Source organism: Centroberyx gerrardi, chromosome 7, assembly GCF_048128805.1.
Source record: "Centroberyx gerrardi isolate f3 chromosome 7, fCenGer3.hap1.cur.20231027, whole genome shotgun sequence".
NCBI classification, from domain to species: Eukaryota; Metazoa; Chordata; class Actinopteri; order Beryciformes; family Berycidae; genus Centroberyx; species Centroberyx gerrardi.
This window is the reverse complement of record NC_136003.1, coordinates 4,927,360-5,056,255: the sequence shown is the minus strand read 5'-3', so window position 1 is coordinate 5,056,255 and position 128,896 is coordinate 4,927,360. Positions and strand designations below refer to the sequence as shown.

Here is a 128,896-nt window from a genome sequence, read left to right as displayed (position 1 = left end):
CTGGTACTGCTGACTGATAAAGGTCCAGCAAAATTCAGAACAAATCAAACAAATTAAGTAATGTATCAGTATAAAAAAAAACCATAAAAAAAAACACAGTATTATTATTCCAGTATTTAACATGGTGATATATTTCCTCTTCACAAGATGTTTCTGTTGGATCTCTGCTCTACGTAGCTAGCTTAAATGTGGCTTTATTTTTTTGTCAGTTACAGGCATCATAGCTGAAAGTGCTAGAGACTTGTGTAGGAAGAGATGAGTTCTATCAGTGTTGTCGCAATTCCTATTAGTAGCCAATAGAGGTTGATAGAGGCCATACTATCGCACCTTTAAACATCCATTTCTGACATGGGAGGTGTTCTCCCATGTCAGAAAGCACATGATAATACAATTCCCAGCACAAAGTCACACTTAACACATACATATCCTACATATCCATAAGTGTACACACACATACGCAGCAACACACACAAAGTGAGTAGAGAGAGAGAGTGAGCGAGAGAAACATTGGGAAAGTGTATGTTTGATATCCTGTATGTGTGGTGAGATGTGGACAGTGACATGATGAGAGATGACAGCGTCTTCCATTTTTGTCTCCATCTGCTTGTAGCTCTCAGCTGTTCCCATCCTGAGCAATAACAAATAACACACACATATGAGCTGGCCATGCCCTCTACAGAGGATTTGCTGCGACACAGTGAAGTAATACTGTATGATATGAAAGACCTTGTGCTGGTTGGTGAGAAAAGGCTTACCAATAAATCAGTCAGCTAGAAACAGTTACATCTATTACAGAACCTGGCAGCCTATCCTGAACCCTAACCTAACCCTAACCCTAACCCTGTTCTTAAAGACGAGATGAAATGAAAAATGTCTTTTTAACCCTTTTCGATCACATCCCCGGTCATACTGTGCACCTATTTAACAATATATGCCAAAAAAAAATACCAAAAATCAATTTCATGGTATTCTTATATCAAAATTCAATCATGTTTTCTTCCTGTAAAACAAAATATGCCGTGTGCTTACGTAAGCATGCCCGTAACTAATTTCAACCAATAATATCATGACATCCACCCATCAATCAATCTTCAACTTTTAGCGCACAGAGCTAAGAGGCTAAGATTCATTAGTTAGCTAGCTAGCAACAGCATGGTACTTCGGTGTGTCTTCGGGTGTTATGACACACCCACTTTTCAACGTTCAAATCAAATTCCTCCCAACGTTATGTCCCGCCTGTCTTTCCTGTTTCACTCGGAAATACGTCACGATACGGAAGTTAGATACTCTCGAAATGCCGTTTCATCTCGACTTTAAGCTTAAGCTTAAGCTTAAACTTATAGTCTTACCAGACTATTCTTTTTACACAAAAGTCTTTTTCTGGTATCTCTCTTTTTCTAGCCAGGTTGTTTAATTTATTTTTTAAATTCATTTATTTATTTATTTTATTTAATTTCACTTTATTTTATTTTATTTCACCAGATATTGCGCACAGCTAATTCCCCAGTAGACCACCATGATGATGGAGATTTGTGAAGTAGCAGCTGCAAAGCTTCTAACATATCAGAAGAAGGCATATAATGAAAAAAAAAAAAAAAAAAAAAAAGCAGACCGGAAGTGTCCTAATAATTGGTTAATTTAACCGGCTTTAGGACCCAGATTGAGGGCTTTCCTTCTCCACTGACGTCTGCAGTCAGACGTGCGGGAATAAACGTGGTTGTGCTCTCCGGTGCTGAGGCAGGCTGGAGGAGGGACACGCTGCAGCATCACCCAGGTAGGAAACTCACACATTTGGCCTGTTGCTAATTTTGGAACGGTGACATAATGATGACCTCCTAATCCGCCCATGGGGATAATTATTTTACCACAGATCATTCCCGTCGTATAGAAATGCAAGTCAGTTGAGTGGATTAGGTTGAGGCAAGCATCAGCAGCTCAGAGAGATAAAAGCATGTTAACAGCCAATAAAACTGTAGAAATTAAACCAAGTCTAGCCGATGGGGATATCTGGATATCTGACAGCCATATGAATGCACCAAACAGCTTTATTTCTTTAGGTTTTTTATTTATTTATTTTATTTTAAATCCACGTTTTCTCTCATGGATGACAGCCGGCTGCCCTTGTCGTGACAGAGTTGAACTGCCACGCAAAGTACGCAGCAGCATCCATCTGAGGATGAACCAGGTTTATTTTCACTATCTTCATAATGTAAACCTAATCAGTGTTTACCTACAGGCAGGGATGTTGTGGAGGGTAAGATAGAGTTTACCTCCTTTTTGGGCTGGCATACATCTTTTTGACGTAGGCTACATCACAGTAAGCAGTATCAAACTGATGGAAGTTAGACAATAAATTCCTGCTTTCCTGAAAATACAATTGATTTGTGTTCACATTGGTGGTTGTTTGCCTTGTGATGATACATAGTTTACCATTACATCACTGCCTATAGGCCTGACAACGTCGACTTGGCGCAGCACCCATATAACATTATTATATAAGTTACTGTGTAACAAAGTGATGCTGATAGAGGAAGCATTAGTGGAATTGACTGAATAGATGCTGGGCCATTAACTTGGCCGGCATTGGCATTTGTTAATCTGAAATGATGAATGAAAAAACTCACTGGCAGCGAGCTAAGGAATAATAACAATAGATGATAATAAACTTTATTTATGTGGCACTTTTCTAAACAACTGGCAAAAAGAGATTAAAGACAAAATAAAATAAAATAGGAGACAGTCAAGATTTCAAACAGGGATAAAATAGGACATAAAAGAATATTATAAAAGTGCTATATGTAATCCTTGTATGGGAGAGACCCTTTAAAACAGGTAAAAAAAAAATCCTCCCTAAAACTGTTGATAAACAGCTATTGGCAATGTACCTTGCATTCTTGGGTCTATTTTGGTGTTTGTTGTATTTCTTTCCCTTGTAAATCTGCATATGTCCTCCCCCTGTTAAAACAAGGGGATCCCTCACTTTTAAACAACTAGGACAATTTTAAACTGCCTGTCCTTGCTAAGATACTGGGAACTTTAGTGAGTGAACAGCTGAAGGAGTTTTTGTGCTCAAACAATATCTTATCCAAGTAGTCAGGTTTTAGAAAACAACATAGTACAATTACAGCAGCCTTAAAGGTTGTAAATTATTTGATTGAGTCCTTCGACGATAAACAATGCTGCACAGCTCTTTTTTATAGATTTATCCAAGGCATTTGATACTGCTGACCACACTGTATTGAGGAAAAGGCTTATTAGTGTAGGTGTATCAGACAGAACCAACAGTTGGCTGGTTTAACAACTACGGTATCTACCAGGCAGATCCCAGTGCATTCAAGTTAATGGACTTCAAAATCTTTTAATGTCTGCAAGGGTGTGCCTCAGGGATCAATACTGGGTCCTCTTTTGTTCACTATTTATATCAATAGTCTTGATCAAAATGTGCCCAATGCATGTTTCCACTTTTATACTGTTCAGCTCCTGCACTAAAAGAGGCTTTTGAACATCTGAAATTTGTATATAATTTGGTTCAGTCTCAGCTGTGTGAGTTTAAGCTTGTTCTAAATGCAGACAAAACAAAGATGATGTTTTCAAAGGCAAGAAACAAACCGTCAAACCTTACGCAAATTGTTACAACTCACCGTAAGCAGACTGAGGTTGTATCTTTTTTTAAATAGTTGGGCATTGTAATTGATGATTGTCTTTCCTTTAAGCCGCACATCATCAATCTTGTTAAAAAGCTAAGACTGATGTTGGGGTTTTATTTCAGAAGCAAACACTTGAGGAAGGAAAAGGCTGGTTGCTGCCACCTGTTTACCACTACTTGATTATGGTGACATTCTGGTTTGACTTCTCTTTCCATGCGTAGACAGTCACTGGCTTACTTTGATTTATAAGGCCATTCTGGGGAAGCTTCTGTCATATTTGTGTGTCTGTATGACTCAGAACTGCGGGACTCCTTATTATAGTCTGAGGTCCCAAGACTCTTTTACTTCACATACCCAAAGCTTGAACAGAGCTGGGGGGGAAAAGCATTCATGGATGTTGCCCACCTGCTACTTTGCAAAAGGACTTGAAACTTAATGAACTGGTAACTCTTGGTGGATTTAAAGAGATTGTCAGGTCTATGGAACATGACTGGAAATTGGAAATTACCAATGTTTTAAATGCTTGCTACACATTTGGATTCTTCTTAATAACCCCAACATTCTCCCTCCCTCTCCTCTTCTCTCTCTCTCTCTCTCTCCTTTTTAATTTTCTGTTTTGCCTCTGTCTTGGCCAGGTCTCCATTGAAAAAGAGATTTTGAATCTTAATGGGTTCTACCTGGTTAAATAAAGGTTAAATTAAAAAAGGATATTTTTCAGAGCTGCTTATGAGTCTAATATCACAGCATATTTTCCCAGAGACTGACTGCGTGCTATTGAAACACACTGCGTCCGGTGGTCCATATACTTTTCAGGCTGATCACGTCCCTTTCCTGCCAGCGCGAGGCTTGAGATGATCATGTTACCTGGAGACACTGGATTGCTCTCTGTTTTTCAGTCCGTGAACCCAGCCAACATTTCTAGCACACAGCTTGTTCCTCCCAACTTTCCCAGAGCTCATAAATTAGCCGATGAAGCTGCGATGAAACTGTCAAAGCTGGATCCTTGGATGGAGCTGGATCCCTCGCTGGCCATTACACAGCATAATGGGATACAATCTGTAATCTGTAAACCTCACTCATTGTTCTGCTTGCTGCTTGAGTGGAGGCGATAAGGGAAAATGTTGGGATGAAAATAAGGGTTGAACTTATATGGGTGGGACACTGAGTTTGAGTTTTGGATTGAAGCTGCCAATAGCCAATATTTTGTGCTAATATTCAATATCTGTGACCATTTTCATTTCATGCCCAAAAAAAACCAAAAAAAACCCAAAATAATTACATTTAAAAAAATACGTATATACGTATAAAATAAGTATTCAGTGTTTCCTCCAGAATTGTATTCTTGTCAGGATGGAAAAGCCAATGAGACAACATTTAGACCATGGGACATTATTATTATTATAACATATTTATGCATTTGTGTGGAATCCAATCAAAATGTCTCATTAGAATCAGTTCAGGTTAAGGGTTTCCCTTAGGCAACCAGTGTAATATGTATCAATTATACAGTTAATAATAAATCAAAAAGCATCATATTATCATCATATCATATTAGAAACGGCCAGTATCTGCCCCATATATAGGTCTAACCCTAATCAACACACTCACACCAGTCAGGTTTCCAACCCTCAATGTGGGGGAAATTAATCGAAAAGTCGGTGTTTATCTATAGAAATCGGTCAAAGTTCATGATTTGTTGAGTATATTGATAGGAAGCTCCCTCTGTGCTTCCACCCTAAAATGAGAGCGATATAATACCTCAAACGGCTTTTTGAATGACTGTTTATCTGTTTTTCTGAATGTTTTTGTATGTTATACACAGCCTATTTATGCTGACTCAGCAATACATAGTTGATGAGGAACTGGCTCAGTATGTTGAGACTTATGCCAATATTCAAGTCAAGTCAAGTCAGGTTTATTTATGTAGCCCTTCATCAACAAAGCATGTCTCAAAGGACTTTACAAAGACCTACCTAGATCTAACTAATCAACAACCAATCACAAAAAAATGATGCAATGCATGTTGGAAAGACACAACAGGTCTACCTAGCCTAACCTACCAGGCACCACCAACCTTGGACCCTCAGTGAAGGAAAGGAAAAACTTCCAAGAAACCCTTATTAGGGTTGAGCCAGCTGAGTGTGCAGTAGGTGCTGGGATAAAACAATGAAATGGACAGTAACATGGACAATTATAATGAGATAACAAAAGCAAATAAGACAGAGAAAAACAGGAAGATGGGAGTTTGGCAGCTGGAAGATGGAACTTACGTACCTCTGTCCACTGCCAGGTAAAAGCAACAGGTGCAAGTGGGTAAAGTCAGACAGACGGATACTCAACTATGACTTTAAAGGGTTATAAGGTTGCAGTTGTTTTCTTCTATGTTGCAGCCCCACTTAGTGATTTAGGCTGATAAGACGGCTTGACTTTTACATAAAAATCTGGCTTAGTGCAGTTTTAATGGTACAATACTCAATTAGGTCCATTCACAGAGAAACTCAATCCGATTTTCATTTTCTCTCCAGCTTCTCTGTCTGCCTCCGTCAAGACACAACCCTAGAGGACCATGGGAGGCGTGGCGGCGGACGAGGGCGCAGGGGGGGTGAAGGCTCCAGATGGGGGGTGGGGCTGGGCGGTGCTGTCCGGCTGTTTTGTCATCACAGGTTTCTCCTACGCTTTCCCTAAAGCTGTCAGTGTCTTCTTTAAAGAGCTGATCAGGGAGTTTGGGGTGGGATACAGCGACACTGCCTGGATCTCTTCTATACTGCTGGCCATGCTCTACGGTACAGGTATGTTACTAGTGCAAACACACACACATTTGTCTTAACCTTAACACTCCCTTCCCTTTCCTATTCCTAATTCTAACCTTAACTGTGGTGGCGTTTCCATGACAAAAAAACAACAACAGAGAACTTGAGCAAGAGCATTGCCCATGCATTACCCTTATCTGAAAATGTGTTGTGATTGGCTTGAAGCCCGTGCAACAATGTCAACACAGATTAAAAAGAAAACAACGAAGAAGAAAGGGGTAGAAGCAGGCAGTTTTGTTCCTTATTATAAACAGTGGCTCTGTGCCAGAAGGGCATTGCTATGTTTTCTGCTTCAGAGGGTAACAGACAGACATTCAAAACACAGTCTCGGACAAAGTCAGGGACTTTACAGTAACTGATGAAATTGCTCAAATATGGATTTCTGCTTGCAAGCTGCAATATTGCTCACAAAGATAATGTTCCCGCTTGTGCGAGAGCTGTTACTGCGCTTGCACGGCGGTGCCATTTCCAGTCTTATTCTCACAAGTTTTGTCATGGAAATGCCACAATACTAAGCTTTAACCCTTATCCTATCTAAACCTAATTCTAACCCTAAACCCAAGTCTTAATCCCAGACTGACTTTGCAAAAAAGTCCTCACTCTGACGGTGTAAAACTGATTCTCAGAGTCTGACTGAATGTGTTGTACCTTGTGCAGGTCCTCTATGCAGTGTGCTGGTGAACCGATTGGGCTGTCGTCCGGTGATGATGGTGGGCGGCATCTTCGCTTCCCTGGGAATGATCCTGGCCTCCTTCTCCACCAGCATCATCCACATTTACCTCTGTACCGGGGTCATTACAGGTTTGACTGGTTTGTCTCCTGAAACCTTCCCACCTTGCTAGTGGAAGATTATTAGATCACAGTTTGACTCAATCTGACCTCTGCATCCTAACCAGGGATGTGGTGGAGAGTAAACCCACCTAAACTCTACCCTTTTAGAAGTGGCATTACACTGATGTAAATTATATGAGAATAGGGTCTGCTTTAAGGATTTCTGGTCCTCATAAATCATAACCCACAGTGAAATTCAACATCCCATATTATTTAGTTTTCAGGATTTTGTTTTCAAATCAGTCAGAGCCTCCACTCTTCTTCTTCCTTGTGCTGCAGGTCTGGGGTTGGCATTGAACTTCCAACCCTCTCTGATTATGCTCAACCGCTACTTCAGCGAAAAGCGTCCGCTGGCCAACGGGCTCTCAGCAGCAGGTAGCCCCGTGGCTCTGTGCTGCCTCTCGCCACTGGGCCAGGTTCTCCAGTACCAGTATGGGTGGAGGGGCGGCTTCCTCATCCTAGGCGGCATGCTGCTCAACTGCTGTGTCTGCGGGGCCCTCATGAGGCCTCTGGTTGCCCCCAAGATCCCCAAGGCCAAGGAACTGGAAGAGGGCAAAGAAGGGGAAAAGGAGGCGTTGGAGGCGGCAGAGAAGACAAAGCCCAAAGTCAAGCTGCTGGACTTCTCTGTGTTCAAAGACCGCGGCTTTGTCATCTACACTGTGGCGGCGTCCATCATGGTGCTGGGTCTGTTTGTGCCTCCGGTGTTTGTGGTCAGCTACGCTAAGGAGCTAGGGAACGAGGACACCAAGTCGGCTTTGCTGCTCTCCATCCTGGGCTTCATTGACATATTTGCACGGCCCACATGCGGCGTGATCGCCGGGCTGAAGTGGGTGCGGCCTCGTTGCGTCTACCTCTTCAGCTTTGCTTTGATCTTCAACGGAACCACTGACCTGGTGGGATCGCAGGTAGGTGAAGGCTTGTTGGGTATCAACTGGAATGGTAATTCTTGTTTCTTGTTTTTTTTTGCACATTTTGTCTCTTCTTTTGTCTCGTCTTTGGTAGTAAGTGTTCATTGCTGTGGTGTTTTTGCCCTGTACTTCCCAGAGATCACGTGTCAAACAGTGTGTCCAGTACTGTGACGTTTTTTCTCTTGAATGTTTAGCAAGTTAGAAAAACTTAAGCACATATGGAACCTTCCATATATGCTAGCTTGGCTCTGCCTTGACTCTGCATCTTATATCATTATTTCTCTAACACTAGTCTAATACTATGCATCTTGGTCCTAGGCTCATGACTATACGTCTCTGGTGGTTTACTGTATCTTCTTTGGCATCTCCTATGGCATGGTGGGCGCACTGCAGTTTGAGGTTCTCATGACGATAGTCGGCACTGAGAAGTTCTCCAGCGCCATTGGTCTGGTGCTGCTCATGGAGGCCATTGCTGTGCTGGTGGGGCCACCAGGCGCTGGTCAGTATGCACCAAAACTACACAACAATACCCATGTTGGACCCAATCCATTTTAAAGGTTTCTGCTGAGAAGTGGACAAGCCACTGAGTCTTTGTTGATTTTTGTAGAGAGCAGACATACACAGAGCACGTTGTACATCTGGGGTTCTCAAACGTTTTTTTTTTATCATGACCACAAAATATATATTTTGTCCCAGGGACCCATATGGGAAGATTTAGTTGTTGATTTAGTATCGAACTGTAGAACTGTCTATAGGCTACTGTACGTGGAGTGATAATATGGGTGAGAGTGAAACCTATGATTATAGTCAATATTATACATTCTTTAAAGGAATACATTGATTTTCCTGTTGGTCAACTTATCCATTAAGTGCTGAGAACATAGACACCAAAATGCTAACACTTTAGCATGCACTATGTTGAGTGATAGTATGCTAACATTTAAACATACACTAGGTTGAGTGATAGTAGGTTAACACTTAAGCATACACTATGTTGAGTGATAGTAACACTTAAGCATACACTATGTTGAGTGATAGTATGCTAACATTTAAGCATACACTAGGTTGAGTGGTAGGCATTCTCAAAAGTGAGAAGATGAGAGCTTGTAAGAGCTTCCCTTGACCGTTCTCTCCTCTTTCTGTTTCCTTGTTTGTCCTTCCTCTGTCTCAGGCCGGTTGCTTGATGCCACCAAGAACTACATGTACGTCTTCCTGCTGGCGGGTGGCGAGGTGGTCCTCTCGGCTCTGGTTTTGGCCATTTGCAACTTCTTGTTCATCGGGAGGAAGACTTTGCCGCCGGCAGACAAGGTGGAGAACGCCGTTGTGACCAACAGCGCCAAGATGGAGGTATTCGGCAAAACCCTGGAGGGAGATGACGAAGAGGAGAAGGGGGAGAAAGAGGAGCAAGAGAAGGAGACAAAGAAGGTAAAGGAGTTAAAGGAAGAGGAGCAGGAGGAAGAGGAGAGAGAGACAGAGAAAGCGATAGACGAGGTCAGGCCGGAGAGTATAATAGTGGACTCACAGGAGGTGGAGAGGTTCTTGAAAGAGCCACAACAAAATGGCGGCATGGCCACCAGCCCTGAAACATGCCTGTGAACGGGAATGGAGGAGGATGCTGGGACAATATCTAGCCCCATTCCATTTTTGAAATAGCCCAACGGCATGAGGAAGTGTACTTTTATGTGTGCTAACAAGCACCCTAAGGGATAGCTGAGCTTTTCCCATCCTTCAGTGTTAAATCCAGGTGTTTGTGTTTGTCGTCATTTGTGGGGCTGTGCCGTATAAAGACATGCACAAACGTAATGTGAAATAGATGTGACAACTGCACTGCCGTATGAAATAATAAGAGTGTGAGTTATGTATGTCAGCAATAGTTTAGCACTAGGTGTTTAAGTGTGGTGGCTCACAGTATGGAGACTATAGGAGAATTCCATTACAGCACTGCCCTGTGTATACAGTTCATATCAAAAGTCTATACACTATTTCAATTTTTACTTTTACTTAGATATAGCAACCAGCAAAATTAACTTAAAAACAGAAGTAGTAAGTTAATGTGTTACAAATGGAAAACTAAAACAGCTTGGTTGCTTAAGTATACACACCCTTCAATTAATACTTAAGAGTAGAAGCGCCTTCTGCGTTGATAACAGCAGTAAGTCTGTTTGGATCAGTCTCTTCCAACTTAACACATCTGGATTTAGGTATTTTCTCCCATTTGTCTTTGCCTAAGATTAATCAGCTTGTTATTCACTAAATCAGTGTCAGATATGAATACGAGTAGGTGACTGACTCATTTATAGCTACGTTAGTCCCTACTGACACAAGAATATAAAATGTTGGTGTCTTGGCTCTTTGTAACATAACAGATGCTGTTGTGTTCTTGTTCACTGTGTCAGTACAGCTTGTGTGTACAGTGCTGAGGATAGTAATTAAGTCTTCAATCCGGACATTTTCCCACATGGCTTTGGGAGACTGACAGTGTCTGCTTTCAAATTAAGACGGACACCAAGCATGTTAGGAGTGCTTTATTTGAACTCTGGACCATTCCTCATTGAGTTCAGTTTGTCCAGGCCGAGAACAATATCATTTGAACTCAGGTGGCACCAAATAACAGCACCGAGACACCTGAAAATGTGAGTCCCAGTCCTCTAACAAGAGAACTGCAGTGTGGTTCGTTTGGAGTGAGAACGTAATCGTACCAACTAAAGGAAATGACCCCAAAATACAAGGGTTCATGGGAAGGCAAACCAAATGGGATTAATTAAATCTTAACACAATTACAACCCTCAATAATAAAGGGTGTGCACAGTTACACAACAAAGGTGTTTAGTTTTCCATTATGAGTAGATTGTTAGAAATGAGTAGTGGGGAAAATGCGGAAGAAAAGAGCTGTGGTCTGCATCTCATTTTCAGACATTTTGCTATGGTTACCATCTGTATCACTGTAGAGAACAGAACAGCTGATTGTCATACAATAAGGGAAGCACTCATGCCAGACTGTAGTACTGTTGGCTGAAGGCACAGCCCAAGTTGTTCCATTATTCACGTTGCTGCTTTCACTGTTTCAATCACCAGGCTTTGTCTTTGAAAAGCACTTAACTGTATGTCTGTGACTGTGGTTACTGTTCAAGTAATGGGGTATTAAGCTTACAAAGTCTTGTATGTGTTTACAAGTGGGACTGAATTAATATGAATAATTAATGAGAGTGGTTGATTAATAACAGCACCACAGACTTGTTACATTCCAGAGAGAGAAACAGACTTTGAAGGATTGACTGACTGATTGACTGATAGCACTTTCCTTGACTCCATTGCCCACATGCTTTGCATTGTGTGTATACAGTCTGTGTGGGTTAATGTGCAATAGAATGATATTAAGATGAGGCAATATTGTTACAAAGAAAGTTTATTTTGTTTGTAATTGTGTGAATTAGGGGCAGGAATTATTTTCTGCCATTAGACATCACTGAAGTTTTAGCTACCTGAACAGATCACTATAGTTACTATAAAGGAATGCACAGAGTTTTTGGTAGGTTGTCCCGATAGCAGGCTCCATGCTAACGATCCTGCTATCACTGAACATAGCGTATACTAAAGTGTTAGCATGCTATCACTGAACATAGTGTATGCTAAACTTAAGTGTTAGCATGGAACCTGCTATAACCAACATAGTGTATGCTAAAGTGTTAGCATGGAGCCTACTATCACTCAACATAGTGTACAAGGATGATTTTGGTGTCTATGTTCTCATCACTTTACGGCTACCGGGACAATCTACCAAGTAGGTGTATTCCTTTAACAGTTCACCTACAACAACTGATAGACAGATAACAGGCATGGTGTTTGTGTATTTCATTGTCAGGTGTTGCACAGCACAACAGTCATTTCACTTTACTGCGAGACAGTGTATTTACTTGAATATCGTTTCCTGTGTCTACATGTTGGTTTCTTCTGTAAAACATGACTTCATTTAAGTCTGTGTGCTATGTGTGATAAAGTTGTGATCAAGCGGTAGCATGACATTATGTGTTTGGCATCTAAACAGAAAACCTCACACTTCATATTATGTGCAACAATCATGTAGCTATACTTTAAGAATAGTTTTTTGAACTCAGAATGAGGTGATGATGAAGTTTTATTTCATTGCAGTGTTAACAGTCATGAATTTGAAAGTGTGGTCACATCCCTTGGTGCTTTCACACTCTTATGACCACATATTCCCATTGACTGTCAATGGGACTCTCTGATATCAGTTGAAATAGACTGAACTGGTTCACAGAGATGACAGAAGTGTATTTTGTTTTGTGCTGCATTTTCCTTTTAAAACCAAATATTGGTATTCTAAATTCCTTCTGTATGAGCTTTGACCAGTTTAAGACTTGTATTTCTATCTCTAAATTATATTTGATCCATTATTAAAAAGTATTATAACAGTTACTACACCTTTATAGGCCATTATAGAATCCAATCAGCTTCCTATATTTCTCAGTATAAGAGCAACTTTATTTACCTTAAAAAGTAACTAACTGTCCTACACTGAACACCAGCATCCACCATCATCCTGGCACTTTAACTGTTTTAAAAACAGCTTTTGGTGATGTACCTTTGCATTTCTGGGTCCATTTTGTTGTTTGGTGTATTTTTCTTATTCCTGTGGATAACTGTCCAAATGTAGACAATGTGCCGTCACGTCCAGCTATTTCCAGCAGCTACAATGGAGTTTGATAGAATTTTTTTTCAGCTATCTGAAACATCAATGGTAAACGTCAGGTTTTGATGTCAGTCCCTCAGAATCAAAGAGCAAGGGCTTCTTTCTAGAGCCGCCATTTTGCTTCTTGAAATATCCCCTGTGCCTGTCTTTCTCAGTAAAATCTTAGTAATAAGATCAACTTTGTTTCATTGTCAAGTCTCAAGTCTAAATGTAGAACAGCAAGTCAAGTCAGAACAAATCAAGAGTCCAGTATCAATTTAATATCTTAAAGAAAACTAAATATCTAGGACTTTTCAATGCAATATGGTTTTAATAGGATAAAAACTTGGTAAGAGCATCATGAGTTTGATTTCTATAATCAGTTTCAACTTCAATAAATTCAATCATTCCATACAAATTCAGAAAACAGAATTTAAATTCAGTCGTCTGCTGGAACAAATCTCATCACTTTCAATCTAAGTCAAGACTTTAGAAACCTTTTCAAGTCATCAAAGTACAAGTCAAAGTCAAGTCCCAAGTCACCAGAACCCAAGTCAAGTCAAGTCTCAAGTCTTCTCTTCATGCATCAAGTCAAGTCTCAAGTAATTAAACTGTGACTCATGTGACTGGAGTCCCCACCTTAGCGAGTCAGATATTTTTTCAAGTTTGAGCAGCAAAAAACATGGAATCCAATCTCTTCAGATGGGAATGAAGCCACATGACTAGCTTGTTGAACAGAAAACTCATCGTTACTATGACAACCAATGTGACAGTAAATGAGTACACTGTTCAAACACACAAATCCAATCTGCTCACTTGTAAATCACAATGCTGACAGTCAGCCTTAAAGATCACATTTGAAAAACAAATACCTGCTATCTGAATATATTGTTAGTGTCCCATGATGGTCTAAATGCTGTTTCAGAGGCTTTTCCACCCTGACAAGAATACAATTCTGGGGGAAATACTTGGATTTTGTTTTTGTTTTTATATTGAATATTGGCACTAAATATCATCTTTCAGAATCTACATGGGTCAAACTCTGGTGCTAGGTTAGCTGTGGGAAACTGGTGATTCGATTAGATTGGTGAACTGCAGCTGCTCCTCTCATTTGATTTCTGTCAGTGTGCATGCATTTGTGTGTGTGTGTTGCACCTGAATGTGTGACGCTTTGTTTGACTGACAAGAGTGTTAATAAGGGGAAAAAATAAACCGCCATGTTGTTGCTGCGGGGAAGAGACTCGCGCTCTGCTGACGTCAGACGACACCATGTGTGTGTGTGTGTTGGGGGGTGGGGGTGGGGTCAGTTGGACTGAAGCTTGTGGCCTTTACAGCACATCACCATCTCTCTCACTCACACACACAAATACACAAAATAACACTCCAGATGCCTTGTATGCATTTGTAAATGGATCTACACATTTCTGTTAAACTTAAACTTGGATTTACAGCACCACCCTCCCCACACAAACATCACCCAAACAGCATCGCTATTTCCTACTGTCATCAATATTCAATACGGTCTTCGTTCCCTCTCACGTCACTTTTGTTCCCACCCCAAAAACCCTGCATGCCATTGGGGATCTGCAGGTTTCAGAGAGCCAAATGTAAGACCTTTTTAATGCTACCTGGAACTGAATTCAAGACTAATTTAAAAACCAAAATAAAGAAACAAAGCCTAGAACATAGCTAATAAATGTTGTGAAACTATACATGAGCAGAATAAGAAAAAGGACACCAGGAAATTAATTGTTAAGGGACATGAAGTCCAGCTTTGTTTAGTAAGGCAGATAGGATGCAGATTGTACTACTAACCCTGTTCTGGATTAATCCAAGAGTGGACATGCAGCACAAAGAACAAGTTGGAAAATACATTCTGCTATATTCCTGTAAAGTGACCCATTTATCTTTCCCTGTCTGGAATACACCTCTCAAAATTCTATGATATTCCAGGACCAAATTTTTTTTTACCAAATTGTCCTGCTTCCCATGTCAAACCCTGAACAGCACTGTAACAGCAAGCAGTTATTCTTATCCTGGGTGGATGCTGCAGGGATAGGAGCAGCACGACCTGTTGTGTAACTGTCCTGGCAGTGCAGTGGCATCATGAGTGGCACGCAGATGGTCAGGTTATCCCACAGCGCCACCCAGTGGTTACACTCAGTCACTGTTGTAAGGAACCGCTTTATCAACGCTTTATCAACGCTTTATCAACGCTTTATCAACGCTTTTTCAACGCTTTTTCCCTTTTACTTGGATATAATAACCAGCAAAGTAAAATTAAAAAGTAGTTAAGTTAATGTGTTAAAAATGGATCAGTCTCTGCCAATTTAACACATCTGGATTTAGGAATTTTCTCCCATTTGTCTTTGCAGAAGAGTTCAAGCTCAGTCAAACAGCAGTAGAACCTCCTGTTCAACTCCTCTTCAGGTCGGTCCACAGGGTTTCTATAGGACCGAGGACACTGATCTTCCTTTTTTTGGATCAGTGTCATGTTGAAAGATCAAATTCCTCTTTATTATTATTCATTTCCCCTCTATCCTGCCCCTGTCCAGAACCATAGAATGCGATTAAGTAAATCTTAACAATTACAAGTAAGCATTTTTAATATATAGTCAGAAGTTACCTTTTGTTTTTACCTTAATTTCCTATATCCAAATGATTTCACGAGTCGTCCAGCCTGTCAAATCAATAAATACAATCCCCAGCCAATACAAGCACTTATTAATTTATTTACACAATTTTAAAATACACAAATACAGTGGCATTACAAATGAGGGACAAAAGTCTTAAAAGGTGTGTGTGGGGGGTGGGTTTTAGACGAGACTTCCCATGAATCCAAGGAGAGAGATGCATTGTGGGACGTCGGCAAAACCATCTCCACCGCGCAGTTAAAACAAAACAAAAAAGACCGGGAGATAAAAAAATAAAATAAAAAAAACAACGAAAAAGAAAAGTGAGGGTGAAAGCAGACATGAAAAGATTGAAGAAACAACAATAAATTAGCCCATGTAAAGTGTACTTGCATTCACCTTAACCATCATCAGTGAGACAAACGAGTTTTTTTTTTCGTCTTTGAGCCCACGGGTGAAGGATCGAAAAAACTAGCTGAGCGGGAGCTACGACGGAGTGAAGCGTTCCCCATCCCTCCGTACGCTATCGCCCTACAACCGTACAGCGGCTCGTGCAGATGGAGTAGGCACATCCTATACACATGAGAACAGAAGAAACTTTTTTTTTTTTGTTTTTTTTTTCAAAAGTCACCACTACAACCCCCTTTTTCCTTACGACTACAGAAAAAGGGCCTACAGCACTTTGCCAACAGTCTACCACACCGAATGAGAAGCTTCTACTTGTAAAGGTTTGCGGAATTCGTTGAGTCGGGAGGGACGCTGGCTGGCTGGAGGAGCGGAACCTCGTAGCACCGGGGTCAATGTGTCCTTAGCATCGCGATCACACTCAAATTCCACGTTAAAATGGGCCAAATTTTGCCTCAAGTGAAAGCGTAGCGTCCATTTTCTACCTGGGCTCTATTTTCAAAAAGTTTTTCCATCATACTAGGAATGGGACGATATATCGAAATTCAATATATCGCGATACAAAATATGTGACGATACGTATCGTGGGGCAGAAACATGAATCGTGATATTAGCTCTATTTTATTCTGCTGTAGTTATCACAAATGAGACGCTTGACCATCACAATTTCACAAGCATCCAAATTATATTATTGTCACTTTGTAATGGCATTTTGTTGTTTACATTCCAGCAAGCCAATGCCACTGCTTTCAAAAACAAACAGAATTCTGCACAGTGAGACTGTCATTGAACTTCTATTCATTACTTCGCATCGTGGTTGTATCGAATGGCAAACCCCATATCGCGTATCGAATCGTATCGTGAGATAACCGTATCGCCCCGTCCCTACATCATACTGATGGAATCTGACAAAAATCTCTTTCTCCCTTATCATTCTTGCTCTCCAGTAGTGTTATAGGGCCGACGGACTCTCCAAAAACCGACTCCGAAAGCAGCCAAAGCACGTCTTGTTCGACGTGTCGGCACTCGCTCTGGAATGAAACATGTCAGAAAAAAAGACGTGAATGAAATTGATCTAAAGTCATGCTTTTCTCTGACGGCGACAGCTTCCTCGGCTGTTGCTTTAGCACTTCATTGCTGCGGGTGCTTGTCTGCATGCACCGCTGTGTAAAGCAGTGCAAAATAAATAGTGAAAGTTGTCAGGTCATGAATGAAGTGAAAAGTACGTTTAAGAAGACGTGCTTTGGGTGCTTTTGGGGTTGACTTTTGGACGGAGATTGACGAGAGTTGGCGAGATTTCGGTCAGAATCGATCGCTGTGATGGAAAATGATGGGAAATCGGGGTCCAGGTAGAAAATGGCCAAAGTTCTGCTTTAAAAAACAGAAGCTGACTGATTCAAAACAATTCAAGCTGCATCTAGGCTCAAAATGGAAGCAGAGGGACAGATGCTTTCCAGCGCAAAGGAGTTTCTGAACTTCAAAAGCATCCTCCACGAGTTCCATCGTCCCCCTTAAAGCTTCTAGAAACCTAAGGCAGACCTACAACCTCATTTCACACAGAAACCCACAAACACACACATAAAAAATCACATCACTAAGCACTGAAAAAAAAAAGAAAAGAAGTGTCCCATCCGTACAATGTGGACAGATCTACATCACAGGTGTGTCATTGTTTCATTCACAGCTTTCGCACTACAGTTGCGACCCGAAGACAGGAGATGGGACGTGTGTTTTGAACTTCCGGGTTCCAACACACCAGAGGACAACTCCTCGCTGACAAATCTGCCTTGGAAAATAGAACATTAAAAGACAGGATGCCTTGTTGTCCCGTTTAAAAATCGACAAGAGCGGGGGAGTCCTCGCTGGAAATTTAAACCACAAACACAACTTAAAATAAAAAAAACGCCCCATACAAATGTTGACTTGTGGGACTTCAGGAGTCTTTCAGGACACAAAATGGAGTCTAGACACTGTCCTGTTGCGCTGCCACGACGGATCACGTGTCTTCTTGCTGTCATCATTTTCCTTTATTTAAAACAATAAAAATAAAAACAATAAAAATCCCACCCAGTGGTCTTGACGTTCTCCATTTTAAAACCCAGACAGCCTGTGAATCAGGCCAATGGAGCTGGTATGAAGGGATTTTGAATTTAAAGAACAAAAACAAGTAAAAACAGAAGAAAAAAAATAAGAACAATAAGACGCCAGAGAAAGTGACTCCATGGCTTCGTCAACACCGGGGGAGGAGAGCGCTTTTCAAAGTCCTCCGTGGTGGCAGAGGGTCGGCTGTGGCTCTTAACTGTGCCAAGGTGGTTAAGGCAACCATACACCCCCCCCCCCCCCCCCCCATCACACACACACACATACACTTTCCCTTCATCCCCTCGCCTCGTTCCTCTGTCAAGTGGACAAGAGCACGACCGAACTCTTGCGTAGTGGTTGTTGTAGTCGTTTCAGAGTCCTGTGTATGTGTGTGTGTGTGTGTGTGTGTGTGTGTGTGTTGTGTGCTGCTGCAGGCCGTGTGTGTTGAGGCCTCCATGGTGCCGCGGGGGTCGGATGGGAAGGTTTCACCGCGGAGCGGCGGACTGGAGACCGCTGGGTGTGACCCGGGATAGAGCCTGAGAGAGAGAGAGAGGAAGAGAGAGAGAGAGTTAGAAAACGTGCACACACACACACACACACACACACACACACACACACACACACACACACACACACACACACACATCTGACTAGTATAGTCCTCTTTCTTTCAGCTGCTACACATGGACAGGCAGGCCACCTCATAACAATGCCAATAACCATAGGGATTCATTTCTATGTACAAGTCACTGTCCCGGCCATGCATGGTTATGAATGCAAATGAGATTTAAATTATTCAGGGGGGGATTTGGGTTATTCATGAGCTGGGCTCTCATCAGGAGGGGCATCGGTACAGATTGTTTGGGTAGACGAAACAAAAGATGACTGTGATTGAGTATGAACTCTGAGGTCTGGGGCATCAAAACACTAAAATACTCTGAGAGGGGAAGGACAGTTCCTCCAGGATTTCTGATGTTTTTTGGCATTATTTTGCAGCTTTGGTCAAAACAAAAAAAGCGACGCAAAAAAGTACTGTGCTTGGATTAGAGAGATTTCGATGATTTTGGCAGCAAAATTGTGATAAATATTGCAAGTCAAGGAAAAATGGTACTAAAGAGATACCAAAAATGACTTTCTCCCATTAAGAAAACTATTTAGTCACTTTCTGTGATAATGAACATACAGTATATGACAGAAACTACTCATCTTTTTTTTTTTCTTTTTTTAACGGAAAAAATACTGTGCTTGGAGTCCAGCTTTAATGAACAGACCTCCAACTCCACATCAACACAGTAAGCACCAAATAAAACCAGTCCATGTGAAAACATTTCATGGTTATAAACTTGTATAGTTGCATTTAAAAAGTGTCCAATTGTGTTTGAGGTAGACTTTTTCTAACCGTGGACTCAGGCCAAATGGGAACTAAAATAATGCAGGTTAAATGAGAAACTTCTTCCATAGAAATTCCTGGAGAAACTGGCTGCAATGTATTCTTTGGCCCCTGGGGGGAGCAGTAGGCCTATCAGAGAGGACAGAACAAAGGAACTAATGAACCCACCCACCCATTCACAGATCAGTCACATTCATAGCGAGCACCAGTCTGGTCATGCTTCGTGTTTCACGTTATAAAACTCAAACATTAACAAACTCAGCTCCCCTATTTAAATCCACACTAACAGTAGTATGGTAGAGCGCACTGTAAACCTACGTCCGACGTAAGTAAGCAGGCACACGCGTAAAATATTTCTTCTTAATGCACAAATCTCACATTGTGTTTCTCTCTCAGTAAGTTCTGCTTTTACTGATACTGCTGCTGCCATTTTACATCCTGTTAATGCTGGAATACAGACTTTTTTTAAAAACATTTTTATTCGTATATTTCTATTTAATATGTTGGTTGGTATTGTCTGTTAGTATGTGTATATAACCCTCATTTGCTCTATTCTTGTTTATACTCTATTTTTCGAATGATTCTACTATCAGTCAACATAGTGTATGTTAAAGTGTTAGCATGGAGCCTAGTATCACTCAACATAGTCTATGCTAATGTGTTAGCATGGAGCCTAGTATCACTCAACATAGTCTATGCTAATGTGTTAGCATGGAGCCTAGTATCACTCAACATGTTGAGTGATACTTATGCTTGAGTGTATGCTTAAGTGTCAGTTATTTTAAAAATTATTCCCCTTTAGACTAACTACAGCATTGCCTCTGTTGAGTGTGTGTGTGTGTGTGTTACCTGTGAGGACATGCGGGAGTCCTGGCGTCCTGTTAGGTCTGAGGAGGAGATGTTGACGGGTGCTCCGCGATGAAGACGCATGCTCACCTTCCTCTCCCTCTCCATACCTGAGAGAGCAAGACAGGGGTACAGGGAGTCAAATCACTAAGAACTAGAAGGGCACTCGGAAAGCGCAGACCTCCGCCAAGGTTCGTGCTATTATTGCTTGTTCGTGAGTCGGATCCGGATCCGCTCCAAAATTTAATGGGTTCTTCCTTGGCCCATGCTACACCCTTCCACGAAGTTTCATGAAAATCGGGCCAGTAGTTTTCCCGTAATCCTGCTAATAGACAAACAAACAGACAAACAAACAAACGGCACCGAAAACATAACCTCCTTGGCGGAGGTAATAAATATATCTAAAAGCCAAGTATATGTGGATTGTAGGGTTTTACAATGCCACAGAAGGATAGCAAGGCTTTGCAGTTACGTCATTAATCTATCAACCACATCTGCCACCATCATGGAGGTCCACTGGGGAATTGGCTGTAAGCAAATAAGGTCTAAATATATAACAACCAAGCTAGAAAAAGAGGGATATGTGAAAAAGCTTGTTGTGGTGTGGCTGTAGATCCATTCACCAATGTGCTAAGTAAAAGTGAATAGTGTGATGAGGTGGATTTGTTTCCAAATGTAGGTTACTGTGACACAGTAAACTGTCTTGTCTTTAGCCTCTACTCCAAAACACTCTGAGTTGTCGCTTGAGAAGAGTCAGCTCAGTTAACCTGAACAAACTGTTAGCTAGCTAGCCAGCACGCTAATTTAGCAAAGCAACAAATGTTAAAACTAGCCACTTCTAACGCTAGCTTTTACTAAATACTTTAGCTAGTGTTTAAATATGTTAACAAGACAGTGGTTGGCTGACCAGATACTATGGTTAGCTAGCTAACAAATTTACATTATTGTAACACAGAAACAATCAGATGTAGCAGTGACGAAATGATCAAAAACAGCACAGAAATTAATGATAGCTATTGCATATAGTTAAGACAAATGAGCTTTAAGTTTAGTAACGCAACAAGCTGTTCTCAGCCATTGTTGCCCAAGAGCTGCGGACCTCCAACATGGCTGCCAGAGGGCTTGTTATGTCACCTGAAAGCCTTCCATTAGGAGGCTTAAGGTGGGGTTGGGAAAGTTACAGTATTTACTTCCCTAACAGACGTTTGTTTGTTCTTTCTGATCTGTTTACTTGCAGGAACACTGCTGCTATCCTGTAGCCCTAAGTGTTTCTTAGAGTGTGGGAAAAAAAACACTACCTATTTGCTTGAGTGACGTCTACAAATACTGAACATAAGTAGACTCACACTAAGAGACACAAGCCAACAGAAGCCACATCAGTTTTGTCATCAGCTATTTTAAGAGCTTAGCTGAAGAACCTTAAACTCATCTACTGTAGGCATTCATGTATAAAAGATTGCTTAAGTTTCCTTTATCTGCAGTTTATACGTTATTCCCCTTTCATTAGTGCTGAGTTGGGTGTAGGGTTGAATTACCTTTGGGTTTGTTCAACCATACGTTCATTCATTGTTAAAGATAGGCAGTTTGTGAGCATACACAGGTCATGATGTGTGTGTTCACCTGTGTGTGAGGTGGGTGTGAGTGGCGAGGGGGCAGCCACGTCCTGAGCGGCCCTGGCTCTCCCCGAGGCCGAGGCCATGCCCCTCATCCCGGGGTTCCTGCTGTGCCTCAGCCTCTCCTCCCGCTCCCTGCGCTCCCTCTCGGCGTCCTCGGCTGCCCTGTTGGCACCCTGCACACACACACACACAGAAAAATCAGTCCACATAGGGAATATGGCTGCATCATTGGAATTGATATATAATCTATTTTTTGTGTGAACTGAATCCTCTTCCGGGACAAAACGCACGGCGACTTACAAACTTGAGCATGTTCCAGTCGAAGACGTAGTCGTAAGAGAAGCCCTGGCGGTGGAAGAGGTTCCTGAAGAGCTGGCGGAGGTACGAGTAGTCGGGCTTGTCGTCGAACCGCAGCGAGCGGCAGAAGTTCAGGTAGGTGGCAAACTCCGCTGTGGCAGAGGAAGAGGATGGGAGGGTTCAAACACGGCAGGTCTACACCAGGGCTTGGTAGCGGAATGCTTGAATTTAACTACAAGTAGTATTCCACTAAAAAGTTCTCATCTACATATTTTAAACATTACTTATGTATAGAATTCTTGCTAAATACATAATTTTCAAATACTGCAAAAAATTTCCATCTTAACAAGTCATTCGGCCTAATGTTGAGTGCTAAAATCCAAATTTTCTTAAAATGACTGAAAAAATCTGCCACTGGGGTGAGATCATTTCACTTGTTTCTGATGCAAATCAACTTGTTTCAAGAATTTTCTAGAATCAAGTGTCGTTTTCTTGATAGTAGTGCAGTGATCTGCCTTTTTCCAAGATATTGACACTCAATTTTATAAAATTCCTGAAACAAGTGAACCTGCATTGGAAACAAGTGAAATTATCTCAACCCAGTGGCAGATTTTTTCACTTGTTTTAAGAAAATCAGAATTTTAGGACTCAATAATAGATGAAATAACTTGTTATGATGGAGATTTTTTGCATTGTAGCCAGTACCAGAAAGGGTGTTCTTTACTGTGAGTATGGGCAATAGGTATGAGGCGCAGAAGATGCGTGGGGGTTAATATGAATCCTAAATCCTACACATGGTCGAGAACAGTGAGGAGTTGTGGACGTACATGGGTAGCCCTTGCAGAGGACCTCAATGGGCGTGGACATCTTCTTCTCGCTGATGCGTTCGTACTTCTGCCTCTTGGTGGCGGCCTTGAGGCCCTGCCAGGGCAGAGAGCCCAGGTTGAAGTACATGAGGACGTAGCCCAGGGACTCCAAGTCGTCCCGTCTGGACTGCTCTGTAGGCCCGCAGAGAGAAGACAAAGACGGGATTAGCAAGATGTACGGGCGTGAATGATCATTTTATCTGCTGATGGCAAATGTCCAAGATGGACTGGATTGAAGGCCAATGAAAACACTAACATAAGGAAACAAAAGAGCCAGCCAAGCCCAGCCAATCAGGAGGAGCGCGGTCTTACCAATGCCCAGATGTGTGTTGATGGAGGCGTAGCGGGCGGTGCCGGTCAGGTTCTTGTTCTCGCGATAGGGGATGTGCTGGTGCGTTCGGGCATCGCGGTACTTCTTGGCCAGGCCGAAGTCGATGATGTAGACCAGGTTGCCCTTCTTGCCCAGCCCCATCAGGAAGTTGTCGGGCTTCACGTCTCGGTGGATGAAGTTCTTGGAGTGGATGTACTCAATGCGACTGATCTAGAGGGGCGGGAGGGAAGGGCGAGAATGCGAAAGAGTTAAACATCAATATAAGATACCATGGTATAATTACTGTAAACAAATGAGACCATGGTGGAGACGATTGGTAGCCTCTATCTCACACCAGTGATATTGTTAGTACTAAATGAAGACTACATTTCCCATACACCCCGCTGCTTCATGTCCCCCTGCCCCTCCTTGGCATCTCTGTCTTTACTGAAGAGGATAATCATGTTGGAAGTGATTTTTCCATCGGCCTTTCACTCCTTCCACCATCTGCCGCTGCCAGAAACTCTGACAGCTTTAGCTCCGTTTGTGCTAAAGCTATAAAGCCAAATCTGACCCAGTGGTATACAAAAGGCACTTAAGCTGCCTAATGTCCCCAACACGACCACTTCTGCTAATAACGTTGTTAATTAAGCTAATTAATGCATTAATTAGCAAATATTTCTATGTCAACAGACCGCCTCGCATCCCTGGGACATCATCACAATACCCTGACAACATCGCATATCCAGGTTAAAGCAAAACAAAAGGAGACATTAGGCTTGGGCCAATATTCTATATTATACCACAATATCGAATATCACCATGTTTACTCTACTGTCTGTAGAGCCTTGTCACCTGTCACAACAGGTATGACATGTCATCGTGACATGAAAATAACCCCCCCCCCCCTCTCTCTGGGTCTCACCATCTGGTCGGCCAGCAGCAGGACCGTCTTGAGGCTGAACTTGCGCGAGCAGAAGTTGAACAGGTCCTCCAGACTGGGCCCCAGCAGCTCCATCACCATCACATTGTAGTCGCCCTCAGCCCCGCACCACTTTATCGTCGGAATGCCCACTGCGCGAGAAGAGAGTGCACCAAAAGAAAGAAAAAGGGTTAAATTGGTCACTGTTGAGAGAAGGGTTTTGAAAAATCTGAAAAGTCGTAAATTAAAATGTGTTAAATAGAGTAATTTTCACGTTTTCCCACCATGTTATGCAGGTTAATTTTTATGTTTCATTTTGATGCAACTACAAAATTAGATGGCAATATTGCCAAATTCTTTACATTCAGTGATATCTGGTCGAGGCAGAGTTGGAAAGTAAGACAAATGAATGTCATGAATTGTGTAGTTTCACCAAAAAATGTGAATGGGACTAGCAGCAGTGTTGGTTTAATTTTCTTACTGCACTTCCAGTTGGTCACAGTAATTATGATCCACATGTATGTCCACTCTTAGATTAATACTAATATTAAGCTTTTTTTGAAACAGATACCATGTGAGATAGAGGGAAACACCTAGGCCATGTATTGTTCCAATGATCTTCAACAGCTCAACCAATATCTATGACCATGAACGACTGCATCCAAAAGCTAGATACCAGAGAATCAACAGCGATCTGTGGCCCTTCATCAAGACACCATCAACACATTCTGGAGCTGCTCCATTGACAGTGAATTGAAAATGATTGGTGGAAATGAGGAATGTTTCAACAGTACATCGAAAATCACGCTTTATTTGGGGAAAACCACAAAAAACTAGGGGAAGAAAAAGCATGATAACAGTAATTTCCCATTAGAATCAAACGGGCTATGTGACCAAAAAAAAACCCCACTGAAATCCTGGTGAAACTACTGAAAGAACTGGCACAGTAGAGATCAAGCTGGTGCTCCTCTTGTTCCAAGCACAAGACAAGATAGCGTCGGAGGTGGAGTATTTTTACACACATGATGAAGGTGACCTTTACTCGCGCAGAGCGGAAGCTGTAGGAGAAAGGGGGGGGAGGGGTGAACATGTAGAGGGGAGCCCGTCTGATTCAGCTGTGCAGGCAGAGCCGGAGGAAAAATCAGCTGATAGTCCAGGTGCAATAGGACAGAAATAGGCCAACTCGTTCCGATTTGTGTAATGGCACCAAAATTGTTACACATGTACAGTTTGATGTCCTGTACATTTTCAGAATTGATTACCGATCAGCAGGAGACATTTTTCTTTCCTCCATTACCAGCAAATGGGGTTTTCTTGTATTATCTGCTGAACCATGACAGGACTGAAAAAATATCTCTACACCTCTGTTTAGATGGTCAAGGAATACAGTCTTAGTCATAAACTGCCATCATAAATTGCCATTTTCATGATCTGAGCAGTTTATGTTTTCCTTAGCGCTATAATATTCATTGGCCATCAAAACATACAGTAAGTGTAGACATATTTTTTCAATCCCATCAATCCTATCAATTTTTGCAATGGCTCCAAGTTTGAAAATGGTCAGGACATCAAACTGTACATGTAAGCCAATTTTGGTGCTTTTCCACAAATCCACATGATTCCTGTTGCCTCTTTAAGCCTGCTAGTCGTCTAATGAAGATGGAAGGGTGAGGGAATGAAGGTACGTGTGTGAATGAGAATGAGAGAGAGAGGCTATAAAACCAGACACAAGTTGTGTGTAGTCCTCAATTTACTACAATATATATTAATTGTGATGCACTGAAACCACTTCTTCACTACCATTTCTGATGAGCATCCAATAATGAACACTGATCCACTCAATTTGCTGAGTTATGTAGACTTGGATCATTACTCTGGCGTCACTGAATAAAAATTTAAAATTGAAGATTTTAGTCGCATCATAAAGAAATTTACAAGCATGATCTGACAATAACTGAAAATACCCTACTCCAGTTAGAATCTAAAGTGGCATATGTTCTCCGTTTTCCAGGGTAGAATTCATTTTAGAAGTACACTGCCCGTCAAACCTTTGGGGACACCACGTTTCTTTATTTTTAGTGTTTTCCACATTTTAGAATAACAGTAAAGACATCAAAACTATGAAATAACACAAATGGAATTATGCAGTGACCAAAAAAGTGTTAAACAAATCAAAACTATCTTATATTTTGGATTCTTTAAAGTAGCCGCCCTTTGCCTTGATGGAAAGGCAAAAAGGCTTTGGAAAGAAATTCATACACAGTCATCTACTTCACTATTTATATTTGTCTAAGAAAGAAATCTCAAGCATTTAAGCAGAAGCCTTTAGATCAAAATGGCTTTAAGATCATGAAAAACATAGAACATTCAATCAGGTGGGTCCCATTTTAGCATGAGGCAAATTATGCGATACAGGCCACTGGCATGCCGCTGAGGAGAAAAAATGGAAAGGCTTGATGGTGCACATTATGCACATACCCTACACACACACACACACACACACACACACTCAGAAGTGTGTTCGGGCAGCAGCCAGCTGGTTTAGTAGTAGCTGGTTGCTAGCTGGCAGGCACAGAGGCCATCTGGCATTTCCTTCTACAGGCAGACAGCCACATAATGCTGCTGCTCAGCACCTAGCGCTGCACGCACACACACACACACACACACACACTGCATCAGCTATTTATACACACACACAAATATATCCCTCAGTCTGGGTCATTCACCGTGCTCCAGTGGATCCTGTCGGGTCGCAACAAATGTACAAATGCATGTGCGCACACACACACACTTTCACATGCTCAGCAAACACTGTGCTACACATTGAAGAAAAAAAATAATATTCCTGAGTGAGTTCATCAGGCAGATCAGACCATGCACTCTCCTCAAGCTGGGCGCACACTACACAACTGTGAAACATCTAAGATCTCTGTAGCGCTCGCATTAAACAACCCTCTCTCCTGTAGTTTCTGGTGGAACTCTGCCTGTAGTTTCATGCGTGTTGTGTATGTGTGGTTTGCTGTATGTGTGTGTGTGTGTAGATGGCGGAGAAGGGATATGTTGTAGCTTCATTCACACTCCACTCAAACATCATAGTCCATTATCAGTGTTTTGAGCCTGTATAATCCTTCACAGGCACTGAAAACCTGCGTGATGCAAGCAAGGAAATATTAGCAAATCTGTGAAAAATCCTGCTGGAGTCTTTTAATGTGTGATGCTGCATGATTCTCAGTCTGAACAGAATCTTAAAATGTGAGCAGCTCTAGGACTAAAACCTCAAGCCCAAGCGTAGTAACATTACGGATCAACATCAATCCAGTGTCTGTAGTCTTTGATTTGGACTTTCTCCAGCTCTGCTCATCTCTCCACCAGACACAGTGATAATGTTGGTCTATATTTTAACTTTTTTGGTCCAAAGATTTGTTGAGTCTGCTTCTAACCGCTTAGCTGCCTTCCAGGACGCGTCTTCCGTCCCAAGTAAATTAATTCAAAAAAATTAAATACATTCTTAAAGTAAATTTAGTAGAAGTAAATTAAATCTGGCCACCATGTGAATAAAAGAAATATTGTAATGTTTCCTTTTAATCTCTAGTCCGCTGGTGATTGTGTGTGCTTTGAGGACAAAGTGCAGGCCAAGCCGGCACACTGCTGTTACTCAGCTAATTAAAGCACAGTCCCTCTGCTCAGTGCAGATCAATAGCGCACAACACACACACACACACACACACACACAGCAGACTCAGACATCCACCAGGGATGTGATTCCTAAGTAGAGAAGTGGATTAACAGGGGTGTGTCAGGGTGATGTGAACAGAGTGTGCATGTGTTAAGTATAGCAGAGTGTGTATCACAGAAAACGCGTTAACAATCGACGGTAGAGTGTGTGTGCATTAACGACAGCAAAGAGAGTGTGTGTGTGCTAATGACGGCAGAGAGAATGTGTGTGTTAATTACAGATGGGAGGTAACTACTAAGCTTGGGCCAATATTCAATAATATCGAATATCGCGATATTTTGTGAATATCACAATATTTTCTGCGGTATCGAATATGTATGGAAATGTATGGTATTGACAGTCCATAACATCCAGCAGAAAAACAAAGCAAATAATTGATTTTTAACAATTCTATACGATAATGAAGTATAAAATGTTATACTTCCTCTCATAACTAACTAATAGAAGCTTTTCTGTAAATGTAACCAGCAGTAACATGAAAAAGAAAAACAATGGAAATTCATGAGGGCGGTAAGTCTCCATTCCTCCGTCTTGCCAATACATTAATGGGATGTTGTGATGGTTGTCAGCTTTGCTTTGCCAAAATCCAGATTCGGTGCTACCACCTCTTGCCGTGAGTCACTGAGTGTACGCTTACGGTGATTATTGGTGCTTTTAAAAATAAACCAGCTTGGGGGCGTCCTGGTGGCTCTCTCTACTTCAAACTAACGGCGAAAACGCAAAAAAATAATCTTTAAAAAAACTCAAACCAGTTTGATCCACCGTACTTCTCATTTTCAACCTCCACAAAGAAAGGAGCAAGCTTTCCCTTTTCAATTTGTGACTGGACTCACACTCTGACTAATGCCGCCTTCACGTCGTGTCAGAGTTACTGTAAACATGAGCTGCTGACCAGGATGATCCGAGCGGTAATTACAAGTAGGACGTGGAATTATTTAGCTATTTGGCTCCAATACATCTCCCACTCAGTGTCACAAATTGCAGGAGAGCATCGACACAGGCGGTGAAAATTGCCAGCGAATCCACTGATGTCAGCGGTCCAAGATAATGAAAATCAAAATGATCTGTTATATTCACACTAATACAATCAACTCTGCTTTGGAGAGGCAAGCGATATCTGCTGCTGTTCGTTTATGGTTGATTTTAAATTCAGAAATTCAAATTATTTTAGCTTCCAACAAGATATCATCCCGCTTTTCCACTTCTTTCAATAAGATGCGAATGGAGTGCAACTCTGAGGTGGCATCCCATCCAATTGGCCGGATAAAGCACGACAGAGAAGTGAATGGGCCAATGGCAGAGCAGACAGGTAAAGATAAAGCTTCTCACCTAACCCTCGTCCTTACTGTTGGATGCTGCGTCGAACAGAAAAATACTATCAAAGTTGAGTCAGACTCTGTCGATATTTGCCTGACTGCAGTTTGATTTGCTGATGTCTGTCTTTCTAGATGAGTGGTTTGTTGTGTCACGGCCTTGCATGCATAACCAATCACAAGTACAGCTGAAAACAATAAAGCTGATGACATTTGGCTGTGAGATGACATTTTTTGGAACGTTCAAGTGTCAGAAGTTGGCGGGGTACATTTTTCGGTGGTACATAAAAGCACCGAAATGTTACCTAGTTTGTGAGTGTGTGTGTGTGGTGTTGACCGTAGCGTACCTCCACCCTGCATCATCTTGTAGATTTTGCTCTCGATGTGGAGCTGTGGGTGTTTGGTCTTCACACATTCCAACTTGATGGCCACCTCCTCCCCAACAGAGATGTCAGTACCTAGGGAGAGAGCCAGAGAGGGAGTGAAAGATGGAGAGAGAGAGCGAGAGAGAGACACACAGGGGTTAGTCGGTGCAGCTGGAATGTGAACACAAGCCATTTTTATTTATGGCTTCATTTAAAACAGTCTCACATTAACAGCCTTTTGCCTCCGGTAAGATTATCGTCCGGATGTTTGACGGAGTTAGCGTGCGCGCACACACACACAAACACACATTGCAGTGTGGCTTCATCAAATGTAACAGTGGCTAATCCGCAAATAGCAGGGCTTTGCTGTATATGAATAGGGATTAACGGCGTTTGTGAGTCAGCGCTCTCCGTAACCGAACGCGGCCCTACAGAAAGCCGGCGTGGGCATGATGAAGCCATCTCTGGTCCTGCTGATAACTGGCTGAGTGTCACCGGCCTGACACCCCAGAAAAAGTGAGCGCTTTGCTCATTTCCGACCAGCAGCGAGAACTACAGTATTCTCCTCTGATGGCTAGATATGAGATTCGGTAAGATATAAATAGACCAGGAGTGCAACAATTAGCTGACGATGTCCATGTAAATTTATGTAAATTCAGGGATGCACCGATGAGTATTTCTAACGGCCAGTTCCGATTACTGCTTCTGCAACAGTGTGATCGGCTATGTGAAAGTGCACAGCAAGCACAAACAGTAAAATGTCAGTCTAGCATTGTGTTTAACAGATTGTTCTTATGGCTGCATGACATCGCTGCATAATCATGTGGAAATTTGTTAGTGTGGTTCTGTAAAAAGGCGTGAAGATAACAGATGAACCTGTTCTTTCATTTAAAAAAATAAAAGGCCTGTATTCAATTACTGCCAAATGGCACATGAGCATAAATAACCAATCTATGAAACGTGTCCCAGTCCAGTGTTTCCTCTAGGATTTTTTTTAGCAGCGGGGGGAAAGGGTTTTGTTGTACCTGGGTGGTGCGCGCGGTCGGAGTGAATATCAATAGGTAATTAAAAAATCTGAAATAACTTGGCACTTGACTGCAAAACAAACTTTAGAACATACTCCACTCTCCTCACTTTCTGCCCTCTCTCCTGCTTCACTCTGCTCTCCTGCTTCACTCGCCTCCACTACTCCTGCCTGTCTACTTGTCTAATAAGGTTACATTTGAGAATGAGTAACGTTAGATAATTCTCTCACATCACAAATATTTGATCACGCAACCAGTAAGAACATTAAAATATTGTAGTAGCCACCACTAACTTACATATTTTAGAACCAGAAGGCATTTCTTTCCCTTCAAAACTTCGGGGCATAGCTAAGAACCTTGAGCCCCTCCCTAGCTAAAGTAACGTTACCTGACTATCTTCCTCATCGACATCAGGCATCTTTCTCTTCTTGGAGAAATATTTTAACAAACTCATCTGACAATGCAATCAGGAATATTTTAATACATTGCTTATATAAACATCGTTGGCAATTATTTTACCTACGTTTATTGAAGTAAGGCTGCGTTCACACAGCGTTTTTCCCCCAACTGCCAGCGCCCTTTTCTCATTAAAAGTAATGGGAAGCGGCCGCAAGGCGCACAAAAGGCGGCCGCTCCCGAAAAGCGCTGCAGCGTTTTTTTCGTCAGAGCGGAGCTCTTTCAAAAGTTGAGAAATGTTCAACTTTTCAGAAAAGCGCCGGGTGACGTGAACCACTTTTTCCCAGCCGACCAATCGCGATGACAGAGACGCTGGCCGTTTCCCATAGCAACAACAAATATGGAGAAAGTGAAAGTGCCGGTGGAGAAATGGGACGTTGTAATAAGTGAATTTCCGTTACCGCAACAGCGATCATAAAGGCAGTGTGGGATTATACTGGACATGTATTGGAAATATCTGGTAAGCCTTTGCTTGTTGCACAACACTGTTCTGTCTGCTAGAAGTGAACCAGCTGGTTAGTGAGCTAGCAGCTGCTCAGCTAACGTCAGGTGACGTTGCCGTGATCCGCTTTTTATTTCTCCTCACAAAAAGCGCTCCAGGCAGCGCTTTTTCCACATCAAAAAACGCTATGTGTGAACACAACCTTTTAATCTACCTTTCTCTCTCTTCTCTTTCTTTTTCTCTTCTTTCTCTCTCTCCCTCTCGCCTCGGCCGGGTGTCGCCACTTCCTGTATCCTTCGTTTCAAATTAAAAGCCCTCTGCAGAGTCGTGTAATTGCGACTTCATGACGTTTCATAAAATTCTGAAGCAGCGGCGGCAATAATTTTGCGGTGGCGGGCCGCCGCTGCAAAATGTATATAACGGAAACTCTGCAGTCGATCACTGATGACCCATTTAGAACATCTATTGGCTGATTATGATCGGAGTCTGATTGATCGGTACACTCCTATGTAAAGTTGTCAATGTGCATGTTCACTATCAGCTGTAACAAGCCGAAACATCAAGTTGATGTAGTGGAATTCCAAAAAAGAGCGTCCCAAGTATGGAAACAGTGTAAACAGAATATGGCGCTTTGACCGCTGTGCACAACAGTTACTGCCATGGAAGAACAATTAATCCCAGAACCAATTCGATATCGCAGAAAATAACGCGATATTTCGTGATTATCGTGATATTCAGAGCCATACTTATGGAATTCCACTACACAAACTTGATGTTTTCGCTTGTTACAGCCCTAGCATCTTATTCAGGCTCTGAATTCTCTTGCTGAAATGGACTTTACTTATAGTAACTTACTCCACATGAAAATTTAAGACATATAAAAATGTCAATGAACTCTGAAATATGAGTATGACAGTATTCCTACCTGGTGTTCACAGTCACACAGACCTCCTGCTTTAATACTAATACAGAGCCCACTGCTCATACCATCCACCTCAAGGCTGGAAATAACCTACAGAAACTGAGACATTTATATATGGAGATATACTGTATATCATATTTATGCAAGCCTCTGTGGACTCCTGGGTGCCAGTTACATTCTCTAAAATGACATGGTGCAGTGAGACTCAAATTGATGTTCACTGATGGTGATATAAAGTATGATAAAACTCCTTTATTCCTTGGAATATTCCTTAATTTGTTTCAGATCTCATTTTGTGAGAGATTTTAATATTTGCTTTTTATCATTCATTTAGACAACAAAAATCTGTATCATGATAACTCCATTAGTTCTTCAGGATATGATTCTATTGAAAGATAAGTGATAGTATTGGAGAATTATCGCCCAGCCCTACACTTACATACTAGTCTTCTTTTATTCCTCTATTTAAATAATGATGGATTTGACTGCCCATCAGTACCCATAACAGTTCTGTGAAGCAAATATAACATACAGCTAATTACAAATGGTTTGCCTCATCAATATGCCGTATAGGCTGAGTGATTAGTGAGCACTAACTCCATGCACTGCCTCACGGGTGCAATGAATTACGGTCATTAGGGTTAGGGTTAGATAGTTTTTTTTCAATTTTTTTGAAAATTACACAGATCAGAAATTCTAGGTTTGAGTGAATCACAGCACAATACTTGGGTGGCTATGAATTTAAAGGGGTGGGCTGTCTAAATAAAATCAATATATGGGAAACACCACAATGGGTGGAGTTGGTTTGGCCAGCCAAATGATGACTACCGGACAAGCACTGGGAATATTAGGAAACGTCAGTGGTTGTAAACTTAGCACAGCCAGCAAAGATGGGAGAAAACCAATGCTAGTCTATGTTCTATGTTTCCTGTTATTTTTTTGATGTATCCCATTACTACTTGCAGCTGCAACAGCCTAAATTCCCCAGGGAGATCATTAAAGATTCATCTAAATCTAATTCCTTAAACAGAGAAAGCAGAGGGGAGGGGGGGGGGGGGGGGGGGGCAAAGCTCCACCTGAAAGCGCCTGGTGCTGCTCTCCATCATCCGACAGACCGGTGTGTCCAAGCTGGCTTCTTCCTAAATATGGTCCGGGGTCTAGTTCCCTCTACATCAACACAGCAACTGGACACCCGGGTTACGTAATCGTATTCCAGCCTAACACACCCCGTCTCAGATAGGCAGCGGTTAAATCCTATAGGCTGGCAGCACCGCCAACGGCACATCATTGATTTCTCTGCATGTAACCTCTAATTCACTCCCCTGCAGCTAGCTGCACATGATTGATCCTTGTGTGTGCAGCTAAAATAAATGGCATTGATCTAGCGTTATTCATGGGGAAGGGCTGACTGACTGGATAGCCTTTTTCATCAGCCCACAGCCAGGGCAGTTTCCACCCAAATAGAAAGAATTCACATGGTACTAGCCATGTTCAAAAACCTTTTGAACATGGCAAGACGTTTGCTAGCGATGTACAAGATTATAGGAATAATGAGAATCCTGTTTTAGAAAGGTGGATTTAATTTAAGACCCAATTTAAAAACAAAGCTGGCAAAACTAGTACTCTGATGCATGCTGGGACCACCCTCCCCTTCCATACAGCATATATGCATACATACATAGCCTATAGGATATACATGGATATAACTTACATTAGCCTAATGAATCTGACAGTACAAGTAAACAGACGTCATCTCAAGTCCTATTTACATTGGGTGAGGAGTCTTTTACAATTTCAGTAGGTACTTTCTCTAGCTTGGAACAAACCACTGTGCTCGGTCAAGGCAAAAAAAACAAAAAAAACAGTGTATAAGGCAGTAAGGCACTGTAAGCTCTTCATAAGCTGGCTACAGGGCAGATTTTAGTGTGTTGTTGTAGGCTGTTTCCTTCACAGGAATTTGATTTGTCTGGACAGACTCGTCTGGGGAATGCAGCCCCAACCGCTGCCGCTCTTTCCGTTTGGCGGTGGTGGTGGTGTGTGTGCATTACATGGCAGAGGGTGTGTACGTATGTGGTGTGTGTGTGTATTTATCCTCTGCAGTACTGCTGGCTAGACATGTCCAGACACATCCCTCTACACTGGTTCACAAACGGCAACAGAGTCAAACCTGAAAGGGACTAAACCCTGGCAAATATGCAAATATTGGATGGAACGGAGTTGCCAACCGTTCCGCATTATATGAAGCTCTTCCTGTAGTAAATGCAAACACAGGTTGCAGGCTCACACTGACGCCAGTATTTTAGCCTTTAGGGCAGAAAGAGGGGATTGACATGCAGCAAAGGGCACGGGCTGGATTCCAACCCGTACCTCAATATCTTTAAATTTCAATAAATGTATGCATTTTCATGCTAAAATATGAGAAGTATTCATTGTTCCCCCACCAAACACACAGTGAGTTAGCTACTTCTGTTCAATCTCAGCTTTCTGACAAACTATTGAAGTGAATGGGGTTTGGTTGTTTAGATTAAACAAAGTCTAGACTATCAAACAGCTTAGGCAGCGTAATCAAAGTGTTTTGTAGCCAAATAATTGCACTGCAAGTCCAAAAGGCTATCGATATCTACCTCATTATGCAGCCTTATTCTAGGTAGTGGAATTTGTGAAATAAGCCCAAGTCATAGTGACTGAGAGCACACCTCTACTGCCTGACATCAAAGTACAGCCTCGGCCTCGCACTAACAAACTACCACAAGCCCGCAGCGCTCCCTTCTTCCTGGTGACAGGTTTCTACCAGAGTAAGGGAACACACCTCCTACTGCTTGCACTGGAAACAGGGAGGCCATACGTGGCTGAGGGAAGTAAGCCCAGCCACAGAATGCTAACCATCCCTTCAGCCCCGTCCCCTGCTAGGCCTGTAGCAGCATACTGGGGGGGTGTTAGCTAGCGGCCGGGCAAGCACATGCAATACATTACAGAGAGAACGTCAAGAGTTAGGAGTGTAACCTCATCCTCTGCTGGGAGCGGTAGGGCCTGCGGTTCAGGCCAGACGGTCTGTTGGCATGCTGGCTGGCCAAGCAAAACCACTTCAAGCCAAGCCAGTTAGCATGTGTTAATGCTGCGTTCCAGGGATGTCGGAAAGTCCGAAATTCTGACTTCCTACTAAGAAAAATGGAACGGTGCGGCCCTTCGAGTTTGAATTCCAAGTAGGAAACTCGGGCAAGATTTCTCAACCCCGAGTTTTCCTAGATGCAATTACTGATGTAGGGTCAACATGTGACACTGTAAATACTACACAGCATTACTTTTAACATGTTTATATATATAAAAAAATATACTACAGTTTGATTTTCAGCATTACATGACCATCAGTCTATCAAAACACCTGTGAAGTAAATGGTTAAACATATAAATTTGAAATGTAACGGTCACATGTAGATTGTAGACTATTTTCAGGGAACGAGTCACTTTGGAGAATCATGTAAATGGCTTGATCACACTGTTGTCTTCATGGGAGTATTAGCCATAGCCGCATTAATTTGCACATGCACATGTGGCCATTGTGGTTTTTAGTCCAAGACACAGTCCAAGATGGCGCCATCCTATGGCCACATGGTGCTGCACTGTCTCTCTATTTGTATTGTGTTTCCACATCAATTAAGTGAACTGTCTGCTCAAAGCAGGATCAAACTGCTACACATTCAGGACAGAAAGCATGTATTAAAACCAAAGCTGACTTTTTCCTCCAGCAGCTTAGGTGTTGCGCTTTTGGATGCAGCAAGTAAGCATGACAGCTAGCCAACATGACATCAAGGCTATAGCATCATCCCACAATCATTTCTGGCAGTACAATCTTTCATCTCCCCAAGTATCATCAGAAACTGAAAACCACCAAACCAGTTGTCAGGCCTGAAAGACAACTGTCTCCAAAGTCAACAGCTTGGCCACAACAAACTGGAACATTTTTAAGAGTCTTGTTACAATGTAGATGCTTCCTACAGTCACATCTATTAATTTCTGCAAACGTGTGCCATCCAAGTCTGACTTTAAGCTACAATGAGCCATAGTTTCACAAGGATGTCAAATTCCTCTGTAAAAAGAAGAAATTATGCTATTAATTCTAGGGATAAAGACTGGTATATCCAAATAGGAACTGCATAGCACTGTCATGAAAGCTAAAGGTAAGTGCATAGATGGTCTAGAGAACAGGATCAATGCTAAGGGTAGCAGGAGTCTGGCTGTGGCTCCAACTAATTACTGATAAGACCAAGCACACCGGGCTTGATGAAAACCCAAAAACCTCCTGATGAACTGAATTAACTGTAATGCAGATTTGATATTCATGTAAACCAATTAACAGAGTGCCCCAAAGGTGTTGAAGCCTATACATTCACCTTTTGTGGTCAAAAGCATATCAAGTCAGAGCCCTACTCTGCAGACAAAATAGTAGAAAGGCGGCAGGGCCACCCTGGGGCATGTTTAGCCTCTTCAATTATGTAAAGTCCCAGCCTGTTTTAAGGTTCCAGTGCCTAAAAAACACTCTTAGCTTTGCATATAGACCTGGACCCATCCCAGTTAGCATATAGAGCTGGAGACGCTCCAGTTTGCCCAGGTGTGGCAAGCTTATATATCTTTTACATAAGTCCTGAAGTGAAGTCAAACAAACAGGCAGCAGGCTGAAGCAGCACCACACTGTGCTGTTGCATAATGTCGTTTAGTCACCTTCAGAACTCAACAGGCTACAGGCTGAACCGAAGCCAGGCGATGTTGTAACACTGTTTTTATTATCTGTAACCAACACTGTACGTTAGACTCATGGCTGAGGGTAGAGAGGCGGGAGAGAAAGGAGGAGAAACGGCATCAGAAGGAGAGGAGAGTATGAAAGAAAATGAAGGAGAACTATTTGTTGTATTGAACTGGTGAGGCAAATCTGGTTGAGGGAGTTTGCACGACGACTGTAAACACAGCATCTGCCTAGGCTCAACTTTCTCCAGCGTGTTTGACGTGAACCAAACATGAACCCATGCCGGGGCTGGGACAACAGATGATTCAACCTTTGGCTGACAGAACATCTTAGGGGAAATACAAAGCTTGAAGAAAAACAAAGAGAAGAGTGTCCCATCCCCGCTAACTGAGATGCTGTACATTCCCCCCAGTTTGACCAAATTAAATTGTGGTGTTGGTATAGTCACTGGTGGGAAATCATCTCCACACGAGAAGTGACGAAATCCCTCATGTCTTTTTTCCCTAGTTTTTGCACTGATAAATGCAAAAACTGATGATGCACTAAATGACCAAGAGCTAGTCACGACAAACTTCTCACAGATTGTTAAAGAAAACCTCAGTAAAAGCATGATCCTACGGTCCAGATTGCACCCAGTCACACCACATATGAGGCCTTATTCCAGCAGCTAGCTGGGCCAAGAACTGACCTCACCACCTACCACTGCCAATAAACCAATAAAAGAGCCTTTCAGACCAATGCGAGCAGAATACACCAATCGGACAGCCTCAACACATTCAAGCTGCTCACTCATTGTCAGCGTGATTAGCGCACGCTGCGTTGAAATACTGTGGGGGCCGTTCACGTGGTAATTACTGTACACTCGATATTGGCCTTTTAAATATCAGATACCAGCCAGTCAGTGTCATCCACCTCCAATGTGATGGATTTAATTGTTTAATTATGTTGTTTTTAATTCATTAATTTGTTCCCCCTACCATTGAATAGGTAGGGGGGGGGGTTCACCCTGCCTTAAAGAGCTGCTAAACGAAGAAGAAGAATTCCATTAGTCTGGGTTTCAGTGGAGAGTTTTAGTGTCCCATGATGGTCTAAATGCTGTTTCAGAAGCTTTTCCACCCTGACGAGAATAAAATCCTGAGGAAAACACGAAATACATTTTTTTTTTATAAGAGTTTTTTTATTTCTTGGGCATGAAAATGGTCAGATTTAAAGATATTCAATATTGGCACAAAATCGGACTTCAAAAACCTGTATCAGTCGAATCTCACAGTGGGGGCAGATACTCCGTTTTCAAGGGGCCATGGACTGTCCTGGTTGATAACAACACCCCAGGCCCAAGACAACTGATTAACAGGCAATATTACATCCCATCAATCACCCCCCACTCACCAAGGAACGAAGGGCGAGATGAATGAATATAATAACAAAAACTGATTATGTAAGCAGCTTTCATTGTCAGCCCGACCAAGAGGTCACGTGGAATAGAGACTGGAATTTCCCTCCCTCTCTTGTGGTTTGAAATGTTGGGCGCGAGGCCAAGCACTCTGAACACATGGAGAGACTGAAGCTGAGGCTTCCACCGAGAAACGAGCAGCAGCGACAAACTGGAACCGGTGTGTGTCCACGGCACTGCTGTCTGGAGCAAAACACCGACCAACAAGGCTGGACCAAGGCCTAGAGAGAAATCTGTGGGCAAAGGTTGCGTCAGGAATCCAACCGAGTTAACCCGTCTGTTTTAATCTTAAACTAACCTATCTCAGGACCTGCTGCCTCATTACGAATGCCTCAAGCACTTCCCTTCATTTCATCTTTATATGGAAGGCTGACAAGTCAGAATTGTGCAGGACAAGTAGTATACGGGATGTCCCGAGCCAATATCAGAGATCGGGATTGGACGCAATCAAGGAGTATTTTTTTTAGATTGTTTTTGGGGCATTTTCGGGCATTTTATTTGATAGTTGAAAGTAGAGACGGACAGGAAAGATTGGGAGAGAGAGGGTGACGAAATGCGTCAAAGGTCCTGGGTCGGATTCGTGTTTATATGGTATGTGTCTTAACCCACTGAGTCACCAGGACGCCCCCTGAATAAAGACAATTTTTTATTGAGCGGCATCGGCTACATGACGCCCTAACAAATCCCGGTCCATTAATATATTTAATTTCTCCGTTCCACTTACACCAATTGACATAAAAAAATGTAGGCGCCGTAAACAGGCATTATCCACAACCACGTCCCGCATTTATACCTTGGTGAAGATGTACGCAATGGGGTCTGTCATGTCCATGGTAAAAAGCTGCTGTTGGGTTCGTCTACATCCTCTGCCAACACGGCAGCGCCCGATGAACCTGTTGAACCTTTTGAAGTGACGATATTTTCTCACTTCTGCCAGCCTTTCCTTCCATGTTCATCTTAGATTGTTTATGTTTTCAAGGATGCAAGGAAGTGGTGAGCATTACTACGGCAATGAATATCCAGTCAGGCTGTGCAACAGTGCTGGATGCTGTCCGTGACATTAAAAATTCTTGAGGTACGCGACAGCGAAAATAATTCCACTGCGCTCAATGTTAGTGTAGTTGAATGGTATTTTAGTTGTGACACTTTCGTATTAAGCTTATCTTTCCTCACTTGTTTTACTGATTTTAGATCGATTAGAGTGACGCTTGCAGTTTGCTGCTCTTTAATTGTTTAAGAAAAAAAACAATGACACAAGTATCGGGTCAGGACTCATTATAAATGACTCAGATCAGAGACAAAAACGTTGATTGAGAAATCAATATTTACTACAACTACAATATTCTTTCTGAAAGTCTAATTCAAAGACATCAAGATAGGATGTTCACTTGCTAACGAGAAACCTTTTTTCACACATTTCCTTTTCCACATCTGAGTTAAGTTTTGATATAAAAGACATCCTGTGCATATGTCACTGCCATTTATTCAGTCAATAAGTGAGACTTATCAACTTACAACATATCAGTGCTGTGCTTACTAGCAACAAAGCCCTATCACGTCGTTCTCTATTAATCTAACTCCACCTGAGCCGTATGACATGGCCCCCGGACACTAATGAAGTTAGTCACAGGCTTCTCACAAGACATGAAACCACTGACTCAGTAGTTCATGTTATTGAGGAAACTGGTCTGGTGTGGTGTGGGTCCATCAGTAGAACAACAAAGCCATAAATCTATTGCCACTTCCGGCACAAGGCACAACCACATCTAATATCCTCCCACACAGAGAAAAGTCCACCAGTAACCAGTTAGATGAGCAATTAAAGACACCCTTGTTCACCTTGTTATTGAAGAAATAAACTGCAATAAATAAACTGAATGTCCATGCAGAGTAGATTCAAATTACTGCAGACAATTGCTGTGGCCATTCACTAATAAAGGCCACAGTAAACCAGGCTAGAGAAGAGAGACAAAGTCATGAGTGACAAGACAAAAGTCATGAGCGTAGATAAACTAATTTTATAGCTAAAAGTGAATAAGTCTGATAAGGTGGATTTGTTACTGTGACACAGTAAACTGTCTTGTCTTCAGCTCTAGTCTCTACTCCAAAACACTCTGAGTTGTAGCTTGAGAAGAGTCAGCTCAGTTAACCTGAACAAACTGTTAGCTAGCTAACTAGCCATTTAGAAAAGACACTAATATTGATGTTAACACATGACTACTAGCCACTACTAGGTATTAGCCACCTAATGTTAGCCATTATGCAAATCAGATGTCTTAACAACAAGACAAACATTATGCTTAGCTAGCTAGATAACAAGCTGAAAAAATGATTAGGGCTGGGTGAATATCAACACTATGCTGAAGTATTGAATCATATTGTGAGGTCGTTGACAATACTCAGCCCTTGATATTATCTAAACTCAAAGCTGACCAGATGTCGGTGATGAAATGATCAACGGCACATGAATTAACCATGTCTACCGTCTAGTGCTGCACGATTAATCTAATCGCAATCGCGATGTCAGCCTGTGCGATTATATAACCGCAAAAGGCTGCGATTTAATTAAATAAAAAATGTGTGTGTGAACGTGACGACCTATTCTCTGTTTGTGTGCAGTCTGCTACGCCCATAATAAAGAGATGACCAATCAGTCTCTGTTCAGGCAGTGAAGCGTGTGCAGCGTGTGTATGGTCACATGACTATCCGCCGGTGTGGTGCAGAATCAGACCAGGTGGAAAATGGATGCTAATGAGCAGGCTGACGCTGAACTGGTGGGCAAAAAAAACGCGACCTCTATTATATGGCGATATTTTGGATTCAAACTCAGCGACACTGAGCAGAAAGAGGTACTGTGTAAAACATGCAAAATTAAAGTCGCTACATCACGCAGCAACACGACAAACTTGTATCAGCACCTTAAACAGCACAGAGAAAAGTATGATGAATGCATGACAGTGAAAACCCTAACTAGTAAAGAGACAGCTGAAAGCCAGCCTGAAAGCCAAAGAAAACAAAGCACAATTACAGATGTGTTTGCGAGTGTTACGCCATACGACAAGTCCTCACGGAGATATAAAGAAATCACCGACTCCATAACGTACTACTTGGCAAGAGACATGGTGCCCATATACACCGTTAGCAAAGAGGGATTTCAGAAAATGATCCGCACCCTGGACAGGAGGTACCAGCTACCCTCGCGGAACTATTTCTCTCATGTTGCTATCCCTGAGCTTTACAACAAACGCCGTGGCGAGGTTCAAGTGGAAATGGCTACGGTGAAGTTCTATTCAACTACAACAGACCTGTGGTCAAGCAGGACGACTGAACCATACATCAGCCTAACTGTGCACTTTGTCGACAATGACTTTGAACTGAAAAGCCGCTGCCTGCAAATGTCGTATTTTCCCCAGGATCACACCGGAGAGAACATTGCCTTGGGCTTGAAAGAGGCATTGGCTGCATGGGACCTGTGTGAGGAGCGTCAGGTCGCTATCACAACAGACAACGGCAGTAACATTGTTAAAGCGGTGCAGCTTAATCACTGGACTATGTTCCACTGTTTTGAACATAGACTTCACCTTGCCATTGGTAAGTCAAATTGATTTGATCTATTTTATTACATTATATATTATTACATTATTATTATTTACATTTACATTATTTATTATTATTATATTTTATACTCCTGTACACAAAAAAATGCTGGGTTAAAAACAACAAATCTTTATTAATATTTAAGCTTCTTCTCAGCTTGCTTAGGATATTCTAGCATGTTTGTTCCACCCTGTAAACAGAAGATAACAAAAGTTAGAAAAAACAACTTACAAACAAAACACTTGACAAACATTTCACACTCAGAAACAACGCCTTATCCAAAGTAATGTACCACACATTAAGAAAACAGGGATGATATACCATGGGCCAGTATTTCAGAATTTTTCATGGGGGTCTTTTTCACTCTCTTCTCATTCACAGAAAATGCTCTAAAAGATGATGCTCAACGCATTAACAGGGCTACTGGGATATGCAGGAAGATTGTGGGCCACTTCTCCCACAGCTGGAAGAAAAGAGTGGCCTTGAGGGGGGCACAGAGAGAGCTCAACCTTCCAGAGCATACCATGGTGACAGACTGCCAAACACGATGGGGATCCACACAGAAAATGATAGCAAGAGTCCTGGAACAACAAAGTGCTTTGTCCAAGGTTCTTTCTACAGACCGCAAAGTGCGACACCTACTGCCCTCATGGCAGGACCTGGAGGTCCTGGAATCTGTGAACAAGGCACTCAGCCCGCTCCAGGACTTCACAGATGCTCTGTCAGGTGAACGTTATGTGAGCATATCTTACCTGAAGCCTGTTCTGCATCTTCTGAACACCTCAGTACTGGCTGAAGAGAAAGAGGACACTGACCTGACCAAATCATTGAAAGCAAAAATTCTGAACTACCTCAACAAGAAATATGAAGACACGCAGGATCTGCTGAACATGACAACATTCCTAGACCCAAGGTTCCGAACACAATACACCTGTGCAGAAGAGACCCAGACCATAAGGGAACGAGTGATCTCTGAGTTGATGGTGTGTGAAACCACACACACTCACACAATGTTTACTTAGCTGTTTATAATTCCATGTAACAGATTTTAAACTATAGTCTATGTGTATATTTTAGGAAATTCACCAGCAGCAGCAGCCTGTAGCACAAAGCACCGCAGCGATGGAGAAGGATAGCCTGGATGTGGAAAATCCACCTGCAGCTAAAGCCAAGAAGAAAACTTTGGCCAGTTTCTTCAAGAACAGCACACACACAATGCCAACAGCATCAGCGCCGTCAACCACATTTGATCCCGTGGTACAGTGTAGAGAAGCAGTGGCTGCTGAACTCAGCACTTACATTTACATGCCCTGTGTAGACCATGGAGAAGATCCACTGAAATGGTGGAAGTGCCACAAAATAAACTTCCCTTGGCTGTGCAAACTAGCACAGAAATATCTGTGCATACAAGCAACAAGCTCTGCATCAGAGAGAGCTTTTAGCACTGGCGGTAATGTTGTATCAGCCCATCGCTCCTGTCTGAAACCAGACAAGGTGGACATGCTAGTTTTTTTGGCAAAGAACCTCTGAGGTGATAGCTGGAACCTTTTAGAAAGAGAATATGGAAGTACAATTTGATAATTAAAAAAATAATGTACAATAGACAACAGTTTTAATGGTTTGGGTTTGATTGAGTGAACAACCTAAAGCATCACTTTTATTTTATATCCAGTTTCATTTTTAGAAGAGGTTGTACAAAGTATGCCCCATTTTGTAACTTAATCACTCATTTTTATGTTACACCCTGCTTAAATGTCCTTGTTTGTTTGGGCATTCAAAATGTCTTATTTTAATGAAAATTTGTATTTTCTTATTTATTGTTCTATTTATTTTATTTAGTTGTACTATTGAGAAAACCTAACAAGTTTGCAGAAATGCCTTTATTTTGAAAAATATATTTTTTTGTTATTTATTTAATTTTGTAAAATATTAAGTTATTTTGAAAACAGTACTGTACAAATGTTTTTGTTTTTGTATTTTTTATGCTAGTTTAAGTTTGTATGTTTGAGTTGAGAAATACACATTTCAAAATTATCAGTAATCTGCATTTTCCTTGATAACCAAGCAAGTACACTAGACTCATGATACCATTTGTTTATTATATCGCAATCGCAATATTGTCCACAGTAATCGCAATATGACTTTTTCACCAAATCGTGCAGCACTACTACCGTCTATTGTTGTTGAGATGGCCAAGTCGTAAGCTCAGAAATGCGATCAGTTGTTCTCAGCCGCCGTTGCCAAGAGCTGTGGACCTCCAACATGGCTGCCAGAGGATGCATTACATCACCTGAAAGCCCTGATTATGGCTAGTTATCCTGGAGTCTCTCTATTTCTTGGAGTCACTTTTGTCCATACTGGACCACAATGGTAAGGCAGCCAATAATCATGAAGAACTACTGACTGGCTCCCAATCAATCAATAGGCTATAACTCTTGGCACTTGGTGGATGGAACTGAGTGGAATATGGATGAAATGTAGACACTCACCAGGCCATGGACCCCCATATGATCAGACTAGACCCATATGGGAGGATTGTGTTAATTTAGTATTGAACTGTACAACTGTCTACACTGTCCGTGGGGAGACAATAGTGGTGAGAGTGAAACCTAGGATTACAATAGTCGTTCTTATACATTCTCTACTAGGGACAATTTCTAGTGAATACAATTATGGTGCAATTAAACCATTGGTCATTTCCCTGGAACCCCCCCAAGGACCCCACGTTGAGAACCACGGCTATAGAGGAATATTTTGTTGTTTTTGAACTTCTCCACAAAATATCACGAATCAGTGAAGGAAAAGGACCTCTTATCCTATCTGTCATTATCCAGAGAGGAAGAACACGAGATGGCCTGTTGTGTTCAGAGGTTGCAGCAGGTCTACATGTCAGAATTGCCAGTTCAGGGACTAAAGGGTAAGGTCAGCTATCTAGCTTGGACCGCTGCTTTCAGGTAACTAAGAATATAATGATGGAAATCAGCGGAGACTCACTGTCGAATGGTGTTAATACACCGAGCAAGACAGGCTACGCAGAAATAGCCACAGTAGGCATTGTTGTCGTAAACAGTAAACAGAGAGTAATTTCGCTTTATGTTAGCTAGACACAGCTTCCTGATTCAGGCACCTGCTGGCACACAGTTTCTGTTAAATATTACAAGGTATCAGAAGTCTTGCGTTACTTAGCCATGGCTAGCACCATAGGAACCAAGCCACTAACTGATAGATAGACTAGCTTGGTAACTGACTAGCTAATGTTGCTAACACTAGACACTGAACAGCTGACTGACAATCAGCTTGTCTGCAAACCCCAGCAAAAAGACAACAGGCAAGCTAACGTTACGGCGTTAGCTACCGATTTGCTTTAACTGGAAACAAATGGAAACATGACAGCAAGGCTCTGTTTGTTAAACTTACCTAGGTAAATATCTCCGAATGATCCACTTCCAATTTTCCTGCCCAGTCTGTATCGGTTTCCCACTCTCAACTCCATGATAAGCAAGCTGTGATTAGCTAGCAAGCAAACTCGCTAGCTCCAAAATACACACGAAAAAAATATTCAGGTTAAAAGCCCAAGCCTGCTTCAACCGAAGAGTGTAAAAACATCGACACACAAAATCTCCTGAAGTGATGAATTCTCTCTTCTTTATGTTGCCTCCGGATGTAGTCAGCTCGAATCTCACAATCTTTCGCCACTCGTTTTAAAATCCTCCGAATATCGTACTATGATAATACGGCGCTTGTTATAAAGGTTTAAGTGTGTATTTTATGCTCTCGCTAATTGTGATATCGGTGCGCTTTAATTCCCCAAGGATGAAGATGGATTTCGAGGAGGTTCGATTTCATTGAACGTTTAGCTAGGGTCCTCTCCCTCTGGCTGCTTCTCTGTATGAGAGCCTGCTCGGTGATCTGCTGGATGTGGCTGACATCACTTCCCTACTGGCAGGGGATGGGGGAGGACCAAGGAGGGGGGCGGAAGGGAGGACGCTGGGCTTTGCTAAAGAGCCTTTCAGGAAAGAGCTGCCAACAGCTACCATTAGCCTTAACGCTTCTGGACACAGTCATGCTGCCTTCAAGTACTTGTTCAGGTGACGTAAAACCCCCGCTGGCAGTCATATTGGAGGTCCTCAGCTCTGTGAACAACTGATTATGCTTCTAAACGTACAACTTGTCCGTCTCAACAAAATTGAATTGACATGTTTAATTTCTGTGCTGTTTTTGACTACCTGGTTAGCTAACCATCACTATCCTGTTGTTAACGCATCTGATTAGCACACTAGCTAATGTATCTAGTAAAAGCTAGTGTAAGTAGTCTCACATTAACATCAGTTGCTTTCTTAATTAGCCCAGTTAGCTAGTTACCAGCCTGTTCAGAAAGCTACAACTCAGAGTGTTTTGGAGTAGAGACTAGAGCTAGACAGAAGACAAAACAGTTTACTGTGTCACAGTAACCTACATTTGGAAACAAATCCACCTTCATATTCACCTTTACTCAAAACATTTCTGAATGGATCTACATGATCTACACCCACAACACAACTATCTTTTTCAGGTATCTCTTTTTCTAGCCCGGTTGTTGTTGTTGATGTTTTAATTCATTTATTAAAAACAAAAATGTGTGAGAACTAAAAGAATGACAATAGAATCATACAGCATTGCTATTTATTTACACAGAATCGCAAACAATAACATATCATAATAATAAAATACATCACTTTCACAATCAATTAAAAAAAAGAAATTACAACTTTCCTAGTCTTATTTACTCCTTTGTAAATACGTTGATGTATGCTTGAATCGTAATTCCAATATTTCCAACAGCACTCGAAGGCAGCATAAATCCCATTGATTGAGCAATGAATCATGGGATAGTTGTGAAAAAGGAGTGTTCTGGTGTGCCTGGTCGCTGCTCCACAAAAATGAATGGATTCAAATTTGCCCTTTGCTCAATAACTTCCATGTTGAAACTAGAAATAAGGAATCTGGTAATTTTTGTCATTTACACAGTGCCGCCGCCATCTTTGCTTATTGCATCCCTCTATGCCATATGGTGTTGCTCTTTTGATTTCCAATCTCCTCATTTTAAAAGTGTCTGGTCTTGCACAATAACAACAATGGATTGGTTTCTTTGTCCAGCTGGCCTCACTCCATCCTCTCAGAAACAATTCACTGCATGAACCACATCAGAATGTAATACAGTAAAGTTCGTGTGCAACAAAACATTGTAAAAACTCAATTTCATCTTTAGCAACTTAAGTACAATCAATAGAAGAAGACTGTTTTACATTTAAATGGAATTGGTCAGATGTCTGGAAATGGAATCTGTCATATAATTTTGTATCAAATTCCCAGTGGAGGGGTCAAGATTTCAGTTGGGTCTGTGATGAATGAATTATAACACGTTTTTGTTGTGTTACCAAAGAACAGAGATATGCTTTTCTTTTGATAAACCAACAGCAGCAGATTCAACCTTGACAACAGAGAAGTTGAAGTAAAATATAGGTGAAGTTGTTTTTAAAATGAGACAAAATGTCTTCAAAGTAGCAATAGAATAAAAAGAAATAATGCGATAGATGTGTGTTTAATTAAAGGGGAATGTTTATGCCTACCCACCAGCATCATGCTCATTCTGGTGCCTCCTCCAGTTTTGTCAACTGTCTTCTCTTACTTCTGAACTAAACTATTTGGAATTATGTTTCATTTAGGATAGTATGGTCACAGTGATTTCTGCTTCAACAAGCCAAAGGCATTCTGGTCATTTTGGTACTAATCAATCAAAAGTCAACCACCGTTCCTTTCCTTTCCTTTCCTCTCCTCATGTGGACAGTTTCTTCCTGCCAAATGTGAAGGTCAGCCAACCACTGAGAATTTGCTGAAGCATGTTCTGAAATTCAATTGACATGTATTGTCTGCAAAGAGATACAGGCTAATAGAACCATTAGACCAGTAAACTGTGCTTTATGTTTATGATTAATGCTAAGTGGTGACGATTAGGCCAAGTTGTCAGACTGTTGTCATCATTCTGAATGTAATTGAGAATAAGCAGGTAAAGAAAATGAATGAATAAATGAATGAATCAGTAGTCTGAACAGGCAAATCATGTCTTTTTCACTGCTTTGGTATTGCCTTTCATAATGTTACATCGTTTTGATGAGTTAACAAAGCTAGCTAGCAAGCGCTACTTTCTGCAGCATTAATCGAAAATAAACAGAAAAAAAACAATAAAATGACTTCAGAGCTGACTATCGATCCCAACGATGGATGCAACGGTTCTCCCAGCATTGTTTTTGAGACACTCTTGCAGTCTTTAAAATAAAAGTTGTAGAGAACTGGGAAACTTTGAACGGCTGTCATCAGCTTCTCATCCATTTTGCACTTGCCAGGCAGAACTATTGTTCATGAAATTAAATCACGTCAGTAGGGAAACAGCACGGAAATCTGATCTGCTGTTGATGACCTATGACGGTGAAAAGTTCAGCCATGGCCAACTTCTCAGCCAATAAGCTTGTTGAGCGTCCACGCATCTTCCGAGTTTCCCTGGTCGCTCAGCTCTAAATGAATGGACATCTGGTGACTTATTGATCCTGTTGCTTGCAGTGTGAATACGGGGTTAGGATAAACGTACAGAAGTAGGACTTGAGTGTCCCCCATGTCCCACCATGCTCAGGAGACCCTGGAGCAACCCTATCCATCCACATGCACCTGTCAATACAAAACTGTCCCCTTTGCGAGGGTTAACAGGAACAAGACATCCCAGCTATGCGAGGGGGTCAGATTACTCACTAGTAATTACAGTGATACCTCAAGGCCGCTTAGTGTCCATCAGCTGCTTCCTACACAAAGCTGGCCTCTGCTGATGCCAGCCGCGGAACATAATCTTGATAGGTTTACATAATACATGTCGAGGTGTGGGAAGACACAGCCTTCCCCTTTGGTTTCCAAGGTACTATGCACATGTAGACAGACCTGTTACCAAGCCATATGGCAAACCAAATATCTACTAGTTGGCTGAAGGTGAAACCTACTCAGATTCAAATGTACATCTACACTGCTCAGCTTGTTATTTACAGCTGCAATATGCAACTTTTTTGACATTAAAATAAGTTGACTGCAACCTGAGTTCATGTGATATAGATTTATATAGTCTAAAAAGGTGGTGAACTGTATTCCATGCAGATTCCAAATGCTATGTTGACTCACAGTGTTTGAGCTGCTATCCTCAGTGGCAGTGGAAAAGGGCATTGTCATCTCACTAAATAGTTATTCTTTGGTTTTCCTCCACCGTCTTATTCTGTGGAAAAAGCTACCAAGCCCTAAACGTCAATACCTTCATCCTGCCTGGCTGTTTTGCCACACCAGCATCAAGACTGAGGATGCAGCCAATACCAACAAACTGGTTAAAAGGCTGGCTCTGTTGTAGACTGGTAAAGTAAACCTCATGGAGTAATAGCAGTAATAACAGGTAGTAAAAGTAGTAGTAATAGCACTTTACAGCCATCACTGTACAATGATTCCTGTCCAAATGGCCCCAGTCGCAGCAAACCGGGAGGGAGCTGAAGCACAAGCTTTAAGAACTATTCTGGACCAACCTCACATTCCTATGCTCTGGAACAATATATGGCATTACTTGCACAGCATATGTTTCAGTATATACTGTATGTATAAGCAACAGAGGTGCGACCAAGTCACCTTTGCTCAAGTCCCAAGTCAGTGTCAAGTCTCGAGGCACAAGTCTCAAGTCAAGTCTCAAGTCTAAATGTAGAACAGCAAGTCAAGTCAGAACAAATCAAGAGTTGAGTATCAATTAAATATCTTAAAGAAAACTAAATATTTAGAACTTTTCAATGCAATATTGTTTTGATGGTATAAAAACTTGGTGAGAGCATCATGAGTTTGATTTCTATAATCAGGTTCAACTTCAATAAATTCAATCATTCCATACAAATTCAGAAAACAGAATTTAAATTCAGTCGTCTGGTTGAACAAATCTCATCACTTTCAATCTAAGTAATTTACATAAACACAAGATCTTTTGTCAAGACTTTAGAAACCTTTTCAAGTCATCAAAGTACAAGTCAAAGTCAAGTCCCAAGTCACCAGAACCCAAGTCAAGTCTCAAGAATTCTCTTCATGCATCAAGTCAAGACTCAAGCAATTAAAATCATGAATCTCACTTGAGTCCAAGTCATGTGACTCGAGTCCCCACCTCTGATAAGCAATATGTTACACTGTACATATGTTGGGACGTCCTCTGCATGAGTTGGTACATATTTCTGGACTTGTTTTCGGTAGGTAAATAGTCTAGAAAGTAGGAAGGAGCTAGAAACCCAAGGTATGACCTGAACTTGTCATGAGAATAAACAAGTTATAGAGTATTTGAAAGTCAATATAATTATTATAGTTTCTGTGACAGAGGACTTTACCTTACTTTGTAGGTTCTACCCAGGTACACACACAATATTGCTCTGTGGTTTAGAGTCGGTTGGGGGACTGCATTGCTAACTTTAATTATCCCATGGAATCCCCTAAGGGCAAAATTCAAACTTGAATCAGTGTACCTCGCTGATGGATCCCATTGTTCCACCCACCGTGAGGACCTGTTGGGGCATGTAGTCATGATTCAGCAGCAGTCCCTTCACACACACAATGCAACAACTCAGTCCACAATGAAAGGTGGACTTCACACCCCTCAGAAAGTGTGACGTTATAAGTAGGCAGATGAACGTTGTGAACAAATCATTCTTTGATTCTTTGATTACTAGATACTGGGAGGTTTCCACTACAAGCTGGAAAATAGAACATTTGTCATAAATGTTCCTGATGATTTGCTAACTACCTTCCTGGAAGAACTCAGTGCGTGCTGTTTGATGGTTCCGCCCCACGTGTTTTGAATGTTTCCAAAGGTGTGCCCCAAGGCTCAGTACTAGGCCCTAGTACTCTGTTCACCATCTACTGTAAGTCAACAACCTGTATCACAATATACCAAATGCTATGTACCGTTTATATGCCGATGATACCATTATTTATTGTTGTTCGTCTTCTGTCTCGCAGGCTCTTGATTTTTTGCAATCTACTTTTGATGTTGTACAGTTCTGTTTATGCCAACTTAAGTTGGTATTAAATGTACATCTGATTACATCCAACTAAAGGCTAGGACATATATGTTCAAACAACTAAAGCTTATCATGTGGAAACATGCACTTAATAGGAAAATCTCAATTCATCTTAAAACCTAATTCATACCTTCACATCCTATTATCTTTGGCAGTTAAATCAATGTTTGTGAGCTTGAACTCTCTCCCAAAGACCAAAAAACTCAAACGTATGATGTCAAGAGACACTTTCTGGAGCTGCTCCGCTCACACTGAAGGGGAGGCTGATGCTGTCAAATGATCTTCATCTATAGTCATTATAACAGCTCTGAACCAGAAAATATACACATACCCCCAGAAAAACCCAGTGTCATGTAATGGCATCACAGAATTGGCTCTGTTGGGTTTTGGCTATGGTAGAGACTTGTTCAGGGTTTACACTTTCACCTGTATTCATTCATTTCTATTCTTGCTTTACATTAAAATCAGTATTTAAAAATGAAAGTATTTCCGATCTCCCAAACAGGAACTTTTTCTCCTAAATGGTATCCCTCCGCTCTTCTATCAATAAAAATGCTATTTGGTGAAATTGTGTTCTAAAACGTTGGACCAACAGTCAATTGAAAATCACAGTAACGGGATCTGTTGTTGAATCTGTTCACCAATGTGTTAAATGTCAGTTTTCAGGCTATTTTCGTGGGATCATTCAAATGAATGGGAAGTAAAAATCAAAACGCTACAAACTGGTCCAGCTGCATCCAATCTTGGTGATTCGTTCATATTCTGGTTTTCATGGTGGTCAAGTGCTGAATAACCCCCATGTTAAAAAAAAAGGTGGAATATTGCTTTAAGGACATAAGAGATGCCTGACAATATCCTTAAGCTCTGCAGCCATCTGTGACAAAACTCAGGCTGACAACCTGGATAGACAGTTTACTTTGAGCTCTGGGTAGACACCCTAGTGCACACCCACACCAGAATGAATGAATTGAATCGTTAAGACTGTTTGTCAGTGCATTTAACAGACTGTGTAAACCACCACTTTGTGGTAATGCAAACAGCAGCAACAGGGAGGCCAGTCACACACAGCTAAAGCATGGGGTTTAGCTTTTTTACAGTCCAAATGACAGAAGTTTTGATTGAGAGAACAGTATGTGGAAAAAGAAACACCCTGTATTATGAAGGTGTAATTTATGTGTATTACCTTAATTTATATAATGTTAATGGTGCTAGATCTATCATTTTAACATCAACAAACCATACTACATGGGGGTAAATTCTACTGACATTGAGTGGTCAATTCAATTACAATTCCACATCCAGCACATGAACCATCATTCATCACTCCAAAATTCCCATCTTTATTGTGTGGCCAGTGGCTGCTTACTGCACTGGCTTTGCTTAATAGAGGCTTTGCAATTTGCGTCACAAATCTCCTAACAACCACGTCTGGCACCATCATGGAGGTCCACTGGAGAATTAGCTGTGTGCAAACAATGTCTAAATATATAACAACCAGGCTAGACAAAGAGAGCTAGCTGATGCAGCTTGTTGTGTTGTGGCTGTAGATCCATCCAGTAACGTTCTCAGTAAAAGTGAATAGTGTGATATGGTGGATTTGTCTCCAAAGTTCACTGTGACACAGTAAACTGTCTTGTCTTGTCTCAGTCTCCAAAACACTCTGAGTTGTAGCTGGACAAGAGTCAGCTCAGTTAACACACATTTATAGGGAAAATTTGTTTTTCTCTACCTCCCAAGAATAACGATAAAGTATTGGAACAATTATGTTATGTTGAAAGAAGGCATAATTATCACCCCATAAATACTGCTAAGTGTCATTTCAAATTATTCAGAAATTCTACCCTGCTAGCCATATTTACATAAATTTCAAAAACACATTGATATTAATTGTGTATCTTGTCAGAGGCACACCGAAACATTGTTACATTTATTGTGGCACTGCCCATACACAAAGAATATGGTGAGATCTATGTTGGTCTATAATTGATAATCTCATTTTTCACTTTTGTGGAAAAAATGAATTATGAATTATTTGGTTTGAAAACATGTTCTATACAATATTATGCCTACATAATCATAAAAATGTATAATAACTATGAATTATTTGGTGTGAAAATTATGAACTATAAAATAGTTCATAATAATCAGTCTCTATAATAACATTACACAGTACACTTCACTGTCACCAAATACAAAATGGTGTCAACCTGGAGGGGAAGGATGTGGCCACACGCTTATTATATATTACATATTATATTACACACTTATAGCTCACACTCCATGCAATGTTGGAGTGATGTGGAAGAATTTATACTAAATAAAACTGGTTACTCTATCCATATAAAATGTAAAGATGTAATAGCTTTAATAACAATTACAGTTGTTATTCAATTATTTGATTATAGTCACCTGTTAATTTATTACAATCACCTGTTATTCTCCCACCAAGATGGCTGTGTAACAGGTCGGTGTAATAAAATAACAGGTGATTATAAACAAATGACAGCCACGACCAATGAGCTGTGTATATGGTAAAGCACCATTTTGGTAGGAAATGCATCTGACATCATGGGAATACTATGAATTCAATGAATTATTTACTTGCTCTTAGTGTTGTTGAAAAGGTACACAACCTGGAACTGGAAGTAGCTTCGCGCCATCTACTGGCGAGGAAATGCAATGATCACAATCAGAGAAATTGAAAGCAAAGGAAGGGATATTTTAGCCTCGTATCAACACTAGCTTTACAGTAACAGGCCCATAAACTGTAACAAACAAAACAAGAACTAACAGGAAACGGCCAAGGGGACAAAAGGAACTGACCTAGTTTAATACATCCATGGAACTGACCCCACGATGAAGCTGAGACGACACCTCGTGACATCTGGACCACTATTGGTTGAGCAAAACGATGACCTTGCAGCCAATCAGAGCGAAGCAGGAAGTATCTGTCCAGTAGACTGCTGTTATTCCCAACTTTTGGCAATGGCGTTGAAGACCGATGATGGAAACAAGCCTTCTTTACGAAGGATAAGAGAGGATGCAGACGACACTGTTGGCGGCAAGATGGTCAAAACGGACACCAGCCGGTACAGTACTAGTTACAGCGTTGATTAGTCAGTTTCACGACATGTTATTAAACTAGGAGGTGAACTACATTTTGCAGTAGCTTGGCAGCAGTTCAACAACATTCAAATGTGGATAGTGTTTTTAGTAGTTTTTTTTTTTACATTAGGCGCAGTTAACAACTACCAACCATTTCCATCTACACAAGAAATCATGTTTTACAAAATAATGTTAACTACTTTGTCAGTAACTTTAGTTAACCAAACTAGATTTGTCTTGTGTGAAGTTTTGCTGTAGTTCAGCTTCTTCTAATGTGAAGTAACTGCTAGCTTGGAAATCCACACTTTCAAAATAACTGCCAGGCTTTGCTCTGTCTAACTGACTGTTGTTTGAGGACCAGAGGTTGTATGATTGAATTAGTAAAAAAGAGGCCTTCTAGTCATATTTTTTGTCTAGCCAGTTAAGCAAAAAATTGTAGAAAACGTTGCTTTTACAACTTGGACTTGGGCTCACAGTAACAACAATGTAAGTCTCACCCTTCACGTTCAAGTATTCTAAATGTTACTCCATATTCTGCTTTTCACCAGGTTGGAGTCTTGTTTGGATCAACCCATGGATTCAAGCAGCGTCCATGAAGTCATCAAGTATACGCCCTCATCACTACCAGGTTAGGAGACTTTATTACCAGTAGTCCAGGTGCATGAAGACAGTCCTACAGCGCAGTGTGCACCCAGAGTCTCAAACTGTTTCAATTCACTGGACTCTTTAAGTCAGTTATAGCACATCAAACTAGAACATTCTTATGCATTTGGTCCATGCTGGTGTGTTGCATCAACAGCACTGTTGAACACCTGCTTGTATTTGATTTTCTTTCCCAGCCAAACATTATGACATTGACACCACTGAGCCAATCAGTTGCGGCCTTCAGACTTTGGAGGAGCTGTTGTCGTGGCAACGGAGTGAGGCCAACGCCTTCAATGTGGCGATGGTCCCTCTGGCGGTTCGGGAGCCTCCTCTGGCCAGCACTCCGCGCCGGACCCTGGTATCTCATGACATGATGGGCGGCTATTTAGACGACAGGTATGGACTCGTATTTAGGGCTGCTGCAGCAACTAAGAGTAAAATGGAAACTGTTAGAGGTTCTGTCTACTTCTACTTCAGTTAGTGATTTCCTACATTTCCCGGAATGCCTTTTGGCAGGCGCCAGAGACGGGCCGTGAACTTGTTGCTTTCGATCAATAACACCTGCTCTAGTCAGATGGTGTATTGTAGAAAATGGTTAACTAATGAAAATAAATTTAAATTATCAAAAACATCAATAGATAAAGTTACATTGTGTCCCAGGGTATAATGATCATTGGAAACACATTAAAATGTTTAATAAATATGACACACACTGATTGCAATTATTAATTACCACTCTGTGGTTATAAAAGGCAGTTTCCATCTGATATGCTTTGGTTTATCACAGCCAACATTGCAATTGCAGCAGTAGGAGTGTATGAGGAGGAGGGTGACACATCTATGCAGTCCATTGTGCTGACACACAGTCGTGGACGAGGTGTTGAATGTGTAAAGATTAATTAACATGTTGGTTTTGATTGGCTGTCTCCCGGGCTACAGCGGAAGATAACACAGTGGTAATGTGGCGCATAGTATAAATTTAGGAATTAGGTAAAAATAGCATAGATTCCTGTTTTTATTTAGGCGCATGACTCCCATTCATTCCTAATAGAGATCTGCAGTTTTCCTCTTAATATTATACTTGAGATCGCATCCCTGTACCATAGTGCCACTAACTTACTTACTCCTTTCATGTCTGAATGTTTTGTTAAGGTTTGCCCAGGGGACAGACTCAGAGGCTCCCTACGCCTTCTACCACTGGCAGTACATTGACATTTTCAACTACTTTACACACAACTTGGTGACCATTCCTCCTGCTGTGTGGACCAATGCCGCACATAAACATGGAGTCGTCGTTCTGGGTGAGCGATAACCTACATGACAAGACCAGTTCCATTTCAACTCAGTCACAGTTTTAGCAATAATCTCATACAGAAACTGGGAGGAACCATACACTTCACGTGTTACACAATAATTGTAATGTAATCAATGTAATGTCATTGAAACCAACAAGATATCTCATTCATAGATCTCTTAGCTCTGCTCAATTAGGAATCAAAGTGGAAATACTTTTTATCTTCTCTGCTTTTTTCTCTTTGGTTTATTTTTTTCTCATGCAGCTTGCAGATAAATGTTACACACACCATAGCAGTTTTGAGTGTGCGTAGGGAACCGGATACCAAATAGCTTCCCTCTTCCTCTGCTTCCTCTTTCATATCAGTTAACCGAGGTCTTTGTACCAAAGTCAAGGTCAAGGTCATAGCAGGGTTTTTCTCTATGCTCATTGGGTCAGTGATGCTGATGAAAAAAAAAAAAATCAGTGGCTGGATTACATGCACGGAGTAACCCGACTAGTCTCCATATTCAGGTTAATCTGTTTCCATGAACCTTGAATTCTCTGTAATTGAATTTCCCTGTTGCCATGAATAAACCAGTTAACAGAATATTCCTCCTCCCCCCTTTGACTGAGCAGTAGTAGCTTACTGCTAATACAGTGGAAACAAATGATGATTCCAGTAGTAATTTGTGCAATTCTCAGACTCAGAGCAAAAGTTTACGCAGCTTATTCTAACCCACTTATGACGTTTACATAGGTCGACCCAAAACGAGGTTATTTACCGGGTAACTAGATTAACAAGGGAATTGTCCGTATAATGTAATCTACATGTTATTGGTTGCTGAGTGGATAAATCTGACGCCGTGATTGGCTTGCCTTCCAGGGACTTTCATCACGGAGTGGACTGACGGGGCCAAGGTGTGCGAGGACTTCCTGAAGGGGGAGGAGTCTTACCGGACGGTGGCTGATAGGTTGGTCCAGATCAGCCACTGTTACGGCTTCGATGGCTGGCTCATTAACATAGAGAACTCCCTCAGTGTGAGTTATACTTGCCTTCAGTGACTATGGTATCACTCATTGCTTGTTCACACTGTGAGCAACTTGGTTGATGGTTGATGAAAGCTTTGAACTGTCAAATCATGACTACACTAAATTACATGAATACACTGAGTTCTCTGATTGCCCCGCAAGGCATTGTGGGTATTAGAGTTATAATTCAGATGGTTGTCTGTATTTTCTTCAAATCTCAGCATATCAGTACGTGGCTTGGCTGACCTCTTTAAAATGATGTTTCTGACCAACCTATAGAATTTCAAATGGATGGTCTGTCTCACGAAGCAAGATTAGTGGGTTAGCGAGTTCGTTTATCTGCATACTCAATTTATTATTATCCGGTAATGATGCTAACAGAGCTTCTGTGCTGCCCTCTGCTTGCAGGAGGTCGCGGTGAAGAACACGCCGCTGTTCCTGCGCTACCTGACCGACCAGATGCACGAGCGAATCCCCGGCAGCCTGGTGCTGTGGTACGACAGTGTGCTGGAGAACGGACAGCTGAAATGGCAGAACGAACTCAACCCGTCCAACAGGTAGAGGGAGGGAGGAGAGGAAGGACGGGTTCAGAGAGGAGTGAATGGTGTCTCCCTAGTCCTGATTGCCTCAAGATGTTGCTGCCACTCATTTGTATTTACTTGAGTCCAAACGCAACCCCTGCAAAACCTTTGAGGAAATCTTGACCACATACCGTCCAGCAAGAAACGAGATGTCAAAAATAGGTTCTGATATATAAGAACTTTCTCTGGAAGCATGTACAAAACATATACTGTATGTGAAAAACAGATGCTCCAAGGTTTGATTTCATTGTTAAAATCCAATTTGAACACTTCAGAAACGGAGAACTCCTTGTCCATGTCCACCCTGTGCCAATAAGAGTGATATGCGAACCAAACAAACCCAACAATCCCAATGAATAGCATTGAGTTTTCCTTTTAGAAAAGACAAGGATGAATGTGTGCGGTGATGGAGTACGTAAGAGAAATGAGGAGAGAGTGTGTGAAAATAGGAGCTTGAAAGTCAATCTCAGTCTCAATCTCTCCATCTCAGGGTGTTTTTTGATGCATGTGATGGTTTCTTTACCAACTACAACTGGACGGAGCAGAGCCTGGAGTGGATGAAGGCCTACAGCGGGGTCCAAGGCCGCCAGGCCGACATCTACGTTGGGGTGGACGTATTCGGCAGAGGGGAGGTGGTGGGAGGCATGTTGGACACAAATAAGGTGCATACTATGGATAATGGGTGTCTGTATATGTAGATGTGGGGGTGTGGAGGTGGGGATGTATGTTGGATGTGTCACTGGTGGGAAATCCTCTCCACACAGGAATAGGCTTGGGCAAAATTTAATATTCCGATACTGTTCCACCAAAATATCGTGATATACAATATTATCACGGGGGTTGTTTTTTGTTTGACAGATCTGCATGTATAACAGTCAGGACATTGGCACAAAATGTCACTTTTTCTTTCAAATTGCTGCACAGGCCTTGCTGAAACTATCTCCTATTGGAGAGTGGCTTGTAATTTGGGAACTGAAACAAAAATGAAAAATATGATTCATGAATTTGAACAGTGAACACTGACAAATATCAATAAAACAATAAGAACGAGGTATACAGCAGTAAATGACAGATAATACACACACATTGCTGCTGACTCAACCACCCCATCATCTATACGTTAGCACCCACATAGCCTTGTCTACTGTTTTGTATCATTGCTTGGCTACTTGTCTCCGAAAAATTCATAAACTGTCATAACTGTCCATTTAGTTGTGACAAACACCCTGGGGGTCAAACGGCATTCACACACCCCTTTCATCAGAAATAATAATCATTTGCAGATCATCATCTACAGTATGCCTTTTCCTTTTTGATGTCCACAGTCCTTGGAAGTCATTCGGAAGCACGCCTTCTCCACAGCAATCTTCGCTCCAGGCTGGGTTTACGAGAGCCACCATGACAAGACAGAGTTCCGCAAGAATCAGGACAAGTGAGATCAATACTGTATTCTCACTCACTCACTCACTCCCCACTCACTCACTCCCCACTCACTCACTCGTCACTCGTCACTCACTCACTCACTCGTCACTCACTCACTCCCCACTCACTCACTCGTCACTCGTCACTCACTCACTCACTCGTCACTCGTCACTCACTCACTCACTCACTCACTCCTCACTCACTCACTCACTCGTCACTCGTCACTCACTCACTCACTCGTCACTCACTCACTCACTCCTCACTCCCTCACTCACTCACTCGTCACTCACTCACTCGTCACTCACTCACTCACTCGTCACTCACTCACTCGTCACTCACTCACTCATCACTCACTCACTCACTCGTCACTCACTCACTCGTCACTCACTCACTCGTCACTCACTCACTCACTCGTCACTCACTCGCTCACTCACTCACTCGTCACTCACTCACTCACTCGTCACTCACTCACTCGTCACTCACTCACTCGTCACTCACTCACTCACTCGTCACTCACTCACTCGTCACTCACTCACTCACTCGTCACTCACTCGCTCACTCACTCACTCGTCACTCGCTCACTCACTCGTCACTCACTCACTCACTCACTCGTCACTCACTCGCTCACTCACTCACTCACTCACACACACACTCACACACTCTCACACACACACACACACACACACACACACACACACACACACATACATACATACATTACAAATTGACAAAAACATCCTTACCCCACACATTTTTTTTGAGGCAGTACAAATGCAAGCAAAGTCAATGGAAGGACGCAAATGGAATTAAATGTATGCAGATTTACTCAAGGTGGCATGAACTGAAGCAAAGGGGTGTTTGCTCCACAGAATAAAAAACATAGTTTCAACTAGTCTATATTGTGTCGTCGAGAGATGTCAACTAAAACCACTAATCATAATGGCTGGATTATAGAAAGATGTCAACCAAAACCACTAATCATAATGACTGGACTATAGAAATATGTCAACTAAAACCACTAATCATAATGACTGGACTATAGAAATATGTCAACCAAAACCACTAATCATAATGACTGGACTATAGAAAGATGTCAACCAAAACCACTAATCATAATGACTGGACTATAGAAATATGTCAACCAAAACCACTAATCATAATGGTATAGTATAGTATATTTCTAAATGGAACCCTTTGTGATGTCACATCCTGTTTGCAGGTTCTGGGCTCTGCTGTCGGACTTCCTGTACATCCATCGGCCGACCTCGCCTCTCCCCTTCATCTCCTCCTTCTGCCAGGGCTTTGGGAAGGCTCTCTACTGGAGAGGACAGGTACCAGAGAGGGGGAGAGTGGAAGAGACAGGGTGCACTCGTTTAAGAACATCCAGAACATGACATTCAAGAGAGAGGCACCTGGGTGATAACTGTCATTTGAGGACCTTACCAAAATGTACTTTTGACTCACATTTTGCTTTGTGTGTGTGTGTGTGTGTGTGTGTGTGTATAGCAGGAGGTGAAGAAGAGCTGGTTCAACCTGAGTTCCCAGGAGCTCCAGCCCCTGTACTACAGTGAGCAGCTGGAGGACCAGGGCTGGCTGAGTAGCCGCGGCTGCCCTGTAGACGCCTGGAACGGGGGCTGCTCACTGCTGTTAGAGGGCCTCATCCCTGCCAGTCTCAACAAAGTCTGCGCCAGGTGTGTGTGTGTGTGTGTGTGTGTGTGTGTGTTTCTGTTCACCTTCCCTTTATCTCCACTCCCCATAGGGAAAGCAGAAGACATGGCTGTGCTGTATCCTCACATTTAGGCTGAAAATCTTTATATTAAGGCTGTAGAGAAATGAAATGAAAAGTACCCACAAATCTAGGCACTCATTAACCGCATGCTTGTTGTCTTTCTTTCTGTCCTTCTCGGTCTCTCTCTCAGGATCTTCTCCCTCCATGTGCCCCTGGCCTCCAAGACCCTGGTGTCCTTCATCTACAAGCCATCTGCAGGGATCACAGTCTCTCTGGAGCTGAAGACCACAGACGCCAATCTCTGCACACACAAGGGGATCCAGGACATCAGCCGTGAGTTTCTGATGTATATCTAATACGCAGTGGTTAAAGCCCTGAATTGAATGATCTGTGTTACAGCGGGATTTTAAAGTTGCAATGACATAGATTTTTATTAGTAACTCCAAACCTGGAAGAGTCTGTGTGCATAGTGCATACTCATAATACATATTCTAAGAAAAATTACAGATTTGAGTTTCAACAAGGTTAACAATGTATCCTTGTCTATCCCCACTGCAAACTGTCCAATAAAGTAAAAACTCTTTACAAAACTTAATATTACTAAAAATGAAATAGTAATGTATTGCTGCTCAACTTTGCTTGTTACCCATGCCACTTACAGCCATGTATTAATTGTGTGTGTGCTTGTATCTGTAGCTACCAGTGTGTCTCCTGCAGTCCTGGGTGAGAACCACCAGTTGGTGAGACAGTTGTCTCAGCTTTGTGGCCAGTGGAATCCAGATGGCTGGACCATCAGGTAAGATACTGAACGCCTACCATCTAGCATCTATTAGCTTTGGTGCCAGGTGATGTTTATTGTTTATTAAATGGATCCCCATTAGCTGATGCCTTGGCGACCACTAATCTTCCTGGGGTCCACAAAAAGGACATAAGACATAATACATACAATACATAACATAAAACATACAGTTAAAAATGGTACAATCAGATACTTAGGTGTATAGTATCAGTACAAACAATATACATTATATTTGGTCAAATACAATTGGTTCCAGTCATATAGTCAGCGGCCCCAAGTGTGCCTTTAATAGTTTTTTGAATGAAAATTTGTTTTGTGTGCGAGTTATGTGAGAAGGTAGTGAGTTCCAAGACATTATTGAACGGTAAGTAACTGCATTTGAGGAGGTTTGTTCTTGGGGTTGGAGGTATCAAGTGACCTGAGCTGGCATTCCTGGTGTAATGGTTATGTCTGTTGCTTGTGTTTAGTACTTGGTTAAAGAAATATTCAGGTGTCTGATTAAATACTACATTTCTGAAGAACATGAGGAGGCTATAGTGGAGTTTTCAACTGAGATCCAGGACAGGCGAGTGTGAATATATGCTATATTTGTGCGTGTTGAGCAATGGAGTGCCAATCTGGCAGCTCGATTTTGAACTAGTTGTAGTTTATTTATGTCTTTCTTAGCTGCCGCTGACCATATAACTGGACAGTATTGAAGGTGACAAAAGACCAAGGACTGTATTACTTGACAGATAATAGAAGATGTTAAATAAGTGGAGCACTTTCTAATCATTGCTACGCCTCTTCCCATTTTGGTCACAATGCCGTCATTGTGATCAGACCACGACAATAGTCCATCCAACATTACACCCAGTAGTTTTGTCTTTTTGACCTGTTCTATTGCCATCCCTGACATCGATAGATGCAGCTGTGGGTCACCAATAAGCATACTTCTTGAGCCAAAAACAATACTTTTAGTTTTGGAAATGTTCAGGGCTAGCTTGTTATTTTTCACCCAATTAGACACTCTCTCTAGATCTTGATTCAAGATGGTTACTAGTTCATTTTTCGTTGAAGCAGTGCTATACAGTGTCGTGTCATCTGCATACATTACCATGTTAGAATTCTCAATCGCTAGAGGCAGATCATTTGTGAAAATAGAGAAAAGTAAGGGGCCCAAGCAGCTTCCTTGTGGAACTCCACAGCTGTTGTATATACAGTCAGATAGGCTACCATTAAAAAAGACTCTCTGCGATCTCTCAGATAGATAGCTGACCATCCAAGAGAGTGCCGTACTGCTAAATCCATATTTCTTTAATTTAATAATCATTATGTCATGATCTATTACATCAAATGCGGCACTGAAGTCAAGCAAGACTGTGCCTACCATTTTCTTATTATCCATTTTAGGGCTGAAACGATTCCTCGAGAAACTCGAGTAACTCGATTACTAAAAATCATCGATGCAAATTCTTTGCATCGAAGCTTCGTTTAATCCATATAACTATATACACGCTCAGTGTTTCGCACGGATGATTATTACTGTTGCACAACGCGCTGGAGAAAGAGAGAGAAAATAGCGAGGGGCGAAGAGAAGAGACAGGCCAGAGAAAACGACAGAAAGTGTCCAAAGTTTCGGATCCAGTGTTGCCAACTTGGCGACTTTGTCGCTAGACTTAGCGACTTTTCAGACCCCCCTGGCGACTTTATTTCTCAAAAGCGACTAGCGACAAATCTGCCGACTTTTTCTGACCATGGGAAGCAATGTTAATGTGTTGAATCCCAAAGCATTTGGCAATAAATTGGTTCGGCTGATGCCGGTTTTCTCTACTTGCTTGTCTAATCCAGAGAGGTCTGACGGTCACAGCGCTTCCCACACACAGCGTAGCTCCTTCCCTCCGCTGAGAGCAGGGACTGTAGGATAGGGTCCACTTGTAATTGCTACCGGCGTACGCCGAAACTGGCCGGGTGGGCGGAGTCAGCACTTAATATTAAAACGGGATGAGATGAAGGCTAGTAAAGAATGCACGTTAATTATGGCTATATGTAATGGCTAGTTAAGAACGTAAATCAATATGGTGGCTAGTTATGATGTCCCTAAGTTAGCTAAGTTTTGCTCAAGAAAATAACCACAGAAAATAAAACGCTGCAGTCAATTTGTGAAAGCCTGAGCTTCATTCATGTTATTATTATGATAGGCACACACACACACACACACACACACACACACACACACACACCTACTCCCCTCACAGTGATGCATAAAATACCCCAGAAAGCAAAATATCAGGTGGTGTAAGTAGCAATTGGAGCCTAAAATGCACCAGTCCAATACAGCAGGTATATTCAGTTTAGTTTGATTGCAGTGAGTAGGGTCAGCAGGTGTAGGGCAACCCTTCAACATAGCAAATAAATGTACATTAGCCAGTCTTATGAACTTGTATGATATTTAGGCCTAGTAATAAATATCAATAATAATTATTATTTCACCTCGTTTTCAGTAAATCACAGTGTCGTATGGACAGCTTCGTGCGGACAGCTTTTCTCTTTTGTATATTTACTAGTGCTCTTTAATAAAGCAAAAGTATTTCTTATCCGATTACTTGATTAATCGATGGAATAATCGGTAGAATACTCGATTACTAAAATAATCGATAGCTGCAGCCCTAATCCATTTGTTTCAGCCAATCATCAGTTAACTGGGCTAGGGCAGTGGCTGTAGAGTGACTTTCTCTGTACGCGTGCTGAGAACTAGTGATCAGTTTATTCCTGGTAAAATAATCTTGGATTTGTTTGAAAACTATTTTCTCCAACGATTTGCTCAGGACAGGAAGTATGCTTATTGGATGACTGTTTGTACCTGTGAAAATTGATTTATTATCCTTTGGTATTAGAATCACCTTTGCCTCTTTCCAAACCTTTGGGCAAACCCCATACATTAAGCATTTATTAAAGATGTGACAAATTGGAGTAGATATATGAGCAGAAGCAATTCGTAACAGTTTACCATCTAGATGGTCTATACCAGCCGGTTTCTCATTTGGCAGAGACAACAACAGCCTCTCGATATCAGGGGTGTCAACCTGCACAAAATCAAATTGACAGTTTTTATCCTTCATCATACAGTTCTCAATTAGTGTGCATAGGGAGGAGCCATCAGTGGGTGTCAAGTTCTTTCTGAGATTATCAACCTTGCTCATGAAGTAATTATGTCACCACCTGTTGTACTCTATAGAGGGTAACATCACCTGGCACCAAAGATCAGCCAACAGTAGGTGGCAATTTCAGTAGCATGCTTTTTACCACTAGATGTCAGGCTTTATTTGATGTTTAGTTACTCTTTAAAGAGAGTAGTTTGAATTGTGCTCTTCCTGTCCTGTTGGTGGCGCTGTGTGCAGGTGTTCCCAGTTGGAGCTGCTTGGCTGCGCTCTGAGGGAGGTGTGTGTCAGCATACAGCGGGAGGGAGAGCCCCAGGACACACCCTTCAGCTGCAGGGTGGGAGAAATTATGGTGAGACAATGGGTGCCAATTGTGTTGCTGCATTGTACATAGACTGCCCGATGTAAGTAATGTTTACAGAGGGCAACCCGTCCTCCAGTAAGACACACAGGCTCTAGGAACACATAGTTAGCCATTCTGAAAACCTCTCAAGTCTTAAGATGGACATTTGACATTTCCTTTCTTTTTCATCATTCTTGTCTCTCACTTCCCCCCACTTCCTATCTCTCTTTCCTCAAGGTCCTGGATGCAGCCAGTCTCCTGCTGCCCCCGGAGTTTGTCCAGGGCTTATGCATTTATGATGTGGTGTGGCTGCGCGGCGCCGGCGTCTCCCTGGAGTGCACCTCCCCCTGCCTGCACCTCAACGCCACCCTGCGCTGGCGCTACCCGGCCCGGCTCATACGCCACTTCAGGGTGTACTGGCGGCGGCTACGGGGGCCGGACCCCCGAATCCCCCCGGGCCAGCTGGCGCTAGTAGGCCGGGCGTACTCGACCCTGTTCAGGGTGACGGAGCTGGAGGTGCCCGAGCCGCCCGGCCTGCTGGAGCTGGTGGTGGAGCCGGTGATCAGGGAGGGCTTCCTGGTCCCAGAGAGCCACTGGGGAAGACGAAGCCTCAGCTACACAGAGGATCAGACGGCCGCCTCATAAAGGACTTTCCACCAGCCTGAGCAGGCTGCTTCCTTCTGTCCTGGTTAGTTTTTCAACTCCAAAGTTGTAAAGCGGGAAACAGTCTGGCTTCTACTACCATCAGGATTTTGAGATTGCTGTGGAGAAATGGCCATACAATGTAGACATTTCTAATTCTTCTAATTAATTAAAGATTCAAGGCTTGCTTGCCATATGAGAGTAAAAGTGTACTGTGTTGCACAATACATTTAACAATTGTTTAAATATTGATTATGCTTATTTTCAACCTGCACCTTATTTTCCTATTTTTTTCCATCATGACGATTGATTAACTTCAAAATTTCATCACTTACTGAACTGTAGAGCTTTATGAACCTCCAGTTCACCGGGACCGCTGCTGTCCAATACACACTCAAGGGCCAAAGCAAGGTCCAACAGTGGAACCCAAAAAGCAATTAAAACTCACACTGCAATGGGACCTGCCTTGATCAGATTTTCAGATTATCCATTGCCTGAAACTCGCATATATTGCGTTATTAGATATGTTATTTTAACTAGTTAATTGGCAAGTAGACCCTTCAAGTACTCTGATGCCCGTTCACATCAACCTCCTAGTTGTGTGTCAACAGAAGCATTAAACATAGGAGCGCATCCACTGATATCGGCAGTCAAAGTTAATAAAAATCAACACTATCAGTTATATTCACACTGATACAGTCTACCATATTTATGAAAAACAAAATAAATATCTGAGCTACTTTGTTTATGGTTGATTTTAAATTCAGAAATACAAATAATTCTGGATGTGAAACACGTAAAGAACGCTTTCAAGCAGCAAAATCCCGTTCCTCCAATATGACGTGATCGCAGCACAAGACCGGCAGCAAGCAAAGTAAACAAGGAAGTGTGTGAACAACGCTAAATATCAAATGACTCTTGTAACTGAAATATTGTGATAATTGTTCAGTCACAGCTATTTAAAGACATTTGAATAAAGAGAAGCGCGGTGGACTGGAGCAGTGGCTCTAAATCTGGCGGTCGATACAAATCTATTATGTCTAATTTTTCTGTTTTTTCTCAAATGTTTTGCTTTTTTCTTGTGAAATAGTGAATAGTTTTGAGGCTGTCGGCCTCCTCTGATAATCAAATGAAAACCTGAAAAGGGAAAATCATCCTTTGGTTGAACTGTTCACCACTCTGGATACGAGGGGTCACAAGTAGGCATCGCTTCGGTTTAAGGGGTCATGAGAAACTCATGTTGCACGTTAAGAATTTTTATTGCACTTGTTTTGAAACCCAACTTGTTCTGTACAGTTGAAAAGCCGGGCTTGACAAGATTGGGGGGGCTACTATAAATAGTTAAAGGGGATGGGACGCTCTTCTCTTTGTGATAAGACTAGAGTGAGCTTTAACTGGACTGAAGCCATTAATAGTTGATGAAGTTATCCAATAATTGTTCTGTAATTACTTGGATCTTGCTTTTTGTATCCTCATGAATGATCACTCAAAAATCATTCATATACATTGTATGTAACATTACTTGTATAATGTCATGTTTGCAATTGTGAAAATGAGTTATGTTGTACATGCGAATGTGCTCATAAAATATTTATCCAATCGCATATGCTTCATGTGGTAACGCTTTTACAGCCCGCTAATTACAGTGTAACTAGTTTGTTATTATGGGGTACTAATAAAATAACAATGCTGTAGTTACAGGGTAAACAAGAAGTCCGGCAATTAAGGGGTAACAATTTTGTAATTATAAGAGATTTATAAGGTAGTTATGGTGTAACTGTTTTCATATTACTGCATACTTAAAAAAGAATTACAGGATACAATAACATAATTAGGGGGACCTAAACAAATATTATCGGTGCTTAAAGTTCATGCACTGGAAAAAGGCCATTGTAAAGTGCTACCATGTTTCTATTAACTACATGGGTTGATGCACAGGTTGATCTGGAAAAAAGGAATTCTACACCTGAAAAGCTGAATTGAAGATGAATAACTTTTATTTTTATTTTCCAAAAGTATCCCCTCAGATATGATAGTAGGTAGTAGTAATAGGTAATAGTAATATATAGTAATAGTAGTAGATAGTAGTAAGATTACAGTGAGCTAACTTGTGGCTTAAAACGAAGCGAGACATCTCTGTCATCAGAGTTTACTGGGCCTGAGCTTCATCTGATGAATCATAATGCAGCTGGACACAATGCAGCAGAGTTGATAGAATTTAGAATGTCAGTGTCATAAAGACTGACCTGAACACAGACTCAGACTCTCAGTTTCATCTCTGATCAGTGTTGACCTGCACATTGAGACAGAAAACTCACGTTGCATTCATTTGGAGAAACATCAACAATATCTACCTTTTAGAAAGGAAAACATGGAGAGTGATTTCCATCTTGGTAAGCCACATGTGTTTTTATTTTATTATTTAACAGGAAAACATTAGTACAGAGGATTTTGCTGAACAGACAAGAGACAGACAAGATTTTTGTGTTGAAGGATTTGCATTTGTGTCCAGTTCTTCCTTAGTTTTGTTTACATTGTAAATTCACAGATAGATTTGTTGCTGAAACAAAACTATGATGAAAGGCATATGGTGAAGCTATGATGAAGCATGTTGACCTTGAATGAAGGTGGCCTTATGGTTATTTGATTATTAAGATGTTGCCATTGCATTTCTTTCAGCATCAATGCAAATGGTCACTCGACTAAATGCCCTTAATGACGATCGCCATGAAAACATCAACTACATGTTTGCGAAAGTCCTGAAGAAGGAGCGGTACCTTTATGCTGAAGCCTCTAGTTTCTCTGGAGTTCCTGCTGAGCTCGACTGTGATCTTTCACCTCAGTCTGCTGTTGGTCTCAGCTCCAAACCCGCTTGTGGATTAGAGAGCCTCAATATATGGGAGCCAATAGCCAGCACAGTGTCATCAGCATGCAAACTTCTCTTGGATATGGACGAAGGAGACCTTCCTCCCACAGAGAAAGAGTTTCCTCTCATGACTGAAGAGTCAGCGTTAGGTAATGCTGGAGCATCCATCCACCCAGCTCAGCATGTTGAAGCTCAGTCTAACCTGCTCCGCCTTGTTGAGGCTCCAGTGACTGATGACTTCAAACTCATTGAGAGATTGAGTCAGCTTCAGCACTCCCCCTTTGGTTTTGACGATGACTACCACCTGGAGGCAGTTGGAAAGAGATACCTCTACGCTCCCCCATGTGACACATCTGGATTTGTGGCTGACTGCTGCTCACCCTGTGGATCCACTCTGGGCTGCCTGGATGAGTGGGAGCCACTGGTCAAATCCCACTTTGACTTGGAGAAGGAGGGATTTGGTGAGGAGCTCCTCTACACTTCATCACATCTCTCTAGATTTGTGCTTGACCGCTCCTCACAGCATGGGTCGACTCTGGACCATCTTGACAAGTGGGAACCTGTTGTCAGCACTGATTCTCACCTGATGCAGTTCCTCTCAGTCCTCCTGGAGGAGGAGGAACTTGGTGAAAAGCACATGAATGATTCCTCATCAGTGAGTTCTACATTTATGGCTGCCTGCGCTGCACACCATGCCCCTGCTCAAGATCATCTTGATGAATGGGAGCCAATCGTCAGAGCTGATTCTGAACTGATGCTGTTCCTCCAGGACTTGGAGAAGGAGGAAGAACAATATCCTTTTATCATCAAGAGGGAAACGGTCAACTCCTGTGCACAGATTGAGGCCGCTGCTGAAAGCTCTGTCACCGTCCTGCATCAACCTGAATGTTGTGATGGAACAGAAGTCACTGTGCTCTCTGCTGGACCTGACAATAACTCCACCTCAGAGGAGGTTCTCCCCGTCTCTCCTGCTGAATACACCCTGATTCACCTGCTTAAGGAAGGATCAACCAACCTGCTTCAGGAGTCAGAGGCTCCAGCCATCCAGGTTCAGGTCAAGGCTCCACCAAGCCTTGTGGTTGAAACAGTAAAGGACACCAAGGATCTGTCCGGTCTGACCCTGGAAAAAACACTTCCACCCGTCCAGCTGGTCGAACCTACAGGACCTCAGAGTTCCAGTGCCAAAGACAGCCTGTTGACTTTACACAATTGAACAACTGAATCATTTTATTTGAATACATTTATTTGCACACTACTGTTACAGTGTCTTTGCGCATTTCTTCAAAACACACCTTTATTCATGCAGTTATGGGTAACCTGTAGCCTAAAGCAGTGAATGTGTAATGGAATTATCATTATTATCTATTATCTAATCTATTATCTATTACTAATAATATAATCAATATTTATTCTAAATGTGGCTGTTTTTTCATTGAGAGTCCATTTTGCTTTTAATATACCACTTGTTTTCTGTAAAAAACAAACAAACAAACAAACAAAAACACATAAAATTGTTATTATTATGGTAACGCTTTATTTTCCAGCCCGCTAATGACGGTGTAACTAGTTTGTAATTATGGGGTATACTAGTAAAATAACAATGCTGTAGTTACAGGGTAACAAAACAATATAGCTTACACAAAAAATATGGAACTTGAACATACAGTAACAGACTTAATTGAATATACAAGAGCTTTATTGAATGTAATATACAGTATGTTGAGATGAAATATCAAATATGTCAATTTTATAATATCAAATGTAAAATATAAACCTTCATAATCCTTTTATAAAACAATTTAGGGTCTTAATACTTACTCCATAACTACAGGGAACAAGCACCGATAACATTTTAGTCCCCCCCCCCCCCCCCCTAATTATTTTTTAAGTATGCAGTAATTACGAAAACAGTTGCACCATACTTACTTACTTAGGCCTTAGTATTCCCTAAGGAACATAGGCCAATCGACGAAAGCCCTCCATCCTCTCCAGTCTTGTGCCCTTTGGTCAAGTTGTTGCCATGACAGCCCCTCAGCCTTCATCTCCTGTTCTGTGCTTCTTCTCCAGGTGGTTCTAGGTCTTCCTCTATTTCTCCTGCCTTGTGGGTTCCATGTTAGTGCCTGTTTGGTGATTGATTTATTGTGTCTTGTGAGTGTGTGGCCTATCCAGCTCCACTTCCTCCTCCTGATTTGAAGTTCTAATGGTTCTTGCTTGGTGAGTTCCCACAGGTTGGCGTTGATGATGGAGTCTGGCCAGTAGGCTCCCAGGAGGCGTCGGAGGTAACGGTTGATGAATGTCTGTAGTTTATTGAGTATGTTGGTGATAGTTTTCCATGTTTCCGATCCGTACAACAGAATGGATTTGACATTTGAATTAAAGATTTTCAGTTTGGTTTTAAGTGATAGGTTTTTCGTTTTCCAGATTTTAAGATGTTGAATGCTGTTCTTGCTTTTCCTATTCTGGCTTTGACATCTTCATCCGTTCCTCTGTCCACAGTAATTATGCTCCCAAGGTACGTAAAACTGTCTACCTGCTCTAGTTGATTATGATCCATGATTATTGGTGCATTGTTCTTGTTGCTTACTTTCATGACTTTTGTTTTTAGTGTGTTGATCTCAAGCCCAAGCGTAGCAGCAGTTCTTTCTAGTTTGTGTGATTTGTCCTGCATCTGTTGGTGAGTGTGCGCTAGTAGTGCTAAATCATCAGCAAAATTTAGATCCTCTAACAGTTACACCAGAACTACCTTATAAATCTCTCATAATTACAAAATTGTTACCCCTTAATTCCTGGACTTCTTGTTGTGTTACCCTGTAACTACAGCATTGTTATTTTATTAGTACCCCATAATTACAAACTAGTTACACCGTAATTAGCAGGCTGTAAAATAAAGCACGTTTCTCAAATTTGTTGTTGGATTAACAGTGAGAGTCCTTGATCCATTTGATGCTGCAACAGAAAATAAGCCAAGACAGCAACTAAAAAAAAGGGCTTTATTATTGTAATGGCCAAAATGTACACAAATCAACCTTGTAATCAAAGAACACAGAGACATCAGCGATTTGGCTTAGCAGAGAGTGGAGTACAATAGGTAATGTGGTAATTTTGATTGTCAGAGCCAATCCAGCTGGCATCAGAGCGGGTGCATCAGACCTGCTGGGTGATCATCTTCAGCATCTGTAAGGCCATAGGTCCCTGGTCTGAGGGAATCTGTCAGGAACATCAAAGAAACATGAAGGAATTTTTACATTTAGATTAGATGAGACTTTAATGAGAACTGCACTATTCCAGCCAGGGCCTTACCATGTGTCCGGCCTTGAGGATCCAGTAGAAGGCGAAGTTCTTGTAGGTCTTGCAGAAGGCTCCGGTGACGCCCGGGGAGGCGGGGTCATCCAGGGGCGTCCATCTCAGCTTGTTGAAGCCGGGCAGCCCCGCCCACTTCAGCCGCTTCACCCACAGCTCCTGACCTGAGAACAGCAGGCATAGAGATTAATGTGGCAGCACTGTGTTCCATATAGATTGAAGATCCGGATGGGTTTTTTGGAGCAAATCTGGGGACAGAAGGCAGAGCCTATGCTGCTGCAATGAAACTCTTTTTACAGCACCACACTAACGTAATAAGCGAGCGACTTACCCATGGTGTCCACTATGAGGTCCAGCTGTCCGTTGTAGATGGTGACGTTGACCCCGGTGGTCAGCAGCTGGTCAACCACGTCCACCACCGGCCTCATGAAGTCTCCCGCCATGCTACTGAACACCTCCTCTGCCTGGCCTGCACACACAGCAAAGCAGGGGGAAATAAAGACAAAGTAATGTCTCAAAAAAGAGGAGAAAGGAGGGGGAAATAAAGACAAAGTAATGTCTCAAAAGGAGAGGAGAAATGCAAAAGTGCATGCAAGTCTCAAGTCACCCCCCCCCCCCATTTCTGTCTTCAAATAATCTTTATATTCTGGAGGAATGGATGGCAAGAACAGACTGCAAAGAATAATGAACCTGCATCCTGTTGTTCAATACATACAGGTATATGGAACGTATGTGCATTGGCAAAAAAACAAACAAAACTAAACATCAAACCCAAATCTGTGTAAAGCCTGACATCTAATGGTAAAAAGCATGCTACTGAAATTGCCATCTGCTATTGGCTGATCTTTGGTGCCAAGGGATGTCACCTTCTAGCAGCATGCTTTTTACCACTAGATGTCAGGCTTTACACAGATTTGGGTTTGGGGTTTAGTTACTCTTTAAATAAATGTTGTTACACTGAAATGTCAAAAAACTTTTTGTTTATAGGTTATTCAAGGCAAGATTTGATTATTTGAAATTGAAAATAACTGATAGCTGCAGCCCCAATAGAAGAAGAGGGATAACTTAAGCAAAATAAAGAAGGAAAACAGTGGGATGACTTGAGAAGGGGTAGGAATATGAGATGCACAGGGTGAAGGAACAAAAAAACCAAAAACAAACTCTGTTCTCTGTTCAGGCCTAAGATAGTACAATGTTTCCAGAACGCATGTCAAACAACAATCAAAAATCAGGTTGAAGGAATAGACCAAGGAGTCGGCTACAGTACCTCCCCAGGTGACATTCTGGGGGATGATGCCCAGTTTCTTCCTGATTGGTCCGTTCATCAGCTGGCTCAGTGATTGGCTGTGGAGGGGGCGGATGTGGTGACGCATCAGCAGGGCTGATTGAAAGCACAAGAGAAAACCCCCCACACACAAAAAACACGGTAACTGGAAGTGGACAAATGAGTATAAAAATGACTGTCCGTCCCGTCTCATGGTCATGAATCAGAAAGCTTCCCTTGACATTTGTAAAAGTCCTTAACTAAAACACTTTAGCAACTAGACACTCACTCAGTGTATCTGCAGGGTTCAGAAAGACATTTAAACCTTTTTAATGCTACATGGAATTGCATTTCAGACCAATTTTACCACCAAATTAAAGAAACAAAGCCTATTTCTGATTGAACATAGCTAATGAGAGTTCTGAAATTTAGTGACATGATGTCCAACATATTTGTCATGTTGTATTAACCGAGTTCTGTATCAATCCAAGAGTGCACACACATGTGGGTCAAACTCACTGTGACCAACTAGATGTGCAGTAATGTAATACAACATAAAAAATCAAACCAACACTGCTGCTGATCCCATTCACATATTTTGGTGAAGCTACACAATTCATGACATTTGCCTTTTTTCCATTTGTCTTACTTTCCAACTCTGCCTCGACTAAATATGCTCAAATGTAAAGAATCTCAAATGTAATGCATCAAAATTAAACTTAAAATACACCTTTCATTACAAGGTGAAGAAATTAAGACTTCTACCAACTCTGTTTAAGACATTTTAATACTTTTTAAATGCCTTAAATTTACATAATTGATTACTTTTTAGGAGCTACAAATACACAATGAGTCAACGAGTCTGCCTTTAGGATTGCTGAATGGGTTGTTGTGCAGTAATATTCCACTATGCAGTAATATTCCACTATATAGTATGAAACAAAGTAGGCAATAATATTCCTGCATCTTACAGAGGAAGTCGCGTCCTGCTGAAGTGGCGAGTTCCTCATCTGGCTCCTGGGTGAGGATGTTGTAGAAGTTGACTCCGTTGGTGTTCTGCCATCAAAACCAAAATAAAAAAGGCAAGAGGAAATGTTACTGATCCCTGTGCAGAAACTGGGTCGTAATAACAGAGTACAGCAGGGAAAAGATACAATAAACATGTTATATAAACATGTGCAACCCACAATTTCAATATGTTAAGTAGAATGTATGAATGGGAAAATGTATGGATTTACAGCTTAATTAGGGTGTGTAAAATAACAGCAGTAGGACTTACTGAGGCAAAGAACAAATGAGTACAGAATGTAAAGAAAATGAAAAATAAGCTAAAGTATGAAATATGCTGTATATATAAATATATGTAAATATGACCAAAATAAAACTAATAAAAACAATCATGTCTTCCTATGAAATAGGTAGAACCATTCTGAAAACATCAGTACATATACAGTATGTTACAACTAGAAGGATGTGGCAGAGGTGGGGATTCGAGTCACATGACTTGGACTCCAGTCAGACTCCAGTCACAGTTTTAATTGCTTGAGACTTGACTTGATGCATGAAGAGAAGACTTGAGACTTGACTTGACTTGGGTTCTGGTGACTTGGGACTTGACTTTGATGACTTGAAAAGGTTTCTAAAGTCTTGAGTTTCTAAAGATTGAAAGTGATGAGATTTGTTCCAGCAGACGACTGACTTTAAATTCTGTTTTCTGAATTTGTATGGAATGATTGAATTTATTGAAGTTGAAACTGATTATAGAAATCAAACTCGTGATGCTCTTACCAAGTTTTTATCCTATTAAAACCATATTGCATTGAAAAGTCCTAGATATTTAGTTTCCTTTAAGACATTAAATTGATGCTGGACTCTTGATTTGTTCTGACTTGACTGTTCTACATTTAGACTTGAGCCTCAAGACTTGAGACTGACTTGGGAATATGTGAATGAAGTGAAACTGAAACCGTTGGGAGTGGTGAGTTTCCCCTTCCTGCATGTTACTTCAACAGCTCAACAGAACCCTCCTGGCCTGATGTGCAGCACCCACCTGCTCCACCACCGTCTCGGCGACCGACCAGAGCTCGGTGGCTTTCAGGAACTGCTGCTGCTCCACGGCGTTCTTCACCGCCTCCGCTGCGCCACTCACCTCCGCCAGGCCGTAGTCGTCCAGCAGCGACTGGGACAGGGTTCACGATTAGATACAACCACAATAAATAAATAAAAGTTCAATCACAACAAGTCTGACTGTGCAGAATTCTGTTATCTAAATCTTTCTAGCGATGGCACTGTCTTGCTAGAATGTAAACAACAATTTAAAAATGTCATTACAAAGTGTAAATAATATAATTTGGATGGAGGGCTTGTGAAATTGTGATGGTCAAGCGTCTCATTTGTGATTACTACAGCAGAATAAAATAGAGCTAATATCGCGATTCATTTTTCTGCCCCACGATACGTATCGTCACATTTTTGTATCGCGATATATTGAATTTCGATACATTGTCCCGTCCCTAATCTGCTCTGACTGTTGCCCACAGGGGACGGATGTCCACCACACTGGCCACAACACAGTCCAGTCAGACGCAGCAGTTGTTTCTGTACAATGCTGACTAAGAAATCCAACCATCTGCAATAAAAAAATAACCTGCAAAGACATTTGACAACTATGTGTTACTCACAGTAGTGTAGAGATACGGTCCCCAGGTCATGACAGAATCTGCAGAAAACAAGAGTGTCACAGTAAGCAGTTTTGTCACAACATCTCCATCCAGAGACGGCACTCTAGCCTGGATCAGAGCTCTACAACTGTCCACTCATTAGGGCTGGGTATCGGTACTCGATACCTTTAAGGTATCGACCGAAATAACCCAGTACCAAGTAGTATCGAAACTTCTCCAGTCAAACAATACCTGCATTTGATACTTTTTTGTACACAGATCTAGAAAAAAATGACTATTTGTATGGTTTTGCTCGCAGCCAATCACCGCAAGCGTTCTTTGATTTAATGCGACGTGTGATTGGCCCACTACCGCAGCAGCTACAACCCATACAGTCTGTGGTGGTGAAGTCGAGCGCGGTGTATGTGACGGAGTTGGCAGTTCAGCGTGCCGAGATGCCACCAAAACGTTAAAAAAAAGGTATCGAATGAAGTACTCTATTGGTATCGGTATCACTTTAAGGGTACTGGTATTGATACTGGTATCGTAATTTTTTAAACGATACCCAGCCCTACCACTCATACACCAATACAGCTGTGCCAAGGGTACAGAGGCTTTGCAAACTCTGCACTGCTGGGTATGTCCTACATACAAGACATTTATTTATTTATGGGGTTTTTTTTTTTTTGGGGGGGGGCAATAGAAGGCATTTTATTGGCTCACATGAGTTGGAGACGAATTGCAAAAATGAAATATAAAAAAATGCATAAAGCTATTAAACAGCATGGCGATGGGAATTCTGATTTAGACACACATACACACACACACAAACACACACAGAGCATGGCTTATGTAAAAGCCGATCTTAGTGTGGTAAGCAGACACATTTGTACAAAAACTCTGTAAACCTCTACTGCATTAACCATGTCAGGTACAACTGGTACACACACACACACACACCAACATTTCTTGCATGCCAGGAATGATTTGAATATGATGAGATTGTCCCATATTTAGTTGAAAAAGCGGAACATGGTTGTCACAGTCGACCACTACTCACTCTTCTGTTTCCCAGAGGAGCTGCTCTTCCTTTTTTTTATTACTTGAACTTTTATTGGTTTTTCCAACAAATAATAAAAACAAATAAATAAATTAAAAAAAAGGAAACAGCATATTTCACTTACATACCAACACAGATAACCTGTACAAGGTGAAAGAAAATATAAGAAACAATAGAAAAAAAACTTTTTTTTTAGAGGGATTATGTGTAGCTTAGTGAGGTGAGGGTCTAGAGGATAAACTAAACAAAATATAGTTCAAGCCATCTATCCAATAGAGTAGTAAACAAAGGAAACATGGACCGTTTATGTTGCTTCTCAAGATTCTGGGAAAGGTAGATATTTTACGAACAATGTCCATTATGACCTTCCACAATTGCTGTTCCTCATTATAAACTTCAGAAAGATTAGATGCAGCTCCCTCCATGGAGATCGTCTCTAGGAATGTTTGAAGCCACAGTCCCTCTTTCAGCTGATCTGCGTCCTTCCAGTTCGTTGCTATCAGTTTTTTAGCTGTCATGCATCCGGTTGTTAAAATTTGTTTGTTGCATTTGGACCAGGTTCCTTCAACAGTCTAATTCAAAAGGCACATTACTGGATCACAATGAACAGTATAGCCAATGATCTTTCCCAGAGATTGCGTAACATTTTCCCCAGAAGGTTTATACTTTAATGCAAGCCCATACCATATGATAAAAAGTGCCTTTATCTTGTTTGCAGTGCCAACAAAGATCAGAATCGGATACACCCATCCTATGCAATCGAGCAGGGGTGAAATATGTTTTATGTACAAAATTATAATTGATCATTTTGTTCTTTACCGATTTGGATACTTTGTGAAGTGTTTTCCAGACATGATCCCAGTCTTCAGTTTCCAAGGATATACCTAAGTCGGTTTCCCAATTTCTTTGAACTGCATTCCAATTTTTTCCTGATGTTTTGTTCATCAATTTGTATAATTTCGATGCAATTTTGTCCTTCTGTCTGACCATTAATTCTAGTTTAAACTCAGTTTCTGTCAACCTGGGTATGATTACAGCTTCCCCTAAATATCTGGTCAATTGTGATCTTATTTGCATATATTTTAAAAAGTCTTTATTTTCAATCCCATATGCAGCTTTAAGCTGAACAAAAGTTCTCAATTTCCTGTCATGTAGATTTCTCATATCATCTAAAATTCTAATGCCCTTGGATTCCCAGTCATCATTTCTAAGTGGCCTGCCATTCAACATGAACCTATAGTTGTTCCATAATGGAACACTGGGAGAGTTATTAACCTTAAAATTGATCAGGTTCTGGAATGTTTTCACAGTGGAGCAAGAATACTGAATCAAAGGGTTATCAATGTTCTTACATAAGGGACCATACCACAGCCCTTGCAATGAGACCTTATCTTTTAACATGTCTAAAGCTTCCTGTTCTATGCTTTCCCATCTTGTGTCTCTTGAATTAAAGCCATAACCCCATTTCAAAGGATATCTAGAGTTAAATGCAATATAATACTTATACACATCCGGAAGGCCAAGGCCCCCCTTTTCCCTGTCTACATATAAGTTCTTACGGCTAACCCTAGGTGTCTTGTTATTCCATATGAATTCTCTGAATATTGTATCAACCTCTTTAAAAAAACTTTTATCCAAAGGAAGGGGAATAGCTGCCATGAGGAAAGTAATCCTCTGTAAAACATTCATCTTTAAACTATCTATTTTACCCCAAATAGTTAGAGGGAGAAATTTCCATCTCTCAATGTCATCTTTGACATTATTTATGAGTTTTTTCAAATTAAAAGGGGCAATATCATGTATATTGGACTTCAGAGTCACACCAAGATAACGCATTCCATCAGGCGACCATTTAAAGGGCAAATTAGCAATATGTGATTTATGACAGTGAACATTTAAAGGTAAAGCCTCTGACTTATCCCAATTTATCTTATATCCCGAAATGGCTCAGAATTCCTTCACAATCTCAAGAATATGTTTAAGGGATGTTGGAGGGTCTGATAATGTTAACAAGATATCATCTGCAAAAAGACTTATTTTCATCTCCGTTACTGGGGCTGCAATTCCTTTGATGTTGTGGTTTTCTCTAATCAGTGTGGCCAAAGGTTCTAGTGACAAAACAAAGAGCATAGGACTCAAAGGGCAACCATGAGGCGTCCCTCGTCTAAGTTCGAATGGTTAAGAGACTATGCTATTTGTGATTATTTTGGCTTTAGGTGTTGAGTATATCAATTAAATATAATTTATAAAATTTGGACGAATTGGCGTAATGCATTATGTGAATCAGTTTTCTCATATTGTCTGCAATTTGTCTGGATCTTACAAAACCAATTTGGTCAATGTGAAAAGGTTTAGGTAGAATTTCATCCAATCTCCTTGCGAAAATTTTTGCATATATTTTTCTTTCTGAATTAAGGAGTGAGATAGGGCAATATCCTCCGCATTGTAAGGGGTCCTTATTAGGTTTAAGTAGGACCGTGATAAGGGAAAAGTGTGTTGAATCAGGTAGGTGACCATTTTCTTTGGCCTCATTAAAAACCCTTTGTAGTTTATCAACTAATTTGGATAAAAAAGTTTTATAGAAATTAATACTGAACCTGTCATCACCAGGGGCTTTACCACTGACCATGTTGCTGATGGCAGCTAAAATCTCAGCTTGAGAAATTGGTCTTTCAAGATTTTCCTCTATCTTCAGTGGATAAAGTAGGCAAATTTATTTTACTGAAAAACATTTCCAAATCATCAGATGATGGGTTAACCTCTGAGGAGTATAGTGTTTTATAATATTCTTTGAATCCTTTGTTGATGTCTTGAGGGGACTTTAATATTTCACCACTTTCCGATTTAATTGCAGGAATAAGACGAGATGTCCTCGCTTTTTGAAGCCTATGGGCCAACATACAGGACATTTCATGGTGGTTGGGAATTCATTTTAGTTTTGTTTCCCCCATTCCCATCGCTTTTTCAGGCTCAGTTTTGGCTAGAACTGTTGCCGTCTCTACTGTCTTTATAAGACAAGATAAGAGATTTGGCTAAACTATGAATCGTTGAATATATCGTTGAATAGCATTCCAGCAGATGTGTACAAAGGTTGAGGTACAGTATTAATGTTGATTGATTGATACCGACCCAGTGGGGAGATCCACGAGTCCCCAAGCGCCACACCAGCAAAGTTGCATTTCACTGTTCCTTTAGCTATGGCCTAGAGAGGCGAGACAGACACAAAAATTAAAAACACATTACCAAACAGACCTCCTTTAACTCCCTTTATTCTTGTCTGAATCGAAAAACTCATCTGCAAGTAGTCCAGAATGCAGCAGCTGGGCTATCATTGACTTAGAGTTGATTTTAGAATCAATTTTAAGATTTTATTGATTACTTTTAAAGCAATAAATGGCTTGGCCCTTGGCACATGTTGGAGCTTGTATCTCCCTATGTACAAAAACACCATCAAAGTCTAAAGGTGAAGGAGCATTTAATTATCAGGGCCCCTAAACTTTGGAACAACTGAGCTGAGAAAAAACACATTTTATGAACTTGCTTTTAACTGCTAACATTATGATTTTGCAATTTCATTGATTTGTTTGTAGTCCAATCTAGTCACTTTTTCCCCCTCTGCCATGTCTGCATTTTCTGTATTTTTTGCTGCCATTTTATTTAACTTAAAGCACTTTGTAACTTTGCTTCGAAAACTGCTATACAAATAAAGTTTATTATTCGGGGAAATATTTGCTGACTCTGCAACCAAACCATAACTGTCATATGACAATCTCCCGATTTGGGTATTTTCCAACACCAATGAGTAACATACTTCACGTGGAGCTAAAGAGGATGTCGAAAGGGGAAGTGGCCAAATTCAGCTGCAAAAAGTCTCTACAGGCAGTACGTACCTTGGTGAGCTCCGACGAGATCGCTGCCGCCATCTTCCCTCCGTATGACTCGGAGAAGATGTAGAAGGGGACAGTCTGCGGAGGAGAAAACGGTCCATTAGTTCACATTTATGACATTACGGCATGTGAAGGATTACAGTTAGAATCTCTGGTTCATGGGCAGGACTGAAACTCAACTCTATAAAAAGCACACAATACTCAACTAAACAGATGGAGATTCCCCAATATCTCCAGAGAATTAGAGAATTTATAAAATTCCCTGACTTTCCCTGTCTGGAATATACCTAAAAATTCCATGACATTCCATGAAATTACCTCAAACTCTTTCCTCTCTGAGAAGAAGTGCTGGAGCAGCACCAGCATGTCCGAGGCCACCGTGGCCACATCGGTGGCATAGGCGTCCGGCCTGTCGGTGTAGCTGAAGCCGGTGCCGACAGGGTTGTCAACAAACAACACACTGGCTGCCTGTACCTGCAAGAGCCAACACACATAACAGCATCAGCATGGTCGTCTCCATTTCCTTCATTTTAACTGACCGAGATCAGTCAGAATCTCCTGTTGTACATCCAACCTATGATGTGCTGTAATAGAACAGACTTATAACTTAAAGGAATACACCAAGTTTTGGTAGATTGTCCTGCTGGTCAACTAACTCATTAAGTGAAAGTGAGAACATCGACATCAAAATCATCCATGTGTCCCTGGTAGATCATTGGCTCTGGTGCTCCATGCTAACACTTTAGCATACACTATGTTGAGTGACAGTAGGCTCCATGCTAACACTTTAGTAAGTAGTTTAGTTGAGTGATAGTAAAGCAATAAATCAAGTATAAGCACATTAATTAATATATTTGTAATTACTGGAAGATGAAGAATAATTTACACTTTTTTCAATATTTGAGGAGGTGCTTTTATTATGCAACCTCCAGTTCACATGGAAAACAAGCTGTGGAAATTTGAATGTGTTTATACGTACAGTAGAAAAATATTTTCTCAAATATTGAAACCAGTGGTTGTAAATTGCTCTTCCACTTCCAGTAATCACAAATATATTCACCACTGTGTTTTTGCTTTACAAATTATTGAGGGGGGAAAACGACTAATATCCAATATCAAGCTAATTTCACTCTGGTGGGTGGAGAGAGCAATAAGCCAATGGAGAAATCATGAGTTGCTCCCCCTACACAAATGTTTTGCATGATGGATTACGGTAGGGTGACCACATTTTCAAACCCCCAAACCGGGACCCTTAAGTGTACCGCACGTTCATGCACGCACACATGTATGCGCTTATGCACGCACCATAGGCGTTTTCATCAGGATGGGGGACAATTATTTCAGCGCTTAGCACACCTAGTGACTGCACCTTTCAACACCATGGACAGCGCCTCAGCAAACAAAAAATGATGTTTTGTCTCCAAAAATCCACCAAAACATAGTTTATTTGAAGACTGTATAATAACACTTGTAAACACAAAACACAAGGATTGCACTGGTGTAATATAACATATTTTTTGATTGTCAGATACCTTTCAGCTCTGGTTGTGTTTCACCAGATGTTAGGCAAAGGTCCCCTCCTGAGCTGCCAGTTTAAGTAGAAAGTCGCAACGGTGCTACTACTAGCTTGTAGCCACCGCTTATGTTTGGCCGTCTTAATATGATCTTTTATGTTGGCATTTCCACCGTGCGTGACCGAAAATGTACAGTGTGTGCAGAACGCAGCATTTTCGTTGCCGGCTACTTCACGAAGAAAAGAGTAAGCCTTCTGGAGGTCTTTAGAAAAGACCGACTTTCTCTTCGGCATGACAGCTAACCGTTCAGATTCTGTCAGACAGAGCCACAAGCGTCATAGGCTAGCAACAGCCTTGACAACGACACATTGATTGATTGACACACATACAGACAAATCAGTGTTGAATTCAGACGCGTGGTGCATTGTTTATGTTTTTTGATTGGGTTAGGTAATAATGAGCGGGACAGAACATGATAAACGTCTATGTAAGCGCTGAAAACAAGTATAATACTATTATTATTATTTTAATCGTGGTGAAAACCGGGACAATTTGGTAGTGAATGTTGAAAACCGGGACATTTTAGTGTTTTACAGATATTTGTCGGGACTCGGGACACCCATCTTGAAACCGGGACAATCCCGGACAAACCAGGACATCTGGTCACCTTAGATTACGGTGGATTTTTCCTTGAAGTGTTAGCATGAAGCACCGGAGTCCAAGATCTACCGGGGATACGTGGATGATTTTGGTGTCTATATTCTCATCACTCAACTGCTAAATTGACCAACAGTCCAATCTGAAACGTACACGGACCCAATCTCCCTAAAACGCAGTGTATTCTTTAAATGCCACTAGGCTGACTGGGCTACCATCTTACCCAGGACGTTTTTCTGGGTTGCTGGTTCCTATCCAAAGGTCCGATCTCCTCAAAGTTTCCAAAGCCACTGCCTGATCCTCCTGGTCCACCCTGAGGACACATGGACATACATCCAAATCATCTTCAACCAGTAACACGTTAATCATAATGCAATTTTAACAACAACAATATATCCTAGTTCATTTTTTTCCCCCGTGGAAGGTGGTTGGTTTTATTTTTAACCTTTAGGAAGGCTTGCTTCACATTCAGTCTGCAGGTTTTCATTCCAGCCAAACACTACATCAGCTGATCAGTCCCTCCTCTCTGGTTTAAGGTTAACCAATGAAATGAGCTGCTGTAGTGTTTGGTTGGAATGAAAACCTGCACTGTTCTATGGCACAGGACTGGACACCACTGGCTTAGAAGGGATATTGATGTTACTCTTTCACTTTCAATGTTTTTCCAGGGATTTGAAGCAGCCACCTCCCAATTAAAAGCCTTCTTCTCTCAGCTTTATGTCACTGCCGCCCCTGAAATGAAGTGTAGGTGGTCCTGTCCTACCTGCAGCCACATGACCAGAGGCAGGTCCTGGTATCCTGCAGACCCACTGTCTGCATAGTAGAGCCACCAGAACATGTGGGCCCCGTCCCTCACCTGGACATAGCCCCAGTCTTCTTTACCTGCCAGGGGACTGGAGAGCCCTGCAGAGGATGGAATTCAATTACAATCGTTCTTTTAAGTTGGTATTCAGTTACTGGGTTACTTACAAAGCTAGTCAGCTGGCATACGTAATAGACCGCAAGTCTAAGTCAAACGTTACTTTTACTTTTGCTTTCAAAATCAGTGCAGCCAAGGCATTCAGATAACATGAAGCCAATAGTTGCGCTCGTTAAGCTAGCTAGCAAACAGTACTTTTAAGCACTTGTAAAGGGGTTGTACAGTAGAGCATTAATCATACCTGCATTGATGGTAATGAAGAGTAAAATCCCCAAACTACAGGCTACTTTTAACTGGCCCATTGTTGAAGTGATCTCGCGGACGGCTCTGCGCCCCTTTACTTTCCAGAAGGAATCACATGACAGGCATCAGCTGACTGACGTCACTGCGGAGTGCGGACACCTTGACGATAAATGGACACCAGTAACTCAACAGCCGCCAAATGAGTGTGTGTTTTACACTCATTTTGGGTGCTGTATGCATAAGCTGGCGTTCTCTTGGCTTTTCTCCTTGATGTACTTTTTTTGAAAACCAACATTTCAATGATGTTTACCACTCAAAACATGTTAATGAACTACAATGACCATAATTCATTGCACCTAGGACGCAGCGCGTGTTATTGGTCGGACAGTCGGCGGTCCTCCGTCGCGCTGTGTCTGAATAGAGAGGCAAAGATGGAAGCGTATAGCTTTCATGACATGTTGAGGTAACCTATTCGTAATTAGCGGTGTGTTGTACTTGCTTCACTGTAGCGGTAATCAGAGCCCCGCCTCCGCATCAACAGGGGGCAGCATTGTGGGTGAGTTGACTTCAGAGCCACATAGAACGAGCAACCAGGCTGTTGTTTTGGTGTTGTCGCGGTAATGGCTGCCCCCACTAGCAACTCTATCCGCGTGCGGCTGTACTTTGACTACCCGCCGCCGTCTGTTGCTAGCAGCCGCATGTGCTGGCTGCTCGTGGACCTGAACAGATGCCGCGTGGTGGCGGACCTGGAGAGCATCATCAGAGAGAAGTTTGACTTCAGCCGCAGAAACTTTCTCAACCTGTTCATAGAGGACTGCTACCTGCCGCATACAGAGAGCATCTATGTGGTGCGGGATAACGACAGCATCAGGTTCGTTTTTAAAAGTTGACAGTTTATTTAAATAAGTGCTGCTTGTTGTATTGAATTTAAGCCGAATTGAAGTGTGGAACCTAACAAACGGTAAGAGGTAAGTCACGTTCTGCCAGGTGTGTATGTTTACTGATGAGCAAGAACACATGAACTTGCCAGATTTTTGAATGGAGTTTGGTGTGACAGTCTCACCATAAAAGAACATTTGGGGGCTACAATGGATGTAGCACATATAAGGAATGTAAAGTGACTGATAAGTTACAAAAGCTTGAGCTATGAACACGAAGAGCCTACTAAATCAACAAGAACCTTCTGTCTCGTACCTGAATAATTCTTGAGCAATATAAAAGGGCTACAAGACACCCCAAAATTATGTTCTGAAGATAACTAGTCATAATCTGTCCTGTGCTTCATTTGCCAGGGTGAAGGTGGACAGTCTGGCCCAGATGAACGGGCAAGGCAGCCATCCGGATGCATCCAGCGACAACTCCAGGAAGAGACAGAGACACACAGAGGCGGATGAACCAGCAGAAAACGGAGTGAGCGTGGAATGGAAGAAAAAAAAGAGGAAGAAAAAGAGCGAGGAGCGCCCGGAGAGGGACGCTAAGCGGGCATCGGGCGGTGAGCAGAGAAAGGACTCACAAAGAAAGCAAAAAGAGAAGAAGAAAGGGAAGGGGGCAGAGGAGAATGGCCCTACTGCCACCCCCAAACCAACCGCCTCCACCAAAAAAGCCCCAACCAGTGTAGAGCAGCCTGCCAGAAGCACTAAGAAGCCTCCAGCAGCTAAAGCAAAAACACAAAATGTCTCCTCTTCAGATTCCAGTGACAGCAGCAGCGAGGAGGATGAAGCTCCCAAAAAACCACCTGCCGCAAAACCGGTACCCAAAACACCCTCCTCCACCCCTGCCCCCTCCAAGGCGCCCGCAAACGCCAAACTCCCCCATGTGAAACCACACCCTCCACCCTCCTCATCTTCATCAGACACAGACTCTTCCTCTGATGAGGCGCCCAGCAAGGCACTATCCAAAAACACACCCGCAGCTAAACCCAGCACCTCCACAACTCCCAAAGGGGGAACAAGCGATAACCTCCCCGCCTCGAAATCTCAGCTAGCTCCTCAGCTCGCACAGAAACAGCCGGCCAGCGCGGCGGCGCCTCCTGCTGCGAAAGCGGCGGAACGGCCTGAAACGTCCAGCTCGGACAGCGAGGAGGAGATCAAGCTGGTGATCCGGCGGCCGGCGCAGGGCTTTGGGAGTCTGCCGCCTTGGCGAGGGCGCGGTCAGGGAAACGGTCCCGGAGAGAGGGGTAGGGGTGAAGGTAGAGGGCGCGGCAGAGGGCAAAGTGGGGACTTTCAGTTCAGCTATGATGGCGGGCGGCGGGCCGAGCAGCCGTCCTACCAGAATGATTCACTGAGCAACAAGTCTGTGGTCGTCCAGGTCTGTCTTGCGTTTTTTTAGCACCTTTACTTGATGGCAAAGCGTTTTTGACCCTATACAATGGGTTTTGAAAGGGTTTCACAAGCCAAAGGGGTTGGAGAATGTTCTAAACCCATGACCATAAACCTTCAGTTAAAGTGAAACTAGAGCTGAACAATTAATCGAAATTGCAATATGAAGTTCTGCAATTTCCAAATCGCAGATGCTACAATTAACTGCTTAAGAGAGAAGGGCGTCCAAACTGTATTTCTAAACAAGGTGTTTTAGAGCTCTGGGTAATCTTTGGTCCATGAATCAAGTACAATATTGCTGAAAACCTTTCATCATACTCAAACTTTTCAACAAAATCACTTTTCTTTAAAGAGTAAATAAAACCCAAATTCAAATCTTTGGTGAAGCCTGACACCTAATGGTGAAAAGTAGGGTGCTGAACTGGCCATCTGCTATTGGCTGGTCTTTGGTGCCAGGTGATGTCACCCTCTATAGAGTACAACAGGTGGTGACATCACCTGGCACCAAAGACCAGCCAATAACAGATGGCCAGTTCAGTACCCTACTTTTCACCATTTCACCATTAGGTGTCAGGCTTCACCAAAGATTTGAGTTCTAACAAAAATTATGACAAGAAAAACTTGTGATGATATGAATCGCAGTTTAAATCACAATTGCAATATTCTGTCAAATAACGGCAATTAGAGTATTTTATCTATCTTTCAGCTCTAGTGAAAACATGAAAATCACCAAAATTGTATGTTACTGTGATTGCACTAAATTCCAACTAAGAGGATAATCACACTAACATAATCAGAGCATGGTGTTTACCTGCATCCTGACTTACATCATTGTCTTAATCGCATTAAAATCACATTTTTTGTGTACATGTAAACACGATCACTGTATTGCATATCTGTCATCGTATAACACCAGTTTCTAATCTGTTGGCTTCCTGCATGTGTGTCTATGTAGAACGGAGCTGAAGCTGCCCCCAGACGGGACTACAGCTCCATGCCGCTGCTAGCCGCCCCTCCTCAGGTGGGGCAGAAGATTGCCTTTAAGGTAAGCCTGTTTATGTTGTGTCTCTGATTCCCTACGCTTCCCAGAATGCCTTTCAAAACCCCCCAGAGAAGGGGCGTAAACCTGTTACTTGGATTGGATTTTTCCTTTAACAAACAATTTAACATCATTACAGGCTGTTTTCAGCCATCTGTGTGATTTGACTTCCATCTATCCAGCTCCCTATAGGTGTGCCAACGCTAAAGGAATAGGGAAAAGCAGTAGAATTGAACCAATTAGCGCAGAGTCTATTGTGGAAATGAGAGACTGAGCGTCACAGCATGTACCAGCTGTCTGGTTGTCAGCTCTTCTGCTAACACCCTTTCCTGTGTGTGTGTGTGTGTGTGTGTGTGTGTGTTCACAGCTGCTGGAGCTGACTGAGAACTATACACCAGAGGTATCGAAGTATAAGGTGAGTCAAAATTGCAGCTAATCTGAATTTGTGCTGCAATAATCTAAAATAATCTAAAATGATTGGTCTTGAGTTGCTGGTGGTGTGAACCCTCAGTTATTTTCAGTATAGCAATCTTGAATGCTGCTTCAGGCTTGATGAGGCTTGAAGATGAGTCAATTCTATTAGCAGGGTTCTATTAGCAGGGTTTCTACACATGTCTGGAAAGCCTTTTATGGTTTTTAGACCCCTGACATCTCACATATTGTGATATTTGTTGCTATGAAGAATAATCTTCATGTATAGAGTAATATGGCAGTAGAGACAAGATGACTGTTGGCTGAAATTACACTGAACACCAACCAGTATCTTCAAATCAAATCAAATCAAAAGAAATTAAGGTCTCGAAAAGGATGGGATTTTAGTTTGTGTGTGTGATGTGTTGTTGGTGAAGAATGTTAGCTGACCACATTGCTCTACATTTCAGGAGGGGAAGATTGTGAGCTTTGACCCAACCACCAAACAGATTGAGCTGGAAGTACTTAACACTTTTCAAGGTACAGATCATTTCACCGGTGCCTGTTTCTAATCCTAACACAAGACATTTGAAGAAACATTTTGCCTGTGTCGTCATGAGATTAGACAGATACTGAGGACGCAAGCACAATCTGATGTGTGGTTCGATGCCATGTGCTGTAGGGGATGCTGGGATCTTTAAGTATTCTGTGACTTTTACTGACCTCTGTTGGCACCCAGTTGGAATTGCAGCAACACTAACAGGTCTCTGGCACACCTTGCAGTAACCTGTAATTAACATAAATAATAAAGTCACATTTTGACAATAGAGAGAAGAGTAAACTGGCTAATTAGAGCAGAGATCCAACAGAAACATCTAGTGAAAAGGTAATATATCACAATCCTAATCCAGACAGATCAAACCAGCCTCCTCATCACTGATTTCAAGTTGTCAACCACATTAAAGTAGCTTCCTGGACTCTGGATCGGACCATGCCGTTTAATGACAGGGGTTAGATTATTTGGTTTGATGTAAACATTTGTACTCTAACATGTTGTGTCCATAACCTGCTGCATCTCCCTCAGCTCCTGTAGAGCCTGGCAAGTTCGACCTCGTCTATCAGAACCCGGACGGCTCAGAGAGAGTGGAGTACGCCGTGTCCCGAGGCTCTCAGGTAAGACATGGCATATAGTCACCTGCAACGTAACAACATTAAAGGATACGTTTGGCAATTTTGGACTAGGGATGTCAATGGTTAACCGTTAATCGGTTAACCACCGAGAGTATTTTTGACCGGTTACGCATGTTGGTCTATAGGTTAATTTGCATACACCAGTGTTGCCAACTTGGCGACTTTGTCGCTAGACTTAGCGACTTTTCAGACCCCCCTGGCGACTTTATTTCTCAAAAGCGACTAGCGACAAATCTGGCGACTTTTTCTGACCATGGGAAGCAATGTTAATGTGTTGAACCCCAAAGCATTTGGCAGTAAATTGGTTTGGCTGATGCCGGTTTGCTCTACTTGCTTGTCTAATCCAGAGAGGTCTGACGATCACAGCGTTTCCCACACACAGCGTAGCCTCCTCCCTCTGCTGAGAGCAGGGACCGTAGAATAGGGTCCACTTGTAATTGCTACCGGTGTATGCCGAAACTGGCCCGGGTGGGCGGAGTCAGCACTTAATATTAAAACGGGCTACGCCGCGGCGTGCATAACAAGTTCAGATATTTATATGCAAATTACAGCAAATGAACAGCACTTCGAAATGCGGCGCCAAAGCTCATCTATCTACTAAAGCAAGGAATCTCTGTCTGTCTGTGAGTCTGAGTAAGTGTGTGAGTGTGTGTGTCCTTCACATATCTCGAGAACCGTTCATCCGATCTACTTCCAAGGACGTGCAGTGTCGAATTTGGTGCAATTTGGACACGCGACGCGTTCATTATTAATAAACTTTGAATAAACAAGCGAACAGCGCTCTGTGCAGCAGCGGGGCGAACGGGCACTGCACTAGTTGAGTCAATGGAGTGCTGGACTAAAAGGAAAGTGCCACTTTCTTGTATTTAACATCATTTTGCATTTTTTCTTAAAAATTAACCGGTTAGTTACCGGTTAATGGGTGTCGGCCTATCGAAAGCAAAATTAACCGAAACTGACATCCCTATTTTGGACCTATATATATAATTTCTCTCTTACATACCTGTAGTACTTGGACCCGCAGACAATATTGGCTCCAGAGTCAGCTGTCAGTTGAAACAGCGAGCTCCATTGCCTCTTGCTGCTAACAGTGAGTCCAAATGGGGTTTGTCAATTATCTGTGGGTCCAAATACTACAGCTATGTAAGAGACAAATTATATATAGGTCCAAAATCGCAACACTTGTGTTCCAGGGGTCATTGAGGGGGTTTCCATGAGGGTCCCCAGCGAAATGAGGAATAGTCTAATGTTGTGGAAGTTGAAATCACAGTTGAAATCACAATTAGAGAATGTATAAGAATGACTCTTGTAATCTCACCACTGTTATCTCCCCACGTACAGTGTAGACAGTTCTACGATTCAATACTAAATCAACAACAACTAAAATCTTCCCATATGGATCCCTGGGACTAAATGTGATCAAATGGGGATCTGTGGTCTTATGTGGATCTATTAGGGGGTCCATAAAAGGAAAATGTTAAAAAGCAAATCAAACTTAAAACCCAATTCACATTTGATATATAACCACATAATATTACCAATATCCATCAGCATTTGTGAACATAAACATCTCTCTCCTGTAGCTAAAAACAGGTAGTCAACAGTGTCATTGAGAATACAGTATAATCCATTAACAGTTAATTGGAGACGACTTTGTAGAGTTGTAGTATCTTTGGACTTTGACAAAATGAGCTTAATTTATTTTAATGCTAGCAGCTACCAAAAAGCCACAACCACCAAAAAACACCTTTGAAACTACTCTAGGTACCGTTGTTGCTCTCTGATTCACTGTTAATGGAGGAGCTGTAGAGTTTGCCTCTGGATGATATCCAATCATTTATTTAGCGTCGGAAGAGACTGTGTGTAACTAAGGATGGGACAGTATATCAAAATGAAATATATCGCAATACAAAAATGTGACAATACATATCATGGGACAGAAAAATTAATGGTGATATCAGCTCCAGTTTCTTCTGCTGTAGTAATCACAAATGAGATGGCTTGACCATCACAATTTCACAAACTCTCCATTATTTGCACTTTGTAAAGACATTTTTAAATTGTTGTTTACATTCTAGCAAGACAATGCCATTACTAGAAAGATTGGTGGCTCGGAAATAAACATAATTCTGCACAGTCATACTTTGTTGGCATTGAATTTTTATTTATTACATCGTATCGTGGTTGTGCAATATACATTTCTATCAAATAAGTCCCTGTTTAAGAATGATAAACACAAAAGCACCTTTAAAGAGACTTGTTCATGTTCGTAAATCAAGACTGAACTGGCTAAGATAATAGGAATAACAAAGATGAACTGATGAGTGTGATACATCTTATGTGCACTCTATTGAAAATGCCAAATTTTGCATGCACCTTATTAGAAATAACCACTGGTCTACATGATGGTTGAGCTGTGTTTGGGTGCCTGGCTGTACGATCGGCTTCATCTCCAATACACAACACTTGCATTGACAGTAGCAGTCAGCAGCAGCAGTTAAAGCCAAAGCCTTTCTTTTGTCCTTGAGCCCAGGTTTTAACCCCTTCCCCTCCACTTTGAGTGAGCCTATTCACTCAGTGATCCCCTCTGTTTAATTGTTCGGGCAAATAGGAGAAAGGTGGGGGTTTAAAAAATGGCTGCATGTGCAGAATGTAGTAGTTGTTGCCATTTGGCTGCCGCAGGGGGTGTTGTTTGCTGTAATATCCACATTATTGAGATGTAATTGCGTCTTTGTTTTTCTCTCACAGGTGACGGAACGTTGGGACTCCCTGCTGGAACCAAGGCTGGTCATTTAAAACGGTGGACACCCGCTTGGTTTGGCATGGGGGATTTAAAATTGCAAGCTAGTTGAGGCACACACAAATTAAAGTTGCTGCGTGTAGTATTTTAACATTAAGCTATTACCACATTTACTTAGAGTAGTATAATTACTGTAAACAAAGGAGACCATCACTGAGAAGACTGGCAACTTCTACCGGCCTCTACACTGCATTTTCCATTGTGAGCCACTGGATTGGTTTTGGCGGGAAATCTGCTGGATTGCTTTACCGCACAAAACAGGAAGAGGGCGCTGTTCTTCCAGAGCAAACAAAAATGCCAAAAAAGGGGGAGATCACCGTTCTTTTACTTTAACTTTTACTTTTACTTTTAACTCTAATCCACATCTTTATTCCAGCTCCACAATTCTAACTGCTACTTACAATTTGCCGTTAGCTTACCTGGTCAGAATGCATAATGGCTCTTCAAAACAACGCCAGCAATGGGGAGGAGGGACAAGTAACAACATCCTTTGTTGAGGTTTTAATTTTGAGAAATGCTACACATAGCACCTTTTAATGTGTTCAGTTAATGCCTTTTTATCTAATGAACGTTATTACCAAGTTCCCTCCACTTGTATTCCAGCCCCGCAGCTGAACAGAGAGCCAGTACTTCATCTTATCCGTGCCATTATGTTGAATTCCATTCTTCTTCTGGATAAGTCATCGCTTTGCACAAAAGACTTTCCACATTGAAATGAACGGGTGGAATTTTTTTTTTTATGAATATCTTCTTGGAGTTAAATTGGGTTTAGAAGTGAAATCCAGTTTTTTTTAAAGTTGTAGGTGGGATGAATGATTGTTTCCAATGCAGGGACATGATGGTTTTATGTTTTGTACAGTGATGCGACTGTGGATATCATTCTTGAATAAATACATTTTCTATTAAAATACACTGTGTCTTCTTTCTCGGCCGTAGGGAAAATGTCTGTTGCAAGTGAACCAAATTGGGGGGGAAATTGAGATGAGTCACCACCTCATCCAATGTGGCGAAATAATGGTTGTTTTACTTTTTACAGTGATATGAATGTGAATATCACAGGGTTCCCACTGGGCAGGGAGTTCCTGGAATATCATGGAATTTAGAGAGGTGTATTCCAGACAGGGAAAGGCAGGAAATCTGATAAAAGAATACATTACAAATGGGTCACTTTACAGGAATATAGCAGAATGTATTTTCCAACTTGTTTCACTCACAAACCAGGAAGGTTTGAGGGAGGAGGAAGCACTGACTTATTTTACACCCTGATAAATTAATTTTCTATTAACACAGTATGGTATCTCAGATGTAGGGATACATATCTGTTGCAAGTGAAGCAAATTAGGAGGAACAAAGCATTAGGCTCATTCCTTTCACTTCATTTTATTTTGGTGGACAGCAGGGAATGGGAAGGTGGGGTAACGCACCTATAATTAGCAGGTGTCCTATTACGCAATCCCTCGTATCTGGCTCGTCAGTCGTCGTAATTTTCCGGACCTCCTCGCGCCTCTTCCATCGGCGCTCAGCGATGCTGCTGATGTCACAGCAGCAGCACCAGTCGGTCCGGCCGAGGACGGGAATGATGGCGACCGCCAAACCGATTCTCTTTGAGTCCGTCTGATTCAAACAAGAAAACAAACAAACAAACACAACACAACGCGTCTCTCGCCGACGACGCCGACTCTACGATGGAAGGAAATGTTTTCCCCGACCAAGAGCAGCTCTTCCAGTTTCTGAGGAAGCTCAAGGAGGTTTTCGACGTGTGTGACGAGGATGCTGACGGCTTCATCCGGGTGGAGCACTTGGTGGACCTCGGGCTTCAGTTCGGCCAGAAAGACGAGGTGAGGCTGGCAAAAACTTAGCTGCTTTAACGCTCCTTTACCCTCGCGCTTCAGGACATTGTCCTGTATTTAACAACTATCCATATCAAGAGTTCCCCGTCCTCGTCTGTTCTGTTCTGTCAACATTTGGTCAGGTTAACTGGAGAAACAAGTGGCCACTGATAGACCTCACAGGCGGTTAGACTCGTACGTATTCAATATCACAGGCGTTAGACTCGTTCAGGCCTGCTTAAACGCACACAAAGATGCTATTTCATAAAACACATGCACGAAGGCCTGTAACCAAGATTTTACCTGACTCCCCGGCGCGCGCGCGTGCGTGTGTGTCCCTCAATCTTGAACTATGAGATGAAGAGAAGGCTAGGTTTGTTACCATTTACCTGAGGTACTGAGTCTGTGTAAGTATAGCTGCCTGTTACCACCAGGAGCTGCTGTCAATGTCAAGGCTTGTAGCAGTAGAGTGCTATTTTGCCTCACTATGAAAAGCAGAATCTGTCCTGAATAATCAATATGGCTGCTCTTAATATTTTGGCCAAGGTACTAGAGTTTAGTGACTTATTACTTGCCCATTAGTAGCATAATACTTGCCTGGTGCATACTGTTGATGAAGACATATCAGTTGAAGGCAACAGCAGTCATAGTTGGCTGTCCTCCTTCCCCATGCTCTGTCTATCTGTCCAGGTTCTTTAATCTGACCAAAGCATACCTGCATTCTCCTTGTGAATGGTTCCAGCTGCTTAACACTAAGAAAGGCAAATAGATGATAACAGAAGACCAACAAGCTGTCAGTTATAGGGGATAAATATAATTGAGCAATTTCCTTGCATAATTTTAGAAGAAAAATGGGCAAGGAAAAGTCATGGAGGGACATTTTAAAAGCAGCGATATTTCAGGTCTAATCAACTGACTGTGGCTTGGCCTTTCTCACATTAAAGGGAAAATCCAGAATAAAACATTATTACACTGAACAAACACTATTATACACTGAACATCACAGTTTGATGATATCTAACAGCGGAAGAGGATTCAAGGGGGATTTTTCATTTAACTAATGTGTTGCTGAGGCTTTATGCTAATGAGCAGCATTTCATCTTGGGGAAGCAAAACCAGGAAGGTATTCGCGGCAGATAGCATGACTTGCCTGACAATATGTGTCATGGCGGACTTGTAAGAAGATGGGATAAATGGCTGGCAGTGTCCTTTTAGCATTCAGTCGCTCATATATCTGGCACAAAGACAAATGACATTCTCCGTAGAGGCTCCAATTTGGCACTTTTCACTCACTGTAATATCTCGTCTAATCTCTGATGTACTTCATGGTAATAAAATTTCTCCTTGCTGAAGCAGCTTCCTGTGCTGGAGCAATTGGGAACACAGGCAGACACTGCTGATAAAGTTTTGATAGGGAATCTGAAGATGGATTCATGCTGTGAAATTACCACAGTGGCATGGTGAAGGACACAGAAAGAACTAGAGGGCACTTGGAGAGGGCAAACCAACGCTGAACATTCTCCAAATTGCTGTTGCACCCAAAGACATTCATATTAGTTAAATAGATTTTGTCACCCTGCAAACATACCCTTAGGATTTGGAATCAAGTCTCTATCTCCGTTAGTTTCATAGTTATGACTAAAAATATATATGGAGGAAATCCCTGATTTGGATCACCACTAATCAATTGTTCCTGAATCTGTCCTCCAAATTTCATGGAAATCTGTTCCTAGGTTTTTGAGATATCCTGCTGACGAACAGACAAACTAATAGGTGAAAACACGTGTTTTTGTCTTGGAGGAACTAACAAGGGCCAGGCCTACATGTTTTTGTTTTTGTGTCATAAAATTCATCATCAGTCATCCATGACATTCGCTGCCCCTTCAATGTGTATTCAGCAATCAGGCTTTTTCCCAACTATCAATAAACATGCATAAAAAAATTCAAACAGAAACACTAACTTCTTGAAAAACAACAACAACGAAGTTTAAAGGTATAATATGTAACATTTCCGCATTAAAATATCTAAAAACGACTAGACCTATGTTATATATTTTGTTGAGTTGTGTACTTACATTATCCCAAATGTTTCCAACAATGTTCAAACCCAGAGAAATCTGTAATTTTATTCAAGGTAACAGTGCGTTTCATTTGGTCGCCTGTCAATGGCGTCATATCCCCTTTACCCCCTAACTTCCGGGGAAACACGGGAAACACCAGATGATACGTCAGAGTGAGGAAGGAAGTCGGCGAACTAGCTAGCTAGCCACTCTAGCCACTCTGTTGTTTTTTTCATTCTATTGTTTTTATTGCTCACTCGTGATGGATCACGATTATTCATTCCCGTTCGCTGCGCGTTCTGTTGCCGAAGCTGTCCCCGTAAAAAAACTCCCATGATCCCACGCTACTTCACGATGTCATCAAACTACGTCTTTTGTTATTGTTTTTATTGAGAGACCCCTAGCTGCAGAAATTACATACTGTGCATTTAATTGCCAAAAATAATACCAGATCTGTAGGAGGTAGAAATTAAGAATAACTTCAGCTACTCTTGGAGGCCGATGGATGTTCTAAAGAAAATGTCTATTGATCCAGAAAAAACAAAAGAAAAGATGTGATGTTATGTTTTGTAGCGGGCATTTAGGAGATTGCTAGAATATAGCTACCATGGTTTCTACAATAAATTACACTTTGTGAACAACCTCACATCAATCTATATTCATTGTGTAGTAGCTGGTTAAGTAGCTAACTAGTTATCAATCAACTCCGATTCTATGCTGTTTGGTTAGCAAGTTAACGTAGCTAAGTAGCAATTAATTGACTCTGATGCTATGCTATGTGGTTAGCAAGCTAACGTTAACTGTAGGCTACATTACAACAGGAAAACCATGAACGTACCATCTATATTCTATAATATTATTGATTCCTCCATGTTGGATTTTTTCCTCAGAGGTCAACATGGCCAAAGTGTTCTATTGGCCGGCTGTGTGAATTCGCAGGTGAACGCTTGCCAGATTTGAACTCTGCGCAAAAGCAAAGTGTGCAATTATTATTATTTATTCATCCTTTGTGTCGTTTTCAATTGATGTCAATGGGAGGCGAAGCAAATTTCCACGTGGAAAGAGGGAGGGGGAATATTCTGTTAACTGGTTTATTCATGGTAACAGGGAGACTCAATCACAGATTATCAAAGGTTCATGGAAACTGATTAACCTGAGTAAGATCTTAACCAGAGTATAGACAATAGCTAGGTTACTCTTCTGGTATGGAAACATAGCCATTGTCACAGTCCTGCTTCTCATCCTCATTCTCACCCATTGGGTCATTCTGGGAAATGTAGGAAACCACTGACTGAAGTAGAAGTAGACGAGTCAGGTTGAGTTAAAGTGTGTACACTAAAAAAACACGTCATAACAAAATAACTGTTGGAATGCACTGAACATCACAGGCTGAACATAACAGTAGAAGAGAAGGGTGAATGTTTTCTTTAAGCTTGCATGGCGGCTCAGCGCCCAGCACCCACCACTAAAAATAACTGTGTGAACCGCACTAAGAGGAAGCTACTCCTTCGTCGTCGTCCTCCTCCTCCTCCCTTCTCCCAGCCCCTCTCTTCTCTGTGTTCTCTGTCTCCATGGCGATGGCAGCTTCACCGGGAGCGTACGAGCGGATTGGCCGGTTAGTAAGTGATGAAACGGTTCCGCCTAACTGCTGAAAACAACCTATGAGACGGTGCTTCACGGCAGCCTCAATTTGCAGTTGGTTCATTTGGGAAGCAATGTTCTCTCCAATCAAGCATCCAGTAACATGCATTTCCCTGGTGTTTAGTGTTCAGCGTCTATGCAGTTTCTGGGCGATACAGCTTAGTGAATGTGAAAGTAGGATGCTGTGCCGAGAGCCAGTTCGCTTTCAGGCTTCCCCCTGGTCGCGGAATTCTTGGAATATCATGGAATTTTGAGAGGCATATTGCGTTTTCTATTAAAATGCACGGTGTCTGCTATCTCTCCTGTAAGGAAAATGTCTATTGTAAGTGAACCAAATTGGGGAAGAAGACAGTCACTACCTCATCCATTGCAGGGCATGATATGACTGTGAATAGCACATGGTTCATTTCATTAGATGGTTTTCAAGCCCAGATTGGCCTTAAATTTAATTCCAGGTAGTTTTGAAAATGTCTTACATTTGGCTTTCGGAAACCTGCAGATTCCCTGGATAAAATCCTTTAACCTTTTTGAAAACTGTAAATGAGAGTAGAATAATGGGTGAACAGATCACAAGCATGATGAGTGTCTCTATCTCCCATCTACCTGACATTTGCCAGTTGCCGGAATAGATGCTCTCATCTTTTGTATTGTATTCCTCTGTTTGTACTAACCATTATTACTGCACTGAACATCAAGAAACAATTACAACAGCAAAAATACAAATAAAGATTTTGTTTCATGTTTCCATGGTGGCTATCGCTGCTCATGCTAATCCAGTTCTTCTACTTATTAAAAAAAAAAAGTCAATACGAGATTAAATCAAGGCATGACTAATCCTTGTCAGAAAGTCAGAAAATGATTGAAATAACCTAATTTTAGAGATATCCCAATTGCGAGAAACACACTTCGGACTGATTTTTGGACAGAATCAAAAATGACTGGCTGGTTTGATATTAGCCATCAGTTTGACGTTATGAATGCTGAATTTTTAAGGTCCCATATTATTTAGGATACTACTTATTATTTAGGATACTACTTTAGGATACTACTTATTATTTAGGATACCTAGTTTTCAGAAGCTTCCTTTGTATTGTACCATTTTTTCCCCCAATGATGTTGTTTTTATTTGTGAAGACCTTGACTTGATTATGTCTCAGGATAGGAATGATATGCTTCATGATGTTTGTTAAATCAATGCAGTCAATAGGGATCTTCTTGGGGTTAGATTCATTAAGTTGAAGAAAGTTTTGAGACACCCAATATTTAATGGCTCATTGATGACTGTTGAGACTGTTGCTTTATGGTCCAATGCAGTTGTGTCTCTTCGGCATGGCAATGCAGAGAAATATTATGATGTCAACAAATTATAAGAGGGAGCATATTAATAGAGACCAATGTTTTTGAAGGCAGATACCTATGTGTTAAAGCTGGCGATAGCCGATATTTTGTGCCTTATTCAGTATCTTTGACATGGTTGTTTAGGCTATTTGATATTTTCACTGTCAAACCTTGTTTCATCTCCACTGAAATAGAGAAGTATTTATTCCATTCATCACATCTAGTCCTCTTGGCTCTGCACACTCATAGCCAGTCAATCTATCCAGTTAGCCCCCTTATTGTCCAACCACACTGCTGTTACTATACTACCTGCCATTCCTGTTACTGCACACATGCACGAATGCACGCACACACACATACACACACTTGTCTATATTTTGGCATCTTTTGTTGCCCTACTCACATTGAGAAATGGGATAAAGGACTCATTGCTGTGATGCTAGTCTACATGCAAAGTTTTATGGTAATATGCCCAAGTCAGTCTGTTTAAGAGCTTAAGATGGATCATTAAGCAATGAGCGTCTAATAAGAGTTTAGTTGGCAGTGGTTATTGCCTATCTGACACCAGGGTGTGTGTAGGTGTTTGATGTTAAATGGATGAAGAAGAGCAGCATTAAGCTTCAGCACAATATGTCGACATCTCCATTTAAGCCTTGCTGATGATGTGGCACTGAGCCCTGGGATGCCGAGGATTGGCTGTGTGCGAGTGTGCACGTGTGTGTGTGAGATAACATTTGCCAGACAGGATGTGGACCTAAAGATGCTGTCTGCGCAGGGGTTGTTCCACAGCATAAGCCATGCTTTGAATAGGTCATTTTTTATCCATTTATCCGGACTTAGAAACACTCTTCCACCTAAAGCTGATTTCATGATCAAAGCCAAGCTCTCATGGTATTTCCTACACCTGCTCAGAGAGAGCCTATGGCTGTCAGAGCCTCAGTCATAGGCTTCTGATGTGTGACTGTGAAGTCATTTCAACTAAAGGAAACGTTTAGTCAACTTTGTGTCAGGCATGGTTGATGAAAGGGCAGAAATAAGCTTTGGCACCAATGCTGCCCCAAGGGAAGATAGAAGGGCTGAGTGGCATCATCAGCACTGCTGGATGCATAATGTGTGTAGAAACGTATCTTCTTTTAAGATACAACTGAAAACTCATTGTCATAACATTGCATTTAACTGATGATTTGGCATTTCTGTCGTAAAACCAGAATTGTAATGATCATAATAACAAGTGACATGCTTGTCAGCTGTGACAATAACAATGAAAAATCAAATCAGCTCAGCACTACTTAACAACTAACGTTACTGCTAACATACACATAGCAAGGCCTCCTACACTAACGTTGCATTGGCAACAAAGGATTAAACCCCCTTACAATAATTATTAATTTATAGAGCACTTTTCAAAAGCTTTCAAAAGAGCCTTTGTTCTCAGACAGAGCTCCGAAGCTGTTCATCAAAGCTCAAACTAGAATCAGAAATCACGAAATATCAACAAACAATTTGAAGTTTAAGTCTATAGTCCCTAACACTGAAGATGACCCTTGGGATATTAGAGATCTTTGAAATAAGGTCAGAGAGATATCCTACTCTTGCATCCTCAACCACTTTCTGGTACTTCAACATTAAGTCCTTCATTAGGCCTTGCAGAACACTTAGTTTTTTAGTGTAGTTTATTAGCCTTTCATTTACGTTTGGTTTTTGTAATCTCTCTTTATGGTGCCAGTGTTTTCGTTTAGCCATGGCAGCATTTTTATTCTTGATTTTTGTGTTCTTAAAAGGAGCAACAGTGTCAAGAATACACAAGCAAATGCTATTAAAATGATCAACAAGCTCCTCATTGAGCGGACACACTCGAAAAGTGTTGGAAGCAGTTGCCAAAAAGGCCTCTAAGAATTTGCTGGTAGAAGAATGATTGTAGATGTGGGAGCAGGCTGGAGAAAAGGTAAAGTCAGGAGTATATTAAAACAATGGCCTTCTGTTCAGACACAGTTCTTTGAGTGCAACATTAGTTGGGGTGAAACCAAACATCAATACTAAGTAGGGGTGTCACGATTCGATTTGACTTTCGATTTTAAGGTCACGATTCGATTCGATTTTCGATTTAAACATTTTTTTTTTCAGCACTGACAGCTATGCCATTGTTAGACTATGGAGTCTTGATTTGTAAAGATCAACAGATCATTGGTTTTATGCCCTGACAACTGTCATTTACATTTTCAAATTCTTCTTTAAAAAGATGGTATCAAGTGTGATATAACTGCCATATTTTTTTTATTGAATGTACCACACTAAGGCCATATGGTCAAATTTTTTCAAAGTTTTTCCATTTAAAAAAACACAACTTTCCCTTTAATTTGGTACCAAATACATGGCAAGGCGATTCAGCGTTCATTGTCAACATTCACAGTATGACAACAAAACAGATCCTTCCTATCTTGGCTAATGATAAGCTTTCACAATACATACAAAACCTCCAGCGCTTCAGCCCACACAGTAATAAGATCAGACAATAATAGTCGCCAAACAAATATGGAAAAAGTCGCTGCAACCCGGCCAGTCCTCCTACCGACTCTTCGGCGCTCTGCCTCCAGGAAAACAGCGTCCGTCTCCGGCGGTGAGAGCAAATAGGTCCCGCTGTTTAGTGAAGGTGATCTTGTGTCTTGTTTTATCGAGCAAGAACAGCGATTTCGATCAAAAGACTTAAACTCACAACGTCTTTGTAACTTTCCACTACATACGGCGGGTCAGGTTCTGTCTCACAGCACAATCTGACAGCTTCCAGAAGGTTTTAAAAACGTGACGCTTAGCCGGCGAAGCCATTTTTAGATCTAACGTTACCGGTGGAGGACGACTAAACCCGGGGAAAATCAAATGTCTCAGTGTCACCAGATATACAGTATTTTCCGGTTCCGGTTCATCGATGACAACTTGAAGTATATATAAAACAAAGCTGATAACTTGATTTTCAGTTTTTGGTACATTTTAAACGATTTAAAAATGACGGGCGCTCTTGGGCGCTGTAGTGAAATAGGGCACTCTCTAGCAGCTACGCTGTGTCGTCATTGAAGTGTTGTTGTTGTTTTTTTTCTTCAGACGCGTGCAAGTAGGCAGGAGTGGAGAGAAAAAAAATACTGGGAGAATCGCAAACCTGCTTGTGATTTCGAAGGTCGAAATCGAACGCTCATTTCGATCGATTTTCGATTTAGAATCGAAATTGTGACACCCCTAATACTAAGTCATGGGTATGTTCCCTTATATGCTGTATGCTAAAGTGTTAGTATGGAGCCTACTATCACTCAACATAGTTTATGCTTAAGTGTCAGTTATTATCAGTTATTTTAAAAATGATTCCCCTTTAGACTAACTACAGCATTGCAGTTCCCTAACACACTGTGAGCTAAATTAAAAGACTCTATAAGATTCATAAAATCAGTCACAAGAACATTGGACAAGCATCAGACAAGCCTGGGCTGGTAGAGGCATGAATAATTTGAGTGTTTATCGCTCTTTGTTGGGCGTCAAATATTGCTGAGCGGACCAAACCCTAAGCTGTACTATTAGCTGTCCTTTGGGCTTTAGTTTGATGGTGTACTCAGCGGTAACCGAACTGCTAATAGGACTAAACCTGTGGTGCCGTAAATATGAATTGCTATAATAATATTACATGCACTATTCCTCTTGGGCCTTCTCTTTACTGTAGCTGATGGTCTGGCAATATGACTGATTTGTTCTTCCAATGTAAAGCATATTGTAACTTTACATTACCAATGTCATTTGATGCACTGAGGTGAGTGGGGGGTGAATTGGCTCCATTGTACCAATGACTTTGAGAAATTGTTGGCAAGTTGGTCAGAGCAGCCACCCAGCAGTTGTAGAGTTGCTGGTTCAATCCCTCATTCAGACAATAGAGAGCCTAAGTCCCTCCCCTTCCGCTGTCCCCCATGGGACCTTATTTCGGAAAAAATATGTACGGTAGTCAACGGCGAGAGACAAATAATTGTTTGATCCCGTTTGAATTGTGCCATGACTTACACATATGATATTTTGTCAATTTAAAAGATAATTTTGCAAGTCAAGAAAGTCGCAGTTTGTCGTAAAACAGTACAGTAACGTTTAGTTTTGTGTGAAACCGCTCAGTGAACTACATCTCTCGTCTCGCACAATATACGTCACCAACACCAACATGGAACGAAACATAGGAAACACACAGGCATCGCGTTAACGTTAGCGCCCACTGTACTAAAACTATCCTAAACCAGTTTAAATCCGTTCTTACTGTCTACCTTCCAGGTTGTGTATAATACTCCTGCTATCTGAGAGGGACTTAGCTTCAGCGGCTCTGGGTAGCTTGTGGAGAGAGGAAGTTACGTCACTTGCGCGACTTTTAGGTGTGTAGTCTTTCTAATTACGTATTTTTACAGTCTTATAGTTCAACAGTTTTACGACAAACTGCGACTTTCTTGACTTGCAAAATTATCATTTAAATTGACAAAACATCATATGTGTAATTCATGGCACAATTCAAACGGGATCAAACAATTATTTGTCTCTCGCCGTTGACTACCGTACATATTTTTTCCGAAATAAGGTCCCATGGTGGTCCACCGGAAGGGGAGGGACTTAGGCTCTCTATGCTTGAGACATCCAAATTGCCTCTGAGCAAGGGCCCCAAACCCCCAAGTATACATGTACCAACCTGCTCCAATGACAGGCCAGGTATTGAAAACTAGCTAACATTAAAGCCCTTTTTTAATACAGTAGTTCATTACATAGTCCATTGTTTTGTCATTATATTATTAGAGGGCCTTTACATCAGCTCAGAGGGCGTTGTGCCTCCAGTCCAACATAACACTGAGAAAACAGACAGAAGCAATGCAGCCTGGAGCAAATATAGACTGAAGAGATAGGTGTGTGTGTGTGTGTGTGTGTGTGTGTGCGCGCGCTGAATATGACGTCAGTTGGTCAACGAGCTGTGAGTCACTGTCTTAAGTTCAGGACATGCGAAGGTTGAAAGACAGACAGAACGAGAGGCAAAGGCAGAAAGAAACATAGAGACAGAGGCTTTTCTGAGCTGTACTTTTCACCATCCATCCTCTTCATCACTCACTCCCTCCCTTCTTTTCTCCCTGTCTTTCTCACCTCTTTACCTCCTTCCTCTCTTCTTTCGTTCCTCCTCATCCTCCTCATCAGCCTGTCCTCTAGCTCGTCCTCCTCCCAACTTGTGTCATTCTTTAATGCCTTCCCTATGTGTTTAGGAACTACACACCCTGTGAGGAAGCAATGCTGGAATTGAATCACTCTCTAAATAGAGCCAACCCACAGTTTTTCTGGACTTGGACCTCTTCTCTAATTGTACATATCCGAAGTATTCATTTTCAAGAGCGTATTCTCTCATCTTTGGTCTTAAAATCTCTGTAGATAGAGTGTTACTATATATTCTATATGTATTCCACCGCACAACCTCATGTTTACTCCATGGAAGGTTGAAACACAAAAGGATGAGTACTTGGCCTGAATATTTTTACTGTGATCACACTGTCATTGGTAGCCAGACCTGTAGAAAACGTATACTGACTGTACAATGTGACTGTACAGCACAGAAACAGAACCATAAGGGAATTCTATTTTTGGTATAATGCTACAATACGCTGTAGCTCTAGCTGTGATGTTTTGTGTTGAGCTGCGAAGGGACTCGAGTCCACACATTGCATTTTTAATGATTCTTACGTAACCAAGGCTTCTGATATGGAGCGGTTTTGAACAGGCTTTGGTTTGTTTTGCTGTTCGCTACAGGAGACGGCCCACTCACTGAAGCTTTAAAGCTAATGTAGACTGCAGCAGTTCACCTTGGTGCTGACCTCAAGGTTACATCTCAGTCCTCAGCGAACATTTAAATCAAATATTCTCCGTAGGAGTGTTTTGCTAATGGTCTCACATTTCCTTGAACCCCCATAAAACCAAGATTATTCAACTGTATGTGTATGTTTGTGTGCATGTGTGCACCTTTTGAATGATACAGGCTGATCACATAGCAGTTTAGTCACAACCCCAAGTCCGATTCACTCTTATGTGGTCAGCCAATGAAGATTTAGGCCGTGGTCACATAGGATGCTTTTTTGAATGTGCCTGCACTGTTTTTTTCAGTTATTTTCAATGGATTGGTTGCGGCAGCTGCGTGTCTCATCCAAACTGTGTCTCTTTTTGGACATGGTGCGTTTTGTGGCACTGTCTTATACTATATTCGATAATATCAAATATCACGGAAATACCACGGGAAAAAAAAGGTTAGCTAGCTAACACTAGATAGTTGTGTTTCAACAAGAATGATGTAACGCCCTTTGAGCTCTTGCTCTCTCTGTTTCTAGTGACACACACAGCTGAGCTTTGTGTTTGAGCAGGAGAAAAAATCCTTCCTATCTGATTACAGCCTTACTCACAGCATGACAGCTCCCATTCCATTTCATACAAACAGGATTGACAGTCACCTATTCCAGCCATGATTCACTTGTATTGGCAAAAATGGAGTATCATTCTCTTGAAAGAATGATCCACCTCATTGTTGCCCATGCTGGACCTACTGTATGTTCCCAATAGGGTTCGACCGATATGGGTTTTTGAAGGTCAATACTGATACCAATATTTTTATATTTGACCGTATTTTAGTCTTGTAGTCTTCTTTAGAGTTAGCAGCACTTTAAGTCAGGGTGACCCACCCCACATATTAAATATTAGGGGAAACTTTGCAATACATTCAGCCTTGAAATGAAGAATGAATTTACAAAAACATTATTAAGCAATTAAATACAAAAAAAATTAAATGCGCCAAGATAATAAAATGTCATGTCAGGTTTTCCAGACTGTTTTGTACAAAGCTATGGTCAGAAAGGAATCTCCATCATATCAGAGGTGGACAACACCGACTGGACGAAAATCTGATATTTAATAATAGACCGATACCACCTGATATATTGTCAGAACAATATAATGGTCTAATCCTAGGTCCCAACCAACTGCCAACAAAAAGATGTCTATTTACTCTAAACAATCCAGAGAACAGTATTTTGTTTTTGAAATAAGTGACCATATATGATAAATGCATCCCACCATCTCTGATTTCTCATTGTTGCAAACCTAGTGTTGTCCTGGTACCCAGGCTCACAAAACACGTAGTGCTTTTGTCATGGGGATTCATGACCCATTTTGGATAATACAGTCAGAAGGATACAACCTTCTACTCCACTTTAACACTAGACCTTACTAATCTACCATCATCCCCTCTCTCCACCCTCCCTACCCCCATCTCTCAGCATTCATCTCTCTCTCACAGTTCATTTCTGCAGACTATTTTAACCACATGATGACGTCTTTGGCCACAGCAAGCTTCTCAACCTACACAAAAAGGAAAAAATAGTTTTAATGTTGCACTCTCGCGGGCCAATATGCCCTCAGACTGTTGAAGCTGTCTTTACACACAGCACTTCTACCTGCAAAAAGGCTGTTCCCATCTGATGCTGAATTCTTGGTAAAGATGACAACCTGGAAATAAACAAGGCTTTCCCTTCTCTGACCCACTTTTCAACACTCGTCCAGTGTTCATATCACAATGCGTGTAACTGCAGTGGCTAATAGATGTTGCTACTAGATTAAACTAGCAAATCGTACCCAAGGACAAGTAGAATAAACCATATTTTTCTACAGCCATTATAGTATGCTATCAAAATTTATTTGGTAATGATATATTGAGGTAAATATTGTACTTTTAGGTTATATTTATCTCCAAACCAAACCCCTAAGTCAGAAGTCAGATGACTTCAGATGACAGATGATCTGAAGGTGGCAACTGGCAATATACTCTAATGTGTAAACACAAACAAGTCCATAGTAAATGTAGTGCGAGTGCATGATGATCATTAGGCTGTTTTGGTGCCCCTCCGGCACGGGTACTGTGTTAGCCATTGTGGTTGAAAGTAGTACTTTTTCTTCTTCACTGGCTCAGTCGGTCTCTCCCTATCTGCACTCTCCCTGCCTGCAATTTCATCATCAGTGTGCGTGTACATAAGTCTAAAGCCAATGTTACAGCTACGCTACATGTGTCTAACTCCTGGGTCTCCATTGTAATTACCTCCGCCAAAGAGGTAATGTTTTCACCCGGTCTGTGTGTTTGTCCGTCCGTCCATCTGTTAGCAGGATATCTCTTAAAGTTGGGCACGGGTTTGCACAAAACTTGGTATGAAGGTTGGTTATGGGCCAAGGAAGAACTGATCAACTTTTCATGTCGATTGGCCAAAAGGGGGGCATGGCAGTGGGCATGGCATATCACCAAAAGGTGCATAACTTCCTTGCGGGGTGTTGTCAGACATGGAGGAGTTCTGTGCTCTACTGAGCACATTTTCTAGTTCTCCATTGTACAGTAATTCCATTGGTCAGATCTTCCATGTCTTGGTGTAGCTGTAGGTAGGTGCTGAAGGTACAGCGTCTCTAGGATATTGAAGATCTTTGAACGTCATACATATGGAAGAGAGAACACTAAACGTTTTCTAAGTTACCTTTCTCTATCTAACCTTTGCTCATCCATGATTTTCTACTCTGAAATGGTGTTTCTTGCTCACAGAGGTTGTTGAGGTCTGTGTGGCTGGTATGGACATTTGAAACACCATCAATCATGGCATATAGCTGAGACAGAAAGCTAGAGAGCTAGAAAAAACAACACATTTTAGAATGATAGGCCTATCACTCAGAGCAGCAGCCATTTTGTAATAACATGCTCACGGAGTGTTGAACTAGTACAGCACTGATGCCTAGGTCCCCCTGCTCAATTAAGTCTCTCTCTCTCTCTCTCTCTCTCTCTCTCTCTCTCTCTCTCTCTCTCTTTCTCTCTCTCTCTCTTTCTCTCTCTCTCTCTATTTTGCAGGTGAAGAAGTTGACCAGGTACCTGGATCCTAACGCTCATGGAAAGATCAACTTCAAAGATTTTTGCCACGGAGTGTTCGCTATCAAAGGTGAGAATTGTATGTGATGTGAATGCGCTCCTGTCCTCCTCTGCTTTGATCCAAGGAAATCCCTCTTTTCTTTTCCTTTTCGCCAATGGAAGGGAATCTAAATATGGATAAGCATTAAAGTTATTCACCTAAGCTTGAATCTTATGTAATGTGCTTTGCCAATACACCGGATCTGATGTAACTATCTCTGGCCAAAATAATGAAAACACCATTAGAAAAAGGACTTTAACTTTGAAGTGACTGAATTCCAACTACAAAGGCAGCTACACAGGCCAGTCATATTAAATTGAATGCCAATTGACAGTATGTGTCGGCTTTAAAAGAGCTCTGACAGTCACCACTTTTATGTGTGACTTTTATATATGAGCATCATGAGGCAACTAACAGACGGCCTGCTGCCATCACTTCAGCACCCCTAAGGAACATTACCCAGTCATTTCTAACCTCGCTATTAGTCTCAACAATAATAATCTGCTAATGGGACAGCTGACTCTTCCGGCTCCAAACAGCCCACTTAGCAGTTCAGAAACCAAATTGCACCAGCAATCAATTAACTTGATTGCGGAAAACAATTTTACCAGGAGCTGAGTGTGTGACTCCCCACTTAACCCCCCTTGACTTACACTTAACACTTAACCCAGCTATGCCATCAAATGCTACATGCTGTCTTAATCATGGGATGCATTTATTTTGGGCTTCAGCATTCATTTTTCAAAAGAACATTTCTATATCGGCTAGGGCTGCAACTAACGATTATTTTCTTTTTTTTTCTTTTTTTTTTTACATTAATCGATTAATCATTTACTCGGTAAAATGTCAAAAATAATGACAAATGCTCATCACAAGTTCCCAGAGCCCAAAGTGATTCTTTGAATGTCCTACTCAGTATGATGAGCAGCCAAAAAAACCCCAATGTAATCATTTTACAATGATATGAATTAGAGAAAAGCAGCAAATCTTAACATCTGTGAAGATGTAAGGAGCAAATGCTTGGTATTTTTACTTGATAAATGACAAAAACGATTAATCGATTATCGACCAATTAATGGACTAATTGTTTCAGCTCTAATATCAGCTATCAGTTATATCACACACACACACACACACACACTCACACATAAAGACAACACAGACACAGACTCACACATACACGCACACACAATGTGCCCACTCATAAAGACAAAACACAACCAACAGACACATGAGGCGACCTTGTGCCAGGAAGTATACACACACACACACACACACACACACACACACACACACACACACACCATACACACTTGAGTGAGTGCTGCTCCTTTGGTGGCACATCATTATATTCAAGGTTATTGATTTTATGTATTTTAGTGCCAAAAAGCCTACATGGTTAAATATCAAGCACAACACACATGAACATGAAATGAAAAATTTTAGTTGCTACTTGTATGAAATACCAAGTCATCATATTGCTGATATGTTTAGTCGTGTGTATGTGCATGTATGTCTGTTTGTGTTTGTGTGTATTTTCTCTCAATTCTAGGTAGCCATTAATGACATCTGGCCAGGCACTACAGAAGAATATTAGCCTTTGTGGCTAACTCTAGCGCATTTAGAGAAATGTTTATTAATGTGCATGATCCCTGTTAAATAAACAAATTAAATAAAGTAATAATCTAGTACAATAAAATGAAAATAAATAAATAATCCCTGGTCTAGGCTCACTCATGGAGGAATCTATTCTAATCTACCTAGACATTGCCACTCACTGGTTTTACCTCTTCCCCCACATCTTTCTTTCTTTCTTTCTTTTTCTTTCTTTCTTTCTTTCTTTCTTTCTGCTAGGGTGTGAGGAGATGTTGAAGACGGCCCTGGGTCCTCGCAGTCTCGCCTCCAGCCAGCCGTCTGTCACGGACAATGGCTACATTTACCAGGTAAAATCCACTTCCTTTCCTGATGCTGTGGCTCCACCAGCAGTAGCCTCAATAGACCAGAATGCAATGCAGCCCACCTTCAATTGAATGCAACAACACATACAACAATGTAGGAAATCACTAACTGAAGTAGACGAGTCAGGTTGAGGGAAGGTGGGGAAACTAAAAAATTCCAGCACTTCATCACAAAATAACTTCTGGAATGCATTGAACATCACAGATTGATGATATATAACAATGGAAGAGGATCCAAGAGGGGAGTTTTCTTTTAGCGTCTTTTGACATCTTTCTTAATGAGACAATGTAGATTACTTCAAAGTATCATGCTGTATTTTAATCCTTCAATTCATATCATGCATGGCAATTGTTCTATATCTGAAATACTAGACCAGATGTCTCCTCATTCCACTAGGAATGTTACATATCATTTACTGCTGAACTGATACTCCAACTATATTAGATGGGATTTGTTCTCTGTACTGCTACTATACTGATCGGACCGATTGAGTTACTACACTACGAGAGTTTGAAGTGAGTGTGTGCGGAAGTGTGTGTGTGTGCGGAAGTATTTTAAACTGCATGTAGATGTGTATGAATTATCTTAGACTGCCTGCTGCCATCTTTATCAACACCCCTCATAAACATTTTATAGCAATGCTTATCAGGTGATAAAGACTGCCTGCTGTAATTCAATGGATCGAGACAGATGGTGTTTGGAAGTGGGTTGGACGAGTTGTTTGCTTGCGGGTGTGTTTGTGTACGTGTGTGCAGTGCAAGTGTAGTTTGGTTAATAAATTGTTTTCAAATGGTGTCATTTATTTAAGTTTTGCATTTATACATGACAATTGTTTTACTCAGTAGAAGCGCCAACTAAGACGACACCTTCTCATAAGAATCCAACATTTTTAAGCTTTTTAAAGGATAAGTTCAGCGATTTTGGACCAGTACTTTGACCCACTGACAATATTGACTAAAGAGTGGGACTGACTCTGTCATTGATGTGAATAAATGTTTTTCTTTCTTGGATTTTAATTAAGTTTAATTCAAACAGGAAATTCCAAATGTGAATGACATCAAGCCAAAGGAAAATGATTGATTGAGTGGTCCCCACTGACTTGGGTTACCTGCAGTTACACAACAACACCATAGGTGGTGATAGCATGGCCATTCCTATACTGTACTGTAGTGAATCCCAAATCTTACTACAGAGGAAGAGAGAGTCGGGAGTGGCAGCTTGATTGTTTGGTAGCTTCCTAGAAAGTTGACTTCTTTACCAAGATGTTCTCAAACCCAGCCACTACTGTAAGTACGACAACCACTGCTTGATTAGGATAAACACTCCAAAAGTCTAGTTTCATAAGCTACCAGTTACATTGGAAGAAGTTGAACTACAGCAAAGCTTCACTCAAGGCAAACCTAGTTAATATGTTATTTAGGAAAAGTAGTTCAAACTACTTTGTAAGAAATTATCTTACCTAATCTGTCATTTCAATACAAAATAAGTTTCAGAAAAAAGCAAGTTGATTTTATTTACTCTTTTATATATTATTTACTTCATTGCCAAGTCAGAAGTTGCAAAGACCCTTTTATTTCTTAAAGTTCCCATCCAACAGAAAGTTGCCATTCCTTCCACTTTTCTCTGTGAGAAAACCAAATAGTGTAGTTTTGTTTGGGTTTAGGTCCAGACTGAGTGTAAATGTCAAATGTGATGGACATTACATCCAACAGAAAGTTAACACTGTGATGAAGCCAGACAGGCTTAATTGATTTGGACTCTAGTTTCACAGTCAACATTCCCTCACTTCAGTTTTGTTAACATCCTAATCAGTGGTATTTTTGCAGTCATGTGACTTTGTATTATATGACACTGCCCAGGTAACAAAAAAGATTTGACACAATTGCAGCCCAATTCAACATCACCAGCATCATTTTGCACATTCCTGCACAAACTGTACAGCTTTTTCATTTCACTTTAAAAAACAGATATATTGCACATATTTTTTATTATATTTTTATTATATTTTTTTCATATTCTGTATTATTTATGTTTCTTGACTTTCTTGACTTGCAGTACTTCCTCCTCCTCCTCCTCCCCCATACTAAAAACAGGAGTGAAAGGCCCACGTCAGGGATTTCCTCCTGCACCCCCCCCAACCCTAACCTATCCCTATTATTTTTCTCCATGTTTATGTTTATTGTATGCACCTACATACCAAGGCAAATTCCTTGTATTGTGAAAACTTACTTGGCAATAAACCTGATTCTGATTCTGATTCTGATCAGGCCACAATCACTCCATTGCTGGAGGGATTGTGGCCTGATGCTGGTGGAGCAACCTGGGTCCTTGCCAAAGTCAAAGAAAATACATTTAGTCCATTGACAGTCTACTATTCTTCTGCTTGTACAGCCAATTAATGCCGAGTGTCGGAGCCGAGTGCCCTGACACTCAGCCGGAATTGGGCCGAGTCAGCATGCTACCTGGGTGCAGATGTAGATATGATCATTTCTGCAGTAGTTTGAACTACTAAGTAATTTTAGTTAGCAAAACTATTTATCTTGAGGTAAGCTTTGCTGGAGTTCAGCTTCTTCCAATATGAACTATCTGGTAGCTTGGACTTTCAAAGTAGCTTCTAACTAACACTGGCAACACTCAGACATATTAAATAGAAATATACAAATGAAAATGTGTAAATGTGTATCTTGATTCCAGCTTTAACAGCATATATTGTAAAATTGCAGAAAGTCTAAAAATATCAATATATATATATACAATATATAACATAGATCAGTGTGTGTGTGTGTGTGTGTGTGTGTGTGTGTGTGTGTGCATGTTGCAGTGCACGACTGCTGATGTCACTGCAAGAGATCGGCCCAGCTGAACAGTTGCCTAGCAACAACCTGAAGAGAGAGAGGGAGAGAGAGAGGGAGAGAGAGGGAGGGAGGTGTGGCTTTGTCCCGGCAACTGTTGCCAATGCCAAAGCGGCAGTGTGTTTTCAAATCTGAATGACTGAGCTGCAGTGATACATGTGTGTGTGTGTGTGTGCGTGTGTCTGCGAGGTGCATGTATCGAAGCCACAGTAGCACACTGAGCTTTGGACCTTCAGGAACACAGTGGATTTTGGTATTGACTGGACCATTAAGGATACTGTGTCTGCGTGTGTCTGTGGAGAACACACACACACACGCACGCACTGGTGTGTATGGTAACTGGTGGCTTGGGACTGGGAGAGGACACACACGCGGCGTGCACACTTGTTTGGTAATGTGTGTTTTTACAGATTCAGAAAACTCCATTGTTTTTTATTGCTGAGGGAATGAATGATTTCTTGGAGTGGTGTGTGTGTGTGGATTCACTGGACACACTGGATTAGCTGTGTCTGAACTAGGGATGTACTGTGTGTGTGTATTATGTAGCGTTGTCTTCATCACTGTACTCAGTCGGCTGGGAATGGAATAGGATGAGGTGTGTGCATACATCTATTTGTCAGTGAGTGTATGCCTATGTTTGTGCAGTGTGTGTCTGTGCGTGCATTTATGATAAGCGTGTGTGTCTAATGCCTTATGACTAGAGACATTAGACATGTGACATTTAAATCCACAACTTTTTGTCCTGTTATTTTCACAATCCAGCCTTAAACCACAGTCTATTGTAAGTTTATAGCCTAGGAGGTATAGCTTGTTATAATCTTGATTGATTGATTTAATGTAGTTGTTAAATTAAACTACTGGTAACTACCAAAAATAAACACCAACATAAAGTGTCTTAATAGGGTATTTGCTTCATTCACATGGCGGCCATATTTGATTTACATCATACTTGGGGTGGTAAACACTACCTTGAAGACAGAGAAGCAGATGGAAACAGGCAAACTAAACCGGTCTTTGGACAAAAAACTAAAACATACACCAAAATGATCCATGTATCTGGTGGAGAAAGTCCCAATCAAAGACCACTGGATTGATGTTGATCCATAATGTTAGCTAATGTTACCAGTCAGCTACTTAATGCTGTTAACATTATATTTATCTCCAAACCACCTAGGTCTGATTATGTAGGCTAAGTTTTAGCCGACAGCTAGTTTTACCAGTAGCAGTTTTTAAGTTTTAACCACCTATCGTTAATGCTAGTGTCAGCTAGCAGACACAGCTAGCATAAACATTTTGACTGTCAAAGAAGCACCACTAAACATATGAAACATAATGTTAGCATATTACTAATACTAAAGTTAAAGGCTAGTGATGCTAACAATTTGTATTTTGTGTGTTTGGAGAGAAATCTAATGTTAACAACATGATGTAGCTAGCTGCTAACATTATGGATCAATATCTACACTCTACACCAGATCCAAAGATAATGTTGGTCTAAATTTGAACTTTTTCCCCAAATTCCGGTTGAATTTGCCTCTGTTTCCATCTGCTTCTCTGTCCTCAAGGTTTCCCATGTTTTTTGGGCATGAACATGGTCCAACTTTATGATTTTAAATACCAGAACAAAATATTGGCTATCGGCAGCTTCAATGCAGAAATATTGCCCAAACCCAACCCAAGCTCCTGTCCAACGTTCCCCAACAATCAGCCTACTTTATACATGACCCATAGCATGATGGAATGTTAATTGCCTCATTATCTTAGGGAGCACACCTGTATACCTTTGTATTCCTCATTTACCCTTCAACTCTCTGTTTTTTCTGTTTCCATTCCTCTCTCTCTCACACACCCTTTCATCTCAGACAAAAACATGTGTATAATTGATGACAGTGAATGAAAGCTACGTGGCTGTCCCTAAGAGACCATACCACCTCTGTTGGAATGTTACACACACACACAGACACACACACACGCACACACACTTTGAAGTGCTAAGTGAGTGGGCAGAGGGGAAGAGAGCTGCTGTTTTTGTCTTTGTACATGAAAAGCGTGTCTGTGTCTGTGACAGGGTGTGTACCTTCCCATGGTACCACGGTCGGGTGAGGCCAGACAGGCAGATGCATTATTAATAAATGCACCCACACACATGCACACAGATCTAGGGCATGCTACACCCATATACTTACTCTGTGTACCCTTCAGGGTAGAGTCCCACTCTATTTCTAATAAATATACCCAGGAGGCCATTTTCAGTTCAAATACTAAAGGTGCACCGATAGTATATCAGGGTGACTGTGAGTTTCATCATGTTAAACTTAAGTCTGTTTAAGACCTTTTTAATGCCAGTTAGACAGTACACTACATGGCCAAAAGTATGTGGACACCCCTTCTAATTAGTAGATTTGGCTATTTCTGCCACACCCATCGCTGATGGGTATATAAAATCAATGACTTCCAACACCATCATAGGTTGCCACCTTTCAGTTCGTCAAATTTCTTCCCTGCTAGAGCTGCCCCGATTAACTCTTAAGTGCTGTTATTGAGAAGTGGAAACATCTAGGAATAACAACAGCTCAGAAGTGCGAAGTGATAGCCCACACAAGCTCACAGAATGGGACCGCCGAGTGCTGAAGCTTGTACAAATCGTCTATCCTCGGTTGCAACTACTGAGTTCCAAACTGCCTCTGGAACATCAGCACAAGAACTGTTCGTCGGAAGCTTCATGAAATGGGTTTCCATGGCCGAGCAGCCGCACACAAGCACCATCACCATGCGATCACCATGCGCAATGCCAAGCGTCGGCTGGAGTGGGGTAAAGCTCGGCGCCATTGGACTCTGGACCAGTGGAAACACATTCTCTGGAGTGACGAATCACACTTCACCATCTGGCAGTCTGACAGACGAATCTGGGTTTGCGGGATGCCAGGAGAGGAGGAATAATGGTCTGGGGCTGTTTTTCATGGGATGGGCTGGGTGTGGCTACAGTTTGGGGAAGGCCCTTTCCTGTTTCAGAATGACAATGCCCCCACACATAAAGCGAGGTCCATACAAAAATGGTTTGTTGAGATCAATGTGGAAGAACTTGACCGGCCTGCACAGAGCAACCCTATCTCTTTATTGAATGTACCTGATCCAATACACAAAATAGCATTGAAACAAATAGGGTGACATTTTCATTCATGTTTGTCTGTCCATTGAGGCGGTATGTGCAAATTTCCTAACAAGCGAATGTGTTTTTTTGTGTGTGTGTAGAACGGTGAGGCCAGGCTGGCCCCCCCCATCATCATGTGTACGCGGTCCTACCCAGAATGCAGTGTGTATGGTGAGGGTTGCGGCGCTGATGGGGAGTGTGACATGGACAGCAGCGTTGAAAATGCCAACAGCTCCGACCACTTGGGCCTGGGACGGCGAGACAGGTCAGTCACAACCAAAAACCTGAGACTGGCATGTTTAGGGCCAATTAGAGTTGAAATACCTCAATAATGAAGCTTTTAGCGAGAGGTCAGAGCACTGGTCTTACCTTTTGATGACCCTTCTTCTACTTCCCATGGCTGTGTAGGCCCGGCCAGCTGATTGGCTCGGTGTCTGCGTCCGTCATCTCGAGGGAGGAGCAGTTTGAGGACTACGGCGAGGGCGAGGACGTGGACTTCACTCCCAGCAGCCCTTGCCCCGACGACGACACCCGAACCAATGGCTTCTCGGACCTGGGATCCTCCCTGCCCTCCAGGTTAGGGAGGTTGGATACACACACACACACACACACACACATATACAGTACAGGGCCACTGAAATGGGTTCAATTCAATATTATGGTTTATAGTCTTTCAGTGGAATCATATGGTGATGATATGGTGATTTTGGCATATCGTGACACACAATTCTGTTTTCTAAATTGATGATAAGCAAATTTTTTTTAAAAACCTATATCACACCTATGTGTTTACTTGTGTTACAGCATGCTCTGCAAATGCATTTCTTCATATTTGTGAATTGTTGAACACTGGCACATTTACAGTAATGCTGATGAATGTGTATTGTCCCCACTAAATAAGCCAATAAATAAATACATTTCTGTGGTTACACTTCTGCTACAGTGTCACCATGGAGGCGAGCTACAGACGTTTCTATGGTTGCAGTCCTGCTGAACTGTTTCTTGGCTTGTAAATTGCTTTAGCTTGGAATATAATAATTTTAAATCAATATTTCATGTAATTCATGTCATGGTAAGTATCAGGATAATGCACAGGGAGCCTCCGCTTCACATCTGGTACTTGATTCATCCTGTCAGGGCACCAGCTCGCGGTACATTATCCCTTACTTACTGATATTGTTAGCATCATTATATATTGCGTATATATATTGATATTTCCATCATTGTTCTATATTGAGATATTGTTATGTGCTTTATGATTGCAGTGCGGGGCAGACTCCTCAGAAGATGCGTCAGCTGTATAACAGCGAGCTGCTGGATGTCTACTGCTCTCAGTGCTGCAAGAAAGTCAACCTGCTTAATGACCTGGAGGCTCGACTCCGAAACCTCAAGGCCAACAGGTAGCACACACACACACACATACACATAGAGGAGCGAATGGGAGAAAAATAGAGGGGGTAGATGACTAGAGAAGTGCAGAGCAGATACACTCTAGCTGCCTCAGCATCGTCCTGCCATAACAATTCTCAGATTAGCTCTCTGGCACATACACACACACACACACACACACACACACACACACACACAGGCAAATCACCCAAATCCCCCCTCTTCTTTTCTCTCTTGGTACCAGACGCTGCACCCACATCACAGGATGAGTCTGAGCGGTTGCTATAGTAACTGCATCCCAATCTGGCAGGGGGGTGGTTATAAGTTTTGTGGTGTGTGTGTGTGTGTGTGTGTGCGTGCGCAGTTGCTACAATATAGCAATAGTAACTAGATTCCAGTAACAAAGACCACTAAGCTGAATACCAGCACAGTTTAGCACATCTTGTATATATGCTTCTTTTTTCATACTCTCACATCCCTCTCATTGTTGTACATTGCATATGCATTGACATTCATACAATTTGTTGTTTTTTTTTAGAATTGTCCACCTTTTTCATTCTGCACAAATCTCATACTGTCTTTCTGTCTCGGTAAATTCTGCTGCTACTGCTGCTGTTTTACATCCTGTTAACACTGGAATCCAGACTTTTTGCACATTTTCATTCATATATTCATCGCTGCACCATTTTTTTCTCCTCTGCCACGCAGTATTAATGACCACACACGTTTATGACTAGATGCCCTAATTTTACATTGATGTAATTGATTGACAGTGACTCGACGTTTGTTTTCACTTAAATATAAATGTTTTCATCGCTGTCTCCTCTTGCTGTTCCTCTTCCCTGCATGCCTCCTCAGCATCACCAGCACCCCTCGGTGTCTCCGTCCCCCCCACCCCCCCACCCCCCTCTCCCCTCTCCCCTGTCCTCATTTTTCTTTTTAAAGTACTCAGTGACAGACAGCTTCGGTTTTCCATTCGAACGGTACGGGTACTGGTACGGTGTTCAGCAATTCTCTTAGTTCCAACAACACTGTGCTACCACAGCACTTTGGTGTTAACAAGTGGAGTTTTTAAAGTCAGCATAGTTTCACTCACTCCAATCATGTATAACCCTCCACAGAGCACCTAAAAGGAACACTTGTTTATTCATATTTTGTTTGTTTACCCGCATATATAGTTACATTTATTTGTTTGTTTTTGTGTGTATTTATTTCTCCATGTTGTGAGACTGATTTAAAATTTAAAAACGGTGATTCTTGGGCTGATAATGGCACAGAAGTTAAAATGTTGGTATTCTGGTAACACTTGTGGTAACAATTATAACCGCTGTAGTAGCAGCAGGAGTAGTAGTAGCTGTGCTACTAGTAGCTGTACTAATAGCAGTAGTAGTAGCTGTACTAGTAGTAGAAGCAACAGTAGCAGTAGTAGTATAGTAGCTGTAATAGTAGTACGAGTAGTAGTAGTAGCAGTAATAGTAGTAATACTAGTAGCAGTTATAGCTGTAGTAATATTAGTAGTGGTTGTAGTAGTTGTACTAGTAGTAGCAGTAGTACTAGCAGCAGCTGTAGTAGTTGCTGTACTAGTTGTAGTAGTAGTAGTACTAGTAGTCGTAGCAGGAATGGTGGTATCATGAGTAGTAGTAGTATTGATAACAGATCATTAAAAGCCATGTTAATCTTAATGTGTTATTTAATCGATTCCATTCTCTCATTGTCCAACTGACCGTCGGAGTGTATTTGTGTGTGTGTGTGTGTCTCACTCACAGTGTGTTTTCTCCCTCCCGTTTCAGTCCCAATAGAAAGATTTCCAGCACGGCGTTTGGACGGTGAGTCACCTGACTTTCCCACAAGCAATCAGCTCATACACACTAATCATATAGTCGATCAATATATTGTCTTTTTCTTCTGGCTTGGAGTTGACACTTGTCCTCTTCCCATGCTGTTTTCCTCTCGTCTGTCCTCTCCTCTCCTCCAGTCAGTTGTTCCAGGCCAACCACAGTGTGTTTGGCTCCAGTCAGGGCAGCAGTACAGAGGATCTGTTCACAGATAGCATCGACTCCTGTGACCTCGACATCACAGAGAAGGTACTAACACACACACACACACATACACACTAGGTACATGTAGCAGAGTTGAAGCAGCTTCTCTGGTAGAAATATAAATTTTGTAATTGTCTCCCTCAGGTCAGTTATCTAGAGAAGAAGGTGACGGAGTTGGAGAGTGACAGCCTGGCCAACGGCGACCTCAAGTCTAAACTCAAACAGGAGAACACACAACTGGTCCACAGGTGGGAAAACACACACACACACACACACACACTGACACTAAGAGGCATTCAACCCTCATTTGTCTTATTTATATCTTATTCGTCTTTGATGTATCCAAGCACCACCACAAGTTTTGAACTGTTTGTGTATACCTATATGGGTTTCTTGTCGTGTGTGTGTGTGTGTGTGTGTGTGTGTGTGTATGCGTACGCTCCAGGGTCCATGAGCTGGAGGAGCAGGTGAAGGATGCGGAGGCGAGGGCAGATCAGAGTCTGGAGGATGAGATGAGGAGGCATCGAGAGGCTTACAGCAAGATGGAGAGAGACAGAAGCACCGAGATAGACCTGCTCAGTAACAGGTGCACACACACACACACACACACACACACACACACACACACACACACACACTGTGAAGTTAGATTTATGCCATAATCCTAGAGAAACAGTACCTGGAGCATCAACACTGCACTTGGCACTAGGTAAGCATTGCAAGTACTGGTTCTGTAGGATATTGTCGTCTTGGTACTTCATATACTTATCTTCATACTGTGTGTGTGTGTGTGTGTAGGGTACAGCAACTGGAGGACGAGAATGGAGAGATGAAGTTAAATGTGTGCAGACTCAAGTCTCAGACAGAGAAACTGGACCAGGTCAGTGTGATTCACTTAACACTAGGGCTGTCAAAATTGGCCAAAAATGACGTTTGATTATTCCTTCTAAAAAAACACACAGGTTCGAACCATTCGAATATCTATTTTTGCGCATTATGTCCATAAGAGGGCAAACCAATACAACGAGAGACATAACTACTTGTATAGGTATATTTATTTCAACATAAACATGTCTTTTAAAAGATCTACATACCTACACATTACAAAATAAACAAATAAAATAATGTCCTATACTGTAAAACTTCATTTAAAGACCGTAGACCTCTCTCTCTCTCTCTCTCTCTCTCTCTCTCTCTCTCTCTCTCTCTCTCTCTCTCTCTCTCTCTCTCTCTCCCGTGGTTGGTGCTAGAGTGAGAACTGAGAACGCGCTGTCTCTCGGAGCGAAATCAAATGAATGATTCGTAATTGATATGTTATTCGATAGCCTAATTTTTATACAGGTTAGGTAATATTCGTACTGGTTTAAATAAACAATTTGATACAACTTTATCTCGAGGTTCCACAATTTTGCCGTCTGACCAAAATCCTAAGTATTTCCAAACAGGGCTTTTTAGATTGCTCGGAGGGGGTTGTGAACTCTCTGCCATCATTACCACACGGTTGTTGTTGAATTATTCGCTCATTTCAGCTTGACCTACATTTCATTTTCAATCAATGAAAGTGATGTTGTGTGACTTCTGTCCGTCATGCAGTGCATTCAGTGCAGCGGCCCAGGCAGCTGCGGTAGTGCTGCTTTTTTTTTTTCTTCCCACAATCGAATATTAATTTTCACAATCGAATGTCTGCTTTTTTTTACAATTCGAATATATAATCGAATTTAGAATATTCGTTGACAGCCCTACTTAACACAGTGTATTTGGGTGTAGATAAAACCCTCAAGTGAGAAGAGAGGGAAGGTCTGCATTTGTAATTTATTGTTATCATGTCATGTTAAACAGGTGTTGGAACATGGAGAATTGGCTAACAAGGTGCCAAAAAGTCATTTTTCACTTGATGTTTGTCTGTTACCATGTCCTGCCCTCTTTCCCCCCCAGGAGAAGCAGAGGATGACGGACAAGCTGGAGGACACCAGTCTGAGGCTGAAGGATGAGATGGACCTTTACAGGAAGATGATGGACAAGCTCTGGCATAACCGCCACGAGTTCCAGAAGGAGAAGGAGGCCATGCAGGAGGTGGGTGGGACACTCCCTCTGTCAGACACACACACACACACAAATTCACCAAAAACTGAACCAAATGTCCAATCCACATGCATGTCTTTTTGACATGAGATGTTTTGCTTCTATTCTGAAGCCAGTGGATGCAGTTTACCACAGGGCCTTGTGTTTATTACAGAAGATACATTTCATACTCACCATTGTGATTTATATCAACATTTGAGGTGATAGAGGACTTCACTAGCCTGGAGTAACACATAGGAAAATGCAGTCTTAAATTCCCCATGCAGTGTAGAATATATATTTGAATGTTTTTTTTAATCCAGTCGCAAAAACCCGGGAGACATTCTATTATATAGCCTTTTATAACAATATGGCCAGGGACTACAGATGAAAATGACAGGCAGTTATTACATTCATTATGTAATAACTCCTTATCCTTGTCGTCCATTTCTTTGCCTGGTGAAAGCAAAATGTATAAGCAAGAAAGGCAAGACACAGTGTGCAGAGTCTTATCCTATATTTCATGACTACATTTGCATTTTAATGAGGAAAAACTGATTTTCTTGAAACTGCTATAACTCCTTAATGCTTTAAGATATGGAGTTCATTAATACCACCCATGTGTTACATGTAAGTATGTTGACATAGAAATATTTGCTAAGTAATGCATTAATTAGCTTGATTAATGGCCTAATTAGCATAACTGGTTATGTGGCGGGACATTAGGCAGCTCAGGTGTCTCTTGTTGGGATGCATGAATACCTCACTCGCCGGGAAAAATAAATGTATGCATTGTAGTAATTGTTTCAATAAGATGGGATTTTGATTCAGATTGAACAGAAAGGCTATACACAAAAGTGTTTTCATTTATCAAATCTCTTCTAATCAACTCCCTGCAGCTAATTGATGACCTTCGTCGGGAGCTGGAGCATCTGCAGCTGTTTAAGCTGGAGACGGAGCATCCAGGGAAGGGCAGGGGGCTGTCGGAGTACAACGCGAGGACCAGGGAGATCGAAATGGAGCACGAAGTCAAGAGACTCAAACAGGTATATACACACACACACACACACACACACACACACATACACACATATCCTTACGAGGACCTTCCAGTCACTGCATTTATTCCCAAACCCTAAAGGCATGGTCAGACTGTGCACCAAAGTGTGTTAAAATTTCCTTCACTTACAATGAAATCCACACAAAGGATGAATAAACAACGTCAATCGTCAATTTCCACTTGCAATTTTGTTCTGTTTTGGGCATGATGACCTCTGAAAGAAAATCCAACATGGAGGAATCTCTAATCAACGATGCAGTGTGGCTTGCAGTCATGAGCCAGGACTACACAATACCTTAAATGTGCACAAGGATCTGATAGATGTTTTAGCGATACTAGCTAACTAGCAAGCTAGTAGCTAATAGCTAACAACCTACTACTTAGCTGTGATGCTATGTTCGATGCCAGCCTACCACTTGGCATGGAACATATGAGCTCTCCAGTGCCCTGATGATGTTTAATTGGGCCAATAATGTATGTTTTGTCTCTTCTCTCTTGTGAGAAGCCACGCCCCCTTGTCCACGATTTAATGTTTAACCTTGCCTCCATGGATAATGGATAAATGTAGGTCCAAATGAACCTAAACTTAAGATAGTTTCATAGGTTTTAAGAAACCTGGTCCACAAAAGGGACAATTACATATGTTGCAGCGTTTGTTGCAAGTGAGTTTCATGAGATGTAATTTAGATTATCATGTTACTACAGCATTCACCTTAATATTCAGGACAGGACATCAGCACACAATTACGTAATTATTACACATGAACAACTGTCACTGTTTCAACTGTATATTTCATTCCTTGCAAACCTTACAGTCGCCAACCTCTGCTTTCAGGTTCTCCGCTAGTCTGACCTGTACATGTTCACCAGTGTATCACATAGAATTCCTTACTAGGATGTTTAATGTACCTTTTAAACGTTTCATCAAATTTCTCAATATGGTACCAAGGACAGATACATTTGTGCGAAAGGTGTACATTGACAAAAAGGTGTTCCATCAGCAACTAATTGGAGCCACAGTTCATTTTTCCTTGTAAACGAAAGGGGGTCTACTTTACACGTCATTTTGACTCATTAAATGTAGGTAAGTAGGTTCAATGAAAAAGTATAACGCAACAGTGTCCAACCTTGTACTCCTTGGCCAAGCTTGGACACGACCCCGTTACGTCCCTTTTGTGGAAATTCTTAAGTGAGAAAAATGAGAGTTGTGTGCGAGGACACAGCCATACCCTTCTCGGCTTTACCACTTTCTTTTTCTTTTAAAGATAATTTTTTGGGCATTTTTGCCTTTATTTGATAGTTCAAAGTAGAGAGAGACAGGAAAGATTGGGAGAGAGAGGGGGATGACATGCGACAAAGGTCTTGGGCCGGATTTGAACCCGGGACGTTGCCTTTACATGGTACGCACCTTAGACCACTATTTCTCATTTTCTTCCTCTAACTACACAGAATGCCAAAGCTTTCCTTTTCTTGGCAGAAAGGAAAATGCTACACTAACTCTAATCTTAACCCTAAACCCAAATCCTAATCCCAAATGCTGTTCCAAACTGAAGGCCAAAATGTCCTCAGTCCTAATGTCTAAAACTCCAACTGGTTCTCACAAGAATAGAAGCACAACACACACACACACACACACATGCAAAAGCTTAGAAAATGCTATGCAGGTGGGTATTCCATGACCTTTCTCATCCATTAAAAGTGAATAGTAATTAGTGTGATAGATGGGCACACTATACATATCCTGAGAAAAAGTAAGTACAGCTGATTCTACTCCATTATCCTATTCCATGTTATTTCCTATCCTCATAAAACTGACTCAAACAATTGCACTATCATCATTTCTAGCATTTGCACTTAAAGAGGCATATGATTAGCTTTTCAAGTTCAGTTGCTGAGAAAGTTTTATGAAACACTGATGAAAGCTGAAAATGTTGTCTTTATAGACATAATACGATAGCGCACAGACTGGTCTGAGCGCAGTGGAGCAAGTTTCCACCAGAATCCTTAAACACTGAAAGGAAATCTCTCTCTCTCGCTGCATGCATTTTGACCAGTTCCAAGCAGCTCTTCTTTCACTTGTTCTCTTGTTATAGTTTTTTATTAATCTCTCTCTCTCTCTCTCTCTCTCTCTCTCTCTCTCTCTCTCTCTCTCTCTCTCTCTCTCTCTCTCTCTCTGCTTCCCCAGGAGAACCATAAGCTGCGAGATCAGAATGACGACCTGAACGCTCAGATCCTCAGTCTGAGTTTATACGAGGCCAAGAACCTGTTTGCCTGCCACACCAAGGCCCAGTGCCTGGCAGCTGAGATCGACAACGCCTCCAGGGATGAGGTTAGTTTGCCAAGTGGATGGAGGACCTGATTGGTTGTGTTGCCTTGTGGAAAGGCATCTCTATTTCCTTTTCATTGCCTTTGTTTCCATCTCTATGCTAACATTGCGTGCTAAACTCTTCTAAATGAATGGTTTGGAGGCGCAGTACATCTGCATTTTTATGACCGATCAGACAACTTGAATGACTTAAATCCTCAGATTCCTTCAGCCGCCTTTGTCGCTCTTTCACCAGCCATTGTTGTTGTTCAGAGTTTTTGTCACTGTTTTTTCCAGTTTCTTGAGGTTACGGTAAGTAAACAAACAATGCAAAGACACAGTGAGTATACACAAATTTGTATGCGGCGACAAGTTCAACTGTGTTTCTATTTCTATAAGCAAATTCTGCTTCATTGTAAGTATACTGCCACCTTAAAGTTGCTGTAGGCAACTTTGGCGAAATGAGCAAGAATTTGAAAGTATACAAACAAAAAACCCACCCCTCCCACAAATCTTTTACGCAAAACACAACTCTGCTAGCTCAATCTAGTAATTTTTTTGTCAGCAACGATTAGCCATTGTGGTTACAAACACACATTGTGATACAATCATTGGTCAAGCAAGGTTCAATCTACGCTGGAAAGAGAGCGGCATCTCAGGCAAACTTATTAAATTCCAAACCTTTTCCACTAAACACAGCTCTGCTAGCTCAGTCTAATTGTTACTGAAATATTTGCCAGCAAAAAAGATTTTTTTGTCACACATAGATTAGCTACCGTAGTTGCAAAGCCATAGCTACAGTAGGCTACCTAACAGCAGTTTTCTGTTTGATTAACTGTAGCATTTAGTTTTTGAGTTACTTGTTGTTAGCTACTGGCTACTTTTCTGCAAAGTGTTGGCAACAGCAACGCTGCAACAGAAATATGACTCGTAACTCTGTAATGTAAGTTTGCATCATTAATTTTTTTTTCCTTAAAATTTGTTGTAAAATGTGTTGTCCTTAACATACCCAACATAACCAGTAGAAATTTGTGCCGGTAACAAAAATGTTTTTTTTAAGTTGCTTGGATCGTGATGGAGATCAAATCTGGTCTGGTCGACACACATTGGTTGTTCTTGTATGTAGCCACAATAATAAAGTGTTTTTGTACCTGCACACGGAGTGCCTTGGCTTTGATTGAATTGGGGATCCATAGAAACACTTAAAAAGAATTTCACCAGGCAGCAAATACCTCTATTTGTAATTGTTGTTTATTGATAGGGCCGGCCTACAGTGAGCACTCAGCTGCATGCATTTTGACCAGTTCCAAGCAGCTCTTCTTTCACTTGTTCTCTTGTTATAGTTTTTTATTAATCTCTCTCTCTCTCTCTCTCTCTCTCTCTCGCTCTCCCTCTCTCTCTCCCTCTCTCTCTCTCTCACACAGCTGGTAGAGGCTTTGAAGGAGCAGGAGGAGATCAACTTCCGTCTGAGGCAGTACATGGACAAGATCATTCTGGCCATTCTCGACCATAACCCCTCCATCTTGGAGATCAAGAGTTAAACACACACACACAACCTTGCATTGCTATACTTGTGAGGACCTACCATTGACTACATTCATTCACTAAATCCTAGCCCTTAAACTGAAGCCCAAATTCTGAAATGACCCAAATAAACTCACTTCTTGTGACCAGAACTGAAATTGTTCTTCACAATGTAGTCTTACAGGTACAGACGCACACACACACCTGCATCTACACCACCGCAGCAGCATATCTTCACGTCCACTAGAAACAGACACTATTTATCAGTCTGTCTGTCAATCACCGTCAAGATTCTGTGCCATGCTTAATCTATCCACCAATGTTTTATCATTGTATCGTTGAAACAAGCGGAAACTGTTGATAGTTGATCACTGGGGAAGAGTTGGAGGGAACTGACTTGGAAAAAACAATTTTGATGTTCACTTTATCTTCTTGTAGACACACTACCTCAGCAATGTGACTGCTGTGTATTCAAAATAGAACTCTACAACTAATGATAATAACTAGCCTGGTTCCAGACTCCTGAATCGCGTCCCTGAACAGCTGATTGGTTTTTGACTCGACTGTCTCAACAGAATTGAACAGACGGTTAATTTCTGTGCTGTTTTTTACTGGGAACTGATCACTTCATCACTGATCCATCTGATTGATTTAGTGTTTAGATAATGTCAGCGAGTTAGCTAGCTAACCATAGTATCTGGTCAGCTAACCATCACTGTGTTGTTAACACATCTGATTTGCACACTAGCTATCATATCTAGTAGAAGGTCTAGAAGTAGAAGCCTCTATTGACTGGTCATCTCATTATATGTGATAAATATGGCCACCACAGGGACCAATGATGTATTTCAGCAGTCTAAAATGGCTTCCCCTCCTTGTTGCCTTGTTTTTATCTTCTGTTAGAGGCCAACCATAACATTCTCAATTTTAGTCCTTTTCTTTTCAAAAGTCTTTCAGCTGTCCTAAAGCATTGTTGGCATTCCTCATCCAAACCAGTGGCAACCATTGTCTCCCAATGGTTTTACTGAGAAATGCTAACCAAACTAGCATTCTGTTTTTCAGTTAATTGAAGTAGCAATAGAGAAACCTTTTCCCACAGTGTGACAAGTGCCTGGCAAAGAGAAAATAGCAGCCTAGAATTCAAAGTGGGAAGTTTGATTGACTACATGTTTATTGTAGAATTGATCAATACTACCCTTTAACTGAAAAGGGGTTAGTAAGGAAGTGTTGGACACATAAGTAAGCCCTTTTGTCTCCTGTTTAGTGTAACTTTTCTTGTGTCCTAGTGTCTGTCCTAGACAATGTTGAAGGTAAAGCATATTTCTGAAGAGTTTTGACCTGCCATTAATGTTATAGACATGCATCATGCATATGACTTAAGTAAGTAGACTTAAGTGTCCTGAACAGTTCTTCACCACCTTGCACTAAGTCACATATAGTTGTTGAAGCACAAGTCAACGGTCGATTAAAAAAAACTGTACATCCTTGAGTAATTCACTTGGCTTATGGAAAGAAAAAAATAGTTTGATGATGTAAATTTATATTTTTCATAGAAATCAATAATAACAATGTTTTAGAGCTCACATTTTCACATCCCCTCCTCCTTAATGGATATATGAAATAGACATTTTCAATTTCTGACATTTTCTTCGCCAGATACTTCACACTGTGGGGGAAAATGTTTCTGTTTGCCCGTGAGATAACCTAAAAATGCATTTATCACATTCCTCAATGAACTGGTATCTGATTGGTTTGCAGTGTCCAATAAGTTGTTTCAGCACAACCTAAAGTGTTAGTATCAAAAACCTTTTCCCTTAACACGACAGTTGCTGCTTGCTGAAGATAAATAGGGTTCAACCAATATGGGTTTTTGAAGACCAATAATGATACCGATATTTAAAGCTGCCAATACCTGATATTTTGTGCCGATATATTTCAACAACGATGGATAAAACATCCTCCAAGCATCGTTTCTGAGACATTTCTTCCTGTAGTCTTTCAAAATAAAAGTTGTAGAGAACTGGGCAGCTTTGAACGGCTGTAATCAACTTTTCGTTCATTTTGCACTTGCCAGGCAGAACTATTGTTCATGAAATAAAATCACATCGGTAGGGAAACAAAGAAGCGCAGAAATCTGATTGGCTGTTGGCGGCCGATGACTGCGTCAAGCTTGTGGACCGTCCACATATCGATTGGTCGTTCAGCTCTATACTTACGCTGACTTTGAGGCTGTCACTTGTTGAAACATCATCCATTTTGTTTAGCTTTCCACCGTGATCACAACAGGAATTACGTTTCCTCTGTTAACCTTCGCCTTTCACGAATACAGAAATGTGCGAAATGAGATTTTACTGAAATGAAATTTTACTGAAATCTGTGACTGTTGTCTCCAAATCGTGGTTAGAAATACGGAGGTAGTGTATCAAGTTTCAGTTTGCAGAGTTCTGTAGAGTAGAGAGA

At 41.5% G+C, this 128,896-nt stretch overlaps 6 protein-coding genes across 10 annotated transcripts; 4 read left to right on the top strand and 2 right to left on the bottom strand.

The window, feature by feature from the left end:
• Positions 1-6,213: 6,213 nt before the first annotated feature.
• Positions 6,214-9,792, top strand: slc16a3a (solute carrier family 16 member 3a). Of its 2 annotated transcripts, XM_078284762.1 has the most exons (6): positions 6,214-6,436; positions 7,115-7,258; positions 7,568-8,193; positions 8,515-8,695; positions 9,368-9,516; positions 9,658-9,792. In XM_078284762.1, the coding sequence occupies exons 1-6, from the start codon at positions 6,214-6,216 to the stop codon at positions 9,790-9,792; spliced, it is 1,458 nt and encodes a 485-aa protein (XP_078140888.1). The 2 variants fall into 2 exon arrangements, with proteins under 2 accessions (XP_078140888.1, XP_071764919.1); XM_071908818.1 differs by having other exon boundaries at positions 9,368-9,792.
• Positions 9,793-18,137: 8,345 nt separating this feature from the next.
• On the bottom strand, positions 18,138-46,168 carry csnk1da (casein kinase 1, delta a). The gene is made up of 9 exons (XM_071908809.2): positions 45,721-46,168; positions 29,650-29,760; positions 24,257-24,405; positions 23,334-23,562; positions 22,983-23,153; positions 22,159-22,307; positions 21,863-22,031; positions 20,246-20,352; positions 18,138-18,542 (listed from the first exon to the last, which is right to left on the bottom strand). The coding sequence occupies exons 1-9, from the start codon at positions 45,794-45,796 to the stop codon at positions 18,492-18,494; spliced, it is 1,212 nt and encodes a 403-aa protein (XP_071764910.1). The 5' UTR covers positions 45,797-46,168; the 3' UTR covers positions 18,138-18,491.
• Positions 46,169-54,404: 8,236 nt separating this feature from the next.
• engase (endo-beta-N-acetylglucosaminidase) lies at positions 54,405-67,680 on the top strand. Of its 2 annotated transcripts, none has more exons than XM_078284737.1 (14): positions 54,405-54,505; positions 55,070-55,149; positions 55,361-55,562; positions 56,319-56,467; positions 57,326-57,480; positions 57,880-58,028; positions 58,543-58,714; positions 59,378-59,484; positions 60,694-60,805; positions 60,984-61,165; positions 61,394-61,536; positions 61,900-61,999; positions 65,383-65,494; positions 65,723-67,680. In XM_078284737.1, the coding sequence occupies exons 1-14, from the start codon at positions 54,483-54,485 to the stop codon at positions 66,128-66,130; spliced, it is 2,094 nt and encodes a 697-aa protein (XP_078140863.1). In that variant the 5' UTR covers positions 54,405-54,482; the 3' UTR covers positions 66,131-67,680. The 2 variants fall into 2 exon arrangements, with proteins under 2 accessions (XP_078140863.1, XP_071764924.1); XM_071908823.2 differs by having other exon boundaries at positions 60,981-61,165.
• A 4,289-nt stretch (positions 67,681-71,969) lies between these two features.
• Positions 71,970-84,635, bottom strand: scpep1 (serine carboxypeptidase 1). Its single transcript, XM_071908822.2, has 13 exons — positions 84,496-84,635; positions 84,099-84,238; positions 83,559-83,648; positions 81,483-81,638; positions 81,168-81,242; positions 80,407-80,479; positions 76,239-76,276; positions 75,608-75,736; positions 74,529-74,613; positions 73,561-73,674; positions 72,625-72,762; positions 72,294-72,457; positions 71,970-72,200 (listed from the first exon to the last, which is right to left on the bottom strand). The coding sequence occupies exons 1-13, from the start codon at positions 84,554-84,556 to the stop codon at positions 72,138-72,140; spliced, it is 1,326 nt and encodes a 441-aa protein (XP_071764923.1). The 5' UTR covers positions 84,557-84,635; the 3' UTR covers positions 71,970-72,137.
• Positions 84,636-84,929: 294 nt separating this feature from the next.
• Positions 84,930-93,122, top strand: coil (coilin p80). Of its 2 annotated transcripts, none has more exons than XM_071908810.2 (7): positions 84,930-85,368; positions 85,790-86,804; positions 87,771-87,860; positions 88,222-88,269; positions 88,736-88,805; positions 89,350-89,438; positions 92,205-93,122. In XM_071908810.2, exons 1-7 carry the CDS (start codon positions 85,118-85,120, stop codon positions 92,250-92,252), a joined length of 1,611 nt encoding a protein of 536 aa, XP_071764911.1. In that variant the 5' UTR covers positions 84,930-85,117; the 3' UTR covers positions 92,253-93,122. The 2 variants fall into 2 exon arrangements, with proteins under 2 accessions (XP_071764911.1, XP_078140958.1); XM_078284832.1 differs by having other exon boundaries at positions 85,342-85,368; positions 85,797-86,804.
• An 819-nt stretch (positions 93,123-93,941) lies between these two features.
• rab11fip4a (RAB11 family interacting protein 4 (class II) a) lies at positions 93,942-126,453 on the top strand. Of its 2 annotated transcripts, none has more exons than XM_071908828.1 (15): positions 93,942-94,094; positions 108,039-108,126; positions 109,951-110,039; positions 116,160-116,323; positions 116,467-116,634; positions 117,324-117,458; positions 119,238-119,273; positions 119,423-119,531; positions 119,631-119,734; positions 119,932-120,072; positions 120,285-120,366; positions 121,422-121,559; positions 122,447-122,593; positions 124,793-124,936; positions 126,337-126,453. In XM_071908828.1, exons 1-15 carry the CDS (start codon positions 93,942-93,944, stop codon positions 126,451-126,453), a joined length of 1,815 nt encoding a protein of 604 aa, XP_071764929.1. The 2 variants fall into 2 exon arrangements, with proteins under 2 accessions (XP_071764929.1, XP_071764930.1); XM_071908829.1 differs by having other exon boundaries at positions 116,160-116,327; positions 116,477-116,634.
• Positions 126,454-128,896: the final 2,443 nt, after the last annotated feature.

What these genes read in the sequence shown, in the direction of transcription:
- slc16a3a (XM_071908818.1), top strand. Translation starts at nt 6,214, where the DNA reads ATGGGAGGCGTGGCGGCGGACGAGGGCGCAGGGGGGGTGAAGGCTCCA. An exon ending in CTGTACCGGGGTCATTACAG is followed by an intron (nt 7,259 to 7,567) that starts GTTTGACTGGTT and finishes CTTGTGCTGCAG; the next exon opens with GTCTGGGGTTGGCATTGAAC. An exon ending in CTGACCTGGTGGGATCGCAG is followed by an intron (nt 8,194 to 8,514) that starts GTAGGTGAAGGC and finishes TCTTGGTCCTAG; the next exon opens with GCTCATGACTATACGTCTCT.
- csnk1da (XM_071908809.2), bottom strand. Translation starts at nt 45,796, where the DNA reads ATGGAGTTGAGAGTGGGAAACCGATACAGACTGGGCAGGAAAATTGGA. An exon ending in CAACACACATCTGGGCATTG is followed by an intron (nt 23,154 to 23,333) that starts GTAAGACCGCGC and finishes GCGGGCCTACAG; the next exon opens with AGCAGTCCAGACGGGACGAC. An exon ending in CACACCCACCTCACACACAG is followed by an intron (nt 20,353 to 21,862) that starts GTGAACACACAC and finishes TTGCTCTCTCAG; the next exon opens with GTATGGAGAGGGAGAGGAAG.
- engase (XM_071908823.2), top strand. Translation starts at nt 54,483, where the DNA reads ATGGTCAAAACGGACACCAGCCG. An exon ending in CTCTCTACTGGAGAGGACAG is followed by an intron (nt 60,806 to 60,980) that starts GTACCAGAGAGG and finishes GTGTGTGTATAG; the next exon opens with CAGGAGGTGAAGAAGAGCTG. An exon ending in GCAGGGTGGGAGAAATTATG is followed by an intron (nt 65,495 to 65,722) that starts GTGAGACAATGG and finishes TCTTTCCTCAAG; the next exon opens with GTCCTGGATGCAGCCAGTCT.
- scpep1 (XM_071908822.2), bottom strand. Translation starts at nt 84,556, where the DNA reads ATGGGCCAGTTAAAAGTAGCCTGTAGTTTGGGGATTTTACTCTTCATT. An exon ending in CTCTGGTCATGTGGCTGCAG is followed by an intron (nt 83,649 to 84,098) that starts GTAGGACAGGAC and finishes ATGTGTCCTCAG; the next exon opens with GGTGGACCAGGAGGATCAGG. An exon ending in AGCAGGACGCGACTTCCTCT is followed by an intron (nt 73,675 to 74,528) that starts GTAAGATGCAGG and finishes GCTTTCAATCAG; the next exon opens with CCCTGCTGATGCGTCACCAC.
- coil (XM_071908810.2), top strand. Translation starts at nt 85,118, where the DNA reads ATGGCTGCCCCCACTAGCAACTCTATCCGCGTGCGGCTGTACTTTGAC. An exon ending in GGCAGAAGATTGCCTTTAAG is followed by an intron (nt 87,861 to 88,221) that starts GTAAGCCTGTTT and finishes GTGTGTTCACAG; the next exon opens with CTGCTGGAGCTGACTGAGAA. An exon ending in AGTACTTAACACTTTTCAAG is followed by an intron (nt 88,806 to 89,349) that starts GTACAGATCATT and finishes CATCTCCCTCAG; the next exon opens with CTCCTGTAGAGCCTGGCAAG.
- rab11fip4a (XM_071908828.1), top strand. Translation starts at nt 93,942, where the DNA reads ATGGAAGGAAATGTTTTCCCCGACCAAGAGCAGCTCTTCCAGTTTCTG. An exon ending in GGATCCTCCCTGCCCTCCAG is followed by an intron (nt 116,635 to 117,323) that starts GTTAGGGAGGTT and finishes TTATGATTGCAG; the next exon opens with TGCGGGGCAGACTCCTCAGA. An exon ending in ACAACGCCTCCAGGGATGAG is followed by an intron (nt 124,937 to 126,336) that starts GTTAGTTTGCCA and finishes TCTCTCACACAG; the next exon opens with CTGGTAGAGGCTTTGAAGGA.